This window comes from Chionomys nivalis, chromosome 18 (assembly GCF_950005125.1).
Source record: "Chionomys nivalis chromosome 18, mChiNiv1.1, whole genome shotgun sequence".
Taxonomy (NCBI): Eukaryota; Metazoa; Chordata; class Mammalia; order Rodentia; family Cricetidae; genus Chionomys; species Chionomys nivalis.
Genome location: NC_080103.1, coordinates 29,607,988 through 29,752,166, shown reverse-complemented (window position 1 = coordinate 29,752,166; position 144,179 = coordinate 29,607,988). Strand labels below are relative to the sequence as shown.

Below are 144,179 nucleotides of genomic sequence, written 5' to 3'. Positions count from 1 at the left end.
TAACACCTTTTTCAGAACTATGGACTTTGATGGAATAGGTCTTTGTTCTTATTTTTACTGGTGGTTTTTTCTATATGCTGAGTTCCAAGACATGAATGGATGATATTTCCATTACAGTATCAGTTTTGCTAAGGTCTGGGGTCCTACTAAGTTCTGAGGGCTTGCTACAGTTGTTTTCAGATCTTGCACAATATCTATTGCTGACTGCTATGACTTTAAGGGTGCATTATCCTTGCCAAGTTCTGGAAACAGCATTTATAGCACTCATTCCCATCCTCCGGATCTTACGTTTTTGCTCCTTCTTCTGAAATTTGCTCTGAGCTTTTTAGGAAATATACATACATACATACATACATACATACATACATACATACACGTACATACACACATATTTGTGAGAACAAGATGCTGCTGAATATTATGCCATAAATATATATTATATATATAAAATTTCTCATATATATATATATACATAAATTATCTCTACTCTAACCATCACTCACCCCCAAAAAAGCTTCTCTGAGTAAAGCTGAAAGCAGCACTGAACTCTGGGTAAAAGCATAAATATTTAGAAGGCAGTATGAAGCCGTGTGTATTTACCCAAACAACCATAGTGAATTCTACCCTAAATCCTATGACCTGCCTAGAAAGGGTTCTGACTAGGTTTATAGTGCTGGAAATGAGTTCTTCCTGTGGAATGAGCTTCTAACCTATCAGGCTAGTGCTTGGTACCCTGATCACCTCCCTGCCATTGTAGCACCAGTAGAAGTATCTTCCCTGGCCAGGTTGGTATTGTAGTCTACATGACTCACAGCTAGACAAGACTGTTGAAGACTTTTCTCCCCTGGCAGTCTGCCTAGCATCTCCAGCACTATGGAAAAGAGCCATAATGGAGGAAAGTTCCAGCTCAGTTTCAACTTCATTGCTTTATATTTTACAATAAGAGTCCATGATGTTTTTAGTAATATAATCTTAACATCTAATTCTAGTGGCAACGAAGAGAAATTCAGTATCAACAGGCAATACTCAATTATTCCATCCTTGTACTATGATAACCATTATGCTTGGATATTTACATATTTTATGCAATCATGCTTGTAGCATAGCACTATAGTATTACAAGAACTACAGAAGTCTGTTTTGAAATCTTCCTGAATGTGGAGACATTAAATAGCTTTCTCCAGGGCAAGAAATTGGTAAAACCTGAAACTCATAATGTTTAATTTCAAACACATTTCTTATATTAGGTTAAATTGTATTCCAAATGACATTTATTAAGATATTTTTATGGGTCATCTTTGTCTTTTTCACAAATAATTTTACTTAATATTCCAAGGACCCTTTTAGAAAGTATTCTACCACAGCTCATATGTACAACAGCATTCTTAAGTAATCGCATTGTAAAAAGAATTATGACATCTGAAAACCTGAGAAACATTTACAGTTTTTCAGAATAGTTAGGTAAACACCAATAGAAAACCAACTTATGATGTAAGTGTTACCTAATGTTGGAACAGTGGCTAGGTATTTCCAGATTCATGGCCTCCTACTTGAAGAATTGAAACAAATAATCACAGGGATTACAAAGTAACCTGGACATTTATTCAAAACAAAGAAATATTAGTGGTCAGGAAAGTAAACTGTTAAATTAGTTAGCAGGCCTCTGAATGAAGGAACTAAAGGGCACAATTATGGCTCTGCTTTCCCTTTATGGAGTTAGTTTGGTTCATGCTGCTGGGATCAATACCATGACATAAGTCAGTTACATATCTGTATCAGAGACCAGCATTAAGGGAAGTCAGAGTAGTAAGTCAAACAGAAGCAGAGACAGGAACCATATGGGAAAACTGCTCACTGGATTCCTCAACCTGCTTACCTATACAATCCAGGTGTGACATAGCTCACGGTGGACTGGTCCATGTCATATCAATTTGTAATCAAGAAAGTTGTTCCAACGACATGCCCATGGGCCAATCTTATCACACAATATCTCAATTGAGGTCTCTTCTTCCCTGGTGTCTCAAATTTATGTCAAGTTGAGAAAGACCAATGCCTTGTCCACTTGATATACAAACACATCACTATTAAATCATTCTTAGTTTTCCTTACAATCTCAAGGAAATACTATTATTTCAGTATAAAACAAAGCCCAACTTTTAAAAGTTCCACTTTTAGTAAAATTTCATCACTTAGAGGTTCAATGTCTCAGTCTGGACATGTGGCTCAACAGTTTGCTGCTCTGGAAAAGACCTGAGTTCGGTTCAGCAACTTGTATCCAGGAACTCATAATTGTTTGTATCTCCAGGTCTAAGGGATCTAGCTCTCTCTTCTGGCATCCAAGTATGGGCTTCTACATTCAGGTGCATACACCCCCACACAAATACACTAACCTAATTAGAAGTAATAAAATTAAAATATTAAAGTTTAATGTTTCTTTAAAATAGCTAATCTCTTAACTGTGGGTTCCCATAAGGAAAAAAGTACACTACATAATTTTTTATTTATTTTAAATGAAAGAACAAAGGCACAGCTACAATCAGATCAAAGCAAACCCCAAACCAACAGTATAAATAGCTGTGTGTGCATAATGGCTTGGACTCACTTAGGATCTTCTGGGTTCCAAAGGTCTTGGGTAGTCTCGCCCCTCCGCCCGTTCTCTTGCGCACGCGTGCATACATGAATATCATCCACGGGGCATGCAGGTTCTCTCATAGACTCAGATCAGTTCCATTCCACATGTTCTGCTGTCCTTGGTGGCTGTCGCTGTGATCTCTGCCTTTCTTAAGAGCTTCTGTTGGAGTATGAGTCTTTCTCTTAACTTCTACTTTTATTAAGGAAAGCAGTCATAGTTGATTAGACCCTATGCTAATGACTTCCTTTTAACTTGTTTACCTATCTAAGGCTACTTTAAAAAAAAATCAAGTTTTGGGGTATTTCTGTTTAGGAATTCATGACATGTGTTTGATGGGGTGATGGTGCAAATCTGTCTTAATATATGTGCTTGTTGAACATGCAGCCCCCACATCCCTACTGGATTGAAGCATTTTTCTTGTTTTTTGTTTGTTTGTTTGTTTGTTTAATTTTTTGAGACAGGGTTTTTCCGTAGCTTTTGGTACCTGTCCTAGAACTAGCTCTTATAGACCAGGCTGGCCTCGAACTCACAGAGATTCGCCTGTCTCTGCCTCCCGAGTGCTGGGATTAAAGGCGTGCGCCACCACAGCCCGGCATTGAAGCATTTTTCTTTTTTTAAAAAAAAAATATTTATTTATTTATTATGTATACAATATTCTGTCTGTGTGTATGCCTGCAGGCCAGAAGAGAGCACCAGACCCCATTACAGATGGTTGTGAGCCACCATGTGATTACTGGGAATTGAACTCAGGACCTTTGGAAGAGCAGGCAATGCTCTTAACCTCTGAGCCATAAAGAAAAAAGCAATGAACAAAATAGGCAAAAATTTCTTCCTAAATGATATATTAATTACCTTGAACCTACATAGTCTGTAATACTGACAATTGTACCTATTGGGCTTTTATGAATTTCCTTCATGTAAGGTTAAGAGTGAACAAACACTTGATACCAAGAAAGTCTGCCAATCTCTTGAGAAAACAGTGTCAAAGTCTTCAAGTGTCCCTCTGGGCCAATGAGGCTCAGCACTGGATTCTTGAGCATCAGGCGAATTGTGTGAAATAGTGGGCTCCTCATAAATTATGGGAAACATTCTACTAATGAGACATTAATGGAAGTCAATTCCCAATCACATTCTTTTGAGAGGTCCTTCCTTATTCATGAGGTTTTAGAAGAGAGTTAACCGCTGTCTGGTTCTCTGACATATACTCATTTCAATCCCACCCTTCACCATCATTCAGGAAAATTACAACTTCTTTCTTTGTTCTTCTGTTCAATGAACTTCTTCAAGATGGGAAGCTACATCTTTTTTCACCATAGACCTAGGGAAGGAATATGAAAGTACTTACTTGTCAAAAGAGAATGTTTAGATGAACAAACATGTCATCTAGTTGTTTTCTAATAGCTTGTTCTTCTCTGATGTGCAACACACCAAAGGAGATGAAGCGCTCATAAGAAAACGAACAAGGGATTTTCTGTCACTACTCTGTCATGCATAGTTGGCTGGCTCTTCAAACACAAGCTTAAACTAATAACTGTTATGTTTTCCACCTCACAGAAACATTTGGGAGGATCACCTGAGACATTTGTGTGAAGTGTTTTGTAAAAAAAAAAAAAAACTGTGTATCAGGCTTGTTATTATCACTGGGGGCGGGGGGAGTGGAAATCAATGCCACAAACCAGATAACAACAAATCCACTTTCAGAAGAAACAAGTACAAAAAGACACCTTAATTTCACTTACTGCTGAAAATGGTTTGGGTGGGTATTATTCCACATCTTCAATACACAATCACTTAGGTCTTGTTGGAAACAAAATATAGTTCTTTGGATTAAAAACATCTGTATTTTGGGTAAAAGTGAAGGAGGTTTGGAATTTTTTAAATAAATTTGCTTAGAGGAGAGTCCTTTGAATATCTCCTATTTTGCAGATTGCAGTCTTTGGAAGGCATTTGTTCAAAACAAATTCTTGAATTTTACATTGGGCTCAGTGAGGCTTTTAAAACAACCACAAAATCAACCATTGGGTAATTTCCTGCTCTGTTTGAGAATTTTTCTTCTCTTATAGTATACTCTTCCATGGGTCAGTTTTCTCAAGAGAAACAGAAGAAACAAAAATGAATAAATATTGCAAAGGGAATTTCCTAGACTGGCTTACAGGATACACTCCAGGTAGTTAAACAATGGCCTGGTACACACTGGAGAGGTCAAGAATCCTGTGGCTGCTCAGTCCAAAACTGGATGCCTCAGCAGCCCTGCTCTGTTGCTGAAACCCCTATGATTCCTGGAGAGTTAGTTGTTTTGTTTTAAACACAACTTGAAGGCAATGAAGGTTGAGTTCTGATGGCAATGACAGACGACAGTACCAGCAGCAACAATGAGGTAAATGAACCTACGATAACATGCTTTTTTTCCCCCTGGGATCTTTTCGCATCTGTGATGCTGCAACTATAAGATGCTGGCCCTGCAGTTAAGCCTTCTTGATAATTCTCTGAAAACCCCACTCAGAAGACTGTCTCTTAAGAGATTCTGGATCCAGCTGAGTGGATAATCCTCTTTGATTCCTTTAGGATCCATCACATCCCACTTGAAATTTTAGGACGTATTTACAAACCACATGCTCTCACTTCCTACTGTGGGTCTCGATAATATAGCTTTCTTGTTTTCTCTTTTAACTGTGTCCTAAAATGTTTTGAACTATCTCATAACTTTGCATATCTTTTTGTCCTTCAAAGAAGGAGGAATTGAGTTGGTTGGATGGTTAAGAAGTTGCTCCAAAGGTAAAGAGAGGGAAAAGAAAGGGGGGGAGGGAAAAGAGTGAGATAAAGAGAGGGGGAGAGAGAGAGATGTAGTGAGAACCACAAAGATATGCATATTTAAATGTAAGTGTTATGGGAATTCATTCTGCCAATAGAGAGAGAACAAGAGAAAGAGAGCTTCTGCTCACCACACAGAAACTTCTGCGATCAGTAAGTGTGAAGTCTTCAAGTTGTCAGTGGTGTGGCGAAATGGGGTTTGCTGAGGATGCCAGAGATGCAGCAGCGAGTCTTCACACAGCTCCACATAAAGTGTTAAGACAGAGTAGACATTGCAGCAGCCAGAAAAGCAGAATCTTTCCTGGGCTATTTATAGACAAAGACTGTTCTGTCATCAGAAACACATTTGAAACTAGGCTCTTTCCTGAGGACTCTCCCTGGTCTTTGAATCTCCTCTGAGTGGCAACCTTTCTTCCACCACTTAGATCTTATGAATTTCTACTGTGTAGTCTAGAAGTGATGTGAAGCCCAGATCCTATTGCCCTCCCTAGAGCTTCTCCTTCTTTCCCAGGTTCTATCCATTCTATATTAATTCCATATCATCAGATCCCCAACCATCGCAGCCTTGGACTTGAGGATGTTATGCCTGGCTTGCTGTCACCCTGACACTGTTTTTGTTGTAACTGTGATGGTTGCCAATACTCACAGAAGTTACCTTTCCAAATCCTAACATTCATTTTGTTGCCTGTTCTTCTCTGCCATTGTTTTTTTCTCCCTTGAACTATTTCTGAAACTCCTTTCATTTTAATCAAAAAATGCCAATAACAGAAATTCCTCTATAAGCCTAAATCTAAACACTCTGGTTTCTAATAGCATCTCTTACCTGCTCTGTACCTTCTTACTAAGGCTATGTGTTGCTAGTTCTGCCTCTTTATGAATTGAAATCCCTTAATTTTAATTACTTACTTCGTTTCTTCTCTTTTTTTCCCTACCACTTCACTGTCAATGACTCCCCTTTATTGCACATGTGTCCAATCCTGGCTATATCTGACCCCCACCTACTTCTACTTGTGTCTGATTGGATGAACACTTTTTGATAAAGCCTGTTAGTTGAGTTGACTCACACATTCACAGTTAGTCACTTTAACTGGGTAGTTCATGCCATTCAACCCAAACGTTCTATTTCCTATTGCATTCATTCCCTGATTCTCTTAAATGACTACGTCCTACCCACTCTTCTCTCCTGAACTTCAGACTCCTAATTCTGTTTCGTCATCTTCATTCTCAGGCTGATTAATCAATCAGAAAAGAAATTCTCAAGTTCTTTTCTTTTGTAAACACCATGAGCTCCATCTGTTACAACAGAACTGTCTGTGCTATAAGAGGACAACTCAATTTACCTTTTATGTTAATTCTCTCATCCTCTGCTATTTGAGGACACCGTTTCCACCACCTCTCTGCTTTTGTGCCTGAATTGCTAGTTGTGTTTCTATTATATTTCCTTCACTCTTGTTTTAAATGCTGTTATTTTTTTTTCCATTTTGTAAAACCACCCTTCACCCAACTTTCCTCATCAGATAGTAGCCTATTTCTCTTCTTTAGAAATTCTTTGGATGAATCAAAGCAGTTGTCTGCACAATCTTTTCTCAATATTTCTTCTCAACAGTCATGTTTATGGCTTTTAAAGTTCATTGATTGACGTGTCCTAAATGGCCAATTCCAGTTTTTATCTATAAAACCCACAGGCAAAGTTGACAAAGTTGATCTTTCTGCCGCTTGTCACATCACCTGGAGCACCACATGCTTCTTTTTTGTCCTTCTAACTCCCTGGCCAGCAGAAAACAATAGTAGAGGAAGGTACTAAGACACTCAAGTGAAATTGAGGACTTTTATATCTTTTAGTATCTATCTTTTATTATTTTGAGCCCCATAAAGTTATCTTAATCAATTAAATATATTTAAGATTGTTAGAGTCCACCCAGTGAGCAGACACATTGGCTAACACAAATTGGACTCCACGATTTATTGTGTTGCTCTTATTTTGTGTTTGCTTTTGTTTTTAAGAGAGATAACGAACACAAAGTTGAGTGGATAAAGAAGGGATAGAATCTGAGAGAAATTGGAGAAGTTGATTACTATCAATATATAATGTATGAAATTCTCAATCAATAAATGCAAACATAAGTAAAAGAGTACATAAAGTAAGGTATAGGAATGAATTGGAGGGGATAGAATGGAAAAGAATTTTTATGTTTGAGTGGATTTTATTATTTTTATTGTTTTTCAGTCTTCACAAGGCTTTAATATGTGTTCCAGCTCATAATATTGAGTTTGCCTCCTTAAAATTTTACCTAAACTTCAAACAAAAAAGATTAATTAATTTCAGTTGTTCATAATTTCCACTGGAATTTTCCATTATTTTCCATTGTTTTCTAAAAATTATTTCTTTAGATGGTCATTTTATTAAAAACTAAGAACATAATTATAATTAAAACAGATGTTTTATAATAGTGACATTCTGTTTAGCATACTATTAATATAAAATTAATTAACATCCAAATTTACCTTATATTAAGTGAATTTTTACAGTGTCATTTGTGATATAAAACATTAACAACCTCAAGCTTATATTTCAGAGAATTTACAATATTAATTACAGTCTTACAATAACATTAATATTAAATTCAAATAACTTTGTTTATACCTGTGGCCTACTGGAATCCTCTCCTTCCAGAAAGCATTAACCCAGTGGTGTACCAATTTAAAATACATAAAGGAGAATATACAAAGAAAATATTTAAAGGAACATCAGTCAGAAAAAAATCAAGTCAAAATGTGCATCAACAGTGAAGCCAGAATTATTTCGTACAACACCCATGGGTTTAGTTCCCAAGTAAATGAGCTTTCAATGGAGGAACAACAACCAGAAAAGCATTGCTCACTGTGTCTGTGTCCTTCATGAACAGGCTGGATTCAGGATGAATATAAACTGTCTCAGATGAGTATCTGGCATCTTTCCAGGGCTTGTGGCTATGTCCACGTTTCATAACATCTTTAGACAAAATATAACTAAAGTTTGGAACTTAGACTCTAACTCTTAAGGTTCAGTGTTATCTTTGGCTACCAGTTAATAACTTCCCATTAATACAACAGAAATAAGAGAAAAAGAAGGAAAAGAATTTTTTAAAGAGATTTATTTATTATGTATAGAGTATTCTACTTGCATGTATGCCGGCAGGCCAGAAGAAGGGCATCAGATCTCATTATGGAAGGTTGTAAGCCACACTGTGGTTGGTGGGAATTGGACTCTGGAAGGACAGCCAGTGCTCTTAATTGCTGAGGCAATGGTGGCACACACCTTTAATCCCAGCACTCAGAGGCAGAACAAGTTGGATCTCTGAGTTCTAGGCCAGCCTGGTCTACAGAGCAAGTTCTAAAATAGACTCCACAGCTACACAAAGAAACCATGTCTCAAAAACCAAAAGGAAAATAATTTAGTCAAATTTATTATATGTACCCATTAAATTCTCAAACAAAGAAACAAAAGAACATTACTTTTCTTGATGGTCAGGTTGATGGGTATCAATACAGATACATTAAAATTTTCATTTATACTTTACAGTGTAACATCTACCTATTTTGATTTTAGCATAACCATACTCTGATAAATAGCATTATCTGGGTATTTCCTTTTATAATCTGACCATCACTACCTTTTAAATAAAGTGGTTTCATCTTTTTAAGTTTATTATAACTACTGTGTGAATGGGTTTGTGTTTTTTAAAGGTCTCAGATGGTCTTTGTTCTTTTGTTATTCTAATCAATATATCCATAGGAGACTGAATTTTTTTTTTTGCCATTCAGTGTCCTGCTCACCATTTCAGGCAGGTAGAAGGTAGAAATTTTCACCTAGAAACAGTTTTCTTCAACCTAAAACTTTTTTCTTATTTGTCTAGTTTGTTTACTGATAGTGAATTTGCTAAACACCTTTTTGCCTGAAAATTCTTTATTTTGCTTGTTGTTGTTGTTGTTGTGTGTGTGTGTGTAAGTGGGGTTCACAAACCTGTGTGGGTATATTTGTGGCTATAGGTTAGATTAGACTTCCTCAATCACTTCTCAGCCTTATGTTTTGAAAAGGGTGTCTCACTGGACCTGAAGCAGGATTAGTGTGACTGGGCTGAAAGCTGAATCAACACAGGTGGTTACAGATACACATCACCGCATAGAGCTTTAACAGTTCCTGTGCCTTTGAATTCATCTCTCTTCACTCTTGTCTCCAGGAAACTATTGATATGCTTCCTGTCACAATAGAGCACTTTGCATTTACTATAATCTGACATAAAGAAAGCATAGAGGATGCATCATTTTTACCTTATTTCTTTAACTAAGCATGATGATTTACACATCATTCTAGGTTGTGTGGTTTGATAATACTTCTCTATGTTGAGTTATCATCCATTGAGTAGACCTACAGCAACTGCTTTTTGTTGTGTTTGGCTTACTGCTTCATCTAACTTCATCTAATTGATAGCTATGTGGAATGTGTCTACTATTGAACTATAGCTAATAAAGCTCCACAACTAATTCCTTTAAACTTGGAGAGGATGCCTACTTTAGTGTCTCTTGAGTAAAGGCTTGCAATGGAACAGCTAGGTAGATGGTGAATGCGTATTTAACTTTCTATAAACCTGCTAAACTATTGGCCAAAGTTATGCAGTATGCTGTTCTTTCAACAATGATGAGTAAGAACTATGCTTACTTCACATACTGAGTGAAATATCATTTTGTTAGGCTCTTGCTACTTAAGTATTCACTATTCTGATGAATGTTTATGGTATCTCACTATGGTTTTAATTTGCATTTCCATAATTCCTAAGGAGCTGTAACAATTTTTTTCTGTACTGATTTGCCACACTCATATCTGTTTTAATTACAGAAAGGTCTATTCAAAGCATTTGTGGATTTTAATTGGATTCCTTGTATCTTTCAGTTGTAATTAGTCTGTCTTTTATTTTACATTGAAGGCTTTTTCTTAGATAAATATTTTAAACATTTCCTCCCAGCTCTGTATTGACCCTTCATTTTCTTATAGACACCCGAATGAAAAACCAGAAACCAAAACAGATGTATGTCTTGCCTAAAATTACCCAGTTAATGTGTGTCAGGTCTGAAATTTAAATTAAGGTCTTTTTGCTTCTGTACCAGAATTTTTAGTTATTATGCTATTTCCCTAAAGAAAAAAATGAAATAATTAATTTATGGCAACACATAATGTTAATGAATGTCTACTATTTTGTAGTTTCAATTCTTGAGAATTTAGTTTAATGAACAACACGTGGCTCCTGAGCACCTTCAATCAAAGACAAACATTGGAGAAAATAACAACACAGAAGGATGTAATAGGTGCTCAATGAAGAAGAACAGCGCAGAACAAGCTAGGATTTACTATATGGAACTGTTGCAGAAATTAAACAGGTATTTTGTCAGAGTCTGAAAAGTATTAGTCTACAGATAATAAAAGAATAATCATCTTCAACATGAAACTAACATTCACAAAGCTGTGAGAAGAAACGGTATGCTGGCTAGTTTTGTGCCAGCTTGGCTTAAGTTGGAGTCATCTCAGAGCAGGAAACAATTGAGAAATTGCCTGCATAAGAACAGGCTTTAGGAGAGACTGCAGAATGTTTTCTTAATTCATGATTCACTTGGGAAGACCACGGTGAGTGGCACACCCATTGGATGGTCATCCCCGATGCACCATAAAAAAGCAAGTGGAACAAGCCAAGTGAAGTAAATAGTAGGCAGCATTTTCCAGAGACTCTGTACCAGCTCCTGCCTGTGTTCATGAGTGGTTTGAGTTCTTGCCTCAATGTCCTGTGGTCAGGATATGTGAGCCATATAAACCCTTGGAGAGGAAATTATTTTGGTCATGGTGTTTTGTCATAGCAATAGAAACCCTAACCTAAGACCCTAACCCTAACTCTGCATCACTGGGAGCAAATGTTACATTGCTGGGAAAGTGGTTAAGATTTCCTTTTTAAATATGTGCTGGGCATCACTTGTGTGATTCTTTGCATAGAGTTTATTTATACACAACTAACTACAAATGTTTATCTCAGTATGATAAAACTCTGGTCTTAAAATATTTATTTGGTCAGTTGTGAGAGTTATTGGATATGGGTATGGGTTTGAGGTCAGTCTACTGTAATTCAAGAACAGAGATTAAATGAACAGGAACTGATCTGGCAGAGTGAAAGGGCTGGATTTATGAGATAATTTTAAAAGATACTCAGGAGTTCAAATATAGAATACATAACATGTTATTCAAATACAGTGAGTGAGCCAAAGAGAAACTGATCTATTAGTTTATTAGTTGAAGATCTGTAGAGAAAAAAAAAGAAGCACTTCACACATTGTGTATCTGGGAATAATTATCTGATTATATGCTTGAGATCTAAAAGTGACTCAACTGCTCCAAGCTGAAAAGAGAGCATGATCTTTAACAATGAAAAGCAAAGAAAACTCCAATATTAAAAAATGTGCATATGAGTCACAGAAAAGAAAGGTTATTCTACTGTTATACAACACTGTCCATTGTCATGACTGCCTGAGGCATTGCATAAGCCATAAGAATAGGCTGCAATCACTATTAATCAGAGTACCACATGACAAGCCACTTGGCACACACAGTCTGGTAAACCATATATTCTAACCCAGACAGGCAAAGGTCTTTAACAGCCAAAGGCTAAATGTGTCTTGAAAAGAGAATCATCTTAGTGGTGGAAGCTTATGCTAGCATATGGCATTGGGTATACAAACCTAACTTATGGAACCTAAAACAATTTATAAAATGCAGGTCAAGGAGAAATTTGAAATCTTCCCAGAATAATACAGATTTCTGTATTCTTTGGCCATAGGAGATGATCAAACATTTCAAGATCAGAAATTTGGTATGGGAACAATTAACAGAGGTTACATTTTTGTCTGCCAATATATTCTTTATTCATCATTGAAGTGATAGTTACGCAAAGACCAAGACTGCTCATTTTTCTCACCTCTGACCCTTGTAGTATTTAATTTTAAAATTCATAGCTTATCTGGCAATTCAAGATCCAAGTGCAAGAATAATGCATAGCCAGGTCTTACAATGATACATAATTAAATCCTTAAGAGAAAGAAAAAGAAATGTTGAAACACATATTAAGATTCTTTGAGAAATGTCATCATTATGAAAGCCGAACACCTAAAACATATAGATTCAATTGTATTAGAAAACTAGGCATCCTGAAGAGGTCTGATTGAAAATTGAAGGGGGCCACATTTTACTTCAGGTCAAAAAAGTCACCTTTTCACATGTCCTTTCTTTCTTTCCAACATTAACTATATCAACAGTTTCTCTAGTTTCTACTGATGTCTCAAGACATGCATGTGTGTCTTTGTAAATATTTCATAAAATATTCTAAGTTGCTAAAAAGCATGTTATTTTATGGTTATTCTTGACTCTAATATAGGGTACTCTTACTTGTGTTTTAGATTCATTTGCCATTTCAACAAATGTGAAAACTGCTATGGAAATGGATCTGAGAACATCTTTTTGAAGAATAACCTTTGAATTGACCTCAGTGATAAGAAGCCATCCTAAGAGTGGTCTCCCTGGACAATGACCACAGCACGTGTGTGAAAGCAGAAATGACCTTGGTGAGTGCTTGAATCAGAGCGAAAGTCAGTGAAGTATAGCAGACTTAGTTCTTGAATTTGTAGGTTTCTTCTCACCTCAGGTTCCTTATATCCAAGAAGAAACTAGCATCGCTCCCATTACGTAGAGTAAATATTATTTACTGTTCAGTAAAGTCGAGTCATTTCTAGGGAACTGTGGATCTTCATGGGAGAGAATTACCCTTAGGAGGAAGAACAATAAACCATGCTTTACCTAGTAACACACATGTCCTTCGTAGGAAGGAGGAGAATGCCAACAGACTCCGACCAATGCAGTTGAAATCCTATTCACACGTGTGTTCTACAGGGTAGGTGTTTTTTGATACTGAAATGTGAACCAGGTGAGGTGGAAATGAACAACTAAAAGTTGCTGTTGTATTTACCACCAAATTCTCTAGCCTTTACTAACACCCCTCTAGAATGTACCTATGAGTGTGTTTATAACTATCCTACCAAATATTTTCGGTCACTGAGAAGACTTGGACTTTACAATTAATCTTGGTTTGATTTACAGTCGTGTACTTAAAACCTGTTTAGGTACTAGAACACAAGAAAATTTTCTCCTGTGTGTGTTTGAGGAGGTGTATGTACATGCAATAGGTTTAAAGAATTCTGCTGTCCAATGTCCAGACAGCCTCTAGCTCTTTGACCTTAGTGACAACATACCCGGATGAATCAGCAATCTTCAGAGAAAGAATTCAAACCTGAGTAAAGGAAATAGTTTGTGGTAGAGGTTTCTATAGTGCTTGGATCCCAGAGTGATGGTGCTCAGCTAAAGCCATGGTGACTTGTAGGAAGATAGAGATGTCTGGAGGATGCCAGCATTTGTTCTTCAGAAGATGCTACTGTATGAGGCAGAGATTTCCACAGAAACCTGGGAATAGGAGGGCCAGTAGGAGGAGCTCAGGGTTTGAAGAGGAAGAAAGAAGGTCTGGGAGGATGGATTTTCTGTACCTGCTACTCTGTCAGAGAAGAGCTGACTCTCTAGATAAGTGTGCCATCCAAACAAGGGATGGTCATTTGGCTTTAAATTCCAGATACATGATGAATATTTTTAGTGTAATCAAAACATGAGCTATTTGAAACATTTTTAAAAGTTATTCATTATTTTATTTAGAATTCAAAGCTGAACAGGCACCTGCATTTCTATTTATGAAATTTAGCAAACATGTTTAATATGCTTCATTCATTTTCTGGCTTCAATAGTTGGCCCAAATTCTTTGGAGGCCAGGCTCTGTGTAGCAAATTTCACAGCAAACTTTAGTGGGGTTTTAAAAATATTTGCTTAAAACATAGTGCCACCTAGCTGGGACATTGCTACTTAACTGTTTTATGCCCACAGCACATAATAAAGATGGTCACTCAGGCAGTCAGAATCTTGTGTTACTGTCTAAAATTTCCAACATTAAGCATATCTCATTAGCTGCTTGGAAAGCCTAGCATGTTGAATGGGCATTTTCCCTCCCTATGATTTTTCTCTGACTAATGGGATGGGCAGCATTTATTAAGCACCTAGGTTGTACACAGAAACTTTCTCCTCTGCTAGCTTGAAAGAAGTAAATCGAGTCCATTGTGCAGACCAGATATTCTTAGATGTGTGGTCTTCAATGGGAACATGGTACACTCACCAAGGGCTACACACTTCTTCCTTTTAATTTGATACACGAGCACTGTATGAGTCAGGGTTCTCTAAAGTAACAGAATTGATATTAAAAAGAAATTTGAGTGATTTATACTATATATATTCTGGGTGGTCCCGTAATTGCTGTCTCTCAGGGAAATGCTGAGAATACAACTGTTGTTTGTTCCTCGATGCTGGGTATCTCTATAGTTCAAAGCTGGTACTGGAGTACAGGGGGGATTTCTCGAGAGCTGTTGGTTTTCAGTCTATGTCAGAATCATGAAAAAGTTTGGGTTTAATATCTGTCGCATCAACAAGGCAGATGAACTTGCCTGTCAGAGTGGGAGCTAGCAAGCAAAATACAAAACTTCCATCTACCATGCCCTTTTATGTGAACTGTCATTATAAAGGGTTACATTGATTTGGGATGGGTCTTCCTTCATAAAATAATCTGATTAATAAAATACCTAACAGTGTTTATCACATCTTGGGTTTTGGTTGACTCCAGAAGTAGTAAAACTGACAACCAAGATTAGCCATCAGGAGTACTATTTTTTTTTTATCGTTTCTACCCACGCACTCTAATCTCCAACTCCTCTCACAAGTCTCCACCCAATTCATGACTTCTTATTTAATCATGAATACACACACACACACACACACACACACACACACACATATAAATACCACCTGCAGAACCCATTTAGTGTTTTGTTATATGTATGTGTATTCAAGTCTACCTACCATATAGGATTAGATAATGTATTAGAGGCCTTGTCCCTGGAAAAGACTAATTCTCTCTCTCTCTCTCTCTCTCTCTCTCTCTCTCTCTCTCTCTCTCTCTCTCTCACACACACACACACACACACACACACGCACAAACACATGCACACCACAGTGAAATCTCTATTGGCAGAGTCATTCAACAATCGGTACACATTTGGATCTGTCAAAAACCCTGTGCCTTGTTCTGTTCTTCCCACATTCATGCTGTTTCACTGTGGCCCTTCTGACAAATATTAGCATGCTAGATTACCTTTTATTTCCATTTCCAAGTTTCTGGCATACTATATTATTAACTGTTAGATTTTACATTTGTCTAGAGAAGTTGCTGACCCCAAGATTGCCCTACTTTCACTACTCAGACAGATCTGTCTTATTTGCAGCTAACCCACCCATCAATCCATTTTGAAGATTTATGGGATGTTCATATCTCAAAAAGTCCCTAACTCGAAGTCAGTCTAAAGCATTTTTAAGAACAATTGATAATGCATACCTCCCTCCAAGGTACAATTAGCATTGCTGAAGAGGCTGAAAGATTAAAAGCACCAGAGATCTTGAAGGACTTGGACAAGGTAATACCTTCTAAGCATTACTAGATATTTATCTTTGCACTCATGAATTCAAAACTTTGTTGTTTGCCTACATAAGACCTGAACAAGATTAAGCTAGTGAAAATTCCAATATATATATATTTCATATACATTCCAAATATATAGGAGGGGCACATGAATCCGCACCCTTAGCTGAGGTCAGGGAAGGAAAAGTTCAGGCTTGTGGTCCCTCATAGGTTGATCATATTGAATTGGGTATCATACAAATCATGCATACATTAATTGGACTCAATGGGCGATTGAAAATAAGAAGAGTTGAACAGTGTGGGTAAATAAGATCAATAGGTTTAATATCGCAATTACATAGGTGGTTTTCCTAGAATCATTAATTACTAAAGGATAAAGTCAATCAGATTAGGTCATGCACAAATTAGGATTTCAATTCTCATAAAATATTTTGGATGGAGAGCTTTATTTTTCATGGCTCTCTGAGTTACAATTGTGAACTCATTACAGAGTAACACTGTAGATGCACATCTTAAACATTTGGTGGAGGTAAAGAAATCATTAAAATGTGTGTTTTGATCACTACAAATTTGAACACTCTCCATTTCACTTTTCTACATTCTTTTTAATCTCACATTTACATACATGATTTTTACATAGCAGTAATCACAGGGTATAATTTGCATCTTTTTCAACTTAAATTATATCATAAACATTTTTCACATAGCTACATAATGTGCATAATTATAATTTAATGCCTACATAGCATTCTGTATAATCGGCAAACCATCTATTTAGCCACTCCCCTATTGGCATATATTTAGATTGTTTCTGATGTCATAAACAACACAGCAACAATCATCTATGTGATTATTAAATTATATTACTTTGAGAGATAGATTCACAGGAATGAAATTACTGAGTGAAGAGGCTTATGAGCATTTTAGTGGCTCATGAAATGTAGTGCCAAATTGCATTCCAGAGAGGTTGACACTGCCAGAAAAAATATAGGTTTGTATTAGTTAACACTATGTCCTTTTCACAATTAGGATTTTTAATCTTTCATTTTTTTTGTGTGTGTTTCATAGTCGAATTGTTTAGTCACTTTGAGTCTCCTTTGATGATGCTAATGTTGGTGTTATCTAGGGTAGGGGGAAAAATAAAAGACATTTTGAGGTATTTACACAGGCAATCACTAGGCTAGGAAATTTATTCAATTCCTAGAATATCCACCCTACCTTTGCCTTCTATCAGTGTCTCAGCTTTACTCTTTATTCACAATACTTATGAGTATCTCCAATAACAGTGTGCATTTATGTTCTTAATTTTTCAGAATCCTTCAAAACAATGCAAATAGTCTGGTAGCACAAGCTTTGCTTTATGCATATTGCTATTTGGCATGTAAATTCTAAGAGCACCTGGCCCATGTCAAGGGATTAGATAAACATGTTTGAATAAAGGATTTAATTAATCGATTCTGTTTACTAACATATCATTTCTGACAGATGGTCACTGGACTATTTAAAGAGGCTTGGTCTCTCCATTCTCCACCCATTTCCTTACACCACTGCTTCTGAGCATGGATATGGGATTTGCTGTTCAATAAAAGATTTGCAGAAGTGATATAATTTGAGGCAGAGTATATAATCTCAGCATTCATCAAACTAACTTCTCTCGCCGCCACAGCTAGTACTTGTGTTCCAAACAGCATCTCTGTTTCTAGACTAGATCTCAATGTAAGAGAGCTATTAAATAAACCAGTGATTCCAAATGACACCTGAGGGAAAAGTAATAAAATCCTAAAATAATTCATTCCTGGAGGCAAAGATTTGTAGGCACTAGGCTATAGTCTACTATACCTTGAATGTGGCAAGTTCAGATAGCATGACCTCAATTACAGAGCTAGCAGTAGGGAAACCACCACACACAACTTGGTGCTTGTGCCTTTCCCACTATTCCAGGTTACCTTGGGGGTAAACACTTGCGTTAGATCACTAGGGATGAGTACCACAAACCAGTTTTCACGAGCAGTGGGTATTTATTGTCTCACAAGTCTACAGGATGTTTCAAACTCGGCATGTGGCCTGAGCATGGCATCCCACCCACCTTGTCAATTCTAGCACTAGGAAGGCAGAGGTCACAGGATAGCCTGAGTCCTGGACTCTAAGACCAATTTAGAAATCAAAATGAGACATTTTCTCAAGACAAATTCAATCCAGTTGTCATCATGGTTGGTTCCTTTTGAGGCTGTGAGAGAGCATGTCTCTTTCACCTGCCTTCTGAAGAGGCACGGTACCACCAGCTTTCTTAGAAATGACCTTTATTACTGTGGTCTCGGTTCTCTTTTTACATCTCTCTCCCTTTGTGTGCTTATAAGATTTCAGGTGCCTTTCAATGTGCATTGGTGGTTTGCCATGGGTGTCAGGTCGCTAGAACTGGAATTGCAGACCGTTGTGAGCTGCCATGTGGGTACTGGTAATTGAACCCGAGTCCACTGGAAAAGCAGTCAGTGCTCGTAACCACCGAGCCATCTCTCCAGCCCAAACGTTCCAATTTTTATAAAGATACTAATCATATTGGACTGGTATGTATCCTACTACAGGGTGGTCTCATTTTAATCTCAGTTTAACCATTTTGCATTTGAGCTACCCTATTTCCAAATAAGGTCACATCACATTCTGAATAAGAATCAGAACTTGATATATTTGATATAAATGCCAGAAGTACAATATTCACCATGTAATAAGAGAAGCAAAGGTGCTGGAATGGTCAATTACCCAGAAAAAATATATATCACATATAATTATTATATATTTACATATACATTCAAGTACATGATGTGGGATTCCCCTCTGTATGCTGTAAATACCATTGGTAAAAAAAAAAAAAAAAAAAAACTGTCTTGGGCCTGCACAGGGAATATAGGTAGTCAGGGAAAACTAAAATGAATGCTGGAAGAAAGAAGGGTAGAGTCAGAGAGAAGCCATGGAGCCATCACTGGAGACAAATGTGCTGCAACTTCTTTGGTAGCCATGACCTTGTGGTGATGCACAGATTAATGGAGATGGGTTAAATTAATATGTAAGAATTAGCCAATAAGAAGCTAGAGCTAATGGGCCAAGCAGTGATTTAAATAATATAGTTTTGTGTGATTATTTCAGAGCTGAACAGCCAGGAACCAAAAACATGTGTGTGTGTGTATTTCAATATATATCAAAGTTTATATAAGATATTGGTCTAGATAGTTTTATGTCAACTTGACACAAGCTAGAGTCTTCAGAGAGGAAAGAGCCTCAGCTGTGAAAATGCCTCTATCATACCCCACCGTAAGTGATTTTCTTAATTAATGATGGATGGGAGATAGCCCAGCCCATTGTGGGTGATGCCATCCTTGGGCTGGTCGTCCTGGGTTCCATAAGAGAGCGGGTTGAGAAAGCCATGGGAAGCAAGCCAGTAAGCAGTACCTCTCCATGGTCTCTGCATCAGCTCCTGCCTCTAGGATCCTTCCTTATTTGAATTCTTGTTCTGGCTTCCTTTGATGATGAACAGTGACATGGAACTGTAATCCAAAGAAAGCCTTTTCTCCCTCACTTGCTTTTGTCGTGGTGCTTCATCACAGCAGCGGAAGCCCTACCTATGACAGATATAAATAGTATACTGAAATTATGTGATAAAATACAGATTAAACTGTACAGAAGATAATTAGCTTCATGTTGTTTCTGTTATCAGCACATTTTTTCTGAAAGTTTCTTGAATTCAAAAGAGCTGGAAATAAAATGGCAGTAGAAAAGAGTAATGTTATTTTTAAATATATATTGTTAAAATGAACAGTGTTAAAGTTTCAATTGATGATAGCCCAGCTGTTATGTCCATATGCGTTTAATGTTTTTTGATTAGCACCAAGAATATCTGAAATGGTATGGCTGTGATCCCAGCAGCCTTCACCATATGTTATGAATTTCCCATTTGAAAATGAAGGCCCGTCTCATTTGATTTATCTGCTATGATACACAAGTTATTCTCTTATAGTCCAAAGTACTGAATCATAAATAGAGCTAGTTAAATGACGGTTAATATTGTCAATATGACAGGATCTTGACTCACCGAGGAGACAAGCCTCCAGTTACCTCTTTGAGAGAGTATTGAGAATAGGTATACCGCTGAGAATGTCTGTGAGAGATTGTCTTGCTATGTCAATTGAGGTGGTGTCAATTGTCCACCCTAGAGAGGACAGCACCATTTCCCAGACTTGGATAGTGGGTTACACAAAAATGACTAAGTTAGTTGAGCATTCACCATTTACTGATTTTGTCTTTCTAAGGATGCAATGTCGCCAGCAGCTTCAAAGTCTGCCATCTTGACTTCCCTGCAGTGATGGACTATGCTTGAATTGAGATTATTATCTTGAATGTGTTCATGGAGGTGCAAAGATCCAGGCACTGTGGGTTGCACCATTCCTTGGACAGAGGATTCTGAACTATATGAAAAGGAGACTGCTGGTTGAGTGCAAGCAGGCACATATTCATTTTCTTTCTGCTCTTGACTGAGGACATGACCACCTGCTTTGAATAACTGCACTCCCGACAGTGATGGATTTTAAATTGGAATTGTCAACTTAAAAACAACAGCAAAACCACTTTCTCCCTTACCTTACCTTTGTCAGAATATTTTATTACAGAACCAGAGATGAAACCAGAGCAATGTTATCAGTTTTTATATGAGTTATAATCATAAGAAATGATTTTATAACCACAGAGAGCTGCCCCAGGATTTACCCAAATTCATGTGTGGTAGGAAGCCTTCATCCTGAACGTGAAGACTTTTAAAGACAGGGAGTCAGGTAGTGTTAAATGCAATCTCAAGGGTGGGGTCTCAGTATCATTGTTCTTGTTAGAAGAAGAGACTAGCAATTGTCTCTTTCTTCAGAGAAGGCAGCTGTCCTGCCTCTGTGACAGAGCAGGAGAACCTGCTTTCTCTAAGGCTACTCAATAGGAGGAGAAGTCAGACATTATCAGACAAAAAAATTACTCAAACTGTTTATTTCACGTTAATTCATTGTTGTAAGCATCCTCTCTCACTCCTTTGAGATAGCAGAAGCTGTAAGTCTTCAGCAGTATGTTGGCTTGATTGAACGCCGCTGGAATCTTCCCCAATGAAGGGCTGCAAGAGCAGTTTTCTCTGATTGAAACCAAGCAATTACCTCAGGCTGGGCTGAGATGAAGGCTGAACTGGAAGTTGCTGTTCTTGTCTTCACTCTTGATGCTGTTGCGATTCCTGACCATAAATGATGTTCAGTCACTGCAAAAGATCTGTGTTGGGTAAAGTGGCCATTGCCACTTCCATTCACCATCTTCAGAGAGTTCCAGGGAGCTGTCAATCAAGCAGCCAATTTTTTCACAGTTTTCCCATCTGTCATCAGGAAGATGTGTTTGTTTTAAAATCCCCCATATTGCCAAGAAAAGGTTGTGTTCAAGCCAACAACGTATAGAAGACACCACACTGTCCACTGATGCCCCAGACTAGCTCTAGTTAGGGAGCCACAGAAACTGAGACTTATGTAGTGGTGGCAGAGACATGAAAACTTAGAAAGACACATAGGTTAACCTCCATATATATCACCCCCAAACAGTCCAGCCCCAGCTGCTGTGGATGCCACTATGACAGATTTCAGCCTACTTTGGAGGAGTGCCTCAGTATCCATGATGGAACTGCACATGCTTAACTAGCTAAGTAAACAGCACTCGAGTCTCCCTTAGGCAGCAGTCAGCAGGACCTTCCTCTTGTGCACTGTGTCCTTCTGTGAGACTGGCCCCGGTATGTGCACATCCTGTGGTTTGGGTGTTTAGTTTTGATCTCTTATTCCTGGAAGAGTGGACTGGGCTATTTGTATACAGAGGAAAAACACCCAGCCCCAGGGAACACCCAGCAATGGCTAGAGGGTCAAAGAGTTCAGGCGAGCAGCTGGGAGCAGAGACTTCTGGGAGGCAAAGGGTGGTCAAGAGCTGAGAGCAAGGAGGTAAGAGATTGGAAAGCCGGAGATGTGACTGCAAAGGCTGTAAATGCCCAAGCTGGAAGAGTTCCAGAAAGCCACCCAGAGCTCTCAGCTTCAGCTGTGAAGAAAGGATGTACAACAGTAACAGCATCCCGAGTTCCTGGGCTCCAGCTTGCAGCATGAGCTACTGATGCTGCACTGCTGATACTGCAGGCTGTAGCACTAAGAGAAAATGTCCAGATGCCCAGTACACAGAACTTCTATCAAAGGGGTAGCTATAATCTGCCTTTTTATGATTTCCATCCAAATCCAGAGACACCGCTCTTCCAATTAACAAACTTTGAAATAGTCTTTCCTATTTTTGAGACATTTGAAAATGTTTACTCATTTTATTTCATTTTTAGTCTTTCTCAACACTATGTCAATCACTGCTAACTCAGCAGAAGACTAGAAGCAAGGGGAGGATTCCAAGAAGGTGGTTTTAACACAAGAAATAATGAGAAGTAACAGTAGAGGGCAGAGAGTGCCATAAGAAAATGAATAGGGAAAAAATGGTCAAATAAGTAATCGTGGTTTCTGAGAATCTTTACATCGGAAGAGTGCGTTCTCTCATTCTTTCTAAGAGTTTTGTGTTATTAGAACATAAAGGAATGATTCATGGCCAAGGGCTAAACCAGGATGTGAGCGATATAATTATGAAAGATTGCTGAAAATAGCAAGCCCAAGTTATTTGGGGAAAATGTACTTCACGTGATTCCTTTTCCTCCTTGGCAATGAATTGCCGGCACAGCTGGTTCACTCCCAATGCAAACACTTCTTGACCATTGGTAAGACTCCTTGATTTAGACTTAGAAAAAAAATGAGTAAGGATTAACATTAAAATTAACATGAGATAGTTATTATTTCTATAAGCTAATGTAAAATCAATATAATATTTTAAAAAGCTTCACATGTAACCCTTTATAAATAAGTTTTCTGCATTTAAAGTCTGTATATGTGATTTTATGTATGAGCATACCCATATACTCACCTCTCTATTTTTATGAGTGTATATACATATATACCTGTATACATACATATTCATACAGAAAGATGGGTGTTCAACACTTTATTCAGTAGTATGGACCAGGAGAGTGTACCCACAGGCTGAAAACATACAAAGTGAGCCTTGTAAGCAAAGCGGGGAACTGCAGTTAATCTGTCACTCTTAAAAATCTTAGCATACTTATTAATATGTGGGAAAACTTTAAAAGTAGTCAAGCTGCTGAGCATGGAAGGCATTCAAGAAGCAGATGCAGGTGAATCCCTATGAGTTTGATGCCAGCCTGGTCTACATAGTGAGTTCCAAGACTGCCAGATTTACTTAGTGAGAACTTGTCTCAAATAATAAAAAAGAAAAAATGTGGAAAGCAAAAGTAGTCAAGGGAATATATTCAGCACTTTAAAACTGAAACACTGAGAAAGAAATGCTTTATTTCTTTGTAAAGATGTCATTGATTAGTTTTTTTTTATTTTTATTGAACTCTACATTTTTCTCTGCTCCCCTTCCTGCTTCTCTGCTCCCTGCTTCAATCCTCCCCTAAGATCCCTATGCTCCCAATTTACTCAGGAGATCTTGTCTTTTTCTACTTCCCATGTAGATTAGATCTATGTAAGTCTCTCTTAGTGTCCTCATTGTTGTCTAAGTTCTCTGGGATTTTGGTTTGTAGGCTGTTTTTTTAATTGCTTTATGTTTAAAACCCATCTATGAGTGAGTACATGTGATAATTGTCTTTCTGTGTCTGGGTTACATCACTCAAAATAATTTTTTCTAGCTCCATCCATTTTCCTTCAAAATTCAATCTGGCATTATTTTTTTCTGCTGTGTAGTACTCCATTGTGTAAATGTACCACATTTTCCTTATCCATTCTTCGGTCGAGGGGCATTTAGGTTGTTTCCAGGTTCTGGCCATGACTGAACATTTACTCCCCTCCCAACAACTCTTAAGTCAAAGCTCCAGTCCTCAGTGTGGTATCAACTGGAGGTGGAACCTTTAGGAGGGCATAAGAGTGGTAACCTTCTGATGGGGTGGATTAGTGTCTCTATTAGAAGCAAAGAGAGCAAAGCAAAGCCTTTCTCCTCTTGTTGCAGTGTTCTTTCCTCTCCCATCCCCTCTGTTCCACTCTTTTCACTTCTCTCCCTTTCTTCTTCATGTCGCTACACAGTGAGAAGGCAGCTGTCATCAGAATTTGACCATGTCAACTAGCAAACTGATTTCATAACACAGTACCCATAACTATGGTAAATAAATGTGTATGATTTTTAAAAATGCTTCTCTTTCTCATGTGTGTGTACATATGTGTGTACGTGTGTGTGTTTACTTTGTGTGTGTTTGTGTGTGTGTGTATGTGCATGTAGGGAGGGTGATAAAGAGTCTCTCACTAAACACGGTGCCAGGAAGTACCAGTCACCTTTTTGTTTCCGTTCTAAGCAGTGCCGCAGGCACGGGTCTGTAAGGGCTCACCCAGCCTTTTACAATAACTCAGGTCTCCATGCTTGCACAACATGTCTTCTTATTCTCTGATCCACACAAGACAAAGGTCTGTCTTCTAAATGACTTAGACCATGGCTTTAATTACAGCAGCCTGATCTAACTTAGAATAGTGTTAACTTAGAATAGTCTCTTCTTTGTGTCATTTAACTTAGCACAGGGAGTAAGTGCACTTCCTGTGACGTATTTATCCTCTTCCTAAGTTTGGATTGGCTATCAATAGTTCATCTTTTTCAGGGTTGCACAGTTTTCAAAAAAGATTCAGGAATGGGAGGGTTTTTGTCAGAAATACTACCTCTAGGATCTTTTCTTTAACGCAGGGTTTCTTATATCACAAACTGACCTCAAATTCGCTGTGTATCTGAAGATGACTTTCAGCTTCTCATCATCCCCTGCCAGAGCACTGGGATAATAGGCTTCATCACCACATCTAGTTTATGCGGTGTTAAAAGCTGAACACAAACTTCGTGAATCTACAGGCAAGGACCCTGCCAATGGAGCTACATTTCTCAGCCTTAGACAAATCGATCCTTTCCATCCTGACCATCTTTCTTATCTATACCGACAGCTCACTTTTATGAAGTGTCTGCGGCTGCAGTTCTTAAACTTCTCGGATAGCGTTCCACCGTTAATATTCCCATGGTGACTTATAACTCTTGTGTCTCTACACATGTCCTAGTTCAACGTCATTTTCAACACTGTCCTTGCTTATATTTGCTCATTTTCATCCTCATTGGTCAAATCTTCTTTAAGTTATGCACCTTGTAAAATGACATGAGAATCTACCACTCCTGAGAGACAATCCACAGATTACCTTTTTATCCTTTGTGTGTAACCAGAAAAACAATTGCTGAGTAGTAACATGACTGGTCACTGGCTGTGACTGTTAGGGTTAATATTTAACTTGACAGAATATATGTAATCACCCAGGAGATGGGTCTTTGGGCATAGCTGTGGAGGACAATCTTGGTTATATTTATTGATGTGAGGAGGCCATGTCTTAATTTTGAGGGAGAAAATTTCCTGAACAAGAGCTGTATACAAATATATATACATCATATACATAAATTTATGCACACATATTATGTCATATATATGTAGTTATACCAACATATCTCATATATAATATATAATACAAACATAAGACCTTATAAGATGGAGAAAATTATTTGATCACTACCAATTATTTGTTGTACTCTGCTTTATAAATGTGGATACAATGTGGCAGTCTAATTTCTTCGTCTTGCCACCATGCTGTCCCTACTACTTCCACATCTTCCCCTCCATGATAGATTATGCCCTCTAGAACCGGAAGTCAAAAAGAAGCCCCTTTTTCCTTAAGTTGCCTCGCTGGGGTATTTAACACATTGGTGGAAAAGTAACAAAGACACTAGTCCTATATGCTTCCAGTACCTGGAAGGCTGAAGAGCTGGTAGGACAATTTGTCATTTATGTAGCCACTCAGAACTTGAAGATCATTGTTGTGGGAGTGATATTGTTTAAGCCATAGTAACTAAAATTCCTGAAAGTCAAAACTATAAAAATCAAACTGGTTTATAGGCACATACAACCCAAAGGTATACATTATATCTTATACTATTTATTTTTAATAAATAAATAAATTTATTTATTTTTAGTCTGAGTCACTAACCTTACCTTTTGCATGCTAGGTAAGCACATTTACCATTGAGCCACATGCCAAGCACCCATACCATAGTCTTCTACTTCTTTGTTTTCACATATAAAATCATGACTTCTTCTTTATTAACAAATACAAGGAATTATGTAAAATGTTTATGTCTAAATAAAAACCTCATCAGGTTTGCTGATGCTTTAAGTACGAGGAAGAAAGTTCTCTACAGAGCCGGATCATTTGTGTGTGTAACTGCTACCCAGGGGAGTGGTTATCCTGGTTTAGTTATAAACCAGAGCTGGCTTTTTTGTCATTGCCATTTGTGGAATCTTGGTGTTTAACAGACAGAGTCCTCAAAAACTGTGAGGAATTAAACTCAGGAGGATTTGAATGCAATACTTGAATTTTTAGAAGTTTGTGGTAAATTGAATGTAAATTAAGAACCGGCTTCTTACCCCTCTTGGCACCCACCTCTTTATTAGCTCCTTCTTAAAACTGAGGTGGCTTTGGGACATAGTTTGGTCAACTGAATAAGATGGGCAAGTGACTATGTGCCAGCACACAACACATTTCTGAATTCTCAAGCCATGCTGCTGAGGCTCCTTAGTTACCTGATAGTTTTCTGAGTTATAAAGAGAAGATACTAGATTCTCAAGAAATCCATGACCATGTGGTCTGATAACTTTCATGTACATAAGAAAAGTTATGTATCTTTTAGCTATCATTTAATCAGTACTAAATGTGAATCATTTGATATCTAGAACCATATTTCTTTAAAATGCTGGGTGAAATGAAGGCAGGAGATACTGCTCCAAGGAAACATGATTAAAATGAAGAGTTACTATGTAGCTTGGAAGAGTTTTTCTTTTCTCAAGAGAAAAATAACTCTACCAGTCTTTGACCAATGACAAATTTATAAGAATGAGATGCAAATGTTTTTATTGTGTAAAGTTGTGGCCAATATCACCTTTCTAACAAATGGCATGGATTTGGATTCTCATTGGAACAGTAGAGGTCCCAGTGTGCCCACTCATCTATGTTTCTTTGTTTGAAATTGTTTGGGTAACTCGTGTGAATAAAGGCAGTCTGAGTTTATAATTAATGAGTCACAAGGATAACAGTTTAGGGAAACACAATTTATCATCAATCAACCATATCCTATGGGATCATTGGGCTAAAAAACAACTGTAATCTACACTGACAAGAGAGAAAAATTCAAGTATTCATCTTCTTGACTTGAGATCTGATCACTTGTAATCTGGAATAACATGCTGCCTTGATTTGTATTTCTGAAGATTTATAATTCATAGCATTCATTCATAAAAAAGCAAATTGTGAGATTCATGTTTCCAGTGTGCAAACAGAATCATTTGTCACCTGTTGAGGTGACCTTTCAGAGCACATCCAGAGCTTGACTGATGATGCCCATAGGGACAGGATGAAGGGACATCTGCCTCTTTGTTGCTTGTAATTCACAGGAATAAGAGAAGCTATAAATCACATGCCTGTTTGGTGTCCAAAGTCATTTCCAGAACTTTACGATTTGTAACTACAGAGCTTGACAGGATCCCAGGATGGTTTGTGGAATATAAGGACCATTTACCTGAACTAGAAGAAATCAAAATGGCCAATTTGGTACATTTTTAAACACTCTCCAGCCAATATGAAAACTCTTAACTCTATGCACATTAGTGATCATTCTTTATTCCTCTACCCCAATAAAGAACAATCCATGAGGGAAAGGAAATTTATTTTTTAATTTAATTTTTAAATTTTTATTTGAAAAATACAATACACAGCAGAGAATTGTTCCCTCCCCCACTGTTCTCTCACAAAGGAAGCTATGGAAAATGTAACCAAGATATTTGGCTAGGATAGATCCTGAGAAAAAGAGAGGCCCAGTTAGAAGTTGAATAGACAAAGTCTGTCAAAGAAGGTTCACTTCTCTTTTAACATAAAAGACTCTTTTAAGTTACCTTAGGCATCGGATAAGACTTGTGCGAAATTTCTGCCATGCAAACAGAGGCTACTGAAGTTTTCAGTTGGTACAATTTACACTGACCTGGGCTCCAAGGAAGAGGAATAAAAATGAGGGTCTCTATCAGAAATGTATGGGATTGCCTGCTTTTACTAGACTATGTATGTACATATGTATATATCGAGATTAGTGCTTTCTTTTACAAATCCTGGGGATTGAACCCAGGGCCTGTGCATGCTCAACAAGTGCTGCACCACTGAACACCAGCTTTTGTCATTGTTTTTAACGTTTTTCTCAAATATGTTTTCCATTATTCTCAGTAATAGCATCATGGTTAAGTAATCTTTGCTGGGTTTGCTCTATTCTCACAACTTTAATTTTTCCTGGATTTTATAATTGCACAACTTTCTTGATGCTTAAATAGTAGGAGCGATTTTCACTCTGATACTGTTTCGTTGTTTAATTCATAACTCTTTTATAGTGACCAGGTTTAGGAAGGTGCAAATCTTCACTGACCTTGACGTCCTTACATAATGGTTTCCAAGGGGAAAACCATTCTTTCTTGGGTCCTTCTAAAGTGGGTGTAGAACCACCAGAATTAAACAACCGTAGAAGCCCAACCAGTCACCTGGCCTTTGCTTGGTATTATGCTCATACCCTTTATTCTGGAACCAAACTGCCCATTTCTAGTGCTTTCTAAAACAATGCCTTTAAAAGGTCAAGACACGAAAGCTTGTTCTAAATTGCCAAAAAGAATTGAATTGCTGTAGAGATCTCAATTTTTATAAAAAGGGAATTTCTTTATTTGGCTCTTAGTTGGAAGTGTTTTGACTCTTGCAGGATTGGAATTGGACAAATGAAATCCATTTGTAAGTAACGGAAAAGTCTTTGGTTTTAATTATTTGCTGATTAGAGGGTAAATTAAATGTTTACTTTCAACTATTTTTCAAGACTAGAAAGATTTTTTTTAATCAATTTCCACACATATAAGTCAAAGCATCTTGGGTTAGCTTTAGAGATGCAAAGTGACTCTTTGCTCGATTCTCCTTATATTCTTTCTTTTCAGTTCCACGTGGACGCTGTAAAGTTGGTCCCTTGGCCTCTTTCCTGAACGGCAGCTGAGATACAGAATGAAGACACTTGATTTGGGCTTCCCTTTTACAAAGAGCCTCACATCCAGACACTAGAACTATGAATAGAACCCTAGATAGCTTTGTGTTTGAAAAATGTGTTTATGTTCATTAATATAAGGTACACATTTAATGAGGCAGTTGTGGCATATTTAAGGGGAAAAATGCAAATCCAGGGTAATTCTGAATTTCAGCTTTTTCTCTCTGCTTGATTAGAGGTATGGGATTGGGCATGTTATCAGTCTTGGCTTCGTTTTTCTTGTGTGTAAATAAAGGGATCTTTCAATATTTGTACAGGATTACTGTGAGGATCAAATGATAAAGTAAATATAAATACATATTAACTAAAGTATTAGACAATTACAAAAATATATTAATCATATTTCTAGCATCTACATAATTGTTTGGTAAGATGTGGTTCATTCTCACTTAAATTATTTGAATTCTTGATCAGTAAGAAAGCTTACGACTGGACTACAGCCAATCTTGAGACACTGTTAATGATGGAAAGTTACTCAATAATATGGTATCATGGCTGGTTTGCCTTAATGTATTCCAAATATTGCTGCATTCAAACCATTAAATCACAAGTGTCAAAGAAAAAGTCCAAATAAATAATTTTAATTATGATACATTACTTAGTGACAATAAAAATTGGCAATTTCCCCTTTAAAAGCAGAAGCACCAGTCTTAGAATGTGTAGTATGAATGGTATTTTAAGTGAAATACAGAATAATATAATGAGCAAACAATTTAGTATAGGACATACTTTCTAAAAGTAAAATGATTTCACACGCTGAAATCTGTTAGAATGGAAAAAATGTCATGCTGCATAATAAAAAAGCCCCCGTGACTTTCAAAATTAACTTCAAATTAAATATGCTGTACTGTTGAATAGATATATGAAAAATTAAAAAGGCTTAACGAGTCCAAAATAGAGGGTTTCTCTTTTATACAAATATAACCCACATGGAGATTTCTTTTCACATAGTCACAGAGATTCTTTTGAGAAACTAAAGCGACTATTTTATTTAAGAATTAATTTGTTCATTTTGTCATCATGTTTGTACTGAACACCCACACTTTGTGCTAGGTGGTAGGTGTTGGGGATACAGAAAAGAAAGCCATGGTCCTGCTCTTGAGGAGCTCACAGTCTAGTGGGGGACCGGGGCGGGGGTGGAGCAGAGAGGGTGCTATTGAGTTTTAAATTTATAAAAAGTCTCAGGCAACTTTATAAATTTCCGCGTAATCAAATAAACCTTCTTATGAATGGATGGTAAAGAGGGATGACGTCCAGTGCAGGGAAAAACCATCTGTTTCAATATCATGTGACTTCCGCAAAGGCAGTGATGTGGTTCTGAAAGAGAAAAGGGAATTTCAGAGTCAGGGTCCTGCAGAAACTGATTCTATAAAGTAGTTAGCATTTTGGACAAATAAAGACTTGAGGCCCACATGCATATTGCCAAAACACACAGTGTTGTTAAACTCACTTCTCGGTACTGTTATGTGATGTTAGCTAATTATATCTTTTATTCAGGATTCTTAATTAATGGAATAGATTAAAATGTTATACCTGCTTTGCTCAAAATTAACACTCAAATTTGCGTAGATAAAAATGGCAATACCAGATGCATTAATATTCTGTGGCGCTGTTAATGGGACTTCAGTGTGCAGGCTGTAGCTTCAGACTAATTGCTCCCTGTGAGACAGATGGTGTAGAGTGGGGTGGACAAGTGTTCCGACTGAAATAGCATTCGTTAGTTGACAGAGATCTACTTAAACACTGCACTTTTGATGCATAAATTCAGGCTCCACACCAAAATCTAGGTTTGTTGTTGTTTTTATTTTTTATTTTTTTGGACTACAGAATTACTGACAGCCTCCAAATGCTTTTTGCTTCTTTTGCTTTAAAAAAGCCATCAGTTATAGAGACATAAACTTTTTAGAATGGCTAATGTTGAAATAGATTCAGGCATGTAATATGGATGCCATAGATGCTGAAATATTGTAGCAAAAATTGATATTCTATGATTAATCCTGAAGTATGTGGAATTATATTAAGGTCTAAAATAAATGGCAATCTCGTATCACAGCAACATTAGAAAAGGGTTCTCTCATCACACTGCCCGTTCAAAGTGCTTTTCATAGCAGATATGTTCAGAGTTACAGAGATAGAGACTTAGGTGCGACCTTGACAGAGTTAAAGCCCAGGCAGATGAAGAATAGAGTTTGCTAAGTATCCATTAGCAAGTGTTCTTTCAAGTTCACATCACACCAGCAGGCAAAATACTGAGGCTTGTCCTTGAGTGCAGGGGTCCCCTGGGGAAATAATCACTGTGTGCCTTAAAAATCATTTCAGATCCTGAAATTTAGAAAATTTAAGACAATTTTGATATTCTGCGTGTCAGAGCATCCAGACACAGGTGCTGGGAACCTAGGGCTCCACCAGAGCAACAACTGCTCCTAATCACTGAGAAGTCTCTCCAGGCCAATCTAAGTCCAGTTTTAATGCTTCAAATTCTGTGTGAAAATCTTCATTTTACTATGTACTTCTCTAGGCAGTGTAAAAATAATCATAATGGCATGTAAGTCAAGACTCATTCATTTATGACGTGAAAATTTAGTAGTGGCTTCCTACTTGACAAGATCTGCCACTGACAAAAAAGACAAAAGAACATTCCTGAAAAGTAGTCATAAAAGATTTCAGAAAATAAATAATTTTAAAGATATTAAACTATTTCATTTTGTAAAAACGCTACATTTCTATTGAGGAAAAAAGGGAAGCAGTAATGACAACCGCAGACAAGCTAAGGGAGGGGATGAAGGTCCCTGTGATAGTGCTGGAAACCTGTGCAGAAGGACACAGCTCTCCGTATTCGCGCTAGCTCCGCAGCAGAGCTCCACCACCAGTGCGCTGACGCGCACATACGTTTATTGCCTTAATTGGAGGTGTTCGCAGTGGCTAATCCCCATTATCCAGTCGAAGAACCTGGCAAGGCAGTCTTTATAGGACCTCCCCTGTGAATTTCCTTCTTGATCATCTTCCATACACTGGTTTTGGAACACCTACAAAACGTGGTTTACATGCAATTTAAATATTAACTTTTTCGCTTCAGTGAAAGTACTTGTTGCTTCAGAGGTCTAGGTTGCTATTGTAAGATCACACACGGCGAGTTTGAATAAGGTATAAAAACATGCTAAAGGGATAATGCATTCTATGATCCTCACTAACATGCTATGTGAACATCTCTCCCAAATAATTTGTAAATGAGTATGATCATTTAATAGAAAGAAATGAGTAAAGTTCCCTTTTTTTTCAAGATGGCAAAAAAGACCTCATATCTTAATACAAAGTTGTCAAGTCAGCTTCAGTTTTTAATAAAAAATGGGATATTTGTGTTCTGACTTTTTGACTTAGGTATTTGCCCTCCTTGGGGAAGAAGCTGAATGGCACAGTAGACTCTGCAGACAAAGAGGTTGAATATCAAGTGTTTAAATGTGACCTCCATCAAAAATTCAGCTTTCTCATATACAGAATACAGATATATGTACTTGGATGGATTTTTATTAATGTTAAATGATATATACATAATCTTTCTTGTCCCCATTCCAACCCTCTATTTGTGGTTTATCTATCATTTATTTGTGGTGGATAATATTCAAAGGAATGAGCTAAATATAAAAATTTTGAGAATTAAAGCAAAAAAGGAAAAAGATAATTAAAAATAATTAGTCGGTATTTTTTAAATAAAATTCACCATTTGTTCTTTCATAAAGTCCATAATTCAGAAACTGTACAACTATAATAACCAATTCAACCTCAAAATTCAAATATTTCTTACAAGAAGAATACAAACTCTTTTGCTGGCAAAAACGTAACTAATGACACAAGACAATATATACTCTGTGTTTTGCTACATAAACAACAGTATTTAATTCCAAAGTAAGTGTCTCCAGGCTACTTGTGCAACAGAATACATCATTTTCTAAAACACAAAGTATTTTGCATACTGAAAAACATCTGGCACTAAGGATTCCTGATAAGGGATCATAGACCCACTGTAAATCTACCAGTGAGGTCACTGTTACGTGGATGCTGTCTACCCTTCTCCAGGGGAAGTGGATAGCATGTCATAATCGACAACGCTGCTATGCTTCATTTTGCTGTTTGCTTCCATATTGCATTCATTGTCTTCTGTGAGATAGGGAGCATGGACAGAAGAGCGAAGAGAAAATGCCTGATGTGATGGCTTATGCCTATAATCCCAGCAAAAGAATAGGCTGCAGAGTTCAAGGGCAGGGGTTGCTGCATAGTGAGCTCAAGAATAGCCTGTGTTATAGAGATTCTTTCTGAAGATACCAAAAGTCCAAATATGATAACAAAAGTGGCACCCCAAAAGGAGAATGTGTCCTCTGCTCCCCACCAATGTGCCATGCAATGTCTCCCTCCTAATGATCTGTGAAAGGAGTGAGATCACTTAGTAAAGAGAAATCATTTTAAATTTAGTGATGAAATTATTAGAGCAATTCAGACTGGGGGTCTGGAATTGGTGGTCAAATTCAAAGTAAGCAATTATTTTCTTTAACAAAACTGAGAAGCCGGGCGGTGGTGGCGCACGCCTTTAATCCCAGCACTTGGGAGGCAGAGGCAGGCGGATCTCTGTGAGTTCGAGACCAGCCTTGTCTACAAGAGCTAGTTCCAGGACAGGCTCCAAAACCACAGAGAAACCCTGTCTCGAAAAACCAAAAAAAAAAAAAAAAAAAAAAAAAAAAAACTAGGAATAAGGAAAAATAAAAGCTCAGATAGGAGCTGAATTGGACAGAAGTACTTTGTTTGGACAATATTTCTCTCTCTCTCTAGTGACTTTGTTTGAGTGCAAAGTTTTGTATTAATTCAGAGCTTTCTTTTAATTCAAGAGTTTCCTTTTTGTGCAATTAAAAGGGACTAAAAGCTACTTCCTGAGACAATCCTCTCTGCCTAGGAAATCTGTGGGAGGCTTTTGCTGGCAAAGTAATTAAACAAGAAATGAATGTAGGCTCTGCTGAGGCATTAGCTACATGAGCTTAGGAGCCTGAGTAGCCACAGAAGCTGCAGCTCCCAGTCCAGATTTTTAGATGCTCTGGTGCTCATCCTAGGCTTCATACTGGAGTTTGACTAAATACAGGCACAGCCCCAGAGATTTGGATTTAATTGGTCCAAGGCCTCATACAGCCGCCAGAATACAGAAAGGCTCTCTTGTTGATCCTAGTGTGCAGCCCGAGTTGAGAGCTGCTGCATCAGATCTGCTAACCCATCTGCATCGAGGTCAAGTTCTACTTTCATATCCAATTGCCCAGGAAGCTTGGTGTGCACTGCCCCATCTCCAGATCTAAGCCAGTGCCTATTGCAGCAGAATCCCTGGGCTTTCATCCCAGAACGTTACCAGTTTTCAAAGTGCTATCTTTGGTGTAGGTATCCAAATGGATTGCCCTCTAAGTTTCACGTCCTTCCTAAGACTCAGCACTTTGCTATCTGCCACAACTTTCACCCATATTCTCAGCTATGTTCCTAGAAATATGTCATGTTTAGGAATGTAAACTCCTAGCTTCCCTCATCTAACTGCAAAATTTGACCATGTGAAAACACTTCTTGACTACTAATTCCTATATCGTCCTCACCAGCTTTAGGTCCTAATTTTTTCTCACTCACCTGGACCCCATGATGATCTGACTATGATTAATAGCATCCCCAAACCTCTTATCCCCATGCTCTGACTTAACCTGCTGGGAAATGGTTCTCCTGTCTCTTCCAGGGTAATGCTAGGAAGTGAAGGAGGGTTCCCCCCAATGTCTTTGTCAACCACATCTGTCTCACTGCCCTCTGGGTCTGCTTGCAAAATAATGTACTTCGTCACTATAATGGAAACTCAAAAGGCCCGAGGAATATATTACCAGCTTGTGATTGAGTGTTTATTCAAGTTTAATTTATTGTAACCCTAATAGAAATCACACTGACATTCTTAGTAACTAAAACGTATCTGTAAGTTGCTCTTATGCTTCTTTCGTGCTGATTTAACCTAAGTGCAATCTTGTTTGTTTCGTTCCTTTTTAACCTTTAAAAATGCTTTAGATTGGCTACATAAGCACACAGCAATCCCCGGCAAAGAAGAATATGAGGATGCAGATAAAGGAGCAGGTGCATAATAAACTTCTTTACAACCAGTTGCTGATTAGCACCCAGAATCTTGCCTGTTTCCACAAAAAAATGCACTAGTCAGTAAAAATGCAGATGGCCCACTAATTCCTTTTCCAGGTGTTTGTGTGTGTGTGTGTGTGTGTGAGAGAGAGAGAGAGAGAGAGAGAGAGAGAGAGCATGTGCATGTGTATCTACAATTTATGAATTAAAAATGTTTGTTAATACAAAATCTGTACATTAATTTTATGTCAGCTGCATTCATAATTTCCTTTGATCACATTCAACCTAAATGCCCTCTAATCAGCTTCTGGGAAAAGAAGCTGTGATTCAGTCACAAAACAGAAGACCTTTTGCCAGATGATGGTGGCACACACCTTTAATCCCAGCACTCAGAAGGCAGAGGCAGTCAGATTGCTTTGAGTTCAAGGCCAGCCTGACCTTCAGGCTGAGTTCCAGGAAAGGCTTCAAAGCTGTACAGAGAAACAAAAACCAAACAAACAAACAAAAAAGCACCACACAGAGAAGACTTCACTCTCATCAATAAAAGAATGGGTGGACATCTTATTGACAAGGTAAATAGCATCTAAGGAAGAGACGCATGATTGACTCTGGCCTCCACAGACATATACATAGGTACCCCACATATACACACACATACATGGAAAAGAATTCAAGTAATTATGATTAGATATAGGTCCTTCTTCATTTTTGTTTTATTTATCTGAATACTTTCTCCCTTCCTCTTATGTTTCTTCCATTCCTCCTCTTTACAGCTTCCCTCTCTCCTCCTCCCTTCCATTGCTCTCTCCTACCTTCTTTTCTTTTTATTTCAGTTTTTCATATCTGGTATCCAGCTCAGGGTCTCAAGCACAGTAGGCAACTGACTACTGAACTACAAGCTCAGACCTGCATTTTAATTTTTAAAGAAGATATTCAAATTACTGACTTTTGCTTTTTGACTGTTTCTTTACCTAAAACAATAAATTAAAAATAAAGGTTTTGTTTCATAGGACATTGGACTTGGTTTACTGTTTATTGCAGTCATTGTAGGTATTTAAAAAGTGTGACCTCTGCAGAGTGTTTTCATAGTTCTTAGATGCTCCAGACTAAGGCAATGAGGTGGACACTTCTGAACACTTCTGTGTGTACAAATGCACATGCTGCTGGGACAAGATTGCTCATCTAGCATTCCACCATCGCTTATTCTCTCCTTAACTAATGACTGAATGAATCATATCTACCTAAGCTACACTCATCACCCCCATGCCATTCAAAAGTCATTCTCAGAAAGATGCTTTTATAGAAGGCTGCTGGATAACTGGGGAAAAGGCCTGCCTGTTATTCTTATACCTTGTATAATATGATTCATATATTGTGTAGAAAAATAAATCCTGAACACACAGACATGAAGAAAAAAAAGCAATAATTTGAAACCATGGCACAGGACACCAGTGTATCCAGTGTCTAGTTAGTCCAAAGGATGTGAGTAGCTGCTGCAATTATTCTTTGTTCTCATTGTTTAAAAGCTTTTTTCAAAAAATACATTTCAATCATGTTTCCCTTCCACCAACTCTTCCAGATCCTCCTCAATTTACCATCCATGTAACTTCATGTTCACTCCATCTATCATCTATCTATCTATCTATCTATCTATCTATCTATCTATCTATCTATCTATCTCTGTCTATCTATCTATCTATCTATCTATCTATCTATCTATCTATCTATCATGTAGCTATCTACCTACATCTATCTATCTATCTATCTATCTATCTATCTACTATCTGACTATCATCTAACTATACATCTATCTACCTACCTATATATACACCTATCTATATCAATCTGCCTATGTCTAGCTAAAATAAGCAACAACAACAAAAACTAACAAACATATAAAAGAACAAAAAAAGAAAGAAACAAAAATCAACACAAATAAGCAAAAACAGCCCAGGAATAGATGCCTACTGCATTTTAGTTGTTTCCATTTTCTTTTTAAAGCAAAATAAAATACATGAGAATAGCATGTAAATTTTGTTTTTTAATTAGTTTTAATACATGCTCAAAACTCACCTTAGGTGCCTAAAGTGTTAACTGATTTGCTCCCACTGACTACTGCAACATCTGATCACTACAAAAGCTGTCTTAAGTGGTCCTATAGAACATTACATATCATTCAGCAGCTCCACAAAACAAAGATATTTTCATAGAAATGTAATCAAATCTTAAATAGATGGCCGGTTACTCATGACAATGCCCTGAAATTTCAAAGAAATTTCTCATAGAGAGCACTGAAGTGTATAATCATGTTTGTCTAGGTAAGAAACTAACAAGAAACCCCAGGTTTGAAGTGCAGAGGAACTGGACTTCAAGCCCAGAATTTCAAACCATTGAAAATTAACTCTCTCTCTCTCTCTCTCTCTCTCTCTCTCTCTCTCACACACACACACACACACACATCATTCTGAATAAATTTCAACTCATATTTCTCCTTGCTTCCTGTCATTCCATAATCTGCTACCAAGACAATGGGAAGAGCAGTGCACAGGTCTCCTAGACATTGGGTGCTTGTTCTCTTAGAACCATAAGCATTTCTTTCTTTACCATGACATTAAGCATGGAGATTTATATTGTGATATCTGGAGATTTCTGCAACCATTGCAACTGTTCACCACTTTTCATTCAGCTGATGGTTTTGTTAATCAGGATGTGCATTTACATGGTCAGTTTCATTGATAGGCACAGGTTTGTGAAAAGCCATTTATCATAACTATACAAGGGAGTCTACCCATAAACCATTCTTGCCAATACTTTCCCTTTCTTGTTGGCAAGAAAAAATTGTTTTCCTTTGATTGAGTAATGTCTTATCACCCGAGAAAAGAAAATATATACTTATAGCTGGCTCTACCTACTTATCTTTCATTGGGCCTCCAATATGCAGACAGCCATTACAGGATCACTTATTTCCAATCTAATAAATCCTGCTTTAGGGCAACACACACACTTCTACAAAGAGAAAGTGTGTATGTATTTGTGTGTGTGTGTGTGTGTGTGTGTGTGTCTAGAGAGTCATGCCTAATATACCAGGTCCTTATTTTATCAAGAATAGAAGTGTGTATGGTTTTGCAATATACTCTGACAACCTCCAAATTCCTGTGACTCCCATTGTTTTTTTCTCATGCTACACATTGGTGGCTAGGCTTTGGGCTGCGTGTCTGCTTCTTGTGCTTTCCTGTCCTGGAGTCTAGGCTGGAAAAGACTTCTCCCAGAAGAAGGCACCAGGACAGTCAGGTGGGAAGATATTCCAAAGACCAATTGAGGTCTGTGTTCATTCTATTCACAGACTAATAGCCAAGTCCAAACTAAATGAAGCAGAAAGCATGTTCTGCCTGAAGTAGTTCATGACTGAGAATAACATTGCCTGTTAACACATCTGTAGGATTCTTTCCTCAGTGTTATTAGTTTTCAATGAACCTCAAGTATGTAGTACAAATTTCACTTTTACCTTCGTCTGATTAACTTACCCACCTTAAATTTTTAAGTATTTATTCAAAGAAAAGTTTCCTTAAAGTGTGCCATAAGATATGAAGAAGATTAGATAATCCTGTCACTGCTCTGCTGGCTGCCGTGCTCTAGAAGACAGGCCTTGGTAGAGTGTCTTCTCTATTTGGTACATTTTCTTGGGTCACTTTCTTTCTTGTCAATTTATCCTTTAGTCAATCTTTTTAAAGAAAGAAAATACTTTTAATTTTGATGATATGTATGTGTATATATCCATATATGAGTTTGTGCCCAGGATCGGCATGTACCTGCCACTCAGAGGTGTAAGATCCCCTGAAGCTGTGTTTCAGGCAGCCTACGTCTCCTAACACTGATGCTGGGACTAGAACTTGGGCCTAATAATCTCAGAGCAGTGTTCTCTTTTATTTGCTGAGACGTCTCTCTAGCTCTCTGTATTCCTATCTCAATCTACTTGTTTTTACTTTCCTCAGCATGAATTTTCTTCTTTGTTTATGATTTCTAGAGTTGGTTTGAATCCACCATGCCACCATGTGTGTTCTTTCACTGCTTTTTAATCATCCAACTATAGTTTATCTTTCATTCCATGTGTTCTCTTTAATTTCCTGTTCTGTGGAAAGAAGATACCAAGGCCAATAAATGTAGTCCAATTTCTTATTGTGAGTGTACAGGGGCGGGGTGTTGTAGAGTGTTTGCGCAGATGTGTTCGCTCGTATGTGCGGGTGTACGGACTCTTGTTAACATGTGCAGAGGCCAAAGGTCAACACCAAATGGCATTTTCAATCCCTTATTTTTAGACAGAGTTGCCTCCTGAAAGTAAAGATCTCCAAATGATTAAAATGGCTACCTGTTTCTGCCTTCCCAGCACCACAGTTACAGACACACATGACAGCACCTGCCTTTTGTGTGCATGTCAGAGATCCTAACTCACCCCTCATGCTCATGGACCAAGCAGGTTACTCACTGTATCATCTTTGCTCCATCTCCCTCCTACCCATCCTTGCCTGGGCAATAAAAAGTATCACACTGTCCCTCATGTTTGTCACAGTGTCACACTAAGGGATCTAAATTCATGTTCTGATTACCCCCATTTGGTATAAAGTAGATTTAGCTCAGTTAAATTTCTTAAAATGTGTGAGAAAGGATTCAGAAACAATCTAAACATTTCCCTTATGGAATCTTCAACTTCTATCTGAGTTAAGAAGCTGCAAGATGTGGTTCTCTGTCCTCATTTAGAGAATAAAAATATAAAATGTGTGAGGAGATTCAGACCATGGGAATTTTCAAGACGATAAGTTTATTGCTGTACATTTTCATTCGGTGTTTGTTGACTCACTGCATATCACGGTTCTGTGCAGCTTAATTTCTGCTCCATAAAGTTGGTAGGGTACTTGACGGCAATTATTTCTCTTGCTTTTGATCTGTTTAGCTAATTTTAAATATTTGTTTATATTTATATATTTGAGTGGGTTTTTTTTGTATGTATGTATACCAAAGGTATGCCTGGTACCCAAAGAATAAAAAAGATTGTATCTTATCTTAGGAGACTGTCTGGAGCTAAAGACCACTGTGAATTGTCAAGTGGGTACTTAGAACTGAATGCGGGTTTTCTGGAAGAGCAGACAGTTCTCTTAACCACATAGCCATCTTGCTTTACTGATATTTATTGTTTTGAATGAAAGTAATTACCCACTCAGTTTGGTTATCCCCATTTCATTTAAAAAGAATTCTCTCATTTGGAATGAATCAAGACCAAAGTTTGAAGTGGGGAAGTATTTCTCTCAGCATGGGTTTATTTATGCTGTATCTGGTAGAAATTCCCAAATTTTGCAGTAATTCTCTTTGATAATCAGCTATTATGGTATTAAGGCCTTCTTTATTCTTCCTAAAAATAGGAGACAAAAAACAGTAGAACTATAAATTGTTACATCATCATTTCCAAGAAGAAAACACAGATCCTTGATTTTTGGATTCCCAAAAGGAATTCATAGTGTTTCGAGTTTCTGGAAACATCCTGAAGCTAACAACACTGCCAATTCTGCTGGAAATGAGCCTTGAAGGAGGAAGCAAATAGAATGAGTTTGAGAGAAAGGGAGGTGTGGTATCCAAAGGGAGCTAATTCCCTGGGTATGAGACAGTAGGAACTTTAAGAGAGCCTATAAAGGAAAGATTTCTGCACATGCAAAATCCATAGCCTATGTACTGATAGAACTTAAGATGGCTGCAGGTGGACCAAGGAAATCTGAACCCTGAAGTGAGTACATGGGAGCTACAAGCAAGATTTCTGTGTTTAATTTGGCAGAGAAAAATAGACAGAGCACATTTCTTTTGAGTCAAGTCAAGACACCTACAATACTAGAACTTAGGTGAAGGCAGAAGAATCAGAATTTCAAGGTTATCCCAGGCTACATGGAAAATTTGAGACCAACTTGGCTTACATACGACCCAGTTTCAAGTACCCTAACCCCACTAAAATTTATTTTTAAAATACTTTACAATAGATCTTTTTTTTTTGGATTTTGATGTACCGGTTCCTATTGCATTTTAATACTGTAATAATAGTAATAATAATAATAATAATAATAATAACAAAGCCTTATTGAGTTTCATAGGTACCATACAGTGTTCCAAATATTCTGTGACTAACTTAAGGAACTCTCACATTGGAATCTTTTAAACCAGTTTCCAAGCTGGGCTGTGGTGGTACATGCCTTTAATCCTAGAACTCGGGAAGCAGAGGCAGGCAGTTCTCTGTGAGTTCAAGGCCAGCCTGGTCTACGAGAGCTAGTTCCAGGACAGGCACCAAAGCTACAGAGAAACCTTGTCTTGAAAAAAAAAAAAGCATTTCATAAAATGCTATGAATGTTCAGACTTACTTATCTTTGAGACAACCCATTAGTCTTCCTCATAAGTGATGGTATTTCACCAAATGAAAAACTCCCTGCAATTAAAGGCTACATCACTGGCATAGAAATAAAATATTATAATTATACAGTAAGCTATAGTTCATCAAATGAGTGCTTGGAACATAAGAGGTTTAAAAGTTTACATAACTTCCAGAAGAAGCACGCAAACATGAAAACAAAAGTATGGCATGGCATTATATTAAAGCTATTGACCATGCCCAAACACCAGTGTTAACAGAAGCCTCCTCATCTCTCATCAGAGGACCAGTGTGAAGGAATAAATGACATTCTCCAATGACCAGATATTGAAATTAACGTACTTGGGAAATTTTTACATGACCACCTCTTGTGTTTGGAAATTCAGAAAGAATAGATGGCTCTTGAACTTCCTTCATGTGACTGCCCTCTCGCTCTGGCTGAGGAACAGAGGTGCATGGTCCCTTGGCAGTGAAGATTCAAAGGGTAGAATAAAATAGGCTTCTAAGAAATTCCTAGGATACCTGCCGTAATTCTACCACAATGTGGTCAGGGATACAGGCCATATCCAATGAACAAAGAATTCTGATAGGGTACAGAAATAAAAAGAACAGAGAGGATGTGGTCTTCATACATTACGGCAAGCAAGAAAGCACAAAATCAGCTTCATCTCAGCCTTATTCCCCAAAGTTCTAGACTGGAACACACTGTCTAGAAGAATAAACGCACACCACCAATACGATAGCATACCAGACCTCAAAACCAATCAAAAGAGTGATGTTCGTCCTCATAAACAGTGTTGCCACAAGTGAACTAGTGGGTCCTTCTTGCCTGGCAAATTGATATTATAGCACGCAGGGTCTAGTACTAAATAAAACTACTGCTGTCCTTTCTCCCCCAGAAGCCTACATAGCACCATATAGTACTGTGAACACTAGTCAGACAGGAGAGAGTTTCCTGGTAATTTAAGACTAATTTTTCTTTCCAGCAGCTAAAATAAATGGCATTGTCAGCAACAGGGACTTAACCTCTAGTGTTGATGGGCAACTAAGAATAAGGTAGTAACCTGTATTATTTTAATGTCGATCACTTACATGATGGTAAACCATACTGACATGATATTTTTCATGTAATAACATATCTTCTAGCATGTACACAGATGAGGAGTACTGCTTTTCAAACTTAGTCCTAGGCCTAGAAAATTAGTATTTTACTTAGCTTACAAACTAGTAAGGTTTCACAAGCTTTTTCCATACATCCTTAATTTTGCTTAATTCACCTTCTGGTCTTCCTTTTGTCCTGTGTCCTGTGTCCATCTCCACATAAATCTTCAGCTCACAGTACGCTCTTCTTTCATATCACTTATTGTATTATAATCTCTTACCAAATGTTTTCCCGGTTTTGCAAGATCACATACATTTCATTTTGGTTCAGCCTTTCCCTGGTCCCTCATTTCTCCATTCTCACTGTCCCGCTACCCACTAGAACCCTTCTATCCTCAGCATTACCCCCTCTTTACTTTCATTTCAACTCTATTCTAAAATGCTTCCCAAAGTCATTCTTTTTCTGACTTGTTTCTAGTTTCCTGGATACCACATATACTCCAGGTTTAAAATCATTTGAAGCTAAGAATCCACATACAGAAAAGAATACATGGTTTTAATTTTTAGGGACCTGGGTCACCTTACTCAGTATATTTATATTTTTCCATTTCTATACTTTTTCTGCATAGTCAGTGAGTTTAGATTTCTTTATAGTTGAATAGTATTTCACTGTGTATGTGGGTTTGAGGCCTGCTTGAATTCCAGGTACTGTAAGCATGATCCAATCCTGTGGTTAGGGAAGTCATTGGACCTAGGGGAGCACCTACTAAAGCTGTTTTTTCAAATGGTCATGTTGTCAAATTGTCTTCTAAATGTCTATGGCTACAGTAGTCAACCTGCGCTGCTTCTCACCTTGGTTACAGATGCTTTCTATTGTAGTGGCAATCAGTTAATCCAAAGACATTATCTAAGAGAGAACGATCAGGAGTGCTCAGCCACGGGCAGGACTTCTGCATCAGCTCTTTCCTGCATATGTCTCAGGGAACATCATGGAAGATGGAGTGGAAAGAATATAAGAGCCCGAGGATGAGGAGAAAAGCTGCGCTTTGCTGTCCTGGGCCCACATGATGCGGCTGCTTTTTCAGTGAATTCTAGGCAGCTGTGCTAACCTGCGCACGTCAAGCCAGTTAAAATTTCTAGCACTAGGTGGGGAAGGGCTCCTTAGGCTCCATTCCTACCTGAAGAGCCTTGATAGTTAATTGATGTAGAGGGAGAAAGAATCACTTTTCTTTATGGACTGGTCACTAATACATTAGGCATGTCTCATTGATAATTCCAAACCCATGAGGCATATGGGAAACACAAATTGGACTTAGTGGGTTTTTCTAAAGTAATTGTAAAAGGAGGACACAAATTGAGAGGGAGATGTAATGTGGATCCTAGAAAGTGTAGACGTGGGAGACTGAGCAACACATAAGATCTCTCACCAAGAATACCATTTTCCATAAATAGAACAAACTACGTTGGTACCTGGGCTATGCTGTGACATATGCTTAACAGTGTCCTACTGACCCCATGAGCCTTAAAGAACTCACCCTACCCTACACATTGACTTCTACTCATTCAAAAATAAAACATTTGTTTTCGTTATAGTAAAGAGTATCTTATGGTTTATTCTACACGTGATAAGGCAGAGTGGGACATTGTCTGAGGGAAGGGAGGTAAAGAGTTGGTGGGCTGGAAGGAGAGGGCAGCAGGAGAGTGGTACAAATACGAACAAAGCATAAATGGACATGAATTTGAGAAAAAACAAGGAAGGAGTACATGGGAAGAGCTGAAGAGAGGAAAGGAGAGAAATGATGTAATTATATTTTAATTTAAACTAAAAAGAACTTATTAAAATATGTGAGCCTGGGGCTGGAAAGAAGCTGTGAGCTATCCCTTGAGTAATCATTTAACTAATTACAATTGCAAAGAACCACAGCAGCATTTAGGAAACATACCCTATCTGGTTTACAGAAGTTGCAAGAACAATTTTTAGAAAGTACTTGACTTCTTGCTCCCAGGGACACCCACTGAGACCTGGACCTGCTGTTTCAAACAATGTCTGTGCACAGACTCAGCCCATCCTAACCCTCAGTACCTCTTCCATCAAGGAAGCACAGCAGGAGCTGGCGAACTGCCTGAGCCTTGTGCACTGAGGTTCAGTGCATGTCTCCCGTGCACTGTGTGATGACAGTTTTTGAAGCACTTTCCTATTGATAGAGAACATGGGAAAAATAAAGTATACTTTATATAAAAAAGGACATTTTTGAAAATAAATATCTGCCTACATGTGAGGCAATGAATGGTATTTCTTAGACTCTAGCGAAGTGCTGAATGAGTTCTCTGCATAGTCACCAAGCATGAGGGATATCCATGGGTACTTTAATTGAAGTATGCATTTTGTAAGATGATCTTTCCAGTGATAAATGCTTGCTAAATGACACCTTAGATTCGGAGGTTAAGTAGTCAGACTAGTAGCTGCACACTTTCTGAATGCACAAGCAGAAATAACTATTGAATGTGGTCTAGAATGGAAGTCATGAGTCACCTGCACAGATGCTACTTTTTCCAAAGGGCTTTCTACTCGAGGAATGTTGATCATCGGCATCCGGGCCACACTGTCCCTGTGCATGTGCCCATTTTCTGGTTGTCTTCCTTTGAAATTATTTACCACGCACACAACCTAAAATTTCAGGAAACAATTGCCGTTAAGTAAGTCATGCATCCTGCAACTATCAACCTTCTGAGGAGTTTAATAACACTCCTTATAGCAACCAAGATTTAAAAGTACCTAAATGCTATATGAATAAAACTTTACATCCAGATTTACCATGAATAAATTTCAATAGTTATTCCAATTCAGATAGGTTCAAGAAAATTTACCAATGAATATATATCAGAATGAATCATGACAATTCTGCTATTCCAGAATGTTCATTCATGTATAGACACTATTCAATCCAATCCAAAATTAACACCATAACCTTATAAAAAAATTCACAGCAAGCTAACCTCTCCCTAATGTGACTAACCTCCAACTTAATTTTCATGCTTATTATTTCTCACTGCATCAAGATTATTACATTCACCCTAATCCTTGACAGTTGGCACTCTTTAATTTAATAATATCCATTTAATTATACTGGTTTATTGTCTATTGTGTCTCATATATATGTAAGATTTGAGCAATAGCTTACCAGAGCGACTACTGAAACAGAAGACCCTTCACATAAAGGAAACTGACCCTCATTTTAACTGACTCTATTCTAGAGGCGAAAGAATGTGAATCAAAGCATGCATGAAAATTAAGTTCTTATAACGCTAAAAATATACATTCCTAATGCATCTCCTAAAGTTTCAGATGTAGTAGGTGAAAAATAGGGTATAGAAGACAGAACTTTTAAATGCATTCCAGAAGTTTCTGCATCAGGTGAATCATATTTAAGGAATAATAATTTAAGCCACACAGGAAAATTATTTTTTATTTTGACTTTATATTAACCACTGGGTAATGTGTTTTTTTCTTTACCTGGGATCTGTATTCTAGAATAAATATGTCTTAACTGTAGTTCCAACCTGATACTCATTCTAAATTACACAAATGCTATCTCCATAATGATATGTTTAAATTTTTTTTCATAAATTCATTATTGGAAGATTTTTTTGTTAAACTTATTAATTAATATTCATTTTGTTTCTAAAATTGTTTAAAAATTTATTCTATTTTATGTGTATGAGTATGTTGCTTGCATACATGGATGTGTGTCATATATATGTTTATTGCCAAAGGAGGTCAGAAGAGTTCAGATGGCCTGAAACTAAGGCTGCAGGAGGTTTTGAGCCAACGTGTGGGTGCTGGGAATAAAGCATAGGTCCTCTGCAAGAACAGCCAGTGCTGTTATCACTGAGCCATCTCTTCACCTACATTATTGCCGAGTAATTCTAAATACCAATTAAATCTTGGGTTATCCATTCTTGAATAAAATATACAAGTGTGTGAATTAATAACATAAACTATAATACTTTATATCACAAATTATTTCTTTTCAAGTTGTGATTTACTTTTTTTAAAAAACCTTACTATGTCTTAGAAGAGCTATAGGTTAACAATATAGAGCAAACCCCAAAACTGCAATACCACAGCTTTGTGGTATTTATCTTTAAATAGGGGCTCAAAGGTTGTTATTCAGTATGCTTTTTCTCTTATGAAGTTGTCATTTTTATGATCCCACAAAAGACTAAAAGAAATTGATTGCTCAAGAAATAGAGTCAGAATATTTTGCCTAGAAAGGGGAGTTATTAAATAACGTAGCGAATATTTTTGATGTTGTGGGCTCATAGTCAATGGCAACTACTCAACTCTTCCCTTTTGAAGGGAAAGCAGCAATTCCATTTGTTCAAAAGAGAAAAGACATGTTGACAGTCTGATGAACTTCCCTTACTAAAAGAGGCAGGAGGTCAAATTTGGTCTGAAGACTGAAATTTGATGAATGAGCACTGTTCTAACACACAAAGGATAGATCTAATAACTTTAGATAACAACTCCAATGAAACAAAGAGTTTCATATCCATATCATAACACACACACACACACACACTTCCAGAAATCACTCTCCTAGCATACACTCAGGCAAAATCTCTTACTTCAACTCAGAATTCACTAAACCCACTAGTTTATCTACACAGCTTGTCCAAAAGGTGTTTTTTTTCTGAGCATTCCATGTGCTGGGATTACAGACACGCACATTGCTCTCCAAGCATTTTCATGGGTTCTGGAAGTCTGAACTCCTCACGTACATGCAACGAGTGCTTCTCGCTTTGCCGTTGATGTCTCTCCTGAGCCCTTGGTTTGGCAAGCTCACTGTGTTTCAGAGTGTCTGCTTTGCTATGCTCATATAGAACTCTGAGTCTGTCTGTCAGAGCAGTAGTCTCAGTATGAAATTTCACAGTGGGTAAGGAAGTACGTTGATTCATGTCTCTTCTAAGACACAAATTGGGAGTCCCATCTGAAGCTTGCTGCCTTTGTACCCCACCTGTCACAGTCAGTGGCATCATTCATGAATGACCACACTAATGAATGGCCATGCATTCTGGCCAAAATTGTCAAACTGTATGGTCTATTATCTTTAATTAAAAGTTAATTTCTGCCACGCGGTGGTGGTGCACCCCTTTAGTCCCAGTACTTGGGAGGCAGGCAGATCTCTCTGAATTCAAGGCCAGCCTGGTCTACAAGAGCTAGTTCCAGGAACAAGTCCCAAGCTACAAAGAAACACTGTCTCAAAAAACAACAAAAAAAGATAATTTCTTTTCAAGCACTATGTTTTATATCAATGGCTTCCACTCATTTTAGTTTATATTCTCCTAAAAAGACCACCACCACCCATATTTTTGGTTTTTCTATGTTGTATTAATAATAAATTTTTATGTATTCACTTTTTTCTTCCCATAATTATTATGTACCTTGTGGAGTCAAACAATATCGGCTCCTAATTTGGTTATCTGTTTTTAATCTGTAAAGTGAGGACAATATATCTCAATAAAATGCTGCAGTGATTGTTACTCGTACATAAGATCATATGACAAGCCATTATTGGGATCAACAAAGCTGAACACCTGCTTAACAATTCCATCTATCATGTTTGGGAGAGGTGAGGTTTTTAAGTCATCCATTTTTTGTCACAATAATAATCAGCAACTGCTGCTCAAGAATTAGTTTTGTTGCCGGGCGGTGGTGGCGCATGCCTTTAATCCCAGCACTTGGGAGGCAGAGGCAGGTGGATCTCTGTGAGTTCGAGACCAGCCTGGTCTACAAGAGCTAGTTCCAGGACAGGCTCCAAAACCACAGAGAAACCCTGTCTCAAAAATCCAAAAAAAAAAAAAAAAGAATTAGTTTTGTATTTTGCTAAGCGTGATGATTCTACTCTTTACGCTTGAGCAAAATGTACAGGGATGCAGACAGATTTAGGACACAACATAATTCCTTGTAGGATTCTAACAGCACAGACAGATACATATAGAAGTTAAGGGGAAGATGAGAAGAAGGTAATGACAGGTACAGCCTAGAAAACGTGGGATGTGTCTGAGTTGAATCTTAGCAATGTAGAAGATTGGAATATCGGTGTAAGAACTGGGCATGATAAGCAGTGAAATAAGGCCATGCTTACTACACATGGAAATTCATTGAGTCTTTTAAAGAACTCAGGGTACATGCCGCCCATATACAACACCATATTCCAGATACGTGAAAAGATAAGCAGTGAACAAAACGAACAGAAATATTTCTCCACAATGGCTTATTTGCAAGACAAATATGAGATGTGGTGTCTAGGAGTTGCAATGTGTTAGTGAGAAACAAAAGGAAGGACTAAAGAGAGAAGATGTTCTGAGCATGGCTTGGGGAAGGTTTCACTACATGATGAATAGTGAGCAGTGATTGATGTGTGCGGGGTCACACACATGCAATGGCAGGACTCAGATATCCCTGCCTCTCATTTGCAACTGAAATACACAGAAAGAAGGGTCATTCCCCCAGAACAAATTGTAGGAAAGGCAGGTTTGTTTTTGATAAGGGAAGGAGGCTGATTGTGATTCCATGAGCTGGATTCATGTACACAGAGAAAAGTGCAGGATACTTTTCACTAGGAAATAAGCAATTGGAACATCATGGACCCTGGAAGTGCAGTAGAATGACTGGAGTTGAGGCATCCAGGAAAGTTTGTTTTGCCTTGTTATTGACAATGCATTATTGCAATAATTGCAATATTGGCCAAGCCATCAAGGTGATGGTGTGGGGGGTATCTTTAGGAGTACATGGAATAGGAAGCCCACAGTTCTGGTTAGAAGGACTGATATAAGACACAGAAGGAATAATTGGGAAGTGGAAATGAACTTGAAGTAGATGAGTCACTGCTTGTTGGGGATAGACTGGGAGAATGAGTCAGAGGTAAATGCTAGGTGTAGATAAAGGGTGGTGAGCGGAGGTGTCTTTAGAACAAGACAACAACTTGGAGTAGACTGATTTAATTTTATTTTGGACTCATTTTAGAATCCTAAAACCCTGCAAGATAATTGCAGGACATTTGCAAGCCAGAGTTGGAGTGGCTGCACAAAATTTAAAATAAATGCCCTACTGAGTTATCCAAATAAGGAATCTGAGAGTCATCCCGAGTTGTTTCCTGTCCCTCATCCACATCATCTTGTGTTCCCTCAGGCTCTCTTTCTTCCCTTTCCCTTCCAAAGATTGTCTCTTCTTTCTGTGTCTCTATGGTTCAGTTTAGACTCTGATTTCCCTAGTTCTTCATAACATGTCTCCTCCATCTTCACCTGCAGTGTTATGCTAGAGCATATTTTTAAAGCACAGATCTCAAATGGCAAAAGCTAGTGAGCAGAAGCAAACTACCACTTACGGAACTGTGCTTTACTCATTCCTGTGGCCATTCACTAAGCATGTACTACTTTGCTTAACCTTCTGTAAGTTCAAGAACGAGCCTTCTGGGAGGTTGTGATTGTTCTCATATACAGAAGGATACAGGAGCACAGAAAGGTTCAATAAAGTACTCAATGGGACAATTGAGTACATAAAGAAACTTGGATTCAAACAAGTCCATTCGATTTCTACTCTTTTGAAGGCAGAGCCTACTAACTAACCTACATTTTAAAGAAAAGTCCACATTGTTCTTCTGGCACACAAAACTTTTCCATCCCTCTAACCTTCATGATGGGAGACTAGTACCATGTACCATTCCAGGAAGCTGTTCTTTCTCATTCATAAGCTGTGTCCTGGGCCTGTGCTATTTCATGTTGTCTCTGTGGCCCATGTTTTGTTCTCATTCTTTATGCAGAATCCAGACTTATCCTCTTTATAACCTCCTCAAGTTGATATATCACTTCTTCCTGACAGATCTGTCACCCCAATAAAGTTAATATCTCCAGTACCTATCAATAAATTGTATGTAATCCTCTATAAAGTGCAATGTCTGTTTTCCTATTGGGTTGTAACATATTTAATATCTGAGATGTCTCTCTTTTTGTTCTCAAATATTTCTTCACATCACCAAGTCAGCACTTGTGTTAGAGTAGGGACTTGGCAGCATTTTATTTTACGGTGAAAGACAGGGAAGGGGAGTTTAAGGGACTAGGCTAGTCCCCAAACAAAACTCTAGCTCACGGTGAAATCAAGCCATACTCCCATGAGCTTCCTTGACTTACCAGTTGTCGCCTATAGGCACTCACACTCATAAGTGATCATTAATGAGAACATGATTCATATTTAGCTACATGATTGAAGTACCGTTTTGGTGTGACCTTTTCATGGAGTCATTTTTCTCATGTGTAATAATATTTAAAGAGTGATTTCAGAATGTGTGTAATACACATTCTTGGATTGAATATGCACAATAGAGTGGCTTGAGCTCAGGAAGATCCACAAGCTAGCTCTTCATTTATCCAGTTCTCAGTTAGGGACATATCTGACATGACACTAGGGTCTGGTTTTAAAGGATGGCTAGGATAAGGCACTAAGATGCTCTCTGGAAGGGAAGGAGGATTGCAATGGCCACAGGAAGAACAGTAGGAGGCTGATGAGGCGCCAGGGAAGATAATCTACACCTAGGGAGCTGAGTTCGGTGGCATCATAATTTCCATCACTTTTCTGTTTTGTTTTGATTCTTTTAATCATTAACCGGTCTCAACTGTGATGAATGAAAGCAAGGAAAGTTTGTGATCCATGATTGTTCCTGAGTTTCATGAGGCATTAAGCAACTTCAGAGACGGGGGTTTTAAAGGGTAACTTCAGCCTGTCTGTTGCTATATTTGGATGATGAAATTTAGCCAAAAGATCCTGCAAGACTCAACAGTAAGCAATCTGTAGCTTATCTAGGAGCACACCTGTAACCAAGCAACTGAATCTCAGCTATTCACATCACCTCAATCTCTAGCCAATCAGAGGCCATGAGCTGCCAGAATATTTTCATAAAAGGCAAATGCTGACTGGGGTCCATCAGGTTATTTAGTATCTCTTCCTCTTCCACTGGGTGTACCTGCATACTCAGCCTATGATAGGGACTGACTGACCAACTCATCACAGATTTTTTTTTAAAAAAAACTTTCAATCCAGAGTCCTCCAATGACCTTGAGACACAGTGAATGGCATCACAAGAGGAAAGAAAGGAAGCTCAGGATGCTGAGCAGACATGAGATCATGCCCATTAATTTCCTACAGGAGGTTTTAGAGGAAACATTTCATTTCAAATTCCAGGCACATAATTTGTACTCAAACCTCACACATGTTTTTTTATTGCCCACTGATTATTAACTGGACAAAGGAGGCTGAGGAAGGAAGAAGCAAGTATTGTGAGAACAAATCCAACTGAATTGAAATGCAAGTGTTTCTGAAGTTATAAGTTTTGTCCCTGTAAAAGGGCCTTTGATTTATAAACTGTGCACTTGGTCATCTAAGTAAGATGGTAAAAGTCCCCACAAGGGCTGACGATTTTCAACTCAGGCTAAAAACTTAAATTGAACAAAATTATAGATTCATTCAAGTATATGTTTTAGCAGGCATGTGGGTAGCCCTCCATTAAAAGGCTCTGACATTCTTCACTATGTGAACAACATGACTGAGGATGCTAGTGTCCCCATCCCATCCTCGGACAGTTTCAGTCCCCCAGGAGAAGTGATGCATCTCACAATCTTATGCCACTGGAACACTGGAGATGTGGATCTCATGAAGTGCCCAGACTGAAGAAGGCATGAGGCACTTGGGTCCAGGAGGATCTTTTCCTTCACTAGAGGCAAACTATCCTGAGGAATTTTGTGGATATATAAACAATGCAGTCTACAATACTAACTGAGAAGGAACAGGTGAGATAGCTTAGTGGATAAAGGTACTTGGTGTCCTGAGTTTAACCCTCAGACCTCACATGGTAGAAGGCGAGAACTAACTCTCACGAGTTGTCTTTTGAACCTACACACGCATGCCGTGGCACATGTGTTCCCTGCCCCATAAATTAAAAATGTAAAATGCTATTTGAGGAGGAATGATTTTTAGCTCTACTCCATTTTATATAAAAGTATTTTAAGTGCAGAATTTATTTATTATTCTTTCCCAAACCTAACCTTAAGAAGAATAAATACAAGAAAAAAGAAATGAGCAACAATAAACATATATAATTCACATAATGTATCACAATGATTTATCCTTGCATTTTCTTAGAAGTGATATTCAAGCTTTTTAAAAACAAAAAAAATATTTTTAAAAATCATACTTACCAGAAATACTGCTATAGATATTCCAACTAGAAAGCCTGCTATCACATCCGACCAATGATTTCGATATTCTGCTACTCTGTTGAGTCCAGTAAGAAAGGCCAAACACATTAATCCCAAGCATAGAACAGGCTTAGCAAGTCTGGTGCCTTTGGCTTTGATAGTGTTCGTAATGTACATCTGAAATAGCAAATAAAACAAGACTTTTCACGAAAGCATTTTCTTGGTATACACATGAAATACATTATGTATATATTACAAAAATGCAGTTAACAGCTATATATGACTGTGTAGTTTTAATCATTGACTAGAGTTTATGATTCTTGTAGTTTAAAAAAAATGGTTATTTGTGTTAGGCTACCTTAACCCAGGCTGGTTTCCAGCTCCATACACAGCCAGAGTTGCCCTTGAATGTTAGCATTATAGGTGTGTGCTACCATATCTGTAATGAAGTTTATGATGACAATTTCTTAAATGTAGACTTTAACAGTGCCAATTATTTAGCTTTACTTATCTATCATGGCCATTTCTTTGTTTTTCACCAATTTTATTTTTTTAACTGTTTATATTGAGCTATATATTTTTCTCCTCTCCTGTCCCTTTCTACCCTGTCCCATAGTCCCCATGCTCCCAATTTACTCAGGAGATCTTATCTTCTTTTCTACTATCCATGGAGATTAGATCCATACATGTCTCTCTTAGGGTCCTCTTTGTTTTCTAGGTTCTCTGAGATTGTGATTTGTAGGTTGTCCATTTTTACTAATGACTTTTTAAAAAATTATGTGTGTGTGTCCACATGATTGCCAATGTGTCCAGATTGAAAAGAGCCCCTGGACCTGGAATTACAAGAAGTTGTAAACTGTGAGATATGGGTGCTGAGAAGTAACTCAATTCCTCTGCAAGAGCAGTGTGTTCTTCACTGCTAAACCATCTCGTCATTCCTATAAGAACCAGTTCTTATGCCGTATCATCAGTCATCTGGAATATAAGCACAGCCATTCCAAGTGTTCTCCTGCCCTCTACCCCACAAACATTTTCACACTTTTGTTTCACCTGAACTTACACATTAGATAATTCATAATACTACTGTTACAAAAGGTAAATTGATGATGTATTGGTGTTTTCATTTGTATGTTTTGTATGGATAGGATTTATCCTTGGTCAAATCAAAATTAAATATAGCTAGAAAAATTAAATGGAGATTTCTAGCAAATTGATGTGACTATGAAGATGATAGTCCAGACAATGAAGAGCCAAGGCTAGCTTTTATATTGTCATCTGCAAACATGAGATAAATGCCAATCAAGATGTCAACTGACGGTGCAGAAGGAAATATATCCAGGTTGTGAGCCATCATGCCTAGGAATAATTTGGTTCTTCTCCCAATATCACTTATTCTATTGATTCCTTGCTCATACTTAAATCACAAATTATTCTATTAGCAAACCTGTTGACTTCAAGTGTATAGTGACAGTACTCACGTCAACAATATGGAAAGTGTGAAAGAGGCAGGTTGGAAAGTACACCTAGGTGGTATGGTGTTAATATCAGTAAATATATTGTACTGATAACACACTCAGGAAAATACTTATAGAATATATAATCTATATATTACATTCTATAATGTTAATTGTTATCTTGAATTAGAGAGAAATATATTTGCTTATGAGTGTAGACTAAAAGAGCTATATCTAAGCTTTTAGTTCATGATGACCATTTTAGAATGCTATGAAATCCAGTAATTATCTTTTTTTCTTAAGACTTTATCTCATTAAATTTTTAAAATCCTATAAAGTGGATACCATTATTAACTTCATTATATAAATTTAAAAAGTGGATCAATATCAAGCTTATTGTAGACCATACAATTTTATTTGGGGGTGGCACCATTGGCAAAGAAGAAATGGAACTTTTTTTTTTTTTTTTTGGTTTTTCAGGAAATGGTTTTTCTGTAGCTTTGAAGCCTGTCTTGGAACTAGTTTGTAGACCAGGCTGGCCTCGAACTCATAGAGATCTGCCTGCCTCTGCCTCCCAAATACTGGACTTAAAGGCGTGTGCCACCGCCATCCGGCGAAGAAATGGAACCTTAAACAAAGAACTTTAGGCACTTCCTGATCATCATAAGGGCTTTAGCAGGTCTTCCTTGCATTTTTTTTTCCTCCTCTGAGTTCCTCTGGGGAGAAAATGGCCAAAAGACTTACACAAAGTTTCAGAAAATGCAAGAAAGCTGGATGCAAACAAGAAAGAATGATGCCATGATAGCATTCTAAGAGTAACAAAATAGCCTGCTCCATCATTAGGGATGGAAAATATGAAGTACAAAATCCCTACAGAATCTCTATGGATTTGATAAATACTTGCCATCATCCCCAAGGGACAATTCAGTTACCACTTAACTCTTTACTTGGTCAGTTCAGTTGGTCCAGATAAATTATTGACTTAGGCTAGAGATGTTTCAAGTTTAGTGACGACTCTTTCCTGAATTACCTACAAGAAGCCTTAAACAGTTTGTCCAGTATGCAAACTAATGAAAACATACTTCTATTAGCAAGAATTCAAGCTTGTTTTTTTTTTCTTCTATTACACCCATGGCTAATGTCCAAACCTTGAATGGAGTATGAAAGGCCACAAGATTGTAGAGCTATGAGAATTACAAAAGTTAGCAAGAATATTATAAGCCATAAATATAGCATTAAGGTTGATCATAGCAATGATTTATAAAGTATACATGTTCTTGAAGTATAATCACCACAAATATAATGAAAGACAAACTAGAGAATTTTTTATTTGAACTTGGCAACTCTCTAGTACTTTATGACAAGAGCCTTTTACACAGTCTATTTGTTTTATCCTTGCAGAAAGTCTATTAAAGCTAATCTGCAGAAGGGGAAATAATAGCATGATGATCTACCAAGGAAGCTAGATATAGGACGGTAATTGATTACTTATGCTTTCTTGGTTTCTAATTCACTTATGAAATCATCTAGGTTAACCAGATGTCAAAATGTAGCTAAAATAAACACAAACAGGAGGTGGGGGTGAATTTGAGCAGAATTTTGTTCCCTCTATCCTTAAGGATTTGTGGATGCTAACAAGCTTACAGACAACTCATTTAGCTGTGTTATCCATCCTTATTTACCCATTCCATGCAAGATGATGCAGTAGGCCAAAACTTATCATTTGATTCCTGCTAAGATCCTACTATACATTATCTCATGTTACTCTTTGCTTATTTAAATACATGCAATACTTAATACATATACTGAAGGGCTTTGATAACTGGTTCACTTTTACTAAAGGGTAATTACAAGGTCTTATTATTCTGTAACGTGGGTTGTCTCACTTGTTATAGTAAACACCAATCATTTAGTCATTACAAAATATAATACTTGGAAAAGAACCCTATTATAGCCAACATAGTTAATTTTAAGCACCTACTATGTACCAAAGGCTGTATTTAATTTCTCCAATGAGGAAATATCCAAAGTTTGATCCTGAAGGATGTGCATGGTTGTCCATGCCAACAGAAACTGAACTAGCCTAGACGTAGGAGATAACCCCGGTAACCCAGCCATGTGCTCTCAAAGTATCTTGCTCATCTTCTTGAAACTCTTGCTATGTGGCCTGGTTCTTATTTGTTTTATTTGTTCCTTTCACTATAGGGGAGACATAGGAATGAAGTCTTGTCTTTCACTGTAAACTCTGTGCTGAGCACTTGGCCTGACTTTCAGAGAACTGTTAAGAAAAAGAGACTTAATAAAGAGAAGATTGAGTGAGGGATAGCTACGAGGGAGAGCACAGAGTATTTGTGACATTTGTCACTTTGTAGAACAATGTATATACTGCCATGCATCTACCTTTTATAATATTCTGTTAGAATAAAACCTTTCTCCATTCACTGCTCTATCTGAAATGTTTAGAAGCTTTTTCACATAATAGGCATTCAAAACTTACCGCATGATGGAAGCATGAAAGGCATCGTTCGGCAAAGGTGGAATTTTGAACTTGTATTACCTGAAATCGCTACATGAAATTATCTTGAATATATATGTGTTTACTAACTTACTGTCTCTCTTTTTTATTGTCATGTATTTCTAGGAGCAAAATCTGCAATGGGTGACTACTAATTGTGATAAGAAGACTATGAGCCGCAAACAGACATCTATGAATCTTCAGTTCCCTGTTACTTCTTGTGACTATGGTTCCCACTCACATGAGACTTCTGTGAAGCCATGGGTAGAAGGAGCACAGATACACTCTGATAAGGCTAGGAAATGTGAAGGATTAATTTGCCACAAGAAAGTCCTCAAGCTTGGGCCAGCAGATGATAAGTTCGCTTTAGCCCAGTGATACCCATATTTGACTTCTGAGCTAATACATTTGCATTGTTCCAACTCACTGCATTTGTGGTGTTTCCTATGTTCAATAGAAAATAGTTATACTCAAGCAGTGTCTCTTTAATGTATTAATTAATACTAAGATTTGTAGCAACGTTCCATGGAGTGAAGTAAGTATGTTGTAGTGATCAAAACATCCACATTGGAACCAGAAAAAAAAAATGTGTTGGAATTCCAACTCTCTCACTTGCCTGATGCACTCAGTCACGATGATCCTGGACTCGAAACATATAAAACTGTACATCACAAACCCTTTCTTCTATAAGCTGCCTTTGCTCTGGTGTCTTATCACAGAGACAGAAAAGTAATGAGACACAAGTTTAAGCATGTCTACTTACCAAACACAAATGAAAATAAAGATATTGCCCCCACGTGTGATAAGGATTTATTACAATAACATGGTTAAAGTGCATAGCAGAGTACTTTGTCTGTAGTAAAGCCTAAATAACTGTAGCAGTTAAGTTGGGAGCAAGAACAGGAAACATCATACAATCAGGACCACAATTTTGAAGCAGTGTTTGCTGAATGGTGATCATTAGACTTAAGACAGCATTATGGCCAAGTACTCAGGGAATTCCTGTTTTCATGATTCTTTCATATTATTTTTATACTGTTCTTTTTTCCCCCCTTCCTTTTGGACCCTGAAGGAACACTCCACTTGTTCTCTTGTAAATGATTATCATTTTCTCATCCCTTGACTTCCTCTTTGCAATTGATGAAATAGCCTCAATTTCCTCCACCAAGGTAGGAACAACTCTGTGTCCAGATTCCAGAGAAGCCTGGACATTTCAACATTCTGTACATCTGCAAGTCATTTCCCAATAATGAAGCACTCAGACTAAGATCACCAGTGAGCCTGTATCCACGGACTGGCAGCCTCATGGTAGAGGAGATAATCTAAAGAGAAACACTTGTATCCCTCCCCTTGGTCATCAGACTACTGAAAAAAAAATAGACTTCAATGAATTTTTAAAAGTCACCAGGGAACTCATAGGACACAAAACAAAAAGCTAGAGTCACAGCTCTGGCAATAGGAAAAATTTGCCTCTCCGGGAGAGATTTCACACAGTTCTGACAGTTTGCCTCACTCAAATGATTCTATGTATTAGTTACTTTTCTATTGTTGTAATAAAACGCCATGGCCAAGGTAAGTTATAGAAGGACTTGGCTTATGGTTGCAGAAGGATAGGAGCCTGTCATGATGGGGAAGGTTGGCAGCCATGGAGACAGAAACTTGATACCCACAGCTCACGTCTTGAACCCCACCAATACAGAAGAGAAGGAACTCTAGAAATAACAAGAGTCCTTCATCTCTCAAAGCCACCTTCAGAGACACACCCTCCAACAAGGCCACATTTCCTAGACCTCCCGAGTGGGACCATCAGCTGCAGATCAAGTGTTCAAATCCCTGAAACCATGAAACACATCTCATCATTTAAGCATCATAGCATATGCTTTTCCTTCCTCCTCCACAAAATTTTACATACGGCTACAGAAAGGAAACAAATGATGAATCTTTTCCTCCCTGGGTTAAGCAAACTGTAAAATAAAAACACTTTTATTTTACAATTTCTGGTTCCTAATCATTTAAGATATGAGAAAATCGTGCAGCAAGTTTACCCTGTTAATGCAGCTACTCACGGGCCAACCCGAGGAGCAGTGTGGCTCTTCTAGATGGCAAGCTATCAACCCAACTCATTGGTCTACATTTGTTAATCAGGTCAGTGGTGGAATATCTTTAAATGCCTTAAGTTTTGAGAGCTCTGGTTAATATAATCTAATAAAATACTGAGATTTTTTTTTTCATATTCACCTAACATTACTGCTTATATTAGTTTGCCTGTGGTCAACTGAGTATCCCATAACTTCTTTACAGAGACTGAAGCCCATCCAAATTCTTTTTATTCTGCACATGGATTTTTTTCAAAGCAACACTCAATCTTGTACAACCACCTTGAACTTTCATTTTGACATTTATCATATCCGACCTGCCCTATTCTTGAGTTAGATTATGGAAGTCCCTCAGATGGTAAACATCCACAATGGAATGCTGTTTACAAAATGGCACAACAACTTTGATGTAAACAAGCTCAGGTGTTCATTCAAGCTCATGGTCAAGTCCTGGGATTCTTATTATTGTTATCATTTTACTTTATGTTCTTATCTGCCTTGATAAATTTGTCCAAGTAGTAGTCTAAAGGCATCTGAGAATATCTGTAGAATGAGTAGGATGGGAATATTATAATGGTGGCAAACCAAGGGTTTTACAAGACAGATTTGTATTCCAGGAATTCAGGCCCTTGGGGCTGTGATGGAGGAGAGGGTAATGATACAAGAAACAGTGATTGGATAAAGTGTTGGAACTCAGAAGATGAGTCCCAAGTCAGTGTAGACAGAGACTGCTTGCTCATTTCCCAGCTGCCCAGACATGAAATAACCATACAGAAATTATATTAATTAAAACACTGCTTGGCCTATTAGCTCAGGCTTCTCATTAACTAACTCTTACATCTTAAATTAACCCATTGCTATTATTGTATATTTTACATGATTCCTGTGGTTTACCGGTAAGGTTCTGGGGCAGGTGTCTTTCTCCTTCAACAGTTACATGGCATCTCCCCTATTCCACCTTCTTTCACCTCTATTTCTGCTGGGAATTCCCACCTTGTCCTATTCTATGCTGCCATAGGTCCAAAGCAGATTCTTTATTAACTAGTGGTAATAAAACATATTTATAGCATATAGAGGGGAATCCCACATCAAGTCAGAGATTTTTTTTGCCATATTGTTGGAAAGTAAAGATATTAGGAGCCCTAAGAAACAAAGTCCCTTTTTATTCTGCCCTCCTGTGTCTCATCCCCCTTTTTTCACCTGAAAGAAACCACAGAAATCAAAATTCCTATTTTGCAAGATGGAGCACAAGAGCTAGAAAGAGGAGTCCTACCTCCTGCACTGGGCTTCACTTGGTCCATCTAAACTCACAAACAATGAGTATCTTTCCATCTTCAACACTTCTTCTTCTAGCCCATGTTCCTAATCTTAGCAACCCATCCTCTATTGCTATGCTATTTCCTGTGAGCGTGTTTTCTAATCATGCATGTCCTTATAAATAGAAAATGTTTCCTGGTGGTGGAAAGAGAAAATATTCTATGAAGTCATGACCCTGTCTTTGAATGGCGGAGGGAACACATATCATTCAGACTACGTTGAAAAATAAAGAGTACCCCCCCCTCCATAACCTATATCCTTACCTACCTCTGGTTCCAGTGGCAACTATCTTATCAGTTACGAAGCTTCTTATAGCAGGGGCCCAGTTCAATCCAGAAATAAAGTATAAATCCCTCTATTTTCTCTTATCCAAGGATAACTTTCCTCTGGGATGTGGTCTAATTTAAAGGTACTCATATACATAAGCAAATGCACAAGATAGTCATTCAGGTTTTTTTCCTGCTCTGCTTCTTCAGAACCCCAGCCCTTACCCGAAGTGAGCAGTTCCTTCTCTCCCAAGTACTAACTATCCTCTGCACTCTCTCTCCTACTGGCTTAAGCAAAACCCTCAGATTTCCTAATTTTGCTTCAGATATTCCCATATTAGATTTGAGACATAGAAATTCTTATTCTCTGGGAAAATCCTGCCTAATTCAGTTATGAACTAAGCATAAGTTTTTTTTTTCTCTGATTTACACTGAATTCTCTTTTAAGGACTGCCCTTCACTAAATCCAATAAGGAACCTGTAGATACTTCAGCTAATGACTTCTTCAGCTGTGACTGGTGGAACTACAGAACCAAATCTTTTCTTCTACTTGATTTTAATTAAATTAAGTTTAATTGAATTAAACTGATCCCAAAACTATTGCTTGATTAGACTATCGGGCTATTTTTAGGTATGCTCAGAACTAATTGGGTATGGAAGCTTGCATTTTACACTCTGGAGTCTATGAAATCTAAATGTGGATCAAATATTTCAGATGAAGACTAGGTATCTGAATTAAGATGTTAAATTTGTGCTGGATTTAGAAAACTAAAAGAAGGAATAAAAGGCACATCTAATTTAATTTTTATTGATACATGTTGAATGATGATATTTTAGATATACTGGCAAATGTTTTCAAAATATCACAACTTTGCTTCTTTAAATGTGACTACTAGAAAATTGAAAAGACATAGTTCACTTTATGTTTTATGTGTGCGTGTGGTAGTGTTTGTGTTTATATGTGTTTATGTAGTATATGCACACATGGGAGTGTACATCAGGTGTCTTCCTCAGCCTTTCTCCACCACAGGTTTTTTAGACATAGCTAACCCTGGAACTCACCTATTAGTCTAGGTTGGCTGGTCAGCCAGCCTCAGGCATCCTCCAACCTTCACATCCCGGCACCGGAATTACAGATGTATGGATTTTTTGCCTAGGTGCCAAGACTTGAACTCTGGTCCTGATGCTGTGCAACAAGCACTCAAGTATCAACTGAAACATCTTCTCAACCCCTCACATTATGCTTCTATTAGACAGGGCTGATCTGTCAAAAACACCATAATTTAAGGTAAAAGGGAAAAAAAGAGCTTTGAATTCTCCTAGATTACATCCATTCATCATTTACTGTTACTGTATTTTTTATTTATTTATTTATTGCACTGGTTGGCACTAGCTGCATACTAAATCTGAAGTCACTCTTCACACCCCCTTTGTTTTGCCTATGTAACTTGTACAATATTAATATGTGAACTTTTCAAATAATACACACTCCGCTAAATGATACTGTGGGATTATTTAAATACTCCAACAAACATACACACCCTGCTTTCTCACAGGCCAACTATCATTAACAGTTTCTAAAACTTTTACTTCATTAAAGTTAATGAACTATTTTATATTTTATGAGTTTAATAAGCTAGATAAAGTCCATCTGCCACTGATTAGCTTTTTAACCTTAGACAAATTATTAACCTTCTCTGAGCTTTGCTATATAAATGATAAGTGAAAATAGCAATGCCATTTATAGGACTTAGTAGTGACCACATAAGTAAGGTTTCTATTATTATCATGAGCAAATGAAAACTCTTATTTACTTAGAGACTAGAATGAAGGACTAAAATGATATATTTATGCTAAAGTTCCATAGGATAAATAATAAATTTAATGATCTGATGGGCAGGTAAGATGGCTCAGTAATAAAGGCATTTGCAAACAAGCTTGACGACCTGAATTTGACCCCTGGAACCCACATGATAGAAGGAGAGAACTTCCACTTGTAGTTCATGGCACATAAGTTTGTGCTCACATACAAAATAAATAAATACATGTAATTAATAAATGCCCAATTTACAGGCATAGGGGGCCAAGGCTTTTATAATATTTGAGAAATCAAATGTTAGCATGCTTTATTCATTAATAACCTCAAATGGACATCTAATAAAGATTACATCATCTCAAAGACAGGATTTATCCTGCCTTTGATGTCCTTGAATGGGCAACATTAGAGAGCCTCAAATGTGAAGTAAGTAACAAGCACCTCAGTGTTCGGGACCAGCTGGTACATGCAGTTTCAATTAGAATATGCTCAGTAACTCAGCTGCCCCCAGCACAATAGGTGATTGATGGCCTCGCTGGAAACAACGGCCCCTTTGTCACGGCCTTAGCCACCTTATCCCTGAAGTGCGGCAATGGCTGATTTCACGTGGAGACTATTTCTCCCTTGTGTGACCCCCAATAAATGTACTGCACACAGCCCTTCATCCATCAGATGGAACCACAGAAACACTTTGAAAATACTACTGTCCTCTCTGAAATCAATATCACGTATGCTCCTCTTGTACACTCTTGTTTTCCATGCACTGCACAGTAAGCAAGGTAAATTTTGCATAAATACAGCCTGCTCTCTTGTTTATGTTCCTTATAGAGGAAGGAAACAAGACTTTTGAAGGGTTACCAGCAAACAAAATATGTTTGACAGCTGTGGTTTCAATGGCTGTGTCATCTCCAAGATTTAGAAGTATCTCAGTCGGAAGTAAGGAACTAAACTGGCATGCAAATGGGCAATTTGAACGTTTTAAATCCTACAGAGAAATGCACAGTAGAGTGCTAGGATAATCTGACCGATTTATTTTGGCTTAGCTTACAGGCAAATGAAGAAAGCAGAATCCCTATAAAGCTGTTAAAGATGTCTATAAAATTTAAGTTGAATGCTAAAGACAAAGCTAGCAAATGTATATTTCAAGTGTCTCTAACCTACCCTTAAGGTTTTGCTCACAGTTATACCTTTAGGAGCTTGTAATGTTAAGGAAAGAAACTATAATTATTCACAATATGAAATTCTATTTATATGATATTTTTGATGTATATATGTATGTAGTATATGTGAAAATGCTTGGGGATATTTTTGTGTGCATGTGTACATGTGCATATATACATGTAGAGGCCTATGGTCAAAATTCAATGGCTTCCCTGATCACTCTCCACTCCAATTTCTTTTGTGGGGCAAGGGCTTCGAGATAGGGTTTCCAGACAGGGTTTTTTTTTTGTGTGTGTGTGTGTGTGTTTGTGTAGCTTTTGTGCCTGTTCTGGAACTAGCTCTTGTAAATCAGGCTGGCCTCGAACTCACAGAGATCCACCTGCTTCTGCCTCCTGAGCCCTGGGATTAAAGGCGTGTGCCACCACCACCTGGCTCCACTCTGTTTTTGAGACATGGTATCTCACTGAATCTGCTGCTCACTGATTGAACAGAGTGTCTTTCCAATTAACTCTAGGGATCTGCTCGTGTCTGCTTAAGCTTGTGTGGCTTACATTTCCCCCACTGGATCTCTTCTGTGGCTCCCAGTATATGTGACCTATGAAAGAACTAAAATACATAATATTTATATAACCTATATAATCAGAAAAGTATACTTACAAGCAGGTTTTAAATTTTGAGATATTGTTCTAAATTATATAATGATAGGGAAAGACATAAATGATAACTTGAAAAGACAAGCATTATATTGTAATAAAAAATGTATATCATGAAGCACAAGTGTGCAGACACTGTCAGTGTGAATGTTGGTGCACAAATGGTATCTAGGCTTGCAATCAGCCACAAAATACCAATTCCATGCTCATTTTAAATGTCACGATCAATGTTCCAGGGCGCCATTTCAAAGGATGTCTTAAAATTTGAGAGTGGGTTTGTTTCTAACCTAACTCATAATCTCACTGGGGACTAAGCCAGGAGGAAAGTACGATCTTGAATACTGGTTGTCAACTTGATAGGATAGCATGATGGATAGCATTGCTCCATGGGATGAGGTCCTGGACTGAGCGGACGAGAAAAGCCAGGCACACACCAGCACTCATACCTCTTGGCTGCCAGGCTGTGGATGCCACAGGAGCCACCTCGTGTTCCAGATACCATGTGTGTCTTGCCAGGAGGCCTGTACCCTCAAATGCTGAGCCAAAATAAACCCCACCTTTTTGCTTTGAGTCATCTTTGACAGATCTTTGGTCACAGCAAAAAGAAAACAAAGACAAAGATTTTCTTCTTCTTTTTATTTAAATTTAGAGTCTCAAGACAGGCCTTCCATTCCCTCTTTCATGACATAATTATTTTTCCCTAGACCCACAACCCCTACAATGTCCTGACCTGTTTTCCAGCTCACTTCGCTCTCAGGAAGGAAGGTGGGGAGGGTGATCTCCTTCAACTGCTTCTTCCTACTCACCAGCCCCCACCTCAGACATTAAAAAGCTCTAGATTACCAAAGAGGTCCAAAGACACTTCTGGGTCCTTGCACATCACATCATATCCCCAGCCAAGTCCTAGATATTGGGGGCAAAGGATCATCCTGTCCTCCTCGTTGTACTGACCTGAATTTTGTTCCTAATTCTTATGAGTTATTCTTTTATACTGTGATGCTGTATCTCATCCTTTCTGCCATCTTAGAAGGGGACAAGCATCCTTTCTCTTTGTCTCTGTGCTCAGCATGGTGCTTGGCTTAGTAACGAGTTAATCATGAAAATCATTTTAAACAGCTGAAGATGGATTAGGCTCCTAACTGCCTTAGATGCATGCTATCCAATAATGCAAATAATCCCTTGTAGTTGGTACCTAGCAGAGAGGCAGGAACACAGAAAGGTTAAGTCACTCATCCAGGGACTTAAGGGTAGTGAGGGATGGAGCACATGCTGAAATTCAGGCTGTTTAGTGACAAAGAAGTCCTGCTATAAAGAAATGAGTGCAGAAATCAGGGGAGGGGGCTAGCTCTCCTTCAGTCTTACTAATGGTGTAAGGCTTGAGGAATCTTCAAGTGGGAGGAGGAACAGCCCTAAGAAGAAATTGGAGGTGCTGAAAATAGCTCAAGGTGAAGGACCAAAGGCTTAATGGGTGGAGCCTGTGACTGAGTTCAGAAGGGAAGGGCAGGAAATGAGTCCAGAAGGCTAAAGTGTCCGGTTACAGCAGGTTCTGTGTGTTAAGTCAAGGAGTTTAGATTTTCATTAGAAAGAAAATGAGAAACTACCAAAGGGGCGTGAAAAATGACAAGAGTCCATTCAATTTAATAAATTAGTAGGCTTAATTGGCAAATAATGTGTCTACATTTATGGGGTAGGATATGATATTTTGATGTATGCATACATTATAGAAAAATTCAAGGTTAATAATCATCTCAATCACTTCATTCATTCATCTTACTGGGTGTGTACATGCATGTGGCTAAGGTTTGCCAGGAACAAAGTGCTCCACCACTGATCTGTAGTCCCCAGTCCCTTTTCTGTTTTTCATTTTAATATAGAGTCTCACTAATCTGCCTTGGATGCCTTTGAACTTACTCTGTAGCTCACCGGAGGTAGGAACTTGTGTTCTTCCCAATGGCTCCCACCCCCAACTGAGCAGCTGGAGTCACAGGACTATGCTACAGGGCCTGTAGAGAACTTGAAATTTGAAAATACCACTTTGGCTGGAGAGGTTTCAGTTGAATGAATGTCCATCCCCTGGTTGTGATTATAAATAGAACAAATACTTAGGAGCTTGTACTGATGAGTTTGTTTTTATGTTTAAATAGGATGTGTGCTTTGTGTGTGCCCATAAATGTGACCCAGGTGAAGATCATAAGTGAACAACGAGGTGGGGTGAGCACCACTTCTCCTATTTCTGTTCTAGAACAAGCTCTGTAGAGTGAAGCCAATGGGCATACTAGTCCAGAACTCTCTATCCCATCCGGATAGACAATTGTGTTCAGTTGTACCAAGAATTAAAACATTTGTGTCCCCATCCATGCATGCCATTGTGATCTTAAAGTAGCTACTAAGAATAAAAATACGTAATGGATGGGTGAAATCATCATTTGAACACTGAGCTGGGTGCAACAAATTGTCATCTCATGGTAACAATTTCTAACAACTGAGTTAAAGCAGCAGACTGTTCCTCTGGGACAGGGAGATGCTTATTTTGTCCTTTACTGTAGTGTCAGCCCTTTGCACAAGGTTAGGAACACAGGACGCATGGAAGAACACTGATATTCAATAAATACTTGAAAATGCTATTGATGAAAAAATTTGTATCTGGGCTGAGTTTTTATAAGACGAAAAGAAATGTAGACAGAATTAATGAATTCCATCCTTCCTGCTTGCTGTCAACCCCTCCGTCACTCCTCTATTCCCTCCCTCCCTCCTTCCATCTCTCCCCTTGCCCTCCCTTCTTTTTTCCTTTCTTGTCCTCCTCCTCCTCTTTGTATACCCTTCCTTCCCCTAATCCCCTGCTCCCTTGTCCCTTCCAATGGGGCATTCCTCTGTTCTAGACAATGAGCCTGAGCTAGGCATATGAAGATGGCAAAGCCTGTTTTGCTGACCCAAAGAAGCTATTAGTGTAAGAGAAAAAAAAGACAGGTACAAAAGCAGATTCATTACTAGGCAGATGCAGTGGTCAGCAGACAGTGTGAGCTAGATAACAAGACCCTGTCTCTAAATCAAACAAAACTTTTTTTTTAAAAAAAAAAAAAAAGAAATTCATCACTAAGACTAATTGAAGCATATGCCTTGGAGCCTAAATGACAGAAATGATTTGCAGAAAATAGAAGTCACAAAGATCGATAGACTTTTCTAGGCCCTAAAGCTTAAATATAATACATGTCCTTACTGGGGGGGGGGGGAGAAGGTGTAGGAGACAAGGAGGGGGAGAGGCTCCCAGGAGCAGCTACCAATTCAGAGGAGGGAAAGCTAAGCAAACCATCTCCTGTGGGTTCTCTTAACAAGAAGTTGAAAGACGAGGCCACAGGAGAAGTCGGGAAGGATTTCAGGCAGAGGAAATACCTTTGTAGAAAGAGTCCTAAAGAGACAGTTACAAATTCATTTACCTTAAGGGCAAGTCAGGTAATATAAATGAGCCCAGCAGTTCAAACCCAGAAGCAGTCAACAGCAAAATCACAGAGCTCTCTGCCAAGGGGCTCCAGCACCATGCTGAGGAAATAGCCAGTGCTGACCAGGCCAAGAAGACCAGCCCCTCCTTGTGGACGAAGTTGTCCTTAGTTCTCACCAGTCAACATCAACACATATGAGGGAAAAGACATCAAGGTTTCCATGTCACACACATCTCAAGAGTAAGTTGACATAAGAGTTTTGATACAAGATATTATCGATTTTCAAACTGTCTTAATAAGTACAATTTTTTTTTTGAGGCAGGGTTTCTCTGTAGCTTTGGTGCCTGTCCCGGAACTAGCTCTTGTAGAGCAGGCTGGCCTCAAACTCCCAGAGATCCACCTGCCTCTGCCTCCCGAGTGCTGGGATTAAAGGCGTGTGCCACCACCGCCTGGCAATAAGTACAATTTTAAAACATGTTGTCTACTAGATAAATCTGCTAGTTTGACTTGGCATGCACTATTCATTCATCTCCTGCTGAGCAAGAGCAAGGGAAACTCCTAGAAGGGCATAGGATAAGTAATTCCAGATCATTTAATATATTCCGCAATAAATCCAGTCTCTCGGGAGGATGTACGGGTATCTCTTCTATCACCTTCCGTTGTTCCTCTAGCCTTACCTCTGAACTCATTCCCCAGAATCTAAGCTTATATCATGCTGAACTGCTTTCAGTTCACGCCAAGACACCCATGCTGTCTCTTTCTCATGTCACCTCATCTCCTCACCTCTCGTATCAATTGATAGTGTCGCCCCGAATAGACATGATCAAATCATCATCCCTGGAAACTTTAAATAGCACCCCATTTGGACAAAAAGCATCTTTGCCTATGAAATTCAGGAGGATAGTCACCTGGCTTTTGGCTGGCTCTGCATCCTAGAGGAATTCTGTTCGAAAGAAAAGGAATATATAGAAAGAAGGAAAGAAGATGCAGCAACAGCTCCTGTGGGTGTGACTTTGTGGAGACAGGGTGAGAATTAGGCTAAAAAAGTATTTACCAGTTATTCTATTGGTAGCATTGGGTGTCCACCCCCAACTGCCATCTGCCCCTGGTGCTGATCTCCCTCAGATCAAAGACAGAGTCTCTCGTCTCCGATGTCTCTGATCTCCTACATGCTCACCTGCTGTTTTTTTAATTGACTAATAAATAAATGTTTCAATAGTCTTTTCCAGTATTTGAAAGTTAACTAATTTGTACTTGTGTGGTTTTATTTGTTCAATTTTATTTATTATTACATGTGTGCATGTGCATGTGTGCACATATGTGTGGGTGTGCGTTCATGTACCATGGACAAGTTTCAGAAGTTGTTTCTTTCCTGTGCCATGTGGGTTCTAGGGGATGAATTCATGTCACCAGTGCTGGCAGCAAAGTACTTTTACCTGTTGGGCCATCACACCAGCTCTAGTTAGATGAGCTACTGTATTCTAATATGTGGTATTATCATTGTAAATTGACATAAAAACAGAGTGATACAAAAGTCTATATAGTATGAGGCCTTTTAGAAATGTCTACTCAGACATTAAGATGACAGTGAAAATGATTTAAAATGGCTATCAATGAAGCAGATGCAGAGATCCATAGCTAAGCACTGAATGGAGCTCCCAGAGTCCAGTCAAAGAGACGCATGAGCAAGACTATGATGGGAAACCTGTAGAAACAGCTGACTCGAGCTAGTGGGAGCTCAATGACTCTGGACTGACAGCTGGGGAACCTGCATAGGAATGAACTAGGCCCTCTGAATGTGGGTGAAAGTTGTGTGACTTGGGTGGTATGTGGGGTCACTGGCAGTGGGATCAGAATTTATTCCTAGTGTATGAACTGGGTTTTTGAAGCCCATTTTCTATGGAGGGATACCTTGCTCAGCCTAGATGCAGCGGGGAGGGAGGGCCTTTGTCCTCCCCCAATGTGAGTGACAAGCATCATCGACTCCCTATGGGAGGACCTACAGTCTCTGAGGAGTGGATGAGACAGCAAGAGAAGGTAGGGGGAGTGGGAGGAGGAGAGGGAAGGAAAACTGGGATTGGTATGTAAAATAAAAATAATAAAATTAAAAACAGACAAACAAGCAAAAATGGCAATCAAGATCCGTGTCTTTAAAGAAAAAGATAATGTTTAAGAAACAATCCAAGAATGAATGAGAGACCACCAGATTAATAGGACAGCACTTGATATAATGTGGCTGCTGAAGCAACCAAGCATCAGTCTACCAGCCAACAATAAACAAAAATTAAAGCTTTATTTGGCTCAATTTTGGGATGCCTGTGTAAGCATTAGATCCCTGATTTACTTCCATACTTAAACATTTTTACATTATATAATTTAGGAAATAAAGGATACTTTACAAAAAAACCCACCTGCTTCTAAACCATATTTCAAGATTGATCTGAAATTCATAGAGGGGGGGTCTTAGAGCCTCTGCGTGTGCAAATGGCAGGGCATAACCATGATCGTGTGTCACTTTAGGTCTGGCTACACAGTGACAACCAGGGGCACCATGTCAACACTCACTAAGGACTAGAAGACAATGATGGCAACACTCTAAGCCCAGCCTGAGTGCTTCTGAGCACAGGCCCTAAGTGAGCCCAGGTTGCATAAATGCTGAACGGACCCTGTGTGTGATGAGTTCTATTTCAGAAGGTTACTTGAACTATGGTAAAGATTGAACAGATGGCACCTGGCCCAAGTAGACACTTTGTAGTAATTTTATTAGTAACACAGTCTAGCCATGAGGGAACCTCAACTGAAGCTGCACAAATAGGAGAGACCTTCCATGGAACTGCTCACCTTTACTATTTAATTCTGTCTGTTTTAATTATATTTGTAATAATACTGAAGGTCTAGGCTGAACTACTACAGAGCTTTGTGAAATTAAAGGTGTCCAGTAAGACAAGGGTATGGATAAGGTCAAGTGAAAAGCCCCCACAGTTCTGGTAGAAATAAACCAGCTGAATGGGTGGGTATCATTGTAAGTCAAACCTAACGACAAGGGATATGCAGAGTTAAGAATTCTTACATAAAAGACAAATTTGTGTGTGTGTGTGTGTGTGTGCGTGCACATGTGTGTGTATGTAACATTTTCACGGTCTTTGTTTTTGAGCACTGTGATCTCATGCTCAATCCTGTCTACAAAGCCAGCATCACTAGAGCTTGATAATATGTTATGGCTACATGAGCAACAAAGGATTGTGCTGGGAAGAACCGAAATTTCACTTGGGTAACTGCAGAAATATTTGCCACCCGTAAAAGTGTCCAAGTCAAAGAACCTGGAATTTTATACTGCATGTTCTCTAGGGCATGTCCCTCAGTTTAGTGACTGCGTGGGAGGCACTGGGATGGAGCCACTCAGAGAATATACTTGGAGAGCATGCTTAGTTTAGATTCCCGACTCCAGTATATACTGGCTGTATGACTTGGGGTCAATTATTGATTTCCTCTGAGCCTCAGTTTTCTCATCTTTATTTTAGGAATTATGGGAGCATTCTAGTTTGGTTCGCTGTTACTGTGATGAAATACTGGCCAAAAGAAACTTAGGGAGGAAAAGGTTTATCTCATTTTATAAATTCTAGATCATAATCCATCACTGAGAGATGTCAAGGCAATAGCTCAAGGCAGGAATTTAACCAACAGTGGTTAAATGCTGCTTGTTGACTTGCTAGCCATGGGTTCCTCACTTCTTTATACAGCCTAGGTCCATTTGCCCAAGGATGGTACCATTCATAATGGGCCTGACTGTTCTAGATCAAGTTAGCAAGAGAGTATATTCTTTAAGGACTTGCCCACATGCAAATCTGATGAAGGTAATTTATCAGTTAAAATTCCTTCTTTCCTGGCTTGTCTAGGTTTGTGTGAGGCTGACAAAAACTGTGCCAGAGCCGGGCGGTGGTGGCGCACGCCTTTAATCCCAGCACTTGGGAGGCAGAGGTAGGCGGATCTCTGTGAGTTCGAGACCAGCCTGGTCTACAAGAGCTAGTTCCAGGACAGGCTCCAAAGCCACAGAGAAACCCTGTCTCGAAAAACCAAAAAAAAAAAAAAAAAAAAAAAAAAAAAAAAAACAACTGTGCCAGATAGCATGTATGGGATGGGGCTATAAGGATTAAATAAGAAGCTCCATGTCCATAGCTCTGGCACACATAGTATAAGGGAGTTACTTATTTTTCAGCTGATCATACAAATACGATATATTCTCTTAAGGAAAATTAAAAATCAAAAAGTCTCAAGTATTAATTAGGTCTCTTTAGAGTATAAAATGATAGTTCTGAATTGGCTTCTGTAGAGTCCAAAGTTGAGCTCTAGAGAACCCAGAGAGTCAACCAGTATCAGTGATCAACCAGCCAGTATCTCTAAATTCAACTTGGATTCATCCATGTCCTTAGGCACTCTAGGAACACCTAGGCTGATGTGGACATAAATCCTCCCCCCCAGGCAGGATCTGCAACTGTAAGACTGAAAATGATCTCAGGCAAAGTTAAAGAGATAAAGCTGTTTAGCAAGCAGATGTTGGGGGCTGTGCATCATTGTCAATGTGTATAGCCTCTCCATCTCCTGGCTCTGATAGAATTGGCAGGAAAATGCAAGTGTTTGATTTATTTAAGGACCAGGAGCTATTTATTCAGAACCATTGATCCAGAGCTTCATGCAGGTACGGCCTCTTAAATCATGAGTATTTTCTTTTCTATATTAGCAGACTTTGAGATGATAGATACATTAAAGGACAAAGTCAAAGCATCTATTTAAAACTCAGTGTTCCAAATAATAAGCACTTAATAGATGGTTGCAGTTGTTGGAGCCAATCAACATACTTTCCTATGTTTAGATTAGATTCTTCCCATGATTAGCACTGAGGTAGCTCTGAAATAATGTTCTCCAGCCTTGGAGAATGTATAATTTATGTGAGGTAAGAATATACAAACAGCTACGAAACAAGGCTAATCTTAAACCTGATTAAGTCCTATATTATGCTGGTTTCTGGACATTATAATTTACTCAAGGGAATGCTATGAGAAGGATCCATCTCAAGTGCAGGCAATAAATGTTTGTAAAAACAAAACCTGCCAAATGTATGCCTGGTCTTCATTATTACCTCACCATCCTAAATGTTAGCTGGGTCTTGTAAGCAGCAAGATCAAATTGCCACACCACTATGGAGAAGCCGAGGTAGGTGGACCATTCATGTGTGGTCGGTTTCAATCTTCATTCCTCCCAATCAGGGCAAACAGGGAGATAAACAATCACAGTTGATTCTAAACCCTGACTATGGAATCTGTCACTCTTGACTCTCCCTCTGAGACTTCTCAGTAGAAAGCAGAAACAGTATAAATAATATTAAACCACATTGTGCCATTTTTCAGTCATCTGACTTATACGAGTCTATGAGTATGTAAACGGTTGTTCTCTGCCAGCTTTGTGGTGATTAATTAGGGAGTGATATTAAGTGGAACGTTGCTTTAGGGTGAAATAATTATTGTACTTCTTCCTGAGTTAATATATGTAATTTTCAATTAGTACATTTTATTCTATAATTGTGACTACACACTGTATTGTACCTGGAAGTTAATTCAAAGAATGTTCAGCTATCCATTTATTCGTGGCTTCCAGACTCGGCTATTCAGATCATTCTAGAAAGCAGGTTGGTAAAAAAGTTGGGAATCTTCCAAGTGCTTTACAGCGACATTTAATGTCCCCAGTCCCCAGGATGTTTCATTAAAATGGCAAGTTTGATAGAAGGCAAAGCATTGATGTGTTAACATGACAATCGAAGTTGAAGAGGGACAATTTGTGTACTTCAAATCTTCCAATCTAGGTGACTACTTAGAGTACTCAGTTATAGATAAAACAATGAAAAATTTTGAATGCACAGCATAATATATTCTATTGGATAAGCACAAATTTCAGTTCATATGTGAAATAATATTCTTTCACATTTAAATATATTTGTATTTTCATATAACCATAACATTTCTTCGATTTTTTTATTTAATACTTTGATTTCAAAATATTTTAAATAGACATTTTGTGTGTGACAGGACAATAGACATGAGTGTGTATATGTGTTTCTGCTTGTGTGCCGGAGATCCACATTTCATGGCTTCCTTTATCATTCTCCTTCTCATTTTTTTTGAGGCAGAGTCTCCACCTTGCCAATTCAGCTAGGCTGGCCATCCAGTGAGCTCCAGCGACCCTACTGTCTTTGCTCCCACAGATCTAAGACTGAAGCTGGCACTGTTAATTCCAACCTGGTTGCTGAGAACTGAACTCAGGTCCTCAAGTTTATGCCTGAGTAATTTCCTGAGCCCATTTTTATTTTTATATGTTTTTGATTTTAAAACTAAAAAATAAATAAATGATCAATAATCAATATCATCATCAAACGATTATTATTTAGAGTTTTTATATAGAAAGGATGCTAAACATGACTTGGTTTTTTTATGTCAAATACAGTAGGTATGACACCAAAACCAGAAAGATTAGTTACAATCAAATTAGATAAATTTTCAAAAGGGAGCTTATTATTAACAGATATTATTATTTTCTTCATCATGTTTGAATTAGGAAATTTTTTTCATATATGCCGTCTAGATGGGAAGCAATCAGCTATCACCAAAACAAAAATCATCGGTATATGGCCTTCGCCAGTGCCCTGGTAGATAGGCTGCTGTTTACATTCAGTGATTACAGTGACTAGCATGTAGGAGATACAGACCTGATGGCAGCAGGGCAGGAAGAGACTTTGACTTATGGGTGGCAGTGGTACCGGAATTGTACGGTCACAGCTTCCTTTCTGTGGATTGATTCTTGCTGGCCTCTATCTAGGATTTAGTGCTTCCTACTCATTCCTCGAGCCTCACATTTCAGCTTATCCCTTTACAGCATTTGCCCAACTCAGCCTGCCTCACTCTCAATTGTCTGTAATGAACAATGCGACCAGAATATAAAGGTAAGCTGCATTTTTTTGTCATAGTATAAAGACAATGGAAATATTGTAGGCCAAGAGAATCTGAAAGTAAGTGGATACTAAGAAAAAAAAAAACAAAAGAAGAAAAAAGAAAGAAAAAATTATTACACTTAGCAAATGGTAGAAATCATCACCCAGAACAGAATTCACATGAATTAAGAAACGAGTTCCTAAAAATAAGGGAGGTGCCCTAGTTAGTCCCAGCAGTCAGGACAAAATGCCAAAGATTAGGTGACTTAAACAACAGAAACAGTTTTCACAGTCCAGGAATTTGGAAGTCTACTATCTATGGTCAGGTTCTAGAAATGACAGGCACTGAATTAAAGTACAAAGACACTAAATTAAAGCAGACATTCCACTTGCTGTGAAGATGGTCAGAGTATTGCTACATCGTCTCCGGGTACAGAGAGATAGGAAGGGAGCCTTCTGGTACCTCTTCTTATAAAGGCACTGATTCTATCCGGAAGGCTTATTTTCATAACCTCATCTAATCTTAATCACCTCCAAAGGCTCCATATGAAAATATCGTCATGTTGTTGGTTAGAACAGCAATGTAGGAATCAGAAATAGGAGATAAGAGAGAGGACACAGTTCAACCTATATTGTAGGATTTTTTTAAGCCTTAACTAGAATAAAAATGGCCTTGGATGCATCATATAAGATTGTGAAGGGGCGATAAGGGGCAGCTACAGAAAGTTTCTATGCAAACAGGGATGTACCTAAAACTCATGCTACCCCAGGCACCTAGTGTGATGTAGATGGGTGGGGAAAAGTTATATTAAGAATCTTTATTTAATGAGCACCTAGAACTGCCAAGGGCAGCAATACAAAAGCATGGAATTAAGGCAGTAGGAGCACATAGGGTAAATGGAGAAAGTCTGAATTCCAGAGATAGATCAAAGGTGGAAGTAAGAATTAGTCAGACATCTGGATGTAGGGGTGTGGGAGGAGGGTTGAAAATGACTCAGATTTCAGAGCTGGATGATTGGAAGGGGAAGAATGCCAATCACCAAGTCAGGAGACACAGATGATTAACTCGGAACAGTGGCAGTTGACTCTGGTTTGGGAAATTTTAGCTAGAAGGAAGTGGTGGGACACTTCCTAAATTGATATTTTTAGGAACAGACTAGCCTCAGAAAAGAGATGAGGGCCAATGAAAGACTTTGGGGATTCATTAAAAAAGACATCAAAGTGGGGATGAATTACCCTTGGAAAGGGTCAAGAATCTGTTCTCTGAGGCAGGGAGATGGTTTCCTGACTTCCTGACACTTCAGTAAGGCATTTGGGTGGGAGAGGAAACACATTTGGAGAGCATAGCATTTTTTAATGCCTTAAAATGAGGGAAGTTGAGATGAAAAGATTTTGTGTATTTGAGTGTAAGAAAGGAGCAGCAGGTTTATGGAAAAGAAAGCTGAGGCCAAGCATCTTCCAGAAGGAGCTTTGTTAGGAGAGAGCCCCATGAACATGTAGGGTGCTAAGATCTGGCCTTGAGATGGGAGAGCAAATGGGAGAGACAAGCATCCTATCAGAAACAGCATGACAGGCACCTGAAGGCAAAGAGAGACTGCCTTTTAAAATCTGGAGAGGCATTACCTCCTGAGAGATAGCTCAAGGTCAAAGTGAGACAGACAGACAGACAGACAGATAGACAGACAGAGATGGAGACAGAGAGACCAGGGAAGTAACCAAAGGGAGGAAGGAAAGGAAGAGGTGGAGAGATGATGGACATAACTGTAAGACATCCATGATCTCACTGAATCATGAGGTAGAAGTATAAGTTTGTCTTTCTAGAACTTTCCTTATACATGGACAAGTTATTTCATGAATTTTCCTTATACATAATTTCATTAGTGAAATTAATGAGAAGTTAATTGTGTGATTGTTAGGTTTTTGTTTTGGTAGAAAGGTTATAAAACAACATGTCTCTCTGCACTGTCCACAATCTAACACTGCTAAGTCCCTATGTAGAGGAAGACAACAGTAAACACACTGTATGAAAAGTTCTCTACATGGTAAGCACTTGGTAGTAATAATAATGTTTGTGCCCTAGATTGCTATAGTATTATAGAGGAACGTCTACTTTTTATTTGAAGTCCTTCATTCCTCTTTCAAGATTTTTCCAAAAATGGCATAAACAAATAGCTCACAGCAGACTATGTTCATAAGAACACAACTTTGAAGGTAATAAAACAGCAGTGGTACCAAGAAATTGCCTCCATTCAAACTGTATTTTTAATTCAATTTGATGGCTGAAATTAAAGTGCTGTAAGCTGTCCCTAGATATTAAGCCACTTACATGCAAATATAATTCAGGGAGGAACTCAGGAGATTGAACTTCATGCTGGAAATCTCTTGCTGGGCAATACCTTATAAAGTACCAGGAAGAAAGCTGCACAGGTTGATAGCTTTCCAGTAAATGTAGTTGTGGGACAGAGATTGGAAATCTAATCAGGAGAGCTGAATTCTACAGTGTGACTTGGCCCCACTGTCTGAAATCCTGTAACTATCTTCTCTGGCCAACCATTTTAACACAGTGCAGAGAGAGAGAGCTCAGGTGTCTTCTAGGACCCAGTGTGTAGTTGTGAAATAAGGTCAAGGGTAATCGTGTGAAGTGCTGTTTCTCATCCAAGTCACTTTCTAGCCACATATTGCTATTGACTGCAGTCATGGAGTTTTGTTACAAGTCTTCCTGGCTTATTACTCTCTCCACTGCTTGCATGTCCTAATTCTACCCACTTATCTGAGCCCCACAAGGTCCTGTTTTTTTTTGTTTTCTTTGCTTCTTTGGCCTTGCATTTCATTCTGCTGCTCTTCCCCCGTGTTTCGTTCCAACTGCACAAACCACATCCAACCTCAAGACCCAAGTGCCACTTAGATCTGAGGGATCCACCCTACAGTCTGCCCACAGTGGGCAATGTGGCGCTGTCACTGCCTGACCAGCAGTTGTAATAGATCACTTTATCACATCCCACCTCAAGGGCAGACTTACTTGCTACATATCTTAAGCGCACCTACTGCCTAAGATGCTTCTAAAGAGCCAGGAAAAGACTCTAAATTCTCTTAAAACTAAAAAGAGAGAAAGAAACAGAGACAGAGGCACAGAAAGAAAGGAAATAACTTGATGATTTTTAGGTTCAATAAAACTTTTAGTGCTTCAAGAATATTCTTTTCATCCAGGCAGTGATGATACGTGCCTTTAAGACCAGCACTCAGGAGGCAGAGGCAGGCAGGTCTCTGAGAGTTTTGCTCCAGCCTGGTCTATGGATCGAGTTAAAAAGTTAGGAAAGGATCTTGAAAAACTAAACAAACAAACAAAAAAAAAAAAAACAAAGAATGTCCTTTCATGGCAATACTGTCATAAAATGTTTAAGATTTATAGGGTGAAAGTTTTCGGGGGCCTTGAGTACAAGCCTCAGTACCCCCTAAGGGCTCAGAATAGGATGTCTATGGCAAAGGAAGATCTAAGGGTAAAAAATTAACTCAAGTATGTCACCCCTGCATGCTTTGTTTTTTTTCAGGCAAGAGGAAAAAGTAAAGTGAAAGGGTGTGGAGAAGAAAAAGGGGTGATCTCCATGAGGTTTCTAGTTTTTACAGACAGAGTTGGAAAATTCCATAGGCAAAGACAAAGATAATATGCACATCAAAATCACAATAAGGGCAGGTAGAACCTGATAAAGCCGCACTGCACTCTGGAACAGGGGACAGGACCCAGGAAAGAATCACCATCCAATGGGAAATACCTGACATTCCAAACCATTAAAGAAAGTTACTAAATGGCCCTTAGTCCTGGACTTCAACCATTTTCCTCATCTAATCTCTTTTGTGATAACCAGCTATGGGGATGCACACATCTGTTTGTTAGCAAAGGTGGGACAAGCTACGATCCTACTCAGTGCCTGTCTTGTTTAGATATTTTTATGTTTAGATATTTCTATGCTTAGATATTTCTATGCTTAGATATTTCTATGTGGTCTGTTAGCAAGCAATTTTGTGGGACTGACTCTACGTAAATTTAACAAAGAGTGAATGTTGTCCCTCATGGTGTTGGGGATTGGAAAGGTCATTCCATTACCTGTGCAGGAGAAGTTACATTGCTAAGGTGTTTGGGGGATAAATCCCATTTTGAAGAAAAGAATCATGGCTTCACAAGGTTTTTGCAAAGTTGACAGTGACTTTTCCAAAAGTCAAGTGTTCCTGTAGCTCTGCAAAATGGGTTATTCCATGTGGACATCTATGTCTACACTTTCTGTGGATTATCCTATCAGTCTATCAGCTGTACATTTACTGTATAGTTTTGTGGGCTCCAACAGAAAGTATCCCAAGGAGGCATAGTGCCAAGTGTCCATAAAGGTCACAATACAATCTTCCCCACATTACATTGTCCTGGGCAGGTAGGACCTCCTTTCCTAATGAGAAGATGCAGCTTGTTGCAGTCCCCATACCTAACTTTGTTAACAATGCCTAAGAAAACCCAACATATGGATGCCTATGACATACTTCTTAACTTTTGAAAAGAGTGCAGTGAATACCGTATTCACTGATAATAAGCCCCCATGTTCTAAAATGTCAATGTTCTTTGCTTTCAGCCAGAAATAATTCAGCTGGCAGCACTGGAGAGCTCAGACTGCTCAGAGGTTCTGATACACTGTTGACAATGCAGAGACTTCTGGGATATGAGTAAAAACCAGATACAATTAAAAATCCACATGTTAGTCGCAGAACATCAAACACAGGTCTTATGTCTAGAGGCTACGTAAAACAAAAATATGCAGAAAAATATGTGATACTTACATTATCTTTAATCATTTGCTTAAGGGTTTTATCACCACCCATTTTTGCAATTTTAAGTGTGCAATTTCAAAACAGCATCATTATACTTTATTGTTATGAATAACTGTTTGATGTTTGTGCCCACGGTAATATGAGAGATTGTGTATTAGATAAAAATTTTAAAACACTGAGTTCAAGGAAGAGAGTGGGGAAAGGGAGCCAGTGTGACTAAAAGGGCCCATGCCAGCAAATACAATGGAACACATAGGGTATTCACAGATGGCCTTTGTCCCTTCTCTCACCAAACACAATTAACAGTCAGCTGGAAGCTAACAAGAAAAGTGTCAGTCGACTAATAATGGCAGTGGTGGCATCAGTCATCAAATTCAGGGTATAGCTGTTGAATTGATTGTGAGCCAAGAAATATTTTTTATATATGTCTGAGCAGACACTTAATCAAATTTACTCCTGTGAAATCTGAAGCCCAGGGACCTTATACATTTTAAGATTAAGATACTCTTGTGTGTGGAAGTTTAGAGGACAGCTTAGTGATGGCAGCTGGCTCTCACTGAACAAAGAAGATAGAGTGGGAGCCCACAGTGTTTCTTTAAAACACACTATTTTCCCCTTTAAGCATGATTTCAGATCTGTCTTATGAAACAAATGGTGGGTGTTCTTCCAGTCATGTCTCGGCACCATATGATGTGTAGTTCGCATACATGGAACCCTGTGAGATCACTACAAATACAGCTGTGTAGGAAGCAAGGGAAGCGAGTGCCCATGATTGACCACTAACACTGAAGGCAGAGGAAAAGCAGTAGACTTCCTTCCAGTGATGGAAGAAACATTGTTAAATTATGTAACAACCACGAACTCCTCCTATGGAATTATATCCACTTTTTCTAGTCAAGTTAGCTGACTCTTCGGTCTACAGGCTCTCTGTGATTTGTCTGGATAGATAGAACACCATAATGGAATGAATACCAAGGGAATCAGGAGCATAAATCTCCAGACGCCTTAAAGCTTGGGGCTTCCACCTTTTAGAAAGCTGCCCTGAGACACAATCTGGCTAATTGGTTTACAGAAAGACCTCGTAAGAATGAGAGAAGCCCAGTTATTCTCATTGTACCAACCGAGGCAAGCCTCAGCTGACTACTAAGCTGAACAAGACCCAGGAGGGAAGCTATGACTCACTTGTAGCTTTAGAGTTGATCACCTTAGGGAATTACATAATGGGAACCAAGGACCACAGATGTAGTGACTCTAGCTTGTAATTTCTTATTTTTAAGTTCTTAAAAATTATGTGTTCAGGAATATTGCCTGCGTGAATTTCTGTGCTCTCTGTGTGCACACCTCATGCCTACAGAGGCCAGAAGAGAACAACATGATCACCATGGAGCTGGAGTTACAGATGGTTGTGAGTCACCTTGTAGGTGCTGAGAATCAAACCTGGATCCTTCACAAGACCAGCCAATGCTCTTAACCACTGAACCATATTTTCAACCCTTCTATTATTATTATTATTATTATTATTATTATTTGGTTTTTCGAGACAGGGTCTCTCTGTAGCTTTGGTGCCTGTCCCGGAACTACCTCTTGTAGACCAGGCTGGCCTCGAACTCACAGAGATCCGCCTGCCTCTGCCTCCCGAGTGCTGGGATTAAAGGCGTGCGCCATCACCGCCCGACTCATTATTATTTTTTATTACAAGAAAAATTAAGGTAAGATTTGAAAGTGACAAGAGATATGAGGGCATGCATTTCTATTTCAAAAATGTATAGGGTTAACTGGAATTCAAATATGATTTTTCATTCTCAACATTGAAAGATTTTTCCTTTGCTTTTAATTTGAGAACTCATTCTCCAATGCATATGAAAATACCACAAAACTAAATTTAAATATTATTCTAATATGACTTAACACTGAATTAGAAATTTGAGAGTTGAGGGTTAAATAACATTTAGATTATTCCCTCAACCGAAGAAACTAATGGCATTTGTAAAAATAGGATTAGGGATTTTTTTTTCCCTTAAACTTCTCAGCAAAGCAAAAGAAATATCTACAATCAAATTATCCCCAAAGCCTTAATTAAAGTCAGATCTTTAAGGAGAGTTCAAATTCCTTGGGTTTATGCTAAGCCACACAGAGAAGCATCAAACAAATATTTCTCATTTCATTTTCAAATATTTCATACTAGGATCATTTTATTCTTATGAGCCCACATGTTCATGGCCTAACATTAAATAAACATGTCTCTACATACCAGCATGAGATCATTTCCATAAAGAATACTGCTTGTGAGGCATTCTTTCCTATATACCCTCTTATCGAAATTCTGACAAGCATTCCATGAGACTTAATTAATTTGAAACATCCAACCTTTCCATTATGAAGTTTTTTCCCAAGGTGTCACTAGCGAATCTGGGGCAAAATACATTTGTACATAAGTTCAAATATAACAGTAAAAGCTGACTGGAAATCCTGTATTTGCAGCAGAAGTTATATTCGGGGTTGCCATAGCAGCCACCCACGTTCTCTCTCACACACAAAGGGATGGTGAGGAAAAGAGAAGAAAGCAGTTAGCAGAGAACAGAATCTATTGTTGCAAAGACAGAGGTACCCATCAATGTAATTACAAGCAGGGATTCTAATTCTTAGTCTGAACAGCATTTAATGATAGACGATTCCTTAGCACCGGGCTGCTCTCTAATCTCATCACCGTCTGTACCCTCAGCTTTAAACTGTATTGGATGGTGAAATAATGTAGGAAGAAGGGGGTTGTTGGCTAATCATGAACATATGAGCTATTAAAATTTAAAGTTCCCCTATCTAAAGCATCTTGAAGACCATTATCACCAAGAAAATCTATGGGTCAATAGATCTGAACAAAGGACATCACTTTCTCAGTATCTCTGACTATAAGTGGGTAGAATGAGTACATACAGCTACAAAGTATTGCACACATTTTTAAAAACTATTGCACATAATAGTTTATTCAATATAAATAACTATTAATAGATGTTGATATATATTAACATTAAAAATTAGTTAATAAGTGAGTAAAGGTGAAGCCTGAACCACAGTAAGTGCCCAAGAGATGTTCGCTAAGGTCATTATAATTAATTATGATTAATACATTACTTTTTATTACTAGAACATTGCAGTTTACAAAGCATGAGTTTCCAGAAGAAAGGCTTGCAGGTATTCAGCAGAATAGAGCTAAGATAAAATGAGAAGATTCTTTTAGAACATAAGAGGCTGATGCGCTCGCTGTCCCATAGCAATGTATTTGAAGGACTATTTAGGATACTAAAAGGCTAAGCATTTTATTTTAGTTGCATATTCATCACCATGGACAAAGGGCTGGATACACAGCAAAATCTAACTTCTATTAGTGCTAAAAAGAGGGTACCATATCTAGCTTCAGAAAGCACTATGCAATTTCCCTTCCATCATTTGTTTGATCACATATTCATGTGCAGATATATTTAGAGTCTCTACACAAATATAAAAATTCAGCATCAGATTTAGCTGAAGGCATAGATAAAAGATTGCCTTATGCCTTCTGACTCACTCATTTCAAATCTTCCCCGTGTGACTGAGTACTGCATATCCTAGCAGGAGGAGCCTGTAGTCACGCAATGGGGTGAATAGGAAAGAATATGTGTGTTCACACATTTCATTCAGTGGCAAGAGGTACCTTTCCTGCATAGGAGAATGCAAAGCTGATAGACTAAGGAAAATGAAGAATTTGAGGAACATCCAGATTTGGGGGGATAGAGTAAAAGGCAAGAAAGAAATCGTGATGAACATTTCACAGCAATCAGCAGAAAGTAGCAGCAAAACAGCAGGATAAGCTTCACTTCCGGGCAGTGAGGGGTACAATCATCATGGCTTATAAGCTTTCAAAAGTCCCAGTCCAGACACTTAAGAAGCTAACATGAACTGATTGCCAAAACTTTGCAGCCAGCTTAGGCTGCATAGTCAATTCTATACCCATCGGGAAACAAGCAGCAATCCTACCTTTAAAAACCGAGCAACAACAGCAAACTCTTCAAGTCTGTACTTTGTGACCTCTAGATCTTTCTTGTACTGGAAATGCTATGAACATTGGTACTACTTAGTAATCTTTATTTCCAGTCTTAGAGAGACATATCACTACCTAACACTCGATACTCTCTCTGCTTTCAGGGGTAGCCTGATGTGATTGCGTTAGAAAAACTCCCACCGTCAAAGAGCTTCTGGAGTGTAAAAATAATCCCGAGTTTTTCCAAGTCACTAGAAATAATTGAATATGGTTTTAGACTGGGCCGGATTTTTATTTTTTTATTTTTTTACAAACCTTTACTTGATAAGGTGAAACCAGAAAGGAATAGATCTGGGAGCCACTGAGAAGAAGAGGCTCCAAAGACATCTATGTCCTTTGTGTTTCTCACCACGTTTTATGGTCAAGCCCACAGAAAACAAGTTTGGAGTTCAAGCCCACAACTCCAACCTCCTGGTGAAGCTGAGAAAGCTGATGGCTTGCACGTTGGGGTCAAGCTCTCCCTGCCAAGGCTGCCCTTTTCTCCTTCCCTGCTGTCAGTAACACAAATCAGCTGTGACTGCTCATCCCCACTTCAAGGTCTTAGGATGCCTCTACTCAGAGCCTGGCTCCTCTCACCAAAACGATGGCAAATACTGAAGAATAAAAGGACAACGTAATTTCTAAAGATATTTTGGTTAGTTTGGTGAGGAAATATCAGAATACTGATTGAGACTTTATGACGACGTAATTACCAATAACAGAAGCGTTTTCTAAAATAAGAGTCCCTTCTTTCCCAGCGCCAGGCAATCTGAGAGCTTGAGAAGGCAGCCAGGAGGCCAGACAGTTCTCTAAATTATGCTATTAGAACTTAGTGGGGAATGTTACAGAACAAATTTGTTTCCGTTAAGTCTTATTAAGAATAAAGGCAAATATATTTACAAACAGAAATTCCAATCGCAACACTTTTTAATGTAATCAGCTACCCACACATGACCTCAAGAGAACCAGCTGCATTAAGATTGTTCACAGTACAACCAGCAATCGTTAAGAATAGATTGAATATTAGTTTTCTCTAGTCAACTCTCATTACAGTGCAGGAAAGAATTTCATAATTGGGAAAGGGAAAAGACATCCCAAGGACTAGGCATTGCTGATCATTCCTTACCGTCAGATACATGGCAGCATAGACACTGAGGGCAGCTTCTTTGGATGGGAAGGTTTTCCTTGCTCGCATGATGAGATCTGGGTTGCCTGTGCACGCTTCCTCCCCACTGATGAACTGTGTGTACTGTTGACACCCAAGAGCTGTGTAATTGGGCTTACACAAGGCCAGAAAGTGTGGAGCCAGGTTGCCTGTGACCACTTGTCCAGCATTTACAAAGATATCTGTAGCAAACAGTCCAAACGTATAAATTCCTGGAGAAGAAAGAAAACAGTGTTAGCTTTCTTCTTCTTTAATTAAAAAAGTATTCTATAACAATTCAATATAAAAATATTTTAGTAACTATAACACATTCCCTACGTGCACGTACTCAGCTCTTTTCATTTTACATATTCCCTAGTTTCTTCCTTGACTAAGTTAGGGTGTTAAATTATTTAACATATTGAGCTTTCTTCCACTGGCTACATTTTCATGCATGGTATGTTTATGAGACATAAGACAAAAGAAGAAATTAAATTCTGAGACTATGTTTGGGTGATGTAGGTTTTGAAACAAAGAGATAGACCCCTAAGAGGGTGCAGTGGATCGTGTTTTACTGATGTTAGCAATCTCTGTTTTTTTCTTTTTTTTGACATTTTTATCACACTAATGTAAGTAAAGTTTTGTTTATAACAAATTTTGTCATCAACAAAAATGATATGCAAAAAACATAACCTTCAAAGATATGGTTATGATGGGAAGAAATGCACTGGTTTCTAATTTCAGGTAATAAAATTAACTAGAATTTTCATTTTATTTTGATTACTTTTAAGGCTTATTTATTTTATATGGCATGTATGTGTTAATCTGAGTGTGTATTTGTGTACCACATCTGTGCAGGTTTCTATGGAGATCAGAAGAGAGCATTTCAGATCTCTTGGAGCTGGAGTTATGGGTGGTTGAGGGCCACTGGATGTGGGCATTGAGAATAAAACCCAAATCATGGTAGAAAGCAGGATGTACTTTTAACTTCTGAGCCATTTCTCCATCTCCAAGGACTTTTAAGCTTACAGCAAAATAATATTTCTCAAAGAATTGGCCTATTGAAAAACCATATTGATTTTATTTACATAAATAAATGTTTTTTTCTTCTTAGTTGTACATTTTGGAACTGTTTGTTTTTCTAAGCCTTCCATCACGACTGGCTGTTGTATTGGGAAGTCATCGTGAAAGTTGCAAAAGATTAAATAATTTTCCAGTATTAGACCCATGGATTATTTTTTATCTTCAAAATATTATGTAAGATTTCTAATGCACAAAAATATACACATAACAAAACTCTGAGTATCCAAATGTCAAGGTGATAGAAACATTGATTTTTCTATTTTAAGTTTCAAAAGAAAACAGCACGAATTCCTTTCCTGATTCTTAGCAGTTGCCATGAATCACACCAAGGAAAGGCTATGAAAGGCAGAAACTCAGGAGAGGCAGAGAAGGTAGCAAACTGAAGCCAATAAGATGCTAGCGTACATAAGCTGTCCTTCAAAAGCCTCAAAGCTGAGCACTGGTATCCACATCTGTGCTCCTTTGAAATATAGGCTAAGATGTACTCATTTCTTAACTAAACTGCTCTTTTCATCTAGTGTTAATAGGTCCCTTGTTTAATATAGAAATATTTGGGAAGAATATAGAAATGTCTCTTGATACTTGAAAAGTTCCTGAATATGTCTTAAAACCAAAATGTCAGTGTCTCAGGTCCAAAGCCGGTATTGCTGTTGATGGCACAGATCATTTTTGAAGTGGGATCTCATAGGCACACCCACCTTTTTGACAGAAAGCATAGAGTACCTATGCAAAGTGCAATCTCTTTATGCAGTGTGGCTTTAGTAACAGGCTTTCATTTTCTTACAACAGATTTGAAACTTCAGGTCACCATGGGAATGAAATGAAAGAAAATGTATATAATCAGTAAGAAACATGTCGAGTAATGGGCACACTTTACATTGTGGTACATGTTCTTCACAAATGCAGGCCAATGCAGAGAATGTTTTCTTCAAGAACACAACTGACTTGGTTCAATAGTTCTTAGGAAAGTATTGATTTCAAGTACTTTTAGTTTTGAGATGCCACAGATGCCATTGATCATTACTTATTTTATTATTAAATGGATCGCTTTCAAAGAGAAATGTGTCAAGAGCACATTACTTATACAAAGAAAAAATTTTAAGGTATATATATGTATATAACTTAAATCTTAATATTTTATATCATTTTACATAATATTTATTTATTAAAAAATATTTATATATTTTATATAATATTCCTTCAAACGATACCTGGGGGATTTGGAGATACCTAATTTGATGCTAGTGAAAAGTTCAGTTTTCCAAATAAAGACCCTTAGCCTTCAGAGCTGCCTATGGCCCTGATTCTTCTATGTCTCGTCTCTCGTGTAGCAGCTACAGAACAGTGTGCTGTTTTCTGTCTCCAAAGCTTTCATCTTGAGACCCACAACATGAGACACACACTGAAAAGTTGCAGGTTCCTTGGTGAATTTCTCAGTGTTCATCAAAATTTATCTTGCATGCTTTTTAATACACACAGTTGTGGTCATTTTAATCTAACACACCAGGAAGTGATAATTTACAATAAACTTGGGTGTCCAATAGAACTGGGTTTCTCTACATTTCTATTGAATTACAAGGATGCTTAGCAATTTGCCATTTTGTTAAGTGATGACCTTTTCATGGTGAACACTAAAGTATCAGTGTCTCTTGTTTTCTAACAAAAATGTTACTATAACTCAGTTTCCATGAAAACCAGCTCAGGACTAGTGCAAGGAGAACAGTGTATTAAATATGATATTCCTCCTTGTGCCACGTCACCACTCAGGATAATATTACTCATCATGTATTCATTCTGAAACTTTATACACACACTAAGTCATTTAGTTTAATTGCATACATGCTATTTTCTAAAAAAAAATAATATTCAGGGGTTACAGTCTTTCCTTCTTAATGTGGAAATCACATCCTAGGTCATCTTAAAAGGGTTCTTGATCCTATTGCACGTAATGGCTTTGTGGGAGCCCAGGTAGTTTGGATGCTCACCTTAATAGACCTGGATGGAGGTGGGTGGTCCTTGGACCTCCCACAGGGCAGAGAAACCTGCTTGCTCTTTGGGCTGAGGAGGAAGGAAGACTTGATTGGGGGAGGGGGAGGGAATGGGAGGTGGTGGCGGGGAAGAGGCAGAAATCTTTAATAATTAAATAAATTAATTTAATAAAAAAAATTTCCAAAGAAGAATAAAAAAAAAGTTGTTTTATATACGATTATTATTATATTAAAGTAAGTCAATGGATACATACCAAGAAATCGGACAGTTCTGCGTACCAGTGGGTTTATATAGCAACAGTCTCCAGTTAAAATAGTTTTCTCCTGGTTTTCAAAATCCCTTGTTGCTAACTGTAGGCAAAACACGGCAGTTTCTCCAACTATTATCTTGCAAAGAAATAGAAGATTAAAGGGTGTTAGAGCTTCATTAGTGTGAAGGTTATTTTAAATTTAAAAGGTAGTAACTATCTCAATGTAAAACTGAAGCACAATCACTAAGTAGACCATTCAATATTAATTTTGTCAGCACACATAAATCGCATTTGTCTCAATTTTAGGAAATATTACAATGACAGATCTTTTAAAAACAAAAATGAACTATAATACCTGATATATAAGAAAAATTCTTAAGGAAATTATTCTGGTGTGAAATTTTCACTTTTGAAAAAGTGACTCTTCTCTAAAATTCAAAATATTTTCTATAATCGATGCATAAATATTGTATATATGCATGTATGTATTAATGAAAATGGCACAGTGAACCCACTAATTTGTGCTGTTAGTTTTCATGAAGAGTTACAAAGTAAAAGATGATGATAAAATCAATTTTCTGCAACCATTTTTGCAAAGACCTAGTATAGACATGTTGATTTGAAAACATATCAATATAATACCTATATGGAAAAAAAATTGTGGATGTTTATCCTTTGATGATTCTATTCTGAGACATGTTATTTGTCTATTATTTACACCTTCCTAAAATGTGTTACTTTAATCTTCATCAGACATATGAAGTGAAATATGACCATACCTTTTTACAAGTAAAGAAGCTGAGTGTTTGTTCAGGACCTAGTGATGAGGACTAGGCTTTAGCCTGGCTTCCTTGTTTTTGCTTACCAGAACCTGGCTATGTTCTATTCATCATTGTTCAGTTGTGGTAATTTCTATACCTTTCCCCACTGAATTAGAACAAGATTTCCTTCATTTCACAGATAAGGACATAGAAACTTAGGGAAGTCAAATATTTAGTTCTCTTTCAGACTAATAAGAAGTCAAGCAGAAATTTTTGACTTAACCAGAGACCTCAGATTCCATTTAACATTATGGACAAAGGATAAAACATAACTTTAATGAAGAAGTTTCAACAGGATGGCTCAGTAGGTAAAGTATAATGCAAATGTGGCTACCCGAGTTGGATCCCAGAACCCATGTAAAGAAGTAAAGAAAGAAGTGACTCTCCAAAGCTATCCACTGACTTCCACAGGCACACCAAGGCATGGGGACCCACCCAATATTAAGAAATTGAAATAAATTTTAAATTAAAATTAATCAAAAAAAAACTGGAGCCAATCATTTGGATGCTAATTTGTCCCTGTTAGTTTTGGTTTTAATCTATCTTGTTAAGGTTAATTAAGCTGGTCTATCGAGAGAACAGGTGCAAGCCATGTCAGTTTGGAGAACAGGTACACGCTATGCCAGCCAGGGAAATAGACTTCTTGTGCCAAAAGAACAGATAGGAGAACTTGAACAGAGACTGGCTGCTGGACCAGGGAACACACAGCAGCCATAACTCCAGATAGGGCAGCCACCAGGACATCTCCTTCACTCTCTAGGTGCCTCCCCACATTATCCCCAATATTTATTCTCCTTCTCATCATTATGCCCCACCCCCAACTTCGGTGGATACACTCTGCTAGATCATCCACAGTGATCAAGTAGGATTCATCTGGAGATGCAGGGATGATTCAACATACAAAAATATGTCAATGTAATCTACTTTATAAACAAGCTGAAAGAAAAACTACACATGATCATCTCATTAATGCTGAAAAGCCTTTGGCAAAATATAACATCCACTTCATGATAAAATTATTGGGTAGATCAGGAATATAAGGTATATACCTAAGCATAATAAAGGCAATTTTCAATAATCTTATAGAAAGTATCAAATTAAATAGAAAAAATCTCAAAGCAATTCAGTTAAAATCAGGAACAAGACAAGGCTGTCCATTCTTTCCATATCTGTTCAATACAGTATTTGAAGTTCTAGCTAGAGTAATAAGACAAGAACAGGGGGCTAGGGGATACAAATTGGAAAGAAAAAGTCAAAGTATCACTATTTGTAGATAATATTATGGCATATATAAGCAATCTCAAATATTCTACCAGGGAACTCCTACCACTGATAAACACCTTCCGGAAAGTTGTTGGATACATGATTAACAAAAGAAAGAAAGAAAGAAAGAAAGAAAGAAAGAAAGAAAGAAAGAAAGAAAGAAAGAAAGAAAGACTAGTAGCCATCCTCTATACAAATGACAAACTAGCAAATAGACTAAGAAAGGAATCAGAGAAACAACACCTTTCACAATATCCACAAATAATATGAAATATCTTGGGGTAACTCTAACCAAGCAGTGAAAGACCTAGATGACAATAACTTCAAGCCTTTGAAGAAAGAAATTGAGGAAGTTATCAAAAGAGAGAAATATCTTCTACACTCATGGATCAGTAAGATTGACATAATAAAAATGGTCATCTTATCAAAAGCTATCTACAGATTCAAAGCAATCCCCATCAATATTCCACCACAATTCTTACAGATCTTGAAGGAACAATATTCAACTTCATTTGAAACAGAAAAACAAAACAAGATAGCAAAAAACAACCCTAGACAATGTAAGAACTTCCAGAGGTATCACTCCCCCAATTTCAAGCTATATTACAAAACTATAGTACTAAAAACAACATGGTATTAGAAATAAAAGCAGACAAATTGTTCAATGGAATCAAATCAAAGACCCAGAAATGAATCCACACACCTATTGAACACTTGATTTTTGATAAATAAGCCATAGATATGGGGAAAATCATCTTTGTTAAATGGTGCTAGACTAACTGGATGTTGTCATGTAAAAGAATGCAAATAGATCCATATCTATCACTCTACACAAAACTCAAGTCCAAATGGATCAAAGACCTCAACATAAAACCTGATACACCAAACCTGACAGAAGAGAATGTGGATAGCACATTAGCAGAGGGGACAAGTTCCTGAACAGAAAACCAATAGCACAGGTAGCAAGATAAACAATCAATAAATGGGACTTCATGAAACTGAAAAGATTCTGTAAGGCAAAGGACACTGTCAAGAGGACAAAAAGTTAGCCCACAGAGTGAGAAAAGATTCTTGCCAACTCCACATCTGATAGAGGGTTAATATCCAAAGTATATAAAGAATTCAAGAAACTAGTCATAAACAAAGCAAATAATCCAATTAAATAGGGGGGTACAGACTTAACCAGATAATTCTAAATGGAAGAATCTCAAACAACAACAACAAAAAAAAAAACTTAAGGAAATGGTCCAACATCCTTAGCCATCAGTGAAATGCAAATAAAAATGACTTTGAGATTCCATCTTACATCTGTCAAAATGGCTAAGGTAAAAATTGCAAATGATAGTTCATGCTGATAAGGTTGTGCAGCAAGAAAAAGACTCCTCCATTGCTGATGGAAGTGCAAAACTTGTACAGCCACTATGAAATCAATATGGTAGTTTCTCAGAAAATTGGGAATCAATCTATCTCAAGATCCAGCTATCCCATCCCTGGGTATGATACTCTATCTTACCACAAGGACGCTTGCTTAACTATGTTCATTGTAGCTTTATTTGTAATAACTAGAAACTGAAAACAACCCAGATGTTCCTGAACCAAAGAATGGATAAAGAAAATGTGGTACATTTTATACAATTTAGTATTACTTAGCTGTTAAAAAATATGACATCTTGAAATGTGTAGGCAAATGGATGGAACTAAATAAACAATCATCCTGAGTGAGGTAACCCAGGTACAGAAAGGCAAGCCTGGTAAGTCCACACTTATAAGTGTATATTATCTGTAATAGATAATCATACTATAATCCTTAGACTCAAAGAGGCTAAGTAACATTGAGGGCTCAAGGGGAGAATGCATGATTCACCCTGGGAAGGAGAAATAGAAGTGATTTTGTGGGCGAACTGGAGGCAGGTTGCAGTGAGAGCAAGAGGGATCAGAAGTGAGGGAAGGGACTACTAAGAGAGACTGGAACTGAGAGAACATTTCAGCGGTGAGATAGAAACCTAGTGGAATGGAAACTCCCAGGAATCTACCAGGGTGACCCTAGCAAAGATTTCCAGAAATGGCGGATATAGAGCCTGAACAAACTATCTTCTATAACCATGCAAGACTCCCAATGGAGGGACTCAGACACCAACTCAGCCATAAAACCTTCGATCTACAGCTTATTTCCTGCAAGGTGTGCTGAGGTAAAGGTAGTGCACAACTTGTGCGAGTGGCCAACCAACCACTGGTGTAGCCGGAGACCCACACCATGAGAGGGAGCCCACACCTGACAACCAGAGATTGGATAACTCAGAGACCTGGGACAGAGTCAAATTGACTGGGAAAAAGTAATCAACGAAATGATCCCTAATGATACTCTGCTATACTAGAAATCAGAGCCTAAAATAGTACACTAGCAGACTAATTTCTGCAAAAGGGAAGGAAGGATTGCAGGAGCCAGAGGGACACCACAAAAACATGACCCACAGAATCAATTAATCTGAACTCATAGGGGCTCACAGAGACTTAGCCAACAGTCAGGGAGCCTACATGGGACTGACCTAGGCCCTCTGCATATATGTTTCAGTTATTCATCTTGGTGTTCTTGTGGGACTCCTAACAGTGAGAATAGGGGATGTCTAGCTATTTTGCCTGCTTTTGAGACCCTTTTCTTCCTATTGGGTTGCCTCACCCAACAGTGATATAAGGATTTGTGCCTAGTCTTATTGCAACTTGTCATGTCATGTTTGGTCTATATGCCTAGGAGGGGAAACTGTGTTTGGAAAAGCAATATATGAGAGAAGAGAGAGAGACAGAGAGAGAGAGAGAGAGAGACAGAGACAGAGAGAGACAGAGAGAGACAGAGAGAGACAGAGAGAGAGACAGAGAGAGAGACAGAGAGAGAGAGACAGAGAGAGAGAAAACGAAACAAAAAAAAGTTCCTATGAGTCCCTGGCATTCCCTATGTCCTATAGTTTGCTTATTTCCCCCTGAATTCATACATTGGAAACTCATTCCCCCAAGAACTGTGTACCCCCTGTTTGGTTATCAGACAAATGACAGAACTGTTCCAAATAAACCCAACTTTCCCCAGCCACTGAAAGGGACTTGGCTCCAGTAAAGAGATTGTGCAGAGTCCTGAGAAGTTGATGGGTAAGACCACACACCAATGACAGATAATTGCTGTTGTGTATATCTATTGTTCTCTATTTAAACCTAAATTTCTAAGCTAGAGGAAGGGCTTAGCAGATAAAAACACTTAACTATTCTTGCAGAGAACCCAAGTTTGGGTTCCCAGTAACCATACTGGGTGGCTAGCGACTGCTTGGAACACCAACACCAGGAAATTCAATTCCTTCGATTGGCTTCCAATACACACATGTAACATGCACTCACACATACACATACACCAATACAAACACACAGACACGTGTGTGTACATACACACACAAACAAATAAAAATAAATCATAGAAAGAATTAAAAGAAGAAATCTAAACTTCAGGTTAGGTTCCCAAAGAGAGACATGAAGGGTCAATGTGCCTCTTTCTTTGCTTCTCTTCTCCATGTGGCCACACTGAATAAGCCTTTTTCTGTTTTTCATGATTATGTCTCTGTACAATTGACTAATTGAAGATGGATAGCCAAGCCTAGGTTGTTAGAGTTGCCAAGGCCCAGGCTTTGACCCTGGAAACTCCGGTAACATCTTGTCTCAGGTATTTTGTTACACCAATGGAAAACTAACTAAAACATCAAAGAAATGTTTTGGAGGCTCTATTCAAAAATGTCTGTGATAATAAGATATTCAAAAAAGTAATGAAATGTAAAAAAGGAGAAACCACAGAAGGTTAGATGTTTGGCTGACTTCCACCACAATGTGAGAAGCAGCTTGGGTTATCTTTCCCTTCTTTCTTCCTTTGCTTCCTTTTGTCACTGTATCTTTTTTTTTAAACCCAAGACAGTAAGAGTTCAAGGTTAAACCAGAACATACTGAAATGAGCTGTGTTTAAGTCTAGTCTTCTCTGTCTGGTATGATTAGGCCATATTGAAAAAAATTAAAACTTCCAACTATCTCTTGCATTTTAACTTTGGCCTTGGTGACGTTGAGAACTATGTGTTAAAACAGTTCATCCGGCCGAAGAAGACACAGAACTATTTTTCATGGCTACCTCACCTGTCACCTGAGCCTTTAGGAGACATGAAACAGATAAGCTGTATGTTTGGTTATTTCCTAAGCCCCCTCTTTGAATAAATCCCTCAGATCATTCATTTCAAAAGAAACAGCCACTGTGATACTTTCTGGGGGAAGAATTAATTTGCACTGTTTTCCGACAAACTATTTCATAATCGAACAATGTGCCATCTACTCACTTTATGACTTCCGACTTCCCTAGACAATTGCTGCCTTCCTTCTCTGTAGCACAGCAGTTGCCACACTTCCACACTGACATTGTCACACATGACCTTGAGCCCCCTCTTAGGCTGTAAAATACAGAACCACTTAAGAGATCGTGGATAACTGGTGACGTTTATTGGATACATGAATGAATCACATCCTCAGAACATCATATCTCCAATCAATTCAGATATCGTGGCCTATGTTTCTCCTCTCACTGGACTGCACATACCAACTTCTTCCTTGTTTCTGTGAGGATGTCTCTCTAATACTCTGCTTCCTGTAACCAGATCTTAGTAACTCTTGGTTACTAATGGCTGCTAGATGAAAACCTGCTTTCTTTGAGCGCCTTGCCCTAGGGCTCCTCTTCAATGTAGCCCCAGAACACGGGCCTTGCTTGTTTGCCCTGCAGCCCATTTCACGTTTCTGAGTTTCCTACTTATGGATTGCAGACATTAGTCAATGTCATTTGACTGCTGTGATAAGGAACCCAAAGTCAAAGTAGATTAATCATACAGAAATAGGTCTCAGGCTAGAGGGTTATCTCAAAACCTAATTGGAGTGGTCATGGTTAGAGAAGAGGCACACACATAATAGCTTGAGATGTCATTCTTCCTCTTTCTATGGAGTCACAGACCACCTTCTATCATGTCTGCTCTATGAAAACTTAATTTGATTTCATCTTTCTGAAAGCCAGACACGCATTCTATGGTTGCTCTAACAATCTGTTGAGAGCCTTATCTTGAACTCGAGAGATAAGTTCAAAGAAAAAGCCCAAAATATCAACTAAGGGGCTAGAGAGATAGCTCAGAAGTCAAGAACATGTACAGCTCTTTCAGAAGATTCAAGTTCAGTTCATCATTTATGTCAGGCAGCTCATAACAATCCAGCTCCAGAGGATGTGATATCCTTTCCTGGCCTCTGCGGGTACTGCACTCACAAGCACAAACAAACCCACTAGGAACTGCTGCAAAATATGACTGTGTTTAGGAAAGTAATCTTCTGTGTTAAGGACACAACGATACACTGGTAATCAAGAAAGGGATTGGGATACAATTTGGTCACAATTAAATAATTAATAGTGGTGTGGGACTTCACATACTGAGCCTTTTTTGCATGATTTAGAATATATATGCCAGTAAAACACTCAGGAAAAAGTGTCATGAGTCACTGACAGTAACTGTGATGGCCATGCACAGATGACCTCTGTTATTTGGGGCTCATCTCTGTGTAAATATTGATTCCACTCTTCCTAGATTCTCCCTAGCCAATGAGTGCTTAATGGTGAGAGACTACGGTCTACCTTCAAATGGTAATTGTCTAAAAAGACTTCCCATGATCTTGAGTACATTTTTATTTTCCTGTTCTACAGTCTGCGGTCTTGGTGATCCAATTTTTCTTCCTCTTCTCCTGAAGTGAGGTCAACCCCCATCAGTTTGAGGGTTCTGCCCACCTTTTCTAGTTTAATTCCCAACCCTAATGTTTTACAGATATTTCTCTTAAGAAACCTCTGTATATCTCACCTTGTCTCATTTTCACCTGCATCTGAGAAACATAAACTACTAGAAGATCAAAGAAAGACAAGGTGTGAAGCTGATCACACATGAAAGAAAGGTTGTGACTTCAAAGTCTGGAGAATTTATGAACAAATCCAACCAGAAAGACAGTGCTAGGAGGGGAGAGGAAGAAGCCTTTCTCATGGTGGCTGTCAGCTTGAATTCAGCAAAGGCTATGGTATATGGAGCTGGTCTTAAAGACAGAGACACAGACACTTATTATAAATGTTAACCATTATCATAATCAATAGTACCATTAAAAACAACAATAATAGTATTAATGCCAATAGCTTTGGCTTCAGTCTTACACACACACATACACACACACACACACACACACACACACTCCTTTGCTCTCTCACTCATATTGATTTAATATCAGGTTGCATTGATTCTAATGTATCCATTTCTTTTTCTATCTTGAATTTGAATTCAAATATCTGGTCTGTAAACTGTGGACCCCAAGTCTGTGTTTCCCACTATTTTAGTTTAATTCTTTGTCTTTTCCTCTCAGAAGCTTTCTTAGGTGAATTTTATATATCGTATGGCTTTTGCAATCTTTGCTCCTCTACAGACGCCTGAGCATTTATCTTTCCTCTGAACTCTAGATGCAGGGCTCTGATTAAAGTGGAATGACTTAAGAAGCTCAGTTCTATCTCCAGAGAGCCCCCCAAAGGTCTCACATTCACAGTAGATCCATGGGTCTCATTCTGAGCCTCCTGCTCTTCCGTGTGAACAAAATAACCCTCCACTAGTATGCCCAAGCTGAAACTCTCACCTCTCACAGTGGCCCCTGTTTCTCTAATATGCTTCTCTTCATTGGAAGCTTTTAACTATGTTGTTTACTTAATAAAAGTTGTTTATTAAGACTAATATGTACAATATGTCTTAAACTATGCATGTTTTTAAATAACAATAGATTATTGAATTACTATTTCACATGTCTTCTTTGTGGTAACTACACTTAGAATCTACTTTCTTAGAAATTTCTAAAGTATATAATACATTTATTATTATTATTTGCTATAGTCAGCATATTGTATAAGAGATCACTGATTTTATTCTTCCTAATCAAACTTCTATTTAAGAAACTTCAGTTTGCCGGGCGGTGGTGGCGCACGCCTTTAATCCCAGCGCTTGGGAGGCAGAGGCAGGCAGATCTCTGTGAGTTCGAGACCAGCCTGGTCTACAGAGCTAGTTCCAGGACAGGCTCCAAAACCACTGAGAAACCCTGTCTCGAAAAAAACCAAAAAAAAAAAGAAACTTCAGTTTCTAAATCATGATTAAAATATACCTTAATTCTATTTCAAATATCTATTTCTCTTACGGTTTCAATGTTAAAATCTGGTCCCTTGTCATTTCTTGTCTGCCTTATGTAGTGCTTGCAACTAACCTCTGCTTTTCAAACTGTCTACTACCAGATTGCTCAATTGAAACCAAATTTTTTACAATCCAAATTTCCTACTTAAAATTTCAGTGTATAGATTAACAGGAATTGTTATAAGAAGCATTTTACCTATCTTTCTCAGCTTCCGTGATCCTTAAAAAAGCCTTGGGACATGCTATGATGTAGTCACAACCAAACAATTTTATCCCATAACATACCAGGTATTTGTATGCATGCATGCTTTTATACTTGTCCGTAGGATAATATGGTCTGATATGCAGGGAATTGAGACAAGATTTAAATATCACCTGCTCTATTACAAATTTATTCTATGCTTGCTGCAGTCTATCCTTCCTTCTTGCATTTCAGTGGGACTTTGTACATATATTATTATAATTCCATAATTTTAATTGTCAGAAACATCTGCCTACTGCACTCAGTTGAAAGCTTCTCTCAGTCAGGAATTGTACAGTGTTTTTACCTCTACTCTTTAAGCTCAGTGATTGACAGTAAATGTGAATGTCATATGGATGAATGAAATCCAGCTCAATGTACTCATTAATAGACAAAAAAAAAAACCTATTACAAGAGAAATAGAAGAATCAAACAGGCCTGAAACACAGGACTACAATCCTAGCCCAGATTTACATCCAAGTTCAAAGGGATGCTCATAACTCTGGAGACAGTTGAAAGACAACTGAATACAGAGACATTCTGATTTCATTCGGTACACTCCAGTTTTCTAATACAAACTCAAGGAGCATCCCACCTGTCCTGACTCCGAATTCCTTCTGTAGATTACCCTTTTCAGGGAAATCACTTCTTGTCTTCTCTATATGGTTATTATGAGGATTTGAGGACTGTTGCAGAATATTTCTTTATACTGTGTGAAGATGTATCATTGCGATTGGTTTAATAAAGAGCTGAATGGCCAATAGCTAGACAAGATCCTACACAGCTAACTTGCAAAAAAAGGAATTAAAGAAAAGCTTAGAGGAGGCCTTGTAGTACATGCCTTTATTTCAAATACTTGGGGGGCAGAGGCTGGCAGATCTCTGAGTTTGGAGGCCAGCCTAATCTGCAGATCCAGTTCCAAGATAGCTAAATTTCAGCCATAACGGGAACCATCATAAACTGAAAACTGGTGAAAATGTGGTTGAATGAGGGGCCCAAGTTCCAACCCCTACAAGCAGCAGAACATGGCAGCTTTGACCACATGGTATCTGGTTTGAGAGTAAAGAATACAAGAAAGGGTTATGGGATCTTCTTCTCCCACCAAGGAAAGCCACTGAGGCCAGCTGTGTGGTAGAGGTGTCCTTGCCTACTGGTCCACCAGAGAGGTCATTGCATGAAGCAGTGAGGATGAAGGCTGAATATTCTTAGGGACCCCAAGATATTGGAGATACCAGGGCCATGGGTTATCTATCTGCTGAGGAAAGTTGTTGACCAGGTGTGGGACTGGTCCTAGAGAGTTAAAGAATTTTTGCAGGCAACAAAGATGAAAGGAGTTGGAGATCTGAAAAGTGTTTTGATATCAGACATGGAATAGAAGAGTGTGGGGTTGGCCCAACTGATTTTCAATCCTGATTTAGTCTAATATTTCCTCACTATGCTCCTTTTGGAATGGTAATGTATATTCTATGCCATTGTATTTTGAAAGTCTGTGATCTTTTCATTTTGATTTCACAGAGCATTGCAATTAAGAGATTGCACTGAGTTTCAGAAGAGACTTTGAACTTTGGACTTTTAAACAGATTGGAGACTGAGAAAGAATATAGATGGGGATTTTTGAAGGAGGACTGAAGGCATTTTTGCATTATTATTTGACTATAAGCCGATGGGGGCAGGGAGTTGACTGTGGAGTTTTCAATGAAAGTGGCCTTCATAAGTTCATAGAGTGGCACTATTAGGAAATGTTGCTTTGTTGAAGTAGATGTGGCCTTGTTGGAAGAAATGTGTCACTGGGGGTAGGCTTTGGGGTCTCAGAAGCTCCAATGAGGCCCAGTGTCACTTTCTCTTCCTGCTACCTGCCTGTCTAGATGGAGAACTCTCAGCTCTTCTTTAGCACCATGCATACATGTTGGCATGCTTCCTGCCGTGATGATAATGCACTAAACCTCTGAACTGTAAGCCAGTCCCAATCAAAGGTTTCCTTTATAAGGGTCATGGTATCTTGTCTCTTTACATAAAAAAAACCCTAAGACAAGGTGACGTGTTTTATATGACAGACATCCTGAGATTGAACACACATTGAAAACTCAGCTGTGTAGTATTTAACAAGTTCTAGCCTCTCTATAAATATTTGCTAATTTAAGACTCACAGCACACCCTACGTGGGCACTGATATTTATAGTCACTGACAAATGATGAAAAAGAAGCACAGAGAGGGCAGTTTTGTAGGCTAAGAGTAGCCAAGATTGTGGGTGGATGCAAAGGAAGATGCCCAGGGTCTGGGGAAAAGGTTAGGTTTCATGTTATATTGGGTCAAAAGGCAGCTGAGAGGTAGACAAGGCAAAAAATTGGACTCATTCCCTTGGATCAAGATGTGCAGCCTTTAGGTGACCCATACTAAAAGTTTTAGCAAGGTCCAAACAACAGGAAGGTGTTACAGATCCATGGGGTACCATAAACTTGTCAGCTCACCCTAGACAATTCAGATTGTTTGAACCTCTCAGTTTCATTTGTAAACTTATCAGGGATATTTTTAAAGGGAATTTTAGATTTTATATAAACAAGTAATAATTATGCCCGTGTGCTACACCTGGTATTTCCAAGCATTATAATTTTAGGTGGGTTTGTATAGAGAATTTAAATAAATGCTAAAATTAATAGAAATTCAATACTAACACTTTTCAGATTTGTGCATGTGTATGTGCACACATGCATGCATGTGTGTGTGTGTGTGTGTGTGTGTGCAAGATGTGTCCCTGTAGAAGCTAGACTATAGCCTTAAATATCTTTAGGCATGCTCTAAATTCTGGTTGAGAATGAGTTTCTTACTGGCTTGTCACTAGTCTAGTAAGTTAGGCTGGATATCAGTGAGCTCAGGGAACTCCCTGGTGCTGAGACAACAGGTGTGTAGTAGCACACCCAGCCTTATTTTTATTTGTGGATTCTATGAATCAAACCCAGGTTCGCATGCTCACACAACAAACACTTTACTGACTGAATATCTCCCTAGGCCCACAGTCCAGACAACTGAATTGGGAGTCAAAATCAAGTAAAAACAAGGCAAACTTAGGTCCTCAGTGGCCCATAACAGGTTCATTCACATCTGCTACAATGCTCACTCTATTTTGTGTGGAGGAGGACATCATTGTCACATGCATAGAACCTGCTTGGCATATAATCATGTCTTAGGGTTTCAATTGCTATGAAGAGACATCACAACCACAACAACTCTTATAAAGAAACGCATTTAATAGGAGTGGCCTGCATTTTCAAAGGTTTTATTCTGTTATCATGGTGTTACATGGTGGTGTGCAGGCAGACATGATGCTAGAGAGGGAACTGGGACTTCTTACACCTTGACTCCAAGGCAACAAGAAGTAATCTGAGACATTTAGCGTGGCTTGAACATATATGAGACTTCAAAGCCCACCTCCACGGTGACACTCTTCCTCCAACAAAGCCATACCTACTCAAACAAAGCCACACCTCCTCATAGTAATTCCCTAGGAGCTTATGGGGGCAGTTACACTCAAACTACAACATCACATGGGCAGACAGTATTGGAGAAAGGATATAGAAGTCATGAGATTGACAATCAGTGAAGACTGAGAAGTGGGAATGCAAGCAGCAAACCTTGCACCAAAAGGAATCTGATTTACCTTTCTGGAACACCCTTTGCAAAAAGGAACCCAGCTTCTCCAACCCCATCTAAGAAGTGTGGTTAGTACCCCTATATAGTCTACAGATCTGAGATTATGAGACATGACCCAAGTTCTTAGAACGGATGTTCATCTCTCCCAAATAGCACAGCACTAGAACAAGACAGCATGGCCACCACTTAGCCGAATGACTAAGAAAAGTTGTATACATACTTTTCACCTATGCGTATCTTCCTCTGTAAAATGAAGATAAACAGAATGACGATGTCATTCTGGATCTGATTTTATAATTAAATGAGTAATTAGTTTTTATAAAATTCTTAGCAGATGTGAAAACACACAAGTCACTTTGCAAATTCCAGTTGTCACTCTATGGCAACACAAAGGTTCAGTCAAACACACATCAGTGATAGTAGTGATTGAAGGAAGGGAGTAAAAGAGTAAGAGACCCTGTGACACTTGACAGGATAGTTGAACACTTTGGTAAAGTGGAAATGCTTACACCAATCATCTTTCAGTCCCTATAAAGGACAATTTGAAGACCTATATAAAGATATGTAATTTGCTTAAGAATAGACTATAAAGCTAAACATATTCAGAGGCTGGGGAGATGGCTCTGGAATCAAGTATTTTCCACTCAAGCATGAAGACTTGGTTTCAGATCCCTATCACCTACATAAAAGACTGGAGTGGCTGTCAGCATCTGTAACCCCAGCACAGATGGAGACGGGTGGATCTTTGGAGCTAGCAGGACAGCCAGTGTCCCATAAAGCCCAGGGTGACCTCAAACTTACTGTGTAGTTATGGATGAGCTTGAACATCTGATCCTCCTGAATCTACATGCTAAGTGCCAGGATTACAAGCTTGTGCTATCATGTCTCGTTTATGCTGTACTAGGGATCAAATCCAATTCTTGAATGAGAGGCAAGCATTCTATCCACTGAGCTACAGTCCAAATCCTGGGCATAATTTCTTAAAATAAAAGTCTCAACACATCTTAACATCAACATACTGGGGAACAAGTTTTAGAAAAAAGAAAGACGGAAGGCTAATAGAGAAGCAAATAATTATTACTATAAGATTGAGATATAGTTTTAAAAGCTACTCAAGCAGAATTCTGAGATTTGTGTGCAACAGAAAGTAGCCAACACAAGACTCTGGGATTTCCCTTTCTTTCCAGATTTACAGATTATAAAGGGTAATATAAGTAATTACTTATTTTCTTATAGTACAAAAAAGATAAACTTCTCCCCATGTGGCTGTGAGGTGTCTACTGACAGCCGTATAAAGGAGAATTGTCATGGAGCTAGAATGGAGGATCTCCCTCACTCTCTGGTAGTAGACAACCATTCCACCGCTCTTTCTTTTATCTGATGTTGCTGAACAGTTCAGTTTTCTTTTAGTTTTGTTTCTGTAATAAAACATTGATTTTGATTGCACTCTGGGGTTGGAAGTTTAGTGACTGTGTAGTGCCCACTGCCACATGAAAAGTGTCCATATTCAATAGATTACACCATAATCATCTGAACAGAACTGTCCTTTTCATGAAAACTAGCTTTGGAGGTAGCAGGAAAGTAGAAATAGTATTCCTTGCGATTTCAAATGCAGCATTCGGTTGCTTTCCTGTAGGTTATATTCTTCTGTATTGTTGGCTTTAATCTCTCCCATCTTTAAACCAACTGGCAGAACAAATGTCTTTAAGGCCACTGGTTTTTATTGGGAAAAAAAATGAAAGACTGGACGTTTGAAAGATTTTATTTTTAAAATGCTTTTATGGGATACTAAATGATGATTACATAGGAAACCCTTACACTGCATTGAGCTATTAAAAATGCTTGATGAGTATGCATAAAGAAAAGCATGATTGAAACCCAAAAATAAATGGATGAGACAAATCTTGGAACATGAAATCATTTGTCAGCCTGGCCTCATTTGCAGTTGGTACAAGGGCAATATTCCCAATTACTGCTCATGGAGTATTAGGAAGAGGCATCATTAAAATTCAAGTTGCAATGTTCTAACAACTCGAAAGTAATTGAATTTTTAAACCAAGCCCATTTAAAGGCTTCTATTTTATATTGGTAAATACATTTAAAAAATCATTAGTGCATGCCTTTAATTTCAGCTTATTATAATGTGTAATATATACACATTCACCCAATAAATTCATATATATAAATATACATGTAAAATCTTTCATTATCATTTTCAAAAGTAGCATAGCAATTTACCATGAGCAAAAACACAAATACTGTTCTAACATCTGACATGTATCACTGTGAGTTGATCCTCCCCAAATACTAAATGGACTCAGCAGGTGGTATTTATATATACATACGTGTGTTTACATATGTAACAGTAATAAATGAGAAGAGGATACAGATCTGAAAAGAAATCAGAAGGACACATGAGGTTGAGGAAAGAGATGTAATAGAAATGATTATATATAGTACTTATGTAGAAATTCTCAAAAAAATAAATATGAAAGAAGAGCAAATATTTTTTTCAAAATTTTATAAGTTAACACTATTTCTCAAAGAAGATAATGACTAAATGTTTGCTTGTGCATGGTGAACAGCACAGGAGAAACCTATGAAACAAATGTGAAGGACTTTCTATTTATTTAATTGTTGTAAAAATATGTGAGTTTGAAGCCCACTGCCTCTTCCAAGTTGACAAAGTTTCCAAGATATTCCCCCACTTCTCCATCCTGCTAGGTTCTGGTTCACACTTCTATTATTTGAACATTCATGGGAAAAAAATACTATGAAATCAGAATTACTGACTCTTTGGTAAGAAATCAATCTACCCAGCCCTTTTAATCCTTCAAAACACTAGATCATACATAATTGTAGAGCCCGCTTTTTTGGTTAGTACCATTGCCAACTGTTAAAATATTTAGAGTAATGATATTCCAGGTCTTAGCCAGAGTATTGATGAGAACGTAAAGTAAATTTCCAGGTTCGCTGGCTCTATAGTCCATAACTGCACGGCAATGCCCAAGGAGTGCTATAGAAGCTATTTACCCTGACCCTACTTTTACTTCCTTTAGAAACAACCATGTTTCTAGTTGTGTTTGTGCAACTAGTTTTGGTTCCTTCTCATGATGACACAAAGAGTGTGGTCTCTAACACCTCCCACCAGGACCACCTGTGCTTCTTGGTGACAATATATCAGAAGGCTCCCCATGTCCCCATCTCAGATTATGACACTAACCATTGTGAAAGACCCCAACAACTACCCCCAATTCTCTGCTTCCACCTTTGTCTTGGCCTTGGGTGGTATTGCATAGTGTTAGGCCTGAGCCTACTTAGCAGAAAGAGTTCTTCCTAGACTTGGGAGCATTCTCATTTGGTAAGCTCACCTGAGAGCTTCAGGACATTTTAAAAATTACAAATTTTTGATCTATTGCTTATCCCATTTCACAATTGGCAGACATTTTGAAAATTTTGTGGTTCAATATCAAAAGATAGTTACAACAGAAATTTGAAATCATGCAAACACTTGAGTCCTGGAACTAAAATACTTGGCAAAGTTGTCCCTCAAAAATCACTGGGAAAGAATCCACGTAATGAGCAACGCTGAGCATAGACTGCTGGCCAGCAATTTTAGGTGATTTTAAAATCACAAGCGGGTTTTCTTTCAAAGTCTTATTTTTTCCATATTAACTTAAAGTGTGATTAAAATGAACCTGTTATTTGCAATATTGAAAACTTTTAAGTTTATTAAGCATACATTTTTATAATCCATTAGAATAGTGAGATCAATTAAAAACTTCTAAACCTTCTTCAAATTTATAAAACTAAAACTCCAACTAATAATTATGGATTAAACTTGCCTATAGCTGACATTATTATTTTCATAAACATTGCTACTTATCTCTCTTCTTCAAAAAGTTTTTGGTTTGTTCAGTTGTTATACCACTCAGGAAGAAATAGCATTTAGTGGACTGGGGCTACCCTCAGCCCCAAAGTATAAATAATGTGTCAAGTTCCCATGGCTCTGTCTGCTCAACTGGCAATTTCTAAGACTTGAGCTCTGAGAAAATACAGGTCAAAGAGGCAGAAGATGTCTGTTGGCGATAAGTGTTTCTAAAACAGGGATTTTTGTTTTAAAATGTCTTTGATCCAGAAAATGCTAGTTCCACTGGATATCATTATGCTTGGATTTGATTTCTAGACTAGTCCATTGTTCAGTCATGAAGAGAGAGACACTCAGCATGGAGAAGATACCTATTATCGGGCAGATTCAGAGAAGGGGAGATCAGATATATGTTCCAGAAGAATCCACACAGAGGGAAGGAAGGGAGAGGAGAAGTAAAGCACACATAGAAGCTACTGCTGTAGTTCTTTCTGGGTAACAAGCCAGGATCACAGCAGCAGAAGAACAAAGGAATGTTAGCAAATAACGACAGCAAAGGGAAAGGAGGACAAATTTTGAGCTGAAATCTACATTTGAGTGCTAAATAAAACAAGAACCAAGACCACCATGCAGGAATGTCAGTTGAGAACTGTGAAAATAGTGGGCAGACTTTCAGGAGGAGGGGCCTGTCCTGATCAGCTACACTCAGCATTGTAATGAAACTGAAGAAGTAAACATTCCGGGATAGAGATTATTGCCAGCTGTTGGTCTGCAGGGGAAGTCTGATATGGTGAGAGTAGGAAGCTTTTCACAATGCCTTTTCAATTCAGAAAGCCTTGCTGAGTGAATCAATGAAGTAACTCCCAGAACCAAAAAGAACAACCTTAAAGAACCTGACAAGGGATTCGATTTGAGTGATGGGATCAATTAGGCAAGGAGTAGGAGGGGAAGAATCTGAAATGGATTGCAGGGCTTTCATCCTACTTTATCCTTTGCTTCGCACGACCCATCCTCTACACTCTTCACAAAAATGAAGGCATAAAATACATCAATTACTCCATCATCAAGCAATTCTCTGGTTTTCATGGATCTCAAAACTTTGTCCTTAGGAAGGAGAGATTTATATACTGTGTGCCACTGGGCCGACTCTAAGATTCAGTTTCCAGTCTCCTAGTTCAGGTTGAATTTTCTTTTTAGTCTTTTTTTTTTTTTTTCTGAGACAGGGTTTCTCTGTGTAACAGTCCTAGAGATCCTGGAACTCACTTTGTAGACCAGGTTGGCCTCGAACTCACAGAGATCCGCCAGACTCTGCCTCCCAAGTGCTGGGATTAAAGGCATGTGCCACAGTGCCATTTGTGGTGGCCCTCGCTGGTAGGATTTGCTGAAGGAGACAGGAGAATCATGAGTATCTCATCTTTTAAGACCATTATTGTCATTTCCTATCTGTTACCCTGTCACTGAAGTCTTGATACAGAGCTGCCAATAGTCTTTTATTTAGCAAAGGATTTTCTTAATATTTCCCAGTCTTGTGTTCCTGGGAGATACATTCCATTGTCTTTCAGTATGTTCCATTTTTATCACTAAAGCTTTGTAGCAGATTTTCCCCTAGAATACCTTTTGTTCTGCAGCTATTCCTTCCAGAGTCTATAGTTTGTTGAAAGACCAGATATCCAGAGAGCATCCTGGGAAAGGATATGCTTCTATATCTTCACTGTGTTTACTCTTCAAATGTGTCCTAACCAAGCTCCTTCAACTTTATCCACTCCACCAAGTTTCTCAGTGGGCCTCTACCTCATCTTGTTCAGACACGTGATAGGTTTTTGATCCAGTTCGATTTTTGCCTAAAAGCATTGAGGCAAATGAAAATACTTGCAAATTGGAGCTAACGGAAGACAGATTTTACATTGTCCCCTCCATTGACAAAAATTGCAGCATGTGATTCATGCACTTGGATATAAACAGGAAGCAGAGAGAAGTGTGAACTCATGCATATAAATGAGCTGAAGCCATTTAAGGTTGCAGCAGTGCATTTGATACTAATGTTTGCATTCTGAATAAAATTGCCCATAAAAAATTGTGATAATGCCTTAATTACAAGAAGAAGATACCTGCATGGATTTGGAGATGATAAAATACTGACTTCCCTACCATCCTTCTAATGGGAGAGTATACCACTGTGATTTAAGCACAGATAGAGACAAAACCTTCTGAGAGAGTTGCTTGCAGGAAATGGAGAAGGTGAAACCTGTATATGATAACATGACCAGAGACTTGTAATAAAACTAAAGGAAGAGAGAGGCATGCCCTATCTCCAGCATCCATGCCAACACAGAACAAATAGATTGGCCCACTGCGCCACTGAGCACAATGGTGGACAGCATACACGAAGATTTGTAATTTTCTTATTCAGTTCTTCCACAGCATTGTGAAGCTTGTGAGATGTCTAAAATGTCACATGTAGATGGAGCTATATATTAAATGACTCTTACATAACTATAACAGTGTAGGTCCACAAAATATACACACCTACAGTCTTCAGGGTACTGTCTGGAATAATGCATGCCAGAGACAAAATAAGATAAGATCCCTTTAAGAACAAAAAGCAAGATGCCTAATTTATGCATGAATAACCTTTATTCATTCACAACTTCTGCAATGCCCAGAGCAGGCAAAAAGAGAGTAGAAGAATCTATACACAAGTGAATCTTTTCCTTTCATAGAAAGACATAGGAAAAGAAAATTTATAATGTCATTTGATTCAAATCTAAGTGTAAAAATGCTCTAGTAGTGTATGTGTGTGATGTATGTACATATGTATATATTTGAAGTACTTTTTAAAAATTATATTTAAAATAGGCACAGTATTGTTCCATTAAAAATTGATTTTGATGTCTTCTGAAGTACAGACAAAAATCACATGTGATTTAAAATAACATTTTAACTCCCCTGAATTTACATTAAAGTAAACCAGTGAGCCACTGAAATTCTTTAAAACAATGAAGGGAAGAATCTAGACTAGACTAGTGAATGCAACTGCCAATAGCCTTGAACACCAGGCTACCAGGCACTGTGTTTCTGCTAGGACTGATGCACACTGAAATCGTGAACATTTAAGTGGCTTTTGAAGCCTCAAAGCCCTACCCAACACACATACAAAAGAATGGAAAGGACCCAAGTAATATATATTTTGATTATAGACTGGAATTATGTTTGGAATATATAAAGTTAGTAATAAAATATGTACGTTAATTTCCTCTATTGTTTTTTAGTTTTTATGATGCTAGTATAAAATTTTAAATAAGATTTGCGTTAAACTTATATTGGGTTTCAGAGTCTGGATTCTCTCTGATCATATCTTCTGGCCTATCAAAAGCTGTCAATAATGGCATGGTTACCATGATTATTAAAACCATCTCAGGTCTTGAAGGAGCCACATCTCAGGAGAGAGCTGTGTTAATGTCATCGGCAGACCTTTCGATGCTTTATTTAGCTTGTATATCTGATCAATTTTCCAAGAATGTACAAATACAAAATTAAATCTGAGAAAAGCTTCGATAAAACTGTCCATTATGCAACCTCATTATAATGTCTTGGTATTTAAAAAGCAAAATGTCTCATAGAGGAGAGTTCATGAAGCAACTGGGCATGTAGCTATAGATAGGAAAAAAATAAATAAATGTACAAGAAACTAGATGTACCAGGTTGGGGGTTTCTATGAACTGTCTTGACATCACTCATGTTCCTGAATTATTAGATCCTACTCTGACTTGTCAATCATATCTGATGTCTAATCTGTAACAATCAATTTATCATTCATTACCCTTATATAGTTTAAAATTAGCTCTCAGAATTTGTACTTTGAGCTAGATTTTAATTCTTTCCTACCTAAAGTCAATGTTTTCAATATTTCTTTTGGCACAGATAATGTTTCTAGAATTTCTAACCCATTTTATCTTGACTATAATGTTGTCTAACACAGAGGATTCATAAGTGACCTTTTATGCCCACAAAATATTGGAATGCAGCAAGTTCAATTAATTCTTTCCTGTGAGTCATTTTCTTCCACACACTTCCTCATCTGACATTATTTAAACACACCTTCTTTTTGGTGTGTTTTTAACCAGTTTAGTTACCCTATAAGGATTATACTTGTCTCTGGAATCTGCTTGAGAGAAAGATTTATCCTCTGGTCTATAGTAGACCTGTTAATAAATATTATTACAGACTATTCGCATCATATGTTATATTCTCTCTCTCTCTTTCTCTTTCACACACACACACACACACACACACACACACACACACACCAGCGTAAAGCTTTAGAAAAGGTTTTGCAAATAAATTACATAAGCCAGTCACCAAAGACAAGAAACTGGCATGAAGAAAAATCTTAGAATATACTTTCACAAAACCAAACCACCTCTGATGATATAACTATGAAATAGACCACTAATACAACTTTACATAAAGCTTATGAATTTGCTGGTTTTCTTCAACTTTGGCCTGTCAGCAGTTTGGATTCCACTAACATTCACACTGACTATAGCTCAATGATGATTTTCTGACTTTGGAATTTTAATGCTTGTTTCACTGCAATGTTGAGCAGTTCCTGGCATGGATATGTCAAATAACTGCTGAAAAAACAAGAGAGCAGAGATGAAAGGAAAAAAAGGAAACATTGGAGATGGGAGAGAGGGAGAGAAGTATAGCAGGGGGGCAAAGGAAGGAAGATAAGAAGGTGAGAGGAAAGGAAAAAAGATAGGAGGGAAGGAGGAAGGAAGAAAGGGAGACAAAAAAATAAAATTAAAAAAAAACATGAAAAAAAAAAGATCCCCCCCCAAAAAAAAAAAAAACAAAAGAATGAACATCCAGTGTTGGGTATGGACTCATGGGAGCATGGGCAGTTGTCTGTACATCTGGAACCCTTAGTGCTCTTGTTATTAGGAGTCCTATGCTTTGTGACTCCTCCTAGACTAGACAGAGCACGAAACAATACTGTGCGGGCTGCTGTCTTAAAACTGCTTAAATAAAATCAGTTTAAATAAAAAAAAAAAAAAAAGAAAAGAATGGAAACCAATTCATTGATTAATTCACAAAATGTATCATTAGGTATGCTGCGTTGATGATCCAATTTTATTTATATTTCAATATTGATTTTTTATATTTCATGTTTTAATATTTTATATTGATATAATTGTCATTCAGTGCCTATGGTGAAACCTCTTATCACTGTTCCACATATTTCAATCTAGACTGCATTTATAGCTTAGAATTCATGGCCTTAGCAATGCTTAGCTAAGCTAAAGAAGCTGTGTTCTTCATAGCTGCCCAGATACAGAGAAGTCTCTTCTTTCACAAGTCCTAAAATTCCCATCTTTATCTTTTCTACTCATTTGGTATCTGCCATAAATAGAGAGTAATTTATAAAAAGCAAACAACAAAAAACATGCAAAATAATATTTAAATACAAACACATCTAAGAGAATACTGAAAAAAACTAACATACAATTTTTCTATCATTCCAATTCAATTTAATATTCTTAATAAATTCAAGTAATTTTCTTTTAATTCAAAATTCCCATAGTACATAAACTAATCTGGCTGCTTATTTTATCTCAATGTCATATTGTCTTATTCTCTGACTTTGTTTATACCTATAGACCTAGTACATCTTTGTAAGTGCCATGCCTTCTACAGGCATCTGCCATTTGATGTTGTATAGATTCTTGTTCCTTACTCTAATCTTCTCCATTATTGTTGGCTTGAAATTCCTTTGGAATTCACTTCAAATACACATCAATTATTGCCCTCTTCACTTGTTTGAGACTCTTTCTTCTCATAAAAATTCCACAAAGCATTAAAATGAAATGGACTAAATGAAACATAGACATACCACTTCCTTTTAAAACCCCAAGTAGAGTCCGGGCAATGGTGGCGCACGCCTTTAATCCCAGCACTCGGGAGGCAGAGGCAGGCGGATCTCTGTGAGTTCGAGACCAGCCTGGTCTACAGAGCTAGTTCCAGGACAGGCTCCAAAACCACAGAGAAACCCTGTCTCGAAACCCCCCCCCCAAAAAAAAATAATAATAATAAAATAAAAAAAAAATAAAAAAAATAAAACCCCAAGTAGAAAGGCCAGCTGGACTGGGACTGAAAAAGCATGGGATAAAACCGGAATCTCTGAACATGGCGGACAATGAGGGCTGATGAGAAGCCAAGGACAATGGCACTGGGTTTTGATCCTACTGCATGTACTGGCTTTGTGGGAGCCTAACCAGTCTGGATGCTCACCTTCCTAGACCTGGATGGAGGGGGGAGGACCTTGGACTTCCCACAGAGCAGGGAACCCTGACAGCTCTTTTGACTGAAGATGGAGGGGGAGGAAGGGGAAAGGAGTGGGGGGAGGGGGAGGGTAATGGGAGGCTGGGAAGAGGCGAAAATTTTTTTCAATAAAAAAAAGAAAAAAGAAATAAATAAAACCCCAAGTAGAGGCTCAGAATGCTTCCTTTATTGTCACTGGAGAAAAATATGGGTTATGGAATCAAGGAGACTTTTTGGTTCAAACTACTAAACATTGCGTAAATTACTTAGTATTTGGGTTGTAGTTTTTTTCTTCTATAAAGGAGAAATGCCAGTAAAAAAATTAAATAGCTGGGATAAAAATTAAATTCCTTTCCCCATTAATATCTTCCAAAACACAAGCTCTTATACAATGAGCATGCCACTACAATCAAACTGGAAAGGAGTTCAGTGACCAACCACCCCCATTATACTGATCAATAGTAGAGGCAATATTAAACCCAGCCATGTCTGATTTTTAAACCTGCCTTAACAAATATTATTTCTCACTCCCTCTCAACCAAATCAAAACACACTTAACAAGATATCCTGAAATATGCTGCTGTTAGCATATATGAAATAGCAGGGTTTCTTCCCTAGCTACCACAGCACTTCCCTTTGGTGTTTGTTCATTAAGTGGGGGAGTGGGATCCACTTCTGAGTTCTCTCCTTGGTACTGAAACAATTTGGTTTGGAAATGCTATCCCTTTGGGAGGTTATCTGTAAATCCATCTGGACACTTCATAAACTATAAGTCTTCCTGGAATAAAAAGATCTCTTATCCCTTTTCTTACTCACTGATAAATACCTAACAAAGGTATCCGAACTGCCAGAAACAAATTCTCGTGTAAGCTTTGCAACTATTTTGGCTACAAATTGGACAACTCAAATTTTTTTCAGTCACTATTTTGTCATTTGCAAATGACTGTTATATCTATGCCGCACATATTTTCCGAGTAAGAGAATGCCATAAAGTGGGATGAACTGGGAGTGGGGCAACAGCTCATCTGTTAAGACTTCCTTCAAAGAACCAGATTTCAGATCCCAGCATTCCCATCCAGCGGCTCACAACCAACTACTTGCAAATTCAGCTCTATTCTAGGAGATCTGCTATCTTCTTCTGGCCTCCACAGATACCCATTTCCACATGTGCATAATAACACACACACAACCTCTCATTTTTAAAATGTCATCTTTAAAAATGGGCAAGTCTTTGTTATTTCTGTTCTCATTATTACATTGTCATAATCTAGATGAATGCCAGGATGAATGACAGACACCTTCTAAACCAGGAACTGCAAATCCGGAAGGTTAGAACTAAATAAAAGCCTCGGTAATTGACTTATATCCTATCTGCTGTTTAAACTCTACCTGGGTTCCATTCCAACTCTTCGTGCAGCATACTGCCATTCAGGACAGTTTCTGGTCTGGATGCCTGAGATCCCAGAGCGTGTGCCTGCCTGGAACCTCATCTCACAGTCTATTCACTCTTGACCCAACTTTGCCTCCCACTTTGATCAACCTTGCTAAGTTGCAGGTGTCTGCCTCCATTTCTCACCCCTGCCATCACCACCTGGACTTGCTCTTCTCACCTTTCCAGAGTTCCATTTCCAATTTCCTTCCCTTCTTTAGCCCCTGATCAGCACTAGTGGCTGATAGCCAGGTCACTCCATGTTAGAACTGCTTCCCAGAAGCCCACCTGCCCAAGCAGGCAAGCTTGTCTTGGCATACATGCTCCAGAAAACAAAAGAGGTTCCCTCTGCCTCTATGATCAGACCGATCTCTGGCACCGAGACTGTTATAACACCTTCTTTGCTACAAGAAACACCAACATCGTATGGTCTATGTGAATCATCTCTTTTCCTCAGCATTCAGCCTTTTGGTCTTGGATTGCTGATACTGCCAAAGCATTTTGCTGCTTCTGCTCCTTGAGGTGTGTTCTCACTCTGCCACTACTTTTCTATGCATCCTTCGCAAACTTTTGTACATTTCTCCTTTACGACTCCTTTCAGCTTTCCTCTCTAAGCAAAAGAAGCCACGACACCAGTACATTCCCACTATAAAGTGTATGCAAATCTAACACATTCAATCAAAGTGTGCTCGTGAAAAACTGTTTTTCATGTGTTCTTTGAAGTCATTTCCCATGAACAGGAATCTTTTTTTTTTTTTTTTTTGGTTTTTCGAGACAAGGTTTCTCTGTGGTTTTGGAGCCTGTCCTGGAACTAGCTCTGTAGACCAGGCTGGTCTCAAGCTCACAGAGATCCGCCTGCCTCTGCCTCCCGAGTGCTGGGATTAAAGGCGTGCGCCACCACCGCCCGGCTCAGGAATCTTAATTAGATGACCAAATTTAGAAGGATAATGCATCTTTCAAGAAAGCTAAGCATGCTTAATCCTTGATACTCTAGAAAACTCTATTTTTCATCAACCCAGGATAGCACAGCTATACTTCATAAGTTTTAATTTTTTTCTTGAAATAACTTCTGTAGTAGGTCTTCAAATTGCTAGAACGATATGGAATTGTGTGAAGTTTAATTTTCAATTTATAATGAGATGATTGAAGACAGTACACAGATGAGCACACTTGTTATGCAATTTGGAAAAATTCGAGTTGAGATGAATTAATAACTACAGAAGCAAAGCAGCAATAGCAATAAGATAACAGTACCAATTTAATTTAATTGTTCATTCCCAGAATAACCATTAGGATTGTACAAATATTTATCTTTTAGCTTCAGCGTTGTCCATGTTGAAACAATTAATTGAAAATTATGTCGTATATATGTCACAGAAGTTAACTTCTTACTAATTATTTAAAATTTTGTTTCTCAGTGGCATTTTATATTTGATAAAGACGAAAATATATTATTTCTGAAATACATTTGGCAGCCAAGATCCATGTGCTTAATATTGTACTAGATTCCTTAAGACTGAAAACCAATATTTTTATTTTTCTTGGTAGTTTACTAAATTAAATCAGTTACGGACATAGAATTACTTTTGAAAGACAGATAGGTCAGGATGTCTAGGTGAAGCCTGGAGGCAATAATGTGGAATACAGATTTATTTCTTCAGGGTAGTTATGGACTGTAGCCTTCAAACACCATTGGAATGTAGGGTCCATCGAAACCTGTTCTGTACTCAGTAATTTACTCTTGGAAACACTTTCCTCTTCCAGCCTTGCATTGTTCTCCCAGCCTACAAACCCTCCCTAGCCCTAACAACTACACACACCATCTTCTTGGAGTCCTTTTCCTTCATTTCCTCAACTGGCTATCATCTCCTCTGCCCTAATGCTTTCTTCTTCCATCCACCCACCTTTGCATCCTCCTACACTGTTATGAATATCTCTGCCAGGACCAGTTAACATGCAAGCCCATGGATCCTGCCTTCCATGTCTGAGCATCTAAAACTCACTCACCAAACACAAAACACCTTTAGCCAAGGAAAGACCCAATAGTTGTTCTTTTAATGAATACATGCGGAAATACGTTTGAGTACCATGCCGTGTTCTATGACGTGATGTTATTCGGAGGTTTCATGTGTACCTATTTGAGAAGGTGGAGAATTAATTTCCACATACTTGGTATTTCAGTCTAATTTGGATGTCCTGAATTTCAGTGAGAGAATCCATAAACACAAAAATGCTAACTTCATGTTCCCAGCTCTGCCTGAGTTAATTGTGAGTGATTTGCTTGCCCATGCAACACTGAATCCTTCTTTCCTCATTACCGTCATTCTATAAAGTACTACTAATTCTTTTATCACTCTCAAAGGAAAGAAACTCTTCTCAAAAGAGTGCCATGTACTGAGTCTAGTGTTTCATCTTAATATATGATCACTAATAAAAATGTATAAAGCATGCTTCATAAATCCTGTGCGACTCTAAAATACTGACTCATCTCATTTAGAACCCCTGCCAGCTATCTGAATGCAGCATCAAAACACCATCAAAATGTATTTTTGGAGCTGGAGAGATGATTCAGTCAATAAAGTACCTCCAGCACAAGGATGGAGATCTGAGTTCGAATATAAAGCACTTACAGAAAAACAGTGTGGGCAAATCAAAGCACACTGTAATATCAGAGCCCGAGAGACAGAGAAGGAAGGACTTTTACAGCTTGCTGACCAGTTAGTCTAGCAGAATTCATGAATTCTAGATTCACTGACAGACCTTACTTCAAAAGCTAAGGTGGAACTGGTTAAGGAAGATACCTACCATCAACCTATGGCTTCCACATTCATATACATCCCATACTTATGAGCAAAGACACACAAAGTTTTCTAATTTTGTCATACATAGAACTTTCAGGTGTAAAATGAATTAATAATTTAAATCAATTAATTTTGAAGAAAGATGATGATGATTCAATCTTAGGTCACCTGGTGTGTGTGTATGTGTATCCATATACTAAGAATCTAGCCCATGCATGTTAGCCAAGTACTAACCATACTACTGACCAATATTTCCTGCACCTCTGGCTTAGTTAAGAAAAAATAACTTAAGTATATTAAAATGCATAAAACGTCTCACTTGATTTTCAAAAATTATCAGGTACAACAAAAAAAAAGTCCTCTTACAGTGATAATTTTAAAAGTGCTAGCTATAATTTAAAACAAAAAATTAAATAGTGTTTATAGAGCAAAACCATAATGATGTAAATGAAAAATTAGAGGTATTAGAAATATTCTCCACTTAAAGGAAATGAGGTTTACTTTCGGAGTACATTCTGCATAACTTTGATTAAATGAAAGGTTAAACGAACACACATAGGAAAAATATTTAAAATTCATGATGCAAAATAAAGTAAAATGTTAACAATCTGGAGTTTGGAAAAATAACTTGGGCTTGACAACCTAAATATCTATGAGTGGATAATGCACTTAGGCACATTTTATCATAATATGACATGCACTCAAGTAAATAAATAATCAATTTAAATAAACAAAAATCCCTCGTGGTTGATAAAAGGGCTTACAGTTACCATGTACAGAGAGTAAGTGACTGTGAAGTGTTCATCCCTAGGTGGGAAATCTACATCAGCACAGCCACCAGGCTCAGGAAGCAGTGTAGAAGAGGTAGGAGAAGGTTTTCAAAAGACAAAAATTATGGGGAACTTCTAAAACTACTGTCATCTGGGCATGAAAGAGCCACAGCAGCTGTGGTTAGGAGCACAAGATCTGAACAAGATCAAACAACAGTTCAAAACAAATATCCAAGATCCCACCTACGGACGATGAGCAATTGGCGTTTGAGGGCTATGAATAATTTTTTTTTTTTTTGGAGATGTGGCTCCTAGAATGTTGCACAAGCTCCAGCAGAATACCCAACACCTATGTGCATACTAGCAGCAGCAACTAGACTCAGTTGGTCACAAAAGCGGGCCATGAAGTTGGCAGAATTGAGAGGAGCACTTGTTGGGAGTCTCTGGAAGGAACAGGGCATGTGATTAAAATGCAATAAATTGTATTTGTCTACGAAATTCTTAAATATTTTTAGTTCTAAAGAATTGAATAAAAAGAGAATTTCTGAAATAATTATAATTTCTATTTAATTATATTATTTTAAAATACACAAATAATTATTTATTGCTGTCATTTGAAGGGTTGTTAGGCATTGAGCAAGAAGCAAATATATTTATAAAACATATTTGTTTCCCTATAGGAATTTATAATGTTTTGCCAGCCAATAAGTTTTAAGCGATCAAATTAAATGTGTAACCAACCATGTGACCTTGTAATATATTGTATAGGGTATATTCAATTAAGTGTTTAGCAGTCATGTGCTTCCAAGATGGCAAATTCAATTACAAGAGTTTGCCTTAGGCTCAAGCTTAAAGCGTAGGAAGCCAAGAAGCCAGCCTGTGGGAAGATATTGACTCTTTCCTTTCACAGACATGGTAGTGGACCAGTAGAAGCTTCTATTCCTATCTAAGGCTGATGGATTCATGAAGAAGATAGTGCGAGGAGTGGTAGACGTCCTGTTCTACTTGGCTAGGGGTGAAAGTGCATGAGACAAGAAACAAATGGACATTATGTAGAAAGGAAATTGCAGGAACAACAGATCTAAGGTGACTACAAACATCAAGGAAAGAGGAATCAGAGAGATGGCCCTGAAGCTGCCTAAACTAAGGATGAGGACATGGGAACATAAGGAAATGAGGAGCAGGGAGAATAATACGAGCACAGCATCGTAGAGAAGTACCTTCATGCCTCGGCTGGTCCCCAAGAAAGGCAATAAGACCAGGAAAGCATTGTCTTTATTATTCCGACACTAGCACTCAAAACGGTGTATCCTCTAAAAACATGAGCTCCAAATATACATCTACAGCATCTATAATGTCCCCTAAACATATCCATACCCTTGAATCTCCTTTCTATCCTCTTGTTCCAAACCTGATGGCAAAGGCAATGTCTTGGTTGTATCTGATATTCTCTATGACAGTGATACGGTTATTTATGTCAAAACCACAGCGTAAGAGTTTAAAATGTGTGCATCAAAACTGGATAGATTGTTATTCAGCTACCAGTTAAACTCCAAATGGGGCTTTTCTTTTTGGATGAAATAGTTGGTATTAAGGGAAAGAAAAAAGTATCATAGACCCAACACTGATTTTAGATTCCAATGTTATTCATTCATTCATTCATTCATTTATTGTGTATGAGTGCATGTATGTGTGCAGGGAATATATATGTGTGCATATTTGAGGAAGTGTGCTTAACCATGTGTGGAGGCCAGTAGTTGCTCATATTTTTCTTCTATTGCCCTCTACCATGGTTTTTGAGCTGCCATTACTCCATAAACCAGTATTTTTCCATATTGCTTAGGCTAGCTGCCCAGGAAACTCCTGGGATGTGCCTGTATTCAACCACAAAGCACTGGGCTTGTAGGCACACACACCATCACACCCAACCAGCATTTTTACATGGCTCCTTGTGATCTCAACTCAGGATCTTGTGCATGTGCAGCTAGTATTTTACCCAAAGAGCAAGCTCTCCAGCCCCTTAAAAGCTCTTCTTCCACCAGGCGGTGGTGGCACACACCTTTAATCTCAGCACTCGGGAGACAAAGGCAGGCAGATCTCTGTGAGTTTAAGGCCATCCTGGTGTTCTAGAGCTAGTTCCAGGACAGGTTCCAAAGCTACAGAGAAAACCCCTCTCGAAAAACAAACAAACAAACAAACAAAAACAAAAACCTCTTTTTCCTCATCTTTGGTTGCTTCCTTAAGATCCCAAGTGTTAACTATAAACACACTGTTAGTAGAACCTTTTGTGTCAATAGTAAAAGTCACAAAAATCCCTATTACGATAAACAGAGTGTGCATTTTATTTTCCCAAATAACACCGCAAAACAAAGATATTCACCACAGGTGGCCTTCATCCTTCCAAAAGAAGTAAAACCTGTGGTAGGAAAAGCATCGGGTCAAGGCATACCACTTTCATGCTGTGTGTAATAAGTTAGTTGCTCACTCTTTCTGAGCCTTGATACTATGCTCTCATCTATAAGTTGAGTACAATAGGGTCACCCCCATGTTGAAAAGAACACTAAATTAGTATGTATGTAGCAGTTGCAACAATACTAGATAGGCATTAAGCAATCTAAACATATTAGCTGCCTATGCAATCTGCTCATTAGTTGAGTGACCTTGGACAAGTCACTTCATCTCCATGGCAACTCATTAGAAAATTAAGAGGCAAAAAGAAAAGATCCCTAAGTTCCTCTTCCATGGATGAAGAGGTCTGCCTATGAGGATGCATGTTCCATTTCACACTGAATTCACAAACCTTTTCCAAAAATGTAAGGCCAGAAAGAGGCTGATTGTGCCGCTTGGATAAAGCATCTTCTGGAGTCTGATATCTGTATTCCAGACTTCACCCAGAAAAACAAGGGGACCCCAAGTAGCCATGTGATGTGAAACCACAGAGAAGAGGAAACAAATGTCCCTTTGTAAAAGAGCAAGAGGGCTATCACGTACTTATGACTAAGGCTCTTCATTCATTTTTGTAACTAAGCAAATACTGCCCAGGCACATGGGAAGGAAGAGGTCATTGTCACCAACCCAAAGATACTGTCTTTTTTTTCCCCTTTCAATAGAAAATGTCAGGAGTTCATTTGGAATTCCAAGATGAATCCTCCAGTGCAGCATCTCTCTGAGACTGCTTGGTTTCAGTGTCTGTGAGATCGTGACATTCGGCTTTGATGAGGTCTCTGGAAACACAAGATGCTTCTATGTACCCAAGCGGATGGGGGCTAAATCTAAAACGACGATTTCAACAAAGTACAGTTTCTGCTGTCAATACTGCAAGTATGAGAAACACACAGAGGTTTGGGTTATATCAACACAAATCTGACTTCTATTAGCAGAGAGAGGCCACGAGTTATTTCAATAATATGCAGATATATAAGCAAAGTGTTTACTTCACTACCCCATAATGTTTCAACTATTTCCAAATTTGCTTTGAAGCACAATAAATCCCTGGATTTTTGCAACAATGAATTTGACTTCTTTAAGACTTTATTTCAAAGGATGATGCCCGTGAAAGCTATTCACTATGTATTTGTCCAGGGGAAGAAAATCTGAGAGGCGAGAAGGAAGCACAGAGTGATTGAAGAGAAGTAACTTTTCACAGTCCTGCTTTCTGTCACTCCATTTGCACTTATTTTATATCTCTGCATCCATACCCTGTGTGCCACACACAATGTACATTCTCAGGAAATAAATAAGCTAGCGAAATATGGAAATGGCTATAAGACAAATACGATCATACATGCCACCATTTAGCTAAGGTATCTTGAGCATATGTTTGAGAAATAATGAGCTAGAGAAGAACCAGTCCTTAGGTGACGGATGGTATCTGCAATTGAGTCTAGGATGATGTATGTGATATGAATTAGTACGTATTATTAAGCTTATTGATATCAGCTCTACTTTCAGGGATGGTCTGCTAAAATGCTAGCCAAGTTCAAAGTCCAGAGTAGTCAGTCACAAGTATGGTTATGATTTGGCTCATGAATCTATCCTGAACATCATGTGTTGAAGACTTGGGTCCCTGGTGCTGCAGTGTGCGGATCTGGGGCCTTTAGGAAGTCAATGGATCATGAGGGCTCCAAACTCACGGAAGATTAATCCATTGATAAAGTAATAATGTAATAGCTTTTTGGAGCAGAGCTTTGTTATAAATGCAAGCACTCTTTTTTCTTTCTCTGTTGCCTAGCCAGTGCGAGGTGAATTGCTTTGCCCCTTGATGTACTTTCATTTTGCTGCATTGCCTTTCCCCTAACCTCCAGGCTCAGAAGCCAAGTGACTGTGGACTGAAACCATGAATCAAACTAAATCCTTCCTCCCTCCACGCTGTTCATCTCAGGTATGTTGTCACAGTGACAGAGAATTAAAACAGGTCTTATTATTTCAAAGAAGCTGCCAAAAATCTCTTTGCTATCTGTATGTTAATTAATGGCTGACTTAATTAGCAAAGAGGATTAAAAAAAGGGGGGTTTTCTCTATTGATGAAAAGACTGGCTTTTAATTATCATGATGAATTGCTAAAAATGCATGTTCACCGGTTAAAGGAAAAAATTCAATTGATGTGAATGGGCTTATATTCCCATACCTGAACTCTCAAGGATTAAGACTCTGATGTGGTCTATTCTATTCCCTAATGGTTTTATCCTGATGAATTTAAAAGATCTATGGTTGATTTGGACTGTGTCAATCCAATCCCATCTTGGCTGTGCTAACCCTTCAGACAGCATTTCATCCATCTAAATCATCACTGAGGACCAAGAGCTAAGGATTCATTGAACTTACAAGTTATTTGGACACTTCTGCCTGCTGTAATGGAAAGCTATTAAACAACTGAAAGCTCAGCAGAATTTGGTCTATTATTTGAATTCAAATTCATTATAACTTCATCACCACAACTTCAATGAGTGCCTTGATAGCTTATTCATCAAAAATAGCCTAAATATTCAATCAAAGAAAACTGACTCAAGTCAATTTACAATATTCTAACTTTGAAATGCCCAAATCTAATGATGTAAATATAATAATAATGCATTATCAACCACAGCACAAAATGACCTGAATGTCATAATTCATATCCAGCTTGTAATTTGCAAGAGATACAAGTCAGGATATTACCTCTTGGATGCAAAGAATGTTCTAAGAAGCTGGATTGGAGTGGGAAGAAGCATCAGAGAGATGAGACACAGGGGAGATAAAAGTGAATTCATACAAAACTTACAAATGTATTAAATGCCAAACCCCTTATAAATCTACACACACACACACACTCACACACACACACATACTCATTCATTCATACATGTTCTCTCAGTGAGAAATATGTATCACAGAATCTGCCTTTAAAATTTTAAAGGTAACTGTTTTAAAAAAATGTAATTCTGTTTTTATCCCTTTAAAATGGTAATTTTGCTGACAATAATTCTCAAACTACATCTGTCATAATAAGACTGAAAATGTAACCAGCCTGCTGAGTGAAAACTGCCATTCTCAGAAACAGTTTAAATAGTACTGATAAAATCCTATTTTACATATTTTAAAATCTCTTCCAACCTAATAATATTCCATGAGTTTCTGAAGTGTTAAAAGCGTCCTCCTAACTCTAGGTAAGGGTCTTTGTTCTGACATCAGCACCTATTCTGCCATGTGAGTGGGTGAGAATGCAGACCTGAAAAAAAAATCAAATCCTATTGGCTATTGTGATGGTTTAAATATGGAAGAGAGTTCATATATTTGAACATTGATTTTTAAACTCCCCTTTCCAATGTCTAGCTTTTTCAATTACTGTTCACTGAGGCTCTACATTAGTGGGCATAGGGCAAATAACACATTGATAATAATTCAATATGCTTTAACTCTTCTCTGTTGCTAGGAATGCAGTCATATATACTATGAATCAAATTAGTGGCCAACTCTATGTAGCTACCAGAGCACTGGACTTGAAGTAATAGGTGCAGGTCTTCAACATGTCATTTACCTACTGAAGCGAATTGCTAAAGCACCCTAGAGGTGCCACTGCACACACTATCTGAAAGAATTAATGTGCACAGTAAATGGCTTACCTCATTTGTTCAAAAGTGGTTAAGTGTGCGTGATTGCATGTTGTCATTTTACCCCGTGCTATCAATAAGAATAGGCGGCATTTAGTGTAGAAAAACAGCTACCACCAACTGAACACTTAGCACAGACGTTGCTAGTTCATGGAAGAGATCATGTTACGTATTCTTATGTCTCTTTTATAGACAAGAGAACTGAGGCTTAGAGGTATAATTTTTACTCAGCTGGTATGCATTCTTGAAGAGTAGAGAGTCTTTCTTTCTTTCTTTCTTTCTTTCTTTCTTTCTTTCTTTCTTTCTTTCTTTCTTTCTTTCTTTCTTTCTTTCTTATATTTTAGAAGACCGGTCAGCAGTGCTGTACCTAGTACATATAAATTCCTTATATCATTTAAAACGTCTACAGATTTTTGCTTGATGGGGTTAAAAAAAAAAACCCTAAGACTTCATGTGTTATAGCATATATTTAACAAAAGCATTCATGTACTCTCCCAAAACTTTATATCTATTTAAAATTACAGAAATGAACAAGATGATTCTTAACAAGGATCTTGAAAACACTTAAAGTTACTGAAATATTTTAGAAACCAGCATTATACATTAGAGCAATAGCCTGTAATAATTAGTTAGACCTTTTTATTCTACTAACTATTTACCTATACCATTCTGTGTATAGAAAAATCAGTAAAAAGATTGTAAAAGTCATATTCATTTTCTTGTGTCATGATATACATGCATAAGTCTGACAAAAGAGAGCTAGAAATGATGCCAATCATGGGTAGCTATATAACCTGTGTGACCTGTTCACACTGTATCTTCCTTGTATTTATGAAGTGACATGGACTCCAAAATGCTTTTTTTTCTCTCATCCAATTGTCACTCATAAAAGCTTTTAAAGGTAGGGTGGAGCAACTCCACATATTTCAATTACAGTAAATGTCTCAAAAATATCACAAGGATGACTTGTAGATAACAGGAGGAAGGAAAGGAGAAAAGATAGAGGAAGAGAGAGTGAGAGACAGAAGCAGGAGAAAGCTAGCTGGGCTTCTGCTTCCTGCCACAATTTCCATATCAGTGGGAAAATGAGTGGAGATGAAAGGAAAAAGAGGGGCAAAGAGAATTACTTTTTAAGCAGAAAGGGAAGGAAAGAGGAGGAAGAAAAGGGAAGGGAGAATGTAAATGGATAGGAGTGGCAATTTCTAAGAAAAACAAAAGGCATTAGTAGGGTTTCAAACAGACTCTCAGACCCTCCCTGCAAGAATAGCCCATTTAGGGAATCCTAAAACTAACATGTTAAACTTTCCTTGTGTATGTATTAGCATACATCTGATTTCCACACATGCATGGCATTGCACGATCTAGTGCTAAGCCTCCCTTATTTTAAGAAACACGCCTTAGAGGAGGCACCTCACCTCTCCAGCACCACAGACTGCAAATCTAGGAGACTGTGGATCTCCACAAATGTGGGTGCCTACAGTCCCTGCTCAGTGTGTGCAGCTGAGATAATAGCTATGCTTCAAAGCAGAACCACACAACTCTGAATCCCTTCTGCTGCCACCCACCTCTCCGCAACACTTCCAAGCAGAACAGGAAACAAAACAATTTCCTACATCACACATGGAGACTATTCTCTACTGTGGGGCACACAGTTTACCACCAAACCAGAGAAAACGGAATTCAGTACAAAAGGTTTGAGAAAAATGTTGACTTTCTTGGATTGAGTCACTATCACTAAAAATCTTAAAAGACTGGTTAGCCTGTCAGAGTAAAGGTTTTTAACAAAAGAGGTAAATGCACAGGCTTTGGAGAATGGTACTGTCATCGTGAGACGCTGGGTGTGCCACCTAAACTCCCTATGTCTCAGCCACCTTCATAATTGTATTGTGGAAATGAAATGCATTAATGGATTTAAATAACTAAATTCTGACACAATGATCTCTCACTGAACTTCTTACATGCCATTGATAAAAATGGCTGTAAGGATGGGACATGTATCTGAGGAGAGCACTCTCACGGTGGTACTGAGTAAAGCGATCCACAGAGGTATAGAGAGGGCCACTAATCTACCACATATGCGTATTCACAAAAGTCCCACAAAACCAATTTCCACAACACCTCAATTTTATTATTAGAGAAATCTGGGCAGAGAGACACACTGGCTCAAGTTCTTACCACTGGAAAATACCAGAATAGACTTACACTCAAGCAAGAGAATCCCGAATCTGAACCTCCGCATGCGTTAACTCTCCGGAAGTCAGATGTGGTTTTATATTATTTTAGTTTCATGGGATGATTTTATTTTTTTCATTTTAGTTTAGATAGAGTCTCATTAGGTATCCTGGGCTTGCCTGCCACTCACTATATAAACCAGGATTGCCTGGAACTCACAGAAATCTGTCTGCTTTGGGGGTACTAAAGGTATAAGCCACCCTACCCAGCAGGAAATTATGTTTTTTGTTTGTTTGTTTGTTTTATTGTTTTTTTAATCTCCGGTTAATAAGAAACTTTGGACAAAGCACCGGCTAATTAATAAGAGAAGCCAGACTAAGAGTCCAGACTTATCTAATGCTCTTATCTGCGCTGTGTCCTGTAGCACAACACAGAAGTGGTTTTCCAAGGCCAGACTTTAGGAAAGGAAGACCCTGAGTAGGAAATGATTGCCTGCCATCATCTCTTTCCACCATTCTTGGGATAAAGCTGTAGGTACACCCCTCAAATCCCAAGGGCAGGAAATGCATCTCACCAGGACAGCACTTTCTGAGTATTTACACAAGGCTCTTGGTATTGACACTGAGAGAAAATAGTTAATTAATTAATTAGAGATAAAGCATTCATCATATGCAACCATTTTCATGAAGTCTTCCTTCAATCCTCCAAAAGAAGGTGATCTTATCCTTCCCGATATCAGCAAAGGTCTTTCTGATATACACATATATGTGTATATGGGCAAATACATATGTCTCTACATATCAACATATTTCTTTTCTTTCTTGCAGTGCTGGGGACTAAACTAAGGACCCTGAATATACTAAGCTGACAGAATCCACAACTACACTGTATCCCTGGCTGTTTTGTTTTGTTTTGCTTTGTTTTGTGGATACAGGGTTTTACTCTGAGAACAATACTAACTTTCTTTTTTTTTTTTATTGAAAAAAAAATTTTCCCACTTCCTCCTCGCCTCCCATTTCCCTCCCCCTCCTCCTGCCCCTCTCCCCCTCCCCCCACTCCTCTTCTCCTCCCTCTCCAGTCCCAAGAGCAGTCAGGGTTCCCTGCCCTGTGGAAAGTCCAAGGTCCTCCCACCTCCATCCAAGTCTAGGAAGTCTAGGTTAACCTGACATTGACGATCCTCCTGCCTCAGCCTCTGAATACTGCTTTTACAAGTGTGCATCACCACACCCAGCCAAGCATATCATGATTATTGTAACTGCCAGTGTGTTTCTCGATTTTTTTCAAATTCCGCCATAAACTACTTAGAATCAGCAACTGTAGTTTATGTCTGAAATTACCCTTAGAGCAGCTGCTCTACCAGATAAATGTTTGGAACATAAGGATCCAGGAAACTTTTCCTGACCATTATTTTATTAATAATAATGCTGAGCTAGGAACAAACCTCCTCAGTCCCTGGATTCAATCCCCAGCACCCCAAATTACAATACAGATGTCAATGACCTATGAGAAAGTATCAATCATGAAGAGAAAAGAATATTTGCATATTATAAGTAATTTAAATGCAAAATTTTGTGACTGAAAGAACTGAGAATTAATAAGCTTAAATAAAATTTTCAAGGTTTCACAGGAAGTAAAGTTTCCAATTCTAAAATTCACCCAGGTAAAGTCATGCCTGCAGTCTCCACATTGGGGGGAAGATCACACATCTTAGAGTGCCTACTACATTTAGAAATCTCCTCTCTTGCTGCCCATAAATAAGTAGGTAAATAAATAAATGTAATGCAGTCCAAAAAGGCACTGTGTCCTGTAGCTTTTAAATTTTTGGACAAATAAAAAATAATCCACAGGTAGAAATATTGAAGAGATTTTAAAATCACCCTCCAGGTTAAGAACACATATAAAAAGGTAAGACAATAAATCAATACATATGGACCTTAGCAGTCAAAATGCACTAAATATGACACAAGGAAAAAGCTTGAAGCACTTAATTAAGAATAATGATTATGATCAGATTGAATCAATAATTGATAACAGAAAAAGCACAAACTTAGAAGCCTGATAGACTAGGGCTGAAACCATTAGGGCAAGCTTTTTAACTTTGGTCCTTGAGCACATAATCTTTCTTAGCTCCTGCTTCCCAAAATGGTTTTATGAAAGGGCTGGAGAGATGGCTCTGTGGTTAAGAGCATTGCATGCTCTTCAAGAACTGGGTTCAATCCCTAGGACCCCTATGGCAGTTCACAACTGTCTGTAACTCCAGTGCCAGAAGTCCATTGCCCTACATAAAATAATAAAATTAAATTAAAAACAAAATATCTTTATTTATCTATTTATTTTTGGTTTTTCAAGACAGGGTTTCTCTGTAGCTTTGGAGCCTACCCTGGAACTAGCTCTTGTAGACCAGGCTGGCCTCAAACTCACAGAGATCTGCCTGCCTCTGTCTCCTGAGTGCTGGGATTAAAGGCGTGAGACAATATTGCCCAGAAAAATTTCTTATGAAAATAATAATGATAGATCTCAGAGATGATGGCTACCTTCACAGTATGTGGAAAACATACTCAAGTATTCAAGAATAAAATACTATCTTCCCCGTGGTTGGGTATTGTTCACATTGTTGCTATTCTTATCAGAAGACAGTACGCTTAAGGCCATGTTCTTAAGAAGAATGGAGAAGCAAGCTGCCATTGCTGCATTGGCTCATTATGTGGTAGCTGAGTTTATTATTCCTAGGAGGAAGGGAAGCAAAGTACAACCATCCAAAATTCAATATTTTTTCTTCACACTAATTTTTAAATCTATTCATTCATATCTGGAGGTCAACACATGAAAGCCAAGTTGGAGCCTCCCTTTCATAAATCTCTGTTTGTGGGTCTCTCCATGTCATCTCCAGCAGCCAGCTTTGAAAGCAGAAGCATGGCACTTGGCACTAGTTCCTGTGTATGTGAACACCAGATCTACCTATTGTTGTCATTTTCAGATGTTTCCAGTCTAGTAACTGAACCTCATTTCCTGTAATATAAGGAGAGGCTATTCCTTAAAAGCACATGCCTACAGCAGCTCAGTTCCAATCAGCGGTGCTTAGCTAGCTCCGTTATCCCCTTTGATTCTCCCTAGGTCTCCCCAAAGTGGGAAGTCTTGGGCCAATGTATTTTCAACTCTAAACTGGTTCTTGCCACCAGGGATGGATGGTCCAAGGCTGGCAATGCTATCTTACTGAGGAAACGGAATGCCAATTACAGAGACAAACATATTGATTATGGTTGCAGATAAATCAATGACCCAAAAGCAATTGGCTTTTTCCATTACAAAAAAAAATCTCTGTGCTACTTAATCTCCTAGAAAGCATGTGCCTGAAAACCCAGAATCTGCAAAGTCAAAAAGTACCCCAGAAACTAGGACACCTCTTGTTCTGGCAACTTTTCAAACTAGGAGAGGGAGAACTGGAGCTTGCAACTGCATTGAGGATTTCTGACACATTTTAGCAAAGCCAATGTCAAAAACAAATCAAACTGAAGATATTCCAAGGGAAGGAAGTCCTAACACAGGCTCAACCATTGTGCTAGAGCTAAAGTTGAAGTCATCTGTGCAGTGATGTGTTAAACAGTTACTTTGACGCTATCTAGAACTGGCTTGGTTTATTATTTGTATTGTTGCCATTTTGTGATAAGAACTTTTCATTTGGAAAATTCTTAAATCACTTTCCTGAAGACCAAAGCAAAGACAAAATCTTAGAATATGGGAGCCGTAGATCACTTACTCACAACTTCAATTCATACCTTCAGCTGTGGGAAATGAAAGCTCAAGCTCCCTTGCCCTTCTGTTACCTAGCTTCTTATTCATTGTGTGGGGAGGGGGGGAGAGGAAGGGTAGAAAGGAGAGGGAGCTTCATGGGAAGGGAACCTCAGATATTTTGTCAATGTAAAGGAACCATAGTGCGGTTGGTCTCCAAAGAAATAACAGCCATCTCCTACAATGAACTTTGTATTGTGTTCATATATGCAAATTGTGGTATATTCATTAGCTCAAGTGTTACATGTCGTGTGTGTGTGAGAGACAGAGACAGAGAGAGACTGAGAGAACTTATCTACATAGCCTTGTCCTCTCCCCCCACTTGGACAGTCACACACACACACACACACACACACACACACACACACACACACACACCGGAGAGAAGAGAGAGAGAGTCAATAAATCTAGCAAGGAAGAAGCAAGCACTAGAGCCGTCCAGGGAGAAGATAGCCTTTAAAAAAATCTAAAGTACTCTTGTGATGTAGCCTACTCCGCTCCTGCTTTCCAGCAAAGCCCTGTTGCTGAGGCCTCTTCATTTACAGATGCCCAAAGACATTTTTAGATACTTGTGAGCTGATCTCCAGCTCAGTGCACCTGGCTCTTTCATCTGGAGGGAAAGGAGGGGGGATAAAACAGAAGCATTTGCTCCTGCCCCGACTGGGCAGGGATCCCTTCCCGAGTCCAGCATCTTACTCCTCTACCCCACCCCAGGCTGCTGCTCCACTTCCTAGCAAAATCCAGGAGGAGGCCAACCAGCTAGGCAGGGCCACAGAACGAATCCAGTCTATTCGCTTCAGAGGCTCACCCCCTTTGCATCCCGCCACCCACCCATCACCTTCTGCAGAGCTCTTTCCTGTCTTTGAGCCACCCAGCCCTGTAGGCTTCCCTCTCACCCCCGCCCCCGTGATCCCCAGAAGGATGTCCTCTTGAGGAAGAGGGCTGTCACCAAGTTGGAGAAACTTAGATGGTAAAGGTTGGTGTACCCTGGTCCTCCTGGAGGATCCTCAATCTGCAGAAGGCAAAAGAGGGCTGGTAGCCCTGGGCTTACCACGAGCACCGGGACGCCAGCGGCCAGCGAGTAGAGGAGCACAGGGGGCACGGCGCTGCTGTCCTCTGGGCCCGGATAGGGCTTGCGGTAGGCGCTGTCGTGGCAGAAGAATCCCTGCACGTTCACAGTGAACGTGTCCGTGTATTCGAAGTAGTACGCCAACATCACCGTCCCTGCCATGATCACCATCTGGAAATAGAGCATGCTGCTGATGAACGCCGCGGGCTGCAGGGGCATGCACGCCTCCCGGCCAAGTCGAGCCGAGCGGGCGGCCGACGAGCCACAGGCCCCCTCAGGGCTCCGCCGAGGCACAGCCACCGGGGGCGCGGGGGCGGGGGCAGCGGGAGGCCGAGGTGGCGCGAGGGAGAGGCTGGCAGCCGCCAGAGGCAGAGGCGGAGGATGCGGCTGGGCTCCAGGATGCGCGGGCAGGATGCAGAGGAGGCGGCTACCCCAGGACGAGTCCAGGCTGCCCTACCCGCCCCCTGCCCGCCGCAAGCGCCGCCCGCCCGGGCGCGGGGTCGCGCGCAAGGGCGGGGAGTCCCCGGGCGGGGAGTCCACGGCCCCGGCACGGGAGCATCCGCCACACCGCAGCGCCGGGGTCAAGCCCTCGGGCCGACCCGCAGAAAGCGGCGTCGGAGGCACCTGGTCCTCTTGGAGAGCTAGTGGATGCTGTGGAGCTGCAGCTGCTAGCTCCCTGGCGGGGGTAAAATCCAAAATCCGAAGGGGAGGGGAGTCAGCAGAGATGGAGCTTCTAGAAACTCCCTTTCGAGGCACCAGCTGGGCTGTTTCAGACCTCCTGCACAGCTCCTGGGAAGATGGTGCGGGGACACGTCTTCAGGGCGCAAAGCCCACCGAAGCGCAAAGTGTCCGGGTGGCGCCTGCGACTTGCAGCCTCTGTTCACAGCGCTGCCCGGACTCCGTGACCCCTGCGCTGGACAGCAGCTGGGTGGTGTGGCTTCCAGAATGATGACAGAAATTATCTCAAAGGATTTTATATTCTGGATGGCTTTGCCTCCCCTCCAGTTTTCCAAGGCTTTGTAAATAAAGCAGCAGAATCAAGGTTCCTAGATTCGGAGACATCATCTTAGGTGCACCCGCTCTTCCCAAGTTCTACGTATATCTTTTCTCATCTTCTCAGTCTCCTCTGATTAGCTGCTTGAGAGATGAGGCATTGCAGATTCTTGGGACCCAGGGGTACCAGTCACCAGGGAAGGTGGAAAAAGCTATGTGCTTCATGCCCCTAACTCCAGAGTTCAGGGAATTGCAGGGATTCCTCTGAGGTCAGGAGACTCACACGGAATCATAGCACAGGCATACCAAATGCAATCTTACGTAGCTATTCACATGTGTGCGCGGATATTTAAGTAGCTTAGGAGCTATACATATGCAGAGAGCCAGTTCTGCAATGCCTAGTGAGTTCTGTACACCAGCTTAGGCAATACCTTCAAGCCACCCTGACCCTGCTCATACCAGTCAGTTCAGCAGGCAGAGAAAATATCATGTGCACAAGGCAAGGGAAGGAAAACAACTTCAAGAGCTCTGCCCTTCTCATTAGATTGTGAAATTACTTACCGGATTTCTGGGGCGTTCATTCATTTTAATAGGTTGTTCTGGTGGCTTTTGGTGGTAGGCCTTTGTCATCAGGGAAATACAACATAAGCCCAAAGCAATAGCGGCTTTAATTTGGCAGACGACTGAGTGTGAGGATGGAGTGGTAATAGCACTGGGAATTTCTGGAAGGTTAAATTGATGTGAGATGGACCACCACATAATCACAAACACCACTCAACAACTAGTTATTTCAGAAAACGCTTGACAGATCACTCTAAGTGATGGACATGACAGGGAGTTTTGACCAGTAAAAGTAAGTAAGATGCCTCTAAATGTACAAGAATGACTTGCCAGTTTATGAAAATGTGGCTACTCTAAAGATAGATGATGATGTAAGACATCATTCAGGAAATTGCTCCAAGGCTATAAAGGGGCTTGACTGCTCCTCTGGTCCCCTGGCTAGGACTGTTTGTGTGTGTGTGTGTGTGTGTGTGTGTGTGTGTAGAAATGGTGTTGATTGTTAAGGGTTGCACCTTTGAAACAGTGGATGAAAATGTACATTATTGTTAAAATTAAAATATTTTGTGGTCGCCCCAGTGTGTATTGATTGCCTTATACTGGGCATGCATCAAAGCTCTTGTTCTGTCGCCCATCCTGTGTTGGCAGTGTGACACATGGAGTAAATGTCCTTTTGAAATATTAACGTGATCACTCCCCTCCCAAGAGCACAGACATAGCTTCACATGTACAACTTGCCAAGAGGTAGGACCCACGGTCTTTTTCCCATATACTGCCATTGCCACAGTGACAGAGAGAGCATAAAGGGAGCAGCAATTAGACCACTGCCTGGACTCAGAAGTGAGCACTGCCACTGGACTGCTCTAGAAATCTGGGCAAGAAGCATGGCTTCTTTGGGGTGAAAAAAATCCTTAGTTTGCTGCATTAGCTGTACAATGGTGTTTTACTTATTTTTTAAAATCTTCTAAAAGTAAAGATATTTACTGTATCTAAATTTGACTCAGAGGGGTCACCAGTCACCTCCTTATGTTAGCTTCCAGTATTGGAGCCTCTGTAAAGGACCTGGCTTCCTTATAAGCCTGTAGTGTGTCTATATGAGCTCACAATCTGTCTGTTCCTTAGAAATCTAAGGATTTCTCCTTCTAGAATTTTAATATACTAATTACTTGCTTAGATGATCAAAGAGTGCTGTGGGCTGATTCATGGTTAGCTACCCATCAAGTGTTAAAATTCAAAGTTAGTATTGAATTATATGTTCTTCCCTTACATCATAAGAACTTCAACAAGACAATCACCTTCCACAGATGTTTGAGCAGAATGGATATTCACAACCTGGTTCAGGTGGGTGAGAATGTGCATTCTACATTCCTGTATAATATATAATACATCTATTTCACCCACCTACACCTGAGCTGCTTTGGGCTAAAGCAGATACATTTTCTTACCTCTGAACTAATTTTGTCAATAGTGATAATATGTAAATTACCTTGTTCAAACAATGTACTTATTTGAGTGTGTTTTTCCATTTTATATTCTATTACATAGTTTAAACAATATTTTCTAAAAATATATATTCTCAACTACCGATAATTTTTAAGTCCTACCTTAATTTTTATCTAGACTAGGCTAGATTTAAAATAGCATTATTGTTGCCTAATCTTTTGGAATCCAGAATAAATATGTGATTTAATTTAACTCTTAATCAATCTTTGTGCTTGTAAAAAAAAAACTACCACATCATACTCTCTGAACAAAATACTGCTTTGTCCTTCAGGCTCCCCCCATATCAGCTCTCACCCAGGAATGCTAGTATAATTCATGTGAAAATGTGAAAGTTAAATATCCAGCTTCTAGTAATGCATATCACCTGCAAATGCACATGCCCTAAGAAACAGCTCATGCCCTTTATCACATTTTGTCTCAGTAAACTTCTGAGACAAACCTCGGGGAAATATTGGTCAATTCTAGTATCTCTCTCGCCTTCAAGCTAATGCTATGTGATCTGCTAGCAAGCAGAAAGGTACCACTGCAGCATGGGAAGATGTGACCCTTCCGCAAATGGTTCACAACTATTCTTTAGCAGACAGAAGACAGATGCACCAAGAGTGAAGATTGAAAATATCTATGTTGATTCTAAGTACAAGGACAACGAGGCCAGCCGTGGGCAGGCAAACACTGATTATTTGAGAATGCCTAGTTAAGTGAAAACTGAATGAACGTATTCTCCCCTTTGAGCTTTGAGAACTGAAGGTGCTCGCTGGAAAGATACAGAACATCTCACCTTGGCTCCTTAAGATTATTATCAACTGGCTTCTCTGTTATCGAAATATTCTCCTAAGGGACAAGATTTGGGAGCTAATAAATCAAAAGAATTTATTTTAAGAAACAGGTGTCGTCACAAATGCCTACCACCCCGTCATTAAATTTATTGAAGAAGAAGGGTTGTGATGGGGGAGAGAGTAAGATTGAGGATTTCCTAAGATATGAATACATGGAATAGAAAATGTGCATATCAATGTATTGCCAATAACTAATAGTAAGCCCAGATATTTTCTTAATATTTTATCATTAAATGTAGAATGTAAACCACAAAAACAACAGAAAGCTCAGGAAATAACTTTGTCTTCCATGCATAGCCACGCAGTGGAATGTGAAGGACACAGGGGTTTTATATGAAATTAAGTAGGTACCAGTCCCCAAAATAAAGTATTCCTCCTTTAAACACACAAAATGCACATTTGTATTACCAAGCCTGAGAGGGTGAGGCTTGAGGAGATTTGGAGCTGAAAAGCTAGATGACTTTGTACTAATGAGGAATTTTAAATATTAACATACAGATTGGTGGAAACTCTCCTGAGACGAGAGTGGAAATAGAGTAAGAAAAGGGATGCTTTGAAAAAAATAGATCAGGTAACTGCTTTTGGAATTGGGCCACCCAGTAATCCATTCTAAATTATTGACTGTGCCCTGCACAGGGCAATATGTAGCTCATTTATTGGGTTAGATGAGGGAAATAATACAAATACTAATATACTAAGTCCTGGACTGCTTGGTGCAGGCAGCACCTCTGAAGCATGAATGAGAAATGAGACCATGAAATACAGTCTTTAAAAATGGTTGTATAAACCCAAAGACACAAAATCACGAAAGACACATTGAAAAGGTTTGGCTATTTGGGATTACATCCTTAACTCCTCATGAGTTACATCACAGAGGACTGCAACCTTGCAGAACGAAGTTCAGTGTTTGCTGGGAGGTAGCTGCTTTCTCAAGATGCAAGAATGGTGATCTGTGTGTCTTCTTTGATGTTTCAGCTGCAGCATGACCCTTATCTCAAAGGGCAGATGCTTCTGAACTGAACAACTCAGTTGTTACAACTGAGGCCACCAAGGTATCTTTAATATGACTTACTCTGTGACAGAATTATAACATATTTATTCTTCTGCATGTCCAGTTTTTCAAATCCTTATTTTCAATGTGGTTACCACAAATAAAGCATACACTTAAATTGTTGAAGCTACTTTCCCTGAGTGTGCATATATGAAATTTATAGAATTGTCCAAGGAGGCAGAATAGCTTATTAAATATGAACACTGAGAAAGAATAGAAATAGTTAATGTGTCCTAAACAGAATCCTCCTGGGTTATGGAAATTCGAAGTATTAGGCTGGCAAGAGTTAACTGCAACATGCTGGTCATATTTGCTGTGTATCCCTGTCTATTACTGAGCTTCACTGAGCTCATTTGCTCATCTGTGAAATTCAGCTTATAAATCTAACTGCACAGATGTTGAAAGGCTTATATTTACAAAATGCTTCATAAATATTAAAACCTCGGGAAAATAGGAATTAGAAAACATAATCAGTTGTACTAACTGCTTCATCTAAGTCTGTCCTAGGTGTTTTCCCATCTTTGACTTCAACTCAGCAATTATTCAGATGAATGCTGGCTGCTGTGCTTCCCAGGCTATAGGGATTAGATTACTTGTTGTATGTTTTAAGTATTAAATGTGCATTGTTATGCTAGGTATCAATCCATAGATCTATGACGTTAGGGGACGTTATAAAGTATTCATATTCACTGAGAATAGCTTCAAATGGCTTGAAGAAAACAGACATAAGAATGTGACCAGAACTACTGAAACTTTAGCTCAAGGATCAGGGATGTTGACAATCTTTGCTCTGTAGAGTTATGAGTACAGAGTCCTGGCCAAGTTATTTCAATGTCTTAGTTTCTACAGCATTCTAAAATGTTGATAATCTTACCTGCTTCACATAAATATCATATATAGCCAAGGCTATTCTTGACAATCAGAGGTTATTCCTACTGGTGTTTTTCTTCACCAAACCAGTATAATCCTGTCACAGTGAGATCAGCAAAATCTTCATCGATCTATTTGGGAACATGCCAGTATAAAACCTGCTGAGCTGTCTGCACCTTCATACTCCTTGAGAGTACCCAAAAGTCATTATTTGTGCTGTGATTAATGAGGACCATTGCAAACCAAATCATAAATCCTACAAATACTTAGAAAACAGTGGGGCTTCCGCAGTGAAGTAAAACGTGGAAACAAATTGAGCTGATGGTGTTTGCAAGTCCATGCTCGAAAACAGAGATACGAACGCTGGTTGGCACGCCTTTGCTTGTCCTTGGATGTGCTGGGGAAAATGATTGACGTGAGAGCAAAGCAGATGGTAGACATGCAAAATATTCCCTCTTTCGTAGCTGGATCATATCAACTAACATTTTTAAAATTTGTAATTAAGAGCAAATGAACAAATGAGGGTTTGTAGCTCTGACTAGTTAAAGTTCTGATTCGTTTATAACCAAATTCTGCACATGCTGGAGTCTTGCTGAGGAAGAGCAGTTTTAACACAAACATTTCACACAGTATTTTTCAGAAGAGAGGCAAACTAAGAGTGGCACTATTATGTCACTTCAGTAAGCATGAGGTGGTCAGAGAATTAATGATACATGAGTAAAACACTTTCTGGGTCTCTGAGAAGTAATAGGCACTAAGTAGTATCATCATGGTTGTTGAAAAAAAGGTATTTGAAGAACTACTCCTTCTTAATAATCCAGCATTTATTTTATTGTCAACCCTAAGAAAAATCAATCTCCTGAGCTGGCAGGATGGCTCAGTGGGTGAAATCACTTGCTCACAAATCTGGCAACTTGAGTTCAGTACCTAGAATCCACCTTATAAAAGGGCCGACTGCAGTGTCCATCTCTGCAAGCCCAGAATTCCTACAGCGAGATGGTGGACAGATGAGAGAATCACCAGGAAAGCTCCCTGGTCAGGCAGCCCAGAATACAGTATGGGCAGAAGCAAGGGACCCTTCCCCTGGAAAGAGAAAACCAATCTTGAAATGTCCTCTTACTGCCACATACACGCCATCGTACACACACACAGGCACTCACCACCACCCCATACAAACACTCCATACACATACACACACATACACACCAAATATACACCACACACACACACGTACAGGCACTTACCACCACCCCATACACAGATTCCATACACATACACACCACATATACACCACACGCACACACCAAATATACACCACACATACACCACATACAGACACACATACACACACACTCACTACCACCCCATACACACATCCCATACACATACACACACATACATACATACATGCACACCACACATACACTCACCACCACCCCATACACACATCTCATACACATACACACACATACACACGTACATACACACCACACATACAGCACACACACACACCAAATATACAACACACACACCATATACACCACACACATACCTCACTCTCTTACATACACACACCACACATACACAACATACACAAGCACCACACAAACATACACACATAAAACACAACACACATACCATACACATGCATGCACACACACAAACATAAAAAAAATTGTTATACTTCAAACCACTAGAGTAACAAACAGTAAGATCAGAGCTTCAAACTAGTGACCCTTTGCTATGCCATTAAATCAAAAATGCATGCTTGGGTGACTAATTTAGAGTTGTAAAAAAATATGTGGAAGGTTTCTACCAATAAAAGCCAAAGGTCCCCTAGAATACTCTAGTTTATGAAATTAATTAAGATCTTATCATTTACGTTCTGTTTTTATTGGAGATCTATATGAGTCAACAGAAGTATTAAAGCAAATCATCAGCGAGAGCAAACAAACTGCTTTATTTCCATCCGCTGCACTGCATTAAAGATGGCATTACACACAGAAACACCGACTGCGATGAGGGTGGGACATGTCAATGAAACCTGGTTAGCAACAATGATCTAATAATAAGATTGAAATCAGAAAAGCAAACAGAAGAATATGCAGTGATTTCTCTCACGAGTTCTTCCTTCAACTTTCTCTCAAAACAATGTTGTTGACAGCGATACAGGATATAAATATCCATATTCTTGAGGATAAAGTTTTCAACTACTTAATATCTCCTGACTGGCTAATTAAAGTATTTATATTTTCATTCTAAAGTAAAAATTATTTTGCTTATCATTGTAAAACTTTGGAGAAAGTAGGAGGAAGGCCAAGTAATTTATTATTTACTGTGTATGTGTATGTGTATGTGTGTATGTGTGTCTGTATGTGTGTGTATGTGTGTATATGTGTGTGTATGTGTGTGTATGGTGTATGTGTGTGTGTGTGAGTGAGTGTGAAGCATACACATGTGCATATTTAAGCAAAGCGGTAAAATGTCTTACTCTTTAAGTCTCTACTTCATTCCCTTGAGGCAGGGTCTCTCACTGAACCTGAAGATGTGTTGGCCAACTAGCTCCTGGAATCTACAATTCCCACCTCCTAATGCTGGGGTTTTAGACATGTCTAGCCACAGTTGACTTTTTATAACGTGGAATTAGGGGACTTGAACTCAGGTCCTCATGCTTGTGTGCCAAGCACTCTTACTGACAGAGCCACCTCCCCTGTCCCTATTGAACCATCTTTCCAATTTCTAAATAATTTAGTACCCCACTCAAGTTCAGTGCTTATCCAAATGATCAGAGAAATCAACCCAGGGGTTCTGAACTCTCAATGAAATGGAACTCTAGAAAAAGGCAGGATCTCCTGAGTAAATTGGGAGCATAAGGATCCTGGGAGAAGGAAGAAGGGAAAAGGATGAAAGGGAAGGAGGAGGAAGGGGGAGAGGAGAAAAATATATAGCTCAATTAAAAGCAATAAAAATTGATGGAAGGGTATAGAACTGAACAGAGAATTCATAAAGAATAAATAAAATGCATAAGAAGTGTATTAGAGAGTGTTCAACATCTGTAGTTATCAGAGTAATGCAGATCAAATCAACTTAGAGAGAGATTTCATCTCACCACAGTTCAAATGACTAAGATTGTAAAACCAATTGGCAATGAATGCTGGAAAGGAGGCGAAGAAAGGGGGAACCCTTATTTACTGTGGAAGAGTCTTCAAACTGGTGCCTCAAAACAGTCCAAATAAAAAAGATTAAACAAAATGGAGTGCATAACCTATAAGTGAAATGACACTTTCCCTCCCCAGCAATGTCTCAGAATACATCATGAAAGTGAGGTCAAGGAGATGAAGGCCTGCTGGAGAAGAATGTTTCTGAAGACGAAATGGCAGATGTTCTCACGAACTGACTTTGGTGCAGTTACCTGGAGCAGACCTGAACCTCTTAGGGGTCTTGAATTTGTTCACTGAAGTAGCAGGGAGGCTCCATCTCCCTGGGTGACTATTGAGAACTAATTTTTTGTCTGGGGTGAGTGGTCTAACTTCCTTTATTAATATCACCACTGATGAGTTGTCTACATTCCAATAAACAATCGCCCACTATGCTCATCCAGAAAAACCAACTTAAACTCAATAAGTCAGGATAAAGACATTTCAATAAAGAAAAAGGTGTCTGTTGGGAGTAATAAGGTTTGTATTTGGATAAGGGGGATGAATAAGACAAGGTAATGATGGATGTGAAACATAAAATTAATTACCTGAAAGTATAAAATTTTCAAAGAATGAAAATAAAACAGCATAAAATAAAAAAATTAAAAATCATGAAAAGGCTCACCAAAAATAGTGATAATTTTCTCATCTTTGCATTCCTCACTTGGTGCTGAGGATAAGCAAAGCAGAATGATCACGACTAAAACCTGCTTTCATTAAATCCAACATTGTTCTCAAGGATGGTAAGCAGCAGAGATCTCCTATTTGAATGCAAGTGCTTGAGGCTGTTCTACTATGGGAATATCCATTTAAACTTACATAAAGAAACCCAATTTCAAGTCACTGCCTGTATGAGGTCACCTCACTATGGAACAAAGAAGGGAAACTCACTCAGTTTTCTGGTCCACTTTATTCGGGTTCCTTTTCCCTTGCTGAGACATTATGGTTGGTCACAACCAATTGGCTTAGTTATTTTAACAGAGTGTGCATACCACTTAGCCTGAAATCTATCTAAATAACTGGATGAAATCGATTCCAGGCAGCTCACATATCCAGGCTCTCTGACTCTCAGTCCAGATATTCTTTTTCTGTAGCACACTGTCTCCTCACATGATTTTCGGATTCATAACAAGATAAATGTTAAGGATCATGATGTTTTGTGGCAAGATTTAGTTTGCATAACTAGCCTGCTAGTCATGTGGTGTAGGTTGAAAGAGGTAGATGAGCTAGCCTAATAAAGCGTTTCTCAGAAGTATATTGGGACATTCACGTTTGGCTTGTTAACCTCAAAGAAACATATATCTTTTTTTTTTTTTCCTGTAACAGTACCTTTGGGGCAGAATGAGCACACATCACAGAGACCTTAGTTCACAGCTTGGGTCTTAGACTTTTAAACCCAATCTACAATCCTGATGTAAGAAACCGAGGAAGAAACTTTGAATGAGACTGAACTTTTTTCCTTGCTCTTTGGTGGACCTGGGGAAAAGGCCACATGTATGAAACTTAGATACTGCTTTATCCCTTTAATAATTGCTACCTTGGCTTAGCTATTGAGACAACAATGCAGGGATATGAGACAGTTTTCTCAGGTTTCAAAATAAACAAAGAGAAACAAACTAGGCATATTAGTGCTAGAAATCTCTTTCCTCACAATGCTGTTTATGGGAAGTTTCATACCAAGGTACTATAGCAATGACTTCAGTGGAAGCCTCTCAATGGCCTGAATGTATGTCTGCATGTGACCTCAGATGACCTTTTCTCTGAGCCTACAAACATCGAGGGACTCCAGTATGTTCCCTTCATACTGAACACCAACACTGTCTGATGAGAGCCTCATATATATTTCTTCATTCATCCTCAGTGGTCTCCCTTGAGGTCCTGTCTCTGAAATACATACATTTAGATAGATAGATAGATAGATAGATAGATAGATAGATAGATAGATAGATAGACAGATAGATGATAGATAGATAGATAGATAGATAGATAGATAGATAGATAGATGATAGATAGATAGATAGATAGATAGATAGATAGATAGATAGATAGATAGATAATATAAATTTGGATATAGGATATATTATCAAGTAGTACCAGAGGGAAGTTCAAATTTTAGAGATAAAAACAGCTTTTTGCTGGAAACTTGCAATGACTTAACCTGTTCAAGGTCTCCATTGGTTTTCTTTCTTGATGAAATATCCAGTTGGTGATCACATGAGTTATAACTTTTGAGAATAATAAATTGCATTTAGTTATTTTTAATGATGTCTAAGTTTGCCAGTCAATGGATTTATGGTTGAACTCTTTAAAGTCAAGTTAGAGAACAAGTTAATTTTTATGACCCCATTGTAAACGTCAGAAAGCCTGAGTTGAAAGTACATCAATCGCAAGTATTTTAACCATCTCCTTGGCAGTGCCACCTCACACCAGTCTATTTCAAAATGATTTTCATACCACAAGCACTGGCATCTGAAGGGCAATCACTCTCCTCACGTAGCTAGAAGTATATCAGGAATAAAATACTGATTATTTGGGATAAGCACCCCTATGTATATTTTTTTAACTAAAATCAGAAATTTAATTTCTTCTTCTTATTCATCCTGATAAGGAAACCACAGGCTACATTCAGAAATTGCAACAAATCAATTACTGGCAGGTAATGGAGTCTCATATGAAGGGAGATAAGGACAGTTAGAAGCAGGCTATATCACAGGGCTTTCTTAATGCTGTCTGAATCAGCCAAGCCTCCTTGGAATTTAAGTTCTGCTTCCTTCTCTCCAGCTGGAGATGACAGCATGACAAAGACTAGGGAAATCATGTGTCCATCATCACATGGCATGCTCCCCCCCTTTGCTGAGACAGTTTCAAAGACTTACTACAGACTTTGTCCTACTGACACACTGACTAACAACCTTGTGACTGGGAAATGCACAATCTAATGCTTTGCGTGTGTTCAATCCTACCCTTTAAGAATTTATAATACTATGCAAAAATCCACATCAGGCATGGTACAACAGATTATTTCCTGTTTGCTAGCAAAACCAAATACTTAAAAAATGACTATACATTTCCACACTCAAAAAAGGATATTACACATGCAGGAGAATAAACGTCCTTAAACGGTGTACTATGCCATTGATTTACTGGCTGAAGGTAAGACAGAGACACATTTGAGAATTTACACTGTTCAGACACTATTTATGTTTTAATGCCATGCAATTCTTCATAAATTCTAAGAAACAGAACTCATTATCATCTTCTTTGTTCAGAACCTTGTCAACTAGTCATTAATTGTGCACAGTATGTTGGGAATGTTTCACCCATGCTGTGACTATTTCTGAATCATTCCCAACATGTTGCAATATGGTATGCAAGTTCCAAAAATGCTGCTATGTGGATTAAAGGAATCGTTTGATCACATAAACTCTTGTACCAACATATTAGAAATTATATCCAATACTAAAAATAAGCAAACTCCACACATTATTTTTCCAAAAAAAAAAAAAAGGCTGTTAGTTGAGTAAAGAGAGCTAGTTTCAAATGTTACATAGTTGTAGGATTCCATTGTGTCAATCTTGACAGAACAGAACCACAGCTTTGGAGACTAAATCAGAGATTGTCAGGGGCCTGGGGTGGACATGCAGAATAAATATAAAGGATTACCACTAGAAATATTAACTGGGGTATTAGAAAATAAGTATCCTGAATGTCATAGTGATAATCTAAGCTGTGATTGTCATGCTCTCCACACATCTGCATAAAAAAAACACCAAGAGAAAGCAAGACATAAAAATATTATACAAGATATCCCCTCTGCCAAGACTCAGGGGTGTTTGTGGAAGATGGGGCATAAAAATCAGAAGAGTTCTGGGGTAGTCAATGACAATAAGGAGACAGGGTTTTCCAGACACAACAGAGAAGATGCTCAGATGAACTCATAGTAACTGAAAGCATTCACAAAACCTGTGTAAGATCCAGTCAGAAAAAATCCTAGCATAGGGTAGGTCCTGAGCAGGAAATCTCACTAGCTGAGAAATGATTGTCATTTGATAGTTTCTGAGAGAGGAAAAGTCAGTTTTCCTCAGTAATGTGATGTCTGGTAGGTTGAACACACACCAAGCCAGGTTATACTCCCAAAACTACTTAGTCAACATACACTAGACTCAATGGGGAAAGAGAAGATAAAAAACATGCAACAATATCATAGTTGGATGGGAAGGACTGTGAGGATGGAAATAATGGTAAAAGGAAAAGTCAAGAGGGCTGAATGTATTCAAAACACATCTTATGAAATGCTCAAAGAAATCAATAAAAATATTGCATAAAGAAACTTCACAAAGCTTTTTACCATAAAAATATAATTGTTGATATCTGCTTTAATCTTCCACAGAAGGTGATGTCTTTTGGAGATCTGTAGTCCCTTTGTGGAAAGGTCTATGTTGTAACATGATACTAAACAATAATAGAGACTGATATATAGCAGTATTTTTTATGATTTTATTTATTTATTTTTTTATTGAAAAAATTTCTGCCTCCTCCCCGCCTCCCATTTCCCTCCCCCTCCCCCATTGCTCCCCCCTCCCTCTCCAGTATTTTAAGTTTTATTTGCATCTGCTTAATTCTAAGGAATACTGTGGACGTCTTAGGCCACACCCCAATATCCTAAGAGGAAAATCTTATTCAAGAGTTAGGCAGAGTCTAGATAAGATTTTAATCTCTATATTATTCTCCACAATAACTGGTGACAGGAACTGGTACATTGTTTTAGTAGTAAAGGAAATATAGCAATTCCTGGGGAGAGCTAGAGTGTTCTAGAAAATAGGATATGGTGGGGGGAAATTGCTTGTTGCAACAAATGAAATAAAGTAATAAAATAAATGGAATTTGGTATGAGATAGCAGGTAATAAAACTGAGATGCTACAATTTGATCTGGTAATAGTAGACAGGAGCTTACCATCAAACTACAACCATCGCCAAGTCCACTCAATCTTATACTTAGAGCAAGCTTGGGAACCTGATGACCGAAACAGGGAGGGAAAGAGTTGACTCTTCAAGTGGTTCACTTAGCTTTTAAAATGTCATTGAACCTTTTTAATAATTTGAATATGTCACGAACTGAGTGGACATACGTGGAAAGACTTTTATAAATGAGGAGGCACCACAGAAACCTGAGTTGCTGTTAGCTTTGAAACTGGGAAGCTGATTCAGCAAACTATCAAACTACATGACGAACATCTCTCAGGTCACCAAAATTTCAAATGCTCCATCTTTTAAAATGCTGACATCGTCCCTTCAGGTGGATAGGACAAACGTGTGCTGGCACACTGTGTGGTAGAACCATCCTGAACA

At 38.5% G+C, this 144,179-nt stretch overlaps 1 protein-coding gene across 1 annotated transcript; it reads right to left on the bottom strand.

Moving 5' to 3' along the window:
- Window positions 1-27,975: 27,975 nt before the first annotated feature.
- Window positions 27,976-130,476, bottom strand: Plppr5 (phospholipid phosphatase related 5). Its single transcript, XM_057793346.1, has 6 exons — window positions 129,804-130,476; window positions 88,287-88,419; window positions 84,944-85,194; window positions 53,258-53,434; window positions 45,537-45,671; window positions 27,976-30,681 (listed from the first exon to the last, which is right to left on the bottom strand). Exons 1-6 carry the CDS (start codon window positions 130,038-130,040, stop codon window positions 30,649-30,651), a joined length of 966 nt encoding a protein of 321 aa, XP_057649329.1. The 5' UTR covers window positions 130,041-130,476; the 3' UTR covers window positions 27,976-30,648.
- Window positions 130,477-144,179: the final 13,703 nt, after the last annotated feature.

Bases quoted from the DNA above. Each gene is read 5' to 3' on its own strand.
- Plppr5 (XM_057793346.1), bottom strand. From the start codon at position 130,040: ATGCCCCTGCAGCCCGCGGCGTTCATCAGCAGCATGCTCTATTTCCAG. The intron at 85,195-88,286 runs GTATGTATCCAT...TTTCTTCTCCAG, and splicing joins CAGAACTGTCCGATTTCTTG to GAATTTATACGTTTGGACTG. The intron at 53,435-84,943 runs GTAAGGAATGAT...TTGCTATTTCAG, and splicing joins ATGCTGCCATGTATCTGACG to ATGTACATTACGAACACTAT.